Source organism: Monodon monoceros, unplaced genomic scaffold (genome assembly GCF_005190385.1).
Source record: "Monodon monoceros isolate NGI ecotype Baffin Bay Population unplaced genomic scaffold, NGI_Narwhal_1 Super_Scaffold_1, whole genome shotgun sequence".
Lineage (NCBI taxonomy): Eukaryota > Metazoa > Chordata > Mammalia > Artiodactyla > Monodontidae > Monodon > Monodon monoceros.
In genome coordinates, this window is record NW_021703765.1 from 80,777,633 (window position 1) to 80,919,130 (window position 141,498).

General features: G+C 43.2%; 6 protein-coding genes and 1 non-coding gene across 9 annotated transcripts in view; 5 read left to right on the top strand and 2 right to left on the bottom strand.

Moving 5' to 3' along the window:
• Positions 1-12,491: 12,491 nt before the first annotated feature.
• On the top strand, positions 12,492-21,920 carry TMED2 (transmembrane p24 trafficking protein 2). The gene is made up of 4 exons (XM_029232598.1): positions 12,492-12,766; positions 14,216-14,408; positions 17,236-17,343; positions 20,391-21,920. The coding sequence occupies exons 1-4, from the start codon at positions 12,587-12,589 to the stop codon at positions 20,513-20,515; spliced, it is 606 nt and encodes a 201-aa protein (XP_029088431.1). The 5' UTR covers positions 12,492-12,586; the 3' UTR covers positions 20,516-21,920.
• Positions 21,921-23,501: 1,581 nt separating this feature from the next.
• Positions 23,502-39,956, top strand: DDX55 (DEAD-box helicase 55). The gene is made up of 14 exons (XM_029225447.1): positions 23,502-23,651; positions 26,245-26,295; positions 26,389-26,475; positions 27,653-27,744; positions 27,824-27,886; positions 29,736-29,885; positions 31,117-31,306; positions 32,787-32,869; positions 34,741-34,872; positions 35,719-35,811; positions 36,880-36,994; positions 37,472-37,640; positions 38,653-38,945; positions 39,208-39,956. The coding sequence occupies exons 1-14, from the start codon at positions 23,544-23,546 to the stop codon at positions 39,382-39,384; spliced, it is 1,803 nt and encodes a 600-aa protein (XP_029081280.1). The 5' UTR covers positions 23,502-23,543; the 3' UTR covers positions 39,385-39,956.
• Positions 39,957-40,179: 223 nt separating this feature from the next.
• On the bottom strand, positions 40,180-50,854 carry EIF2B1 (eukaryotic translation initiation factor 2B subunit alpha). The gene is made up of 9 exons (XM_029225461.1): positions 50,726-50,854; positions 49,616-49,717; positions 47,039-47,175; positions 46,813-46,929; positions 44,962-45,074; positions 44,342-44,410; positions 43,045-43,120; positions 41,624-41,749; positions 40,180-40,930 (listed from the first exon to the last, which is right to left on the bottom strand). The coding sequence occupies exons 1-9, from the start codon at positions 50,736-50,738 to the stop codon at positions 40,766-40,768; spliced, it is 918 nt and encodes a 305-aa protein (XP_029081294.1). The 5' UTR covers positions 50,739-50,854; the 3' UTR covers positions 40,180-40,765.
• Positions 50,855-50,972: 118 nt separating this feature from the next.
• On the top strand, positions 50,973-72,740 carry GTF2H3 (general transcription factor IIH subunit 3). Its single transcript, XM_029231317.1, has 13 exons — positions 50,973-51,038; positions 54,052-54,131; positions 60,002-60,108; positions 60,502-60,668; positions 62,885-62,947; positions 63,831-63,860; positions 64,009-64,037; positions 66,813-66,887; positions 67,662-67,715; positions 71,361-71,429; positions 71,808-71,943; positions 72,057-72,093; positions 72,181-72,740. The coding sequence occupies exons 1-13, from the start codon at positions 51,026-51,028 to the stop codon at positions 72,248-72,250; spliced, it is 930 nt and encodes a 309-aa protein (XP_029087150.1). The 5' UTR covers positions 50,973-51,025; the 3' UTR covers positions 72,251-72,740.
• LOC114902339 lies at positions 64,545-64,649 on the bottom strand. Its single transcript, XR_003795481.1, has one exon. It is a non-coding gene; the product is annotated as a U6 spliceosomal RNA (small nuclear RNA).
• Positions 72,741-75,336: 2,596 nt separating the features above from the next.
• TCTN2 (tectonic family member 2) lies at positions 75,337-102,554 on the top strand. Of its 2 annotated transcripts, none has more exons than XM_029216928.1 (18): positions 75,337-75,523; positions 75,716-75,823; positions 76,257-76,333; positions 77,787-77,982; positions 80,737-80,837; positions 84,725-84,915; positions 85,435-85,561; positions 87,501-87,642; positions 88,932-88,997; positions 90,354-90,488; positions 90,728-90,805; positions 94,796-94,876; positions 95,854-95,965; positions 98,127-98,233; positions 99,814-99,970; positions 101,614-101,739; positions 101,893-101,981; positions 102,225-102,554. In XM_029216928.1, exons 1-18 carry the CDS (start codon positions 75,442-75,444, stop codon positions 102,344-102,346), a joined length of 2,097 nt encoding a protein of 698 aa, XP_029072761.1. In that variant the 5' UTR covers positions 75,337-75,441; the 3' UTR covers positions 102,347-102,554. The 2 variants fall into 2 exon arrangements, with proteins under 2 accessions (XP_029072761.1, XP_029072770.1); XM_029216937.1 differs by having other exon boundaries at positions 75,359-75,527.
• A 3,171-nt stretch (positions 102,555-105,725) lies between these two features.
• Positions 105,726-141,498, top strand: part of ATP6V0A2 (ATPase H+ transporting V0 subunit a2) — a 36,336-nt gene continuing 563 nt past the window's right edge. Inside the window, exons 1-20 of one of the 2 annotated variants that reach the window (XM_029223914.1) lie at positions 105,726-106,085; positions 111,387-111,465; positions 113,458-113,555; positions 115,568-115,705; positions 116,728-116,816; positions 117,996-118,122; positions 124,858-124,940; positions 126,429-126,522; positions 127,487-127,699; positions 129,725-129,875; positions 130,152-130,288; positions 130,789-130,976; positions 131,075-131,165; positions 132,189-132,307; positions 133,689-133,899; positions 134,510-134,629; positions 136,191-136,310; positions 138,069-138,186; positions 140,086-140,257; positions 140,907-141,498. The exon at positions 140,907-141,498 is cut by the window's right edge and continues 563 nt beyond it. In XM_029223914.1, coding sequence (XP_029079747.1) covers positions 105,969-106,085; positions 111,387-111,465; positions 113,458-113,555; positions 115,568-115,705; positions 116,728-116,816; positions 117,996-118,122; positions 124,858-124,940; positions 126,429-126,522; positions 127,487-127,699; positions 129,725-129,875; positions 130,152-130,288; positions 130,789-130,976; positions 131,075-131,165; positions 132,189-132,307; positions 133,689-133,899; positions 134,510-134,629; positions 136,191-136,310; positions 138,069-138,186; positions 140,086-140,257; positions 140,907-141,006 — 2,565 coding nt within the window. In that variant the 5' untranslated portion in view covers positions 105,726-105,968 and the 3' untranslated portion in view covers positions 141,007-141,498. The remainder of the gene's footprint in view (positions 106,086-111,386; positions 111,466-113,457; positions 113,556-115,567; positions 115,706-116,727; positions 116,817-117,995; positions 118,123-124,857; positions 124,941-126,428; positions 126,523-127,486; positions 127,700-129,724; positions 129,876-130,151; positions 130,289-130,788; positions 130,977-131,074; positions 131,166-132,188; positions 132,308-133,688; positions 133,900-134,509; positions 134,630-136,190; positions 136,311-138,068; positions 138,187-140,085; positions 140,258-140,906) is intronic. The other variant, XM_029223923.1, reaches the window with a different exon arrangement.

Here is a 141,498-nt window from a genome sequence, read left to right on the forward strand (position 1 = left end):
TGTGTTGTTTTGCCTGTCAGGATCCATCCTATTTTTCACGTTTTCCTTGGGGGAACCACCCTTCTCTTGATCTCTGGTTCCCAGGAAGGAGAAACCAGGGCCTGACCAATCAGCACCGTCCAACCCGTGGGGCTAGTGGTTCGCTCAGGGGTGGGCATTGACTTCAGACAGTCCAATGAGATTCCATCACACTTTTACTGGACCTCTTGAAAAAGGCAAATTTTTGTTTTGGTTGGTTGTTTTTTCCTATTGGGTTGCTGAGAAAATAGGCTGGAAGCCTGGGGCTCTTGGTGGCCATCTTGCCATGATCTGGGGAGAGCCAGTATGGGTAAGAGGTCAACAGGGAGGAAAGCAGGGCTAAGAGACGGGAGAGCAAACCACATCCTGGGATGTCATTTGAGCAGCTGGGTCAAGCTGTGCCTTATTTTTTGCTACCTCTAGGCTTTTCAGCTATATGAACCAATAATTTTTAAGAACTAATAAAAAAATTAATTGTGGCAATGGTTGCACAGCTCTGTGACTATAACTAAAACCATTGAATTGTACACTTTAAAATGGGTGAATTATATGGTATATAAATTATATCTGAATAATAAAAAAATAAAATAAGACAAGGTAAGGACTATGATAGGACCATTCACAGGATTGAAACCCAAAGTAAGAACAGGTCAGTCTGGGGAAAGGAGAAGGCAAGGAGCTTTCCTGAGGGAATATTACTCCATTTTACAGATGGGAAACTAAAGACCCTCCCAGAAAGGAATTGAGTGTGAGCATTTGAGTGAGTGACAGGGCTAAGAATTAAAGGGATTAGTACTTTCTAGCCCATGACCTAGTCTCTGAAAACATAGTCTCTACTTATGTGCTGTCAAAATTTCTAAGCCATGCCACCAATTAATTGACCTAAATTATTTTAAAGCATTTATAGCATCGAGCCTGCTCACCACAAACATCTCCAAACAGACATGGGGGAAGTCTTTGTAGCTGTAATGTCTCTTGTTTTGGATTTCCAGAGTTTGTTAAAACTCTTCCACAGCTCAAACTGGCTTAAGCAAAAAAAGTTATATAAATAAGAAATCCAGCATGTGGACTTCAAGCACAGCTGGATCCAGGGGCTCAGCTATGTCGTCTGACTTCTGCTATTCTCTGCCCCTCAGCTCCAGGTTTGCACCACGTTGATGTCACTCTCGTGCAGGCTCTCGACACATGGTGGCCAAGGTGGCATTCAGGACCTCTAGGATTACATCCTACCTGTTCAGTGACCTCAGAAAATTCAGTGGATTTCCATTGCGTATCATTGGCTCAGCTTGGGACACATGCCCACCCCTGGACCAATCACTGTACTTAGGGACGTGGATGTTGCTGATTGGTCAGGCTTAGTGCTAGAGGCTGGGGGCAGTCCATCTGAGTGGCATGGGATAAGATAGGAGGGAGGAGAATCCTCTTACAGAGGGGAGAATGGATGTTGAGCAGACAAAGCAAAAATCAATATTTAGTTTGGGACCAGGAAGCTGATAGTACTTGCTCACACTGTAGAAAAATAGCCATCTAACAAAGTTGATATTAAAAACTTTCTTTTTAATACTTCAATTTCACCTTCATGACCTGGACTATCCTTTTCTTTTCACTTAATTATCCAAATCTTCAAGTATTGTTCCTCTCCCTTCACTAATATCCTCACCAGTGGCTCCTAGGATCAAGAATGGCCCCCTTCTGGGACTTCCCTGGCAGTACAGTGGTTAAGACTCTGCTTCCAATGCAGCGGGTGCAGGTTCAATCCCTGGTTGGGGAGCTGGGATCTCACATGCCACGTGGCATGACCATGAAAAAAAAATAAAAAGAATGGCTCCCTTCTGTTCTGTAGCATTTTCTACTTGGATTACCCCCTTCAGCCTGTAATTAATTACTTCCACGTATTGTTCCCTGTGTGTATGCAGAACCCATCACAGGGGCCCAGGGTCATGTGACCCAGCTTTCACATTCAGCCACAGCCTCACATTTAGACTTTTCATTTTTACATAAGTTAATTTGCCATTGTGTTCACCATTCAGGACAGGAGTTTGTATCAGTCAGAAAATAGAACTCACTTGAGGTCTTTCCAACAGAAAGTTTTAATGTAGGAAACCGGTTAAACAGATGAATAAGTTACCTACTGCTGTGTAACAAGTTGCCCCAAAACTAAGTGGCTTAAAACAACAATAATCATTATCTTTCTTTTTCAAAAAATAAATAAATTTGTTTTATTTATTTATTTTTGGCTGTGTTGGGTCTTTGTTGCTGCACGCGGGCTTTCTCTAGTTGTGGTGAGCAGAGGCTACTCTTTGTTGCAGTGGACGGGCTTCTCATTGTTGTGGCTTCTCTTGTTGCCGAGCACCGGCTCTAGGCACGTGGGCTTCAGTAGTTGTGGCTTGCAGGCTCTAGAGTGCAGGCTCAGTAGTTGTGGTGCATGGGCTTAGCTGCTCTGCAGCATGTGGGATCTTCCCGGACCAGGGCTTGAACCTGTGTCCTTTGCATTGGCAGACGGATTCTTAACCACTGTGCCACCAGGGAAGCTCATAATAATCATTATCTTTCATACTTTCTGTAGATCCGGAATTTGGGAGCAGTTTGGCTGAGTGGTCCTGTTACAGGATCTCTTAGGAGATTGCAGTCAAGATATTGGCAGGGACTGCAGCATCTGAAGACTTAACTGGGTCTGGAGGAGCCACCTCCATGATGGTGCCCTCACATTGCTGTTGATGGGAGGCCTGAGTTTCTCTCTGTGTGGGCATCTCCGAGAGCTGCTTGAGTGTCCTCATGACATGGTAGATGGCTTCCCCCAGAGGAAGTGAGTCAAGAGAACAAGAAAGAAGACAGCAGAAGCAAGAAGAACTACAGTTCTGCAGCCTGTGGAAGGAAAACCACATTCACATAGAGATTGACAAAATGAAAAGGCAGAGGACTCTGTACCAGATGAAGGACCATGATAAAACCCCAGAAAAACAACTAAATGAAGTGGAGATAGGCAACCTTCCAGAAAAAGAATTCAGAATAATGATAGTGAAGATGATCCAGGACCTCGGAAAAGCAAAGTAGGCAAAGATCGAGAAGATGCAAGAAATGTTTAACAAAGACCTAGAAGAATTAAAGAACAAACAAACAGAGATGAACAATACAATAACTGAAATGAAAACTACACTAGAAGGAATCAATAGCAGAATAACTGAGTCAGAAGAACGGGTAAGTGACCTGGAAGACAGAATGGTGGAATTCACTGCTGTGGAACAGAATAAAGAAAAAAGAATGAAAATAAATGAAGACAGCCTAAGAGACCTCTGGGACAGCATTAAATGCAACAACATTCGCATTATAGGGGTCCCAGAAGGAGAAGAGAGGAGGGACCCGAGAAAACATTTGAAGAGATTATAGTTGAAAACTTCCCTAACATGGGAAAGAAAATAGCCACCCAAGTCCAGGAAATGCAGAGGGTCCCATACAGGATAAACCCAAGGAGAAACATGCTGAGACACATAGTAATCAAACTGACAAAAATTAAAGACAAAGAAAAAGTATTGAAAGCAACAAGGGAAAAATGACAAATAACATACAAGGGAACTTCCATAAGGTTAACAGCTGATTTCTCAGCAGAAACTCTACAAGCCAGAAGGGAGTGACATGATATACTTAAAGTGATGAAAGGGAAGAACCTACAACCAAGATTACTCTACCCGGCAAGGATCTCATTCAGACTTGATGGAGAAATCAAAAGCTTTACAGACAAGCAAAAAATAAGAGAAATCAGCACCACCAAACCAGCTCTACAACAAATGCTAAAGGGACTTCTCTAGGCAGGAAACACAAGAGAAGGAAAAGACCTACAATAAGAAACCCAAAACAATTAAGAAAATGGTAGTAGGAACATACATATCGATAACTACCTTAAATGTAAATGGATTAAATGCTCTGACCAAAAGACATAGATAGACTGCTGAATGGATACAAAAACAAGACCCATATATATGCTGTCTACAAGAGACCCACTTCAGACCTAGGGACACATACAGACTGAAAATGAGGGGATGGAAAAAGATATTTCGTGCAAATGGAAATCAAAAGAAAGCTGCAGTAGCAATACTCATATCAGATAAAATAGACTTAAAATAAAGAATGTTACAAGAGACAAGGAAGGACACTACATAATGATCAAGGGATCAATCCAAGAAGAAGATATAACAATTATAAATACATATGCACCCAATGTAGGAGCACCTCAATACACAGAGAACTGCTAACAGCTATAAAAGAGGAAATCGACAGTCACACAATAGTGGGGGACTTTAACACCTCACTTATACCAATGGACAGATCATCCAGACAGAAAATTAATAAGGAAACACAAGCTTTAAATGACACAATAGACCAGATAGACTTAATTGATATTTATAGGACATTCCATCCAAAAACAGCAGATTACACTTTCTTCTCAAGTGCACACGGAACATTCTCCAGGATAGATCACATCTTGGGTCACAAATCGAGCCTCGGTAAATTTAAGAAAATTGAAATCATATCAAGCATCTTTTCTGACCACAACGCTATGAGATTGGAAATGAATTACAGGGGAAAAAACGTAAAAAACACAAACACATGGAGGCTAAACAATACGTTACTAAATAACCAAGAGATCACTGAAGAAATCAAAAAGGAAATCAGAAAATACCTAGAGACAAATTACAATGAAAACACGATGATCCAAAACCTATGGGATATAGCAAAAGCAGTTCTAAGAGGGAAGTTTATAGCAATACAAACCTACCTCAAGAAACAAGAAAAATCTCCAATAAACAATCTAACCTTACACCTAAAGGAACTAGAGAAAGAAGAACAAACAAAACCCAAAGTTAGCAGAAGGAAAGAAATCATAAAGATCAGAGCAGAAATAAATGAAATAGAAACAAAGAAAACAATAGCAAAGATCAATAAAACTAAAAGCTGGTTCTTTGAGAAGATAAACAGAATTGATAAACCATTAGCCAGACTCATCAAGAAGAAGAGGGAGAGGACTCAAATCAATAAAACAAGAAACGAAAAAGTAGTTACAACAGACACCGCAGAGATACAAAGCATCCTAAGAGACTACTACCAGCAACTCTATGCCAATAAAATGGACAACCTGGAAGAAATGGACAAATTCTTAGAAAGGTATAACCTTCCAAGACTGAACCAGGAAGAAATAGAAAATATGAACAGACCAATCACAAGTAATGAAATTGAAACTGTAATTAAAAATCTTCCAACAGGGGCTTCCCTGGTGGCACAGTGGTTAAGAATCCGCCTGCCAATGCAGGGGACACGGGTTCGAGCCCTGGTCCAGGAAGATCCCACATGCCGCAGAGCACCTAAGCCTGTGCGCCACAACTACTGAGCTTGAACTCTAGAGCCCATGAGCCACAACTACTGAAGCCCGTGCGCCTAGAGCCCATGCTCTGCAACAAGAGAAGACACTGTAATGAGAAGCCTGTGCACTGCAACGAAGAGTAGCCCCTGCTCTCCACAACTAGAGAAAAGCCCCTGCGCAGCAACAAAGACCCAATGCAGCCAAAAATAAATAAATAAAATAAATTTATTTTTTAAAATATGGCTTAAAAAAAATCTTCCAAAAAACAAAAGTCCAGGACCAGATGGCTTCATTGGTGAATTCTATCAAACATTTAGAGAAGAGCTAGCACCCATCCTTCTCAAACACTTCCAAAAAATTGCAGAGGAAGGAACACTCCCAAACTCATTCTACAAGGCCACCACCCTGATACCAAAACCAGACAAAGATACTATAAAAAAAGAAAATTACAGACCAATATCACTGATGAATATAGATGCAAAAATCCTCAACAAAATACTAGCAAACAGAATCCAGCAACACATTAAAAGGATCAAACACCATGATCAAGTGGGATTTTGCCCCAGGGATGCAAGGATTCTTCAATATATGCAAATCAATCAATGTGATACACCATATTAACAAATTGAAGAATAAAAACCATATGATCATCTCAATAGATGCAGAAAAAGCTTTTGGTAAAATTCAACACCCATTTATGATAAAAACTCTCCAGAAAGTGGGCATAGAGGGAAACTACCTCAACATAATAAAGGCCATATATGACAAACCCACAGCAAACATCATTCTCAATGGTGAAAAACTGAAAGCATTTCCTCTAACATGAGGAACAAGACAAGGATGTCCACTCTCATCGCTATTATTCAACATAGCTTTGGAAGTCCTAGCCTCGGCAATCAGAAAAGAAAAAGAAATAAAAGGAATACAAATTGGAAAAGAAGAAGTAAAACTTGCTGTTTGCAGATGACATGATACTATACATACAGAATCCTAAAGATGCCATCAGAAAACTATTAGAGCTAATCACTGAATTTGGTAAAGTTGCAGGATACAAAATTAATGCACAGAAATCTCTTGCATTCCTATACACTAACAACGAAAGATCAGAAAGTGAAATTAAGGAAACAATCCCATTCACCAATGCAACAAAGAGAATAAAATACCTAGGAATAAACCTACCTAAGGAGATAAAAGACCTGGACTCAGAAAACTATCAAACACTGATGAAAGAAATCAAAGATGATACAAACAGATGGAGAGATATACCATGTTCTTGGATTGGAAGAATCAATACTGTGAAAATGACTATACTACCCAAAGCAATCTACAGATTCAATGCAATCCCTATCAAATTACCAGTGACATTTTTTACAGAACTAGAACAAAAAATCTTAAAATTTGTATGGAGACACAAAGGACCCCAAATAGCCAAAGCAGTCTTGAGGGAAAAAAATGGAGCTGGAGGAATCAGACTCCCTGACTTCAGACTATACTACAAAGCTACAGTAATCAAGACAATATGGTACTGGCACAAAAACAGAAATATAAATAAATGGAACAGGATAGAAAGCCCAGAGATGAACCCATGCACCTATGGTCAACTAATCTATGACAAAGGAGGCAAGGATATACAATGGAGAAAAGACAGTCTCTTGCATAAGTGGTGCTGGGAAAACTGGACAGCTACATGTAAAAGAATGAAATTAGAACACTCCCTAACACCATACACAAATATAAACTCAAAATGGATTAGAGACCTAAATGTAAGACCAGACACTATAAAACTCTTAGAGGAAAACATAGGAAGAACACTCTGACATAAATCACAGCAAGATCTTTTTTGATCCACCTCCTAGAATAATGGCAATAAAAACAAAAATAAACAAATGGGACCTAATGAAACTTAAAAGCTTTTGCACAGCAAAGGATACTACAAACAAGATGAAAACACAACCCTCAGAATGGGAGAAAATATTTGCAAATGAATCAACGGACAAAGGATTAATCTCCAAAATATATAAACAGCACATGCAGTTCAATATTAAAACAACAAACAACCCAATCCAAAAATGGGCAGAAGACCTAAACAGACATTTCTCCAAAGAAGACATACAGATGGCCAAGAAGCACATGAAAAGCTGCTCAACATCACTCATTATTAGAGAAATGCAAATCAAAACTACAATGAGGTGTCACCTCACACCAGTTAGAATGGGCTTCATCAGAAAATCTACAAATGACAAATGCTGGAGAGGGTGTGGAGAAAAGGGAACCCTCTTGCACTGTTGGTGGGAATGTAAATTGATACAGCCACTATGGAGAACAGTATGGATGTTCCTTAAAAAACTAAAAGTAGAATTACCATATGACCCAGCAATCCCAGTACTGGGCATATATGCAGAGAAAACCATAATTCAGAAAGACACATGCACCCCAATGTTCATTGCAGCACTCTTGCATTAGCCAGCACATGGAAGCAACCTAAATGCCCATCAACAGACGAATGGATAAAGAAGTCGTGGTACATATATAAAATGGAATATTACTCAGCCATAAAAAGGAACGAAATTGAGTCATTTGTTGATACGTGGATGAATCTAGAGACTGTCATACAGAGTGAAGTAAGTCAGAAAGAGAAAAACAAATATCGTATATTAACACATATACATGGAGCCTAGAAAAATGTTGCAGATGAACCAGTTTGCAGGGCAGAAATAGAGACACAGATGTAGAGAACAAATGTGTGGACACCAAGGGGGGAAAGTGGTGGGTGGTGGGTGGTGGTGGTGGTATGAATTGGGAGATTGGGATTGACATATACACGAATATGTATAAAACAGATAACTAATAAGAACCTGCTGTATAAAAATAAAATAAAATTCAAAAATTCATAAAAAATAAAAAAAGAAAAAGTCGAGAGAGAGAGAGAGACAGAGAGAGAGAGAGAAAACAAGGAAGAAGCACAACAGTTCCTTTTGTGACCTAGCTTTGGAAGTCACAGACTGTGACATCTTCCACATTCTCTTAGGCAAAGGTCAGTCACTAAGTCAATTCTGCCTCCCATTCCAGGGGAGGGGAATTAGGCTCCAATATATATATATATATATATATTTTGCCTGTGCCGTGCAGCATGTGGGATCTTAGTTCTCCGACCAGGGATCGAACCCGTGCCCCCTGTAGTGGAAGCGCAGAGCCCTAACCACTGGACCGCCAGGGAATTCCCTAGGCTCCACCTTTTGAAGGGCGGAGGATCACGGAATTCCTGGATATATTTTGAAACCATCATAACAGGCAGTGATAGAGCTGAGGAACCCAACAGGATGGTGAGACAGTGCACAGATTAACAAAAGCAGAAAGACACCAACCCATTTAGGATTAGAGAAAGGAAGGGACGAATTAGGACTGTCAAAGCTCAGGACCCAGGACCACCCAGTGGAATCGGGACCTTCAGAGGGGCTGGAGCCTTGAACATGCAGTCACTAGCGGAGGTGCTTCCCAAAGCAGTGAGGGAGACAAACGCTCTGGCTTCTTCCTTCCTCCGCCCTCTAATCTTCCGCCAGTGCCTGGCACCGGCTGAACCTACCAGGAAGCAGAGTGAAAGGGAGCCTGGGAAACAGATTTCCTTGTGATGCAGAGGTGAGCAGAGAGGTCTGGGATGGGTCTGAGATTAAAGGCCTAGCACGGAGTCCCCCAGAACAGCTTATTTGATTAAGTGCTGATGTTGTGGTCAAACTTGTATTGAATTTTCATTATTTTTGTATATCAATATTGTTATTAATAAAGTGACTTAAAAAAATTTTTGGTTGTGTTTTCGTTGCAGCGCATGGGCTTTCTCTAGTTGCCGCGAGCAGGGGCTACTCTTCATTGTGGTGCGCGGCCTTCTCATTGCAGTGCCTTCTCTTGTTGCAGAGCACAGGCTCTAGGCGCATGGGCTTCAGTAGTTGTGGCGTGCAGGCTCAGTAGTTGTGGCTTGTGGGCTCTAGAGTGCAGCCTCAGTAGTTGTGGCACATGGGCATAGTCGCTTCGTGGCATGTGGGATCTTCCCGGACCAGGGCTTGAACCTGTGTCCCCTGCATTGGCAGGCGGATTCTTAACCACAGCGCCACCAGGGGAGTCCCTAAAGTGACATTTTAAAAGTGAAAATTAGGGACTTTCCTGGTGGGCCAGTGGTTAAGACTCCGTGCTTCCACTGCAGGGGGCACGGGTTCCATCCCTGGTTGGGGAACTAAGATCCCACACGCCGTGTAGTGTGGAAAAAAAAAAAACTGAAAAAAGAAAAGAAAAATGAAAGAAAATTCTCCAGTCTCCTTTACTCTTTCCTAATTTTAAAAAAGACTTCTGTGGGACCAGAAGGGAAGGGGAATGTTAATGCCCAGACAGGAGAAAGCTGATTTAGCCTTTCTGTGGAAACAGCCTTTGTTCTTCTCTTTAAAACTTGTCAGCATTGGAGAACTGACTATGCAACTGATACAAATCCCTCATCACTTTCTAACCTGGCTTCCTAGTCTCTGCCACAAGCCTCTGATTCCACGAAGAAATAATTTATCTTGTCCACTCTATGTCCATACAAGAATGTGTACGTGAATGTTCATAGCAGCTTTCCTAATAATAGCCCAAAAGTGGAAACAACCCAATGTCCATCAATGGGTGAATGGGTAAACAAAATATGGTCTATCCACATAATACAGTATTGTTCTGCCATAGAAAGGAATGGTATACTGACACAGGCTACAACATGGATGAACCTTGAAAACATTATGCTGGGTGAAAGAAGCTGGTCACAAAAGGCCACATATTGTATGATTTCCTCCCACAGAGACAGAAAGTAGATCAGCCTGGGGTGGGGGGCGGTATGGGGAATGGGGTATGACTGCTAATAAGTCAGCATTTCTTTTTGGGTGATGAAATGTTTTGGAACTAGACAGTGGTGATGGCTGAACAACTCTGCGGGTGACCTGACAAATCCTGAGAGCCTGTAGTTCTTTGAATTAATTTGTCTTCAGATCCTGAAATATTGTTGAAAGATACTTGATGAGTAATTATGACAAGGGTGCTAAAAAGAAAAACCTGGGCAAAGAAGAAAATATACCATGTAGTTGATAGATTTTATAGTTTTGTGATTAGAGTTACTTTTGTCTCTTTTCCAATTTTTGATAGCACCATTACTTTTATAATATAACATATAAATTTATAGATGACTTCTGGCTGCATCTTTGGTTTGGCCACCACCATGTTTTCAAAAATTGGAGTTGAATGTATTTAGATACAGCATCTATGCTTCAGTTTGCCACACTCCTCCCTACTCCCTATTGCCTTAAGCTGATGCCATCTCATATAAACTGCCTGATCCCTGAAGGCATTTGGATTTGGGTCCCATGACTTACATAATAAAACCCCCATAATATACAATTCACTGTGGTCCACTGAGATGCTAAGTGTCCCCATTTTAAATCCCTGACAAGTGGAGTTAGAATGTTATTTAATCAGTTTGAAAATGAAAATTAACATTTAACATCCAGATAAAAACAGAATTGTTCTTGGTACTTTTCTACAGAGTTGGGTTGCTTGGGAAGTAAAAAAGGCTATATTTGTCAGTTTAATTCACTTTAATAGGAAACCTCTTAAGGTACAAGCAGAAGGAGATTTACTATAGGGAAATAGTGGCTTCTAAATGGGCTGGTGAGGCTGGAGAAGCAAGCTCTAGGCTGAGCCTCCCTCCAGTGAAGGCTGCCAGGATAACATTATGGAACTGACCTGCCAGGAAAAGCAGGGCCTTTTGCAAGGTGGGGAATCAGGGGACCATTACTAGAACTCTGAGTTCAGTAACACATTGTCACAGCCAGGAACCTTCCATCACCCAAGCTGCACCTGTTTCTTGACACCTGAGTGGGAAACTGGATACTGGGCCACTACTGCCCCCTATTGCCTGATAGCCTTTGAAGAAATAATCCCTCAAACTTGCACAGCACATCTATGTACATAGCGTCACCGGATCCTCATGATAACTTTACCAGATAAGCAAAGAATGTGGTGGCACATTTTTTATAGATAGGGAAATTAAGGTTCAGAGAGGTGATGGAACATAATTAAGGTCACACAGCTATGTGCAACACTGGAGTAACAACCCATATCTCATCTTCAGGCCAGTTCAGTGAACTTGATATGTCAGCTAACATGTCATGAGTGAGGTTTTTTGTGGCCCTATGCTACAGCCTAAGAGCATAGTACAGACATGCCAGGACTAGTGCCTCAAGAGTGACACAGACTGGTAAATAACGATAACTCAGTAGGCACAAATCTGCCTTGTAAACACAGAGGAAGGGGTCTAGTATTTGGCAGAAGGAGGTCTGGAGAGGACATCTGAGTTGGGTTTTGAGGGATGAGTAGGAGTATGCCAGGAGGCAAAGACTGGAAAAAAATTGTCTTAGTAGCTGGCAAGAGCTAAAGGGGTGTGGGGTGTCAGCAAGACTTTGGGGAGGTGAGAGACTTCTAATTTTGGAGGATGTAGACAAGGTAAAGTTTTTTTGTTTTTTGTTTTTTTGTAGTTGTATTATATACATACAGTAAAATACGGAGCGTTACTGTTAAGTATACACCTTCCTGAGTTTTAAAAAAAGCGTACGTAAACACTCATGTACCCATCATTTAGGTGGCGATATAAAACATTTCCAACATCGCAGTAGGTTTCCTCGTGCCCCTTCCCAGTCTATACCTGTCCCCATCCTTCCCCAGTCGGTTGTTGCGAGGTGAGGGGAGGCTAACGTAAAATCTCAAGTCCTTGGCTTCAGCCCCATTCCTCCTTCCACTCCTATTGCTGCCTCCAAATCTTTCGCCGTCTTCATGGATAATCCTAAGAACGTCGTGCATGGGGCGGAAGAGGTTTCTTGATACTACCGCTTTCTAGTGTGCTTCACGGAAACTTAGGCTGTACGCGAACGGGGATAGGGATACGGACGATGGTTTCTGGTCCTTCGGAGCCACCGTCCAGGCTCGAGCCGCGCAGAGCCGCCTTGTCCCTCGGCGGCCGCCGTGCGTCCGTTACGTGGCAGCAACTGGCGCCCACCAATCCACGGCGCCCGCATCAGCCCCCTCGGGTGGCGCAGCCGGAAGGGGCGGAGCTGAGGTGGCGGCGGCTGAGACGACAGCGGTGGCAGCGGCGTCGGCGGCTCTGGAGGCCGCAGTCCCGGTCCTGGCTTCGGCCCCAGCCCCACCATGGTGACGCTTGCTGAGCTGCTGGTGCTCCTGGCCGCCCTCCTGGCCACGGCCTCGGGCTACTTCGTCAGCATCGACGCGCATGCCGAGGAGTGCTTCTTCGAGCGGGTCACCTCGGGCACCAAGATGGGCCTCATCTTCGAGGTGGCCGAGGGCGGCTTCCTGGACATCGACGTGGAGGTGCGGGCGCGTTGCCCGCGGCCGAGGCGGGGTCGCGCGGCCGCTCGGGGGTTGTCGGCACCCGGGGCCCGCGGGGGGAGCGGGACACGGAGGCCGCTGTCCGAGTACTGGGAGGGGCCCGAGCCGCCACCCGGCGACCCCCTAACGGTCCCTTTCCCCGCGCCCGCCCGGATTCCGGGCTCTGCTCGGGATAGGGAGCCGTTGCGTGCTTGCTTTGGATTCTCAGCTTGAACGGCGTGTTCCCCTTGGAAGCTCTCGCCGAGCTTTGTCGACCAGGCGCCGCGTGTCAGCTCCGGGCCCAGGAGGCGTTTCACAGTCGCGTTTAGCTGGTGGCAGGTCTCGATCCGGTCATCAGCTGCTTCCCTTCATAAAGCAAATTAAAGTTGGGACGTGGCGTGGAAACTTCTGAAAAAGTAAATCGGAAGCTATGGAGGAGTGCTAGGCAGACGTTCACGTTGTGTTTGCCTTTATTTTTTTCACTCGAGTTAACTTGTTCTTACACAAACCTCCGGATACCTCGTTTAGCCATCTCATGAGTAGGAGAGTGGAGTTGGGTCATGCAGTTTAGAAGTGACTGCAGCGTAGTATCTGGAGAAAACGGAAAGTTAGTTTAAGAAACGCAGTCCCTAAAATTTCTCCTGTGTCTATTTTTAAGTCCAGGGAATGACTCGCCTCTGACTTTCTTTTTAGGAAACCAGATGTAATTACTATTTAAATTCACCTGTTAGTATGATTAATTGGGTCTAAGGATTTTCCATCTGACAGTGACCATCAACTGAGTGGGCCATAAATCGCACAAAACAAGTGAAGTCCAGAAATAAGGAGATGACGGAAGGAATGACTGTTAAAATTAGCTAAGATCTTAAGACATCAACTATTTCAGTCTGCAAGTTTTACAGGTGGCACGGGCTTCATAAGAGGAACTGACTTGAGCAAGGCCTAACAGTGGGGTAACACACTGGGATGAGAACATGGGGCTCCCAATTTCCAACCTAGTCCTTTCCCTTAGGCCTTTAGGCATCTCAGATGAAGCAGATTCCTTTACCGGCAGATCAATCAGGAAAACCTAGACGTGTAGCTTGCTCAAAATTCTTAGTTTTAAAGAGGTTTCTTTTTTTCTGGTTTTGATATTAACAGCTACATATTTGCCTGTTTGTTGGTGGTGTTGGGCCACTTGAAGACAAGTGTAAGGTGTGTTTCTGAGGGGTTTACGTTTAAGTTGGACAAATAAGACAGATGTTGTCACATAGACAAATGTAGAGTTGAAGGGTGTTCAGAGAGCCTTGTTTCTTAAATGGGAGAACTGCAGCCCAAAGAGGTTACTGTCAGTAACTGAAGTGGAGCCAACGGCAGGTTACATTTTCTTAGAGAATGTTCTATTGCCAACAGACATCACTTAACGATTTTAAATCTTTTGAGCTATCTCACGCGTTTCTCTCCTGCTTCCAGATTACAGGGCCTGATAATAAAGGAATTTATAAAGGAGACCGGGAGTCCAGTGGGAAATACACATTTGCTGCTCACATGGATGGAACATATAAGTTTTGTTTTAGCAATAGGATGTCCACCATGACTCCAAAGATAGTGATGTTCACCATTGATATTGGGGAGGCCCCCAAAGGACAAGACATGGAAACAGAAGGTGAGATGAACATTCAGAAGATTGATAACACATTCTAAGAGTTAATATTAATTCTGTACGTTTTATCCACCTGAGTGGAGTGTTTGATATCTTATTTAAGTTCTCTGACTGTATTTATGACCAAATTTTTGTGAAATATACTTTTTATTTATCGAAATCTCCTAATTAACAAAAAGAAGTTATTGGAGGTTCATGTTTATATTTTACTTCTTTACAGTTGCCATTTCAGGCAGCTTAGTCACTTACGCCCTTGTAAGCATGTAGGTTACATGTGTCTTAGGTTGTTTGTTCTGTTAATTTGCTTATTCTGGTATATACATTTTTAGTTGCTCATTTGTATACATGACTAGTTTAGCTAAACTTTTTGTATGTGTGTGTTTATATCTTACACTTTTCTTCAGGTGGTGGAGATACCTGGGATGGTATGTGGATTGATTTTTGACAGCATCCTGTCTTTCTGCATATTTTTGTTGGCTACTGTCTAATTTCTGCTTTCCTTCTTTCTAACCTCAGTTTGTTAGCATGAGAGTGTTTTTTCTCTTAGTTAAAAAAAAAACCCTACAGCTAATTTAGAGTTTTAGAGTGGTTGTTTTTTGGTGGTTTTCTATTTGGTTACAGGAGATACAGGTTAGGTCATTTGAAACTTGGTTAGATGTGAAATGCAGTTCTAGGAGCCATGTCTAGATAAGGTGACAAAAGGTTTGTCAGACATATGTTGCAGTTGGATTAATGTTTATTCCTCAGCTGACCAGCAGTGAACCCTAAATTGATTCTTCTGGATAAATTGCTTACCAGGAACCAGCACGTAAGGATTTTTTTTTTTTTTTTTTGGGCACAGTACATTTCAGGATTTTTGGAAACTAGTAGTAGTAGTAGTTTTAATAGTACTTCCTAGTATTAATGTGATAATCATTTGCCCTAGATAGTGAGCACTTAGTAGAGTACTTACATAAAGAAGGTGAGCTGTTTTTAGGTGTTGAAATCTATAGAATTTAGAGAATCATACTACTAAGAAATTTCTGTGCTTGCTTTCCAGGGTCGTTTGCAGTTCAGGACTTGGCTAATTCTCAAGGAGAATTAGGAGTTTTGAAGGGCTTTGACTGTGTTCATTTTCTGGAAATTAGTCCTTTCTAAATAGTCAGAAAATGTTGGCTGATGAATGTGAATACTCTTCTTAAATCTTTTAACATGATATTTAAAATTCTCACTTTTGCTTGTTTATATCAGTGAATGGCAGCTATAAAATCAAGCTTTCCTGTAAAGCAGTGGTTCTCAGGTTAGGATGATTTTTGCCCCCCAGGGGACATTCGGCAGTATCTGGAAACATTTTTGATTCTCATGGCTGGGTTGGTGGTTGTACAATGCATCGGACAGCTTCCCACCACAAAGAATTATGTGGTCCAGAATGTCCACAGTGCTTCTCCTGAGAAACCCTGCTCTAAAGGTTCCACCTAGTGCATGGGCTTCTCACATGAAGCTAGTGAGAGATCATTTGTGATTCCAGCCCAACTACCTTAAAATGGTAGAGGCTCTTGGTTTCTCTTAAGAAATGTAGGATTATCTGTGGCAATTTGGAATTCAAGATGAGGCCCAATCTTGGGCAGTCCTGAAGAAACCCCTCCAATGCAGTCTTCCCTTGTGGTATATTTTTTTCATACCTGTTTGTTCATTGTCATAATACAGCATTACGTAGAAGCATACACTTATGTTTCAGAACTGTTAGTTTACCTTGCTAAAGAGAATACCTGCTTTTAAACCTTGCGTGGCTGAGAGCTTGTTTCTTCACTTGCAGTGCCTGCTGTTTCCCACTGTAGTGAAATTATTGCTTTGACTGTAATAGAAGAATGTTGAATTGGTGTGGATTTTCCTCAGAACATCTTCATGTTTTTCTCTGCTCAGCTTCATAAAGATTAAAAGTCAGTTTTGATACTACTCCTAAATTAACATTAGAGTTATATGATTTTTTAAGAGTAGATTTTGATTTAGTTTAAATATCATTATTTATAGGATTATTATTAGGGTTTTGTTTATTTTATGTTTTGTGGCACCTCCTCCCCACCCCCCCACCCCCCGCCAGTCTTTTTATTTTCTCCACTATGGTTAGCAGTGAGTTTAGTGAACTTAAGTTAAGAATTCCTTGGAAGACATTTCTTAGGGTTGTAGTCCTTTAGTTAGTAAACGTTGTATAGTATGTTTCCTACTCTGAAAAGGGTTTCTCTACTGGGAATGAACTTGAAAAAATGCGTTGAGAATTAAATTGTCATCAGTGGTCCAAAATGATGTCTGAGCCATTTCTTAAAAATAGCTTCAAAAAAAAAAAAAAAAATAGCTTCTTTTGGGGCTTCCCTGGTGGCACAGTGGTTAAGAATCTGCCTGCCAATGGAGGAGACACGGGTTTGAGCCCTGATCTGGGAAGATCCCACATGCCGTGGAGCAGTTAAGCCCGTGCGCCACAACTACTGAGCCTGTGCTGTAGAGCCCGCGAGCCACAACTACTGAGTCCGTGTGCCGCGACTGCTGAGGCCTGCGCACCTAGAGCCCGTGCTCCGCAACAGGAGAGGCCACCACAATGAGAAGCCCATGCACCGCAACGAAGAGTAGCCCCCGTTCGCCGCAACTAGAGAAACCCCGCACGCAGCAACAAAGACCCAACGCAGCCAAAAATAAAATAAAATAAATAAATTTAAAAAAATTTCAAAAAATAGCTTCTTTTGTATGCCTTCTCTGGAGGAATTTTTTGGTGTTCTTTTTTTTTTACTGCTTTATAAGTGTTTTTCAGAAAGAGATTGCCAAGTATGTGCTAATCTGTTTTCAAATCCGTTTGTAGCTCACCAGAACAAGCTAGAAGAAATGATTAATGAGCTCGCAGTGGCGATGACAGCTGTAAAGCATGAACAGGAATACATGGAAGTTCGGGAGAGAATACACAGAGCAAGTAAGTTAATGATTTGACTGGGGGCCGTGTCTGGGGGCCGTGAATTGGTGATGGTGTATTACCCAAGAGCTTGCTTGTATTTTCCTCATTTGGAAATTTTGCAAACATAAACATACTAAAATATTGACTTAAAAAAACATCGATGCAAAGATATTTTTTGAGTATACATATTTCTTTGTAGAGCTTTGTACTAGACTAGTTTATTATTGGGACATTCATTCTGAACCAAACCTTAAGAGTTTAAAAAAATGTGTGGTAAGCTAGGGAGTAAGCTAATGGTTTTTGTAAAGCAGAAGGGAAAAACACTGAAAAATGGATATTGCTTTTTTTTTTTTAACTTTTTATTTTATATTGGAGTATAGCCGATTAACAAAGTTGTGATAGTGTCAGGTGCACAGCAAAGCGACTCAGCCATACATATACATGTATCCATTCTCCCCCAGACTCCGCTCCCATCCAGGCTGCCACATAACATTGAACAGAATTCCCTGTGGTATTGCATTGGTTTTAAATCACACATCTGAAACTTTTGTGCCAGTGTGGTAAATGTTATATGCTGAGGCTTAGCTGTTTTTCTAAAACCTAATGTTTAGTCTAGTTAAAATAGAAAGCATTAAACCATGAATAGAGGTACTCACCAGGTGAAGATCAGTTTGGGCTCCCAAGTTTGTAAACTGGGAATTGAGAATGTATTAGTCTTCAGAAACATTGATAATTGGAATCCCGTCTTAGGTTGCAAAAGCCTGTTTTAGCCCAGGATGTAGCATTAATTATGTTGGTTTTGCATTTAAAATTAAGAGATAACCATATTGACCCACAGACCAGATGACCATATTTTAGATCTAGGTCCACACCCATTCAGTATCTTCATCCTCCAGGTTGTCCTTGGGGATAGACCTCACTGGGAGCAAGCTCGTCTGTAAATGCAAAGTGGCTTATGTCTGGAATCTTTGTTTTGAAGTTGGGGTAGGGAGTGGAGAGAAGAGCGACTCAAATAGATAAGAACAGGTTGAATTTCTTCAAGATGTGATTTCTGTTCTTCCCACCCTCTTACATCTATTCTTGCTGCTGATGGAAAGGCCCCTTTAAGACCTAGAGTGCAGACTTCACCTGTCGTTGGTAGAATAATGAGTAAATGTAACAGACTGGAGAAGTGCCTCTGTTCTCCCTTTTTTGGGATGGAATGGGGCCTGAGATGGACCAAGGCTTTTATGCATACTCTCTTGCCTCTTCCTCCATGATTCCTTCTCCTTGCCTGCACTCTTGATCTCCTCACCCTCTGGAATCCCTACCTTCTCTCCCTCACCTGTTGGTTATTTTGCTCCCAGGTGGGGGCCAGCCCATTCTGGGATGAGAAGGGCAGTGAACAAAGTGTGAGGACTCAGAGTTTTCACTGCTTTGTAGTTTAAGTAGTTCAGGCCAGGTGGCTTTAAGGAAATAGGAGGTTCTTGGGAACACAGCAGCCAGAGGAAGCACCAGTCTTCCAGTCTATGGGGACATCCAACCTTATTCTCTCGTCGTTAATTTGAATGGAGATACTCTTGTATTTGTTTCACAAACAAAATAGAATTTTAGACATTCAGTTTAATTTCACAAATCAAATAGTTCCCACAATGTTGTTTGTTATTTGTACATCTTCCTATAACACTGGCTTCTCAGAGATGGCTCTAATGAGACTTTTTTTTACACTACGGTATTGTAATAGCTCTGTGTTGCTTTTAGATCAGGCTAATGTGTGAATGGCATGAGAACAGCGTCTTATATACACACATTTTCCTAGATGGTTACTTTCCTATGTTAGTATGCTTCAGTGTGTTCTATTTAAGCTTAAAGATGCATTTTTCTATAAGTGAAGGGAGAGATAAATACTTCTTTTTATGTGGTTGCTTAATATTTTGAAGTGTTTACTCAGCCATCCCCCTTTTAGACAAAAATTTTAAGATGCTAGTCATTCAGTTATGCTAGAAATTGGTTACTAAGTTTGCAGCAGAAATAAACTTCATGCCATGGAATTAGCACTAAAATGTATGTGTTGGTGGTTTTTAGAGTTCTAGTTAATGTTCTTGGGCATGTGTCTGTTTTTACTGTGGGAAAAAAACCACTTTTTTGAATAAGTACAAGTTACCTTTCTGGAAACATTTAATTGCTTTTCACTTCTTTTTGAGTGATCATCAGTCCAGTATTTATTGCAATTCTAGTTTATCTTTTAATAAATGGTATACATACATCTAAAAATAGGACAGTTTTTCATCTATATTACTGTATTGCTCATTATTATTGTTTTTAGTATTGGCCATTTGCAGAAAAATCAGAAACTACCCAGTGCTTTTAAAAAGTTAAGGAATTTGATCAGGAAATGGAAAGAATGTGATATAAATTGAGTGGAATAAAATAATGTAGTCACGGCTGTTCCTTTGATGATCAAATTCTTAGCTTAAAAATGGGGTAAATCATGAGACTAGTTCAAGTTTGTCTAGTAGTAGCTGCCAGTACTGGTCCATGAAACTGAGAAACCTCACCATCTAGAGCAGATGCTAAGTACTGTACATAGTGCTCAGTAAATATTTATTGGGTAAATGCTTGAAGAGAAAGACACTTAGACTGACACATTTTGACTTGGTAGGTAGTGCTTTTTGGTTAACTCTGTGATCTTGAAATAATCTCTGGATTTTTTTTTTTAAGTCAATTTTCTGATTCAGCAAAAAGGTTTGTAATGCAGGGACTTTCTAATGTGTTGGATTGGGTTTTAACCCTAGACTGTGACCTTAGGCAGGTCACTTGTCCTCTCTTTTCTCATGCATAATCAGATTGGGCTTGACTGAACTCCATGAATCTTTAAGGTCTCATCTAAATCTAAAGTTCTCTGCTTCTAAGTTCGTTAAGTTGCTTGGGGACAAAAGACAGAGGTATTTAGAGTACTGTGAGTGTTGTGTGAAGTATTACTCTCACATGGAGTTAAGGATACGGGATAATTTATGATGCCTATGCTGTTTTTTTTTTCTTTCTTTCTTTTTGTTAAATTTTGTTTGTTTGTTTGTCCTCAACAGTCAATGACAACACAAACAGCAGAGTGGTCCTTTGGTCCTTCTTTGAAGCTCTTGTTCTAGTTGCCATGACATTGGGACAGATCTACTACCTGAAGAGATTTTTTGAAGTCCGGAGGGTTGTTTAAAAAGCCTTTTCCTGATGATCTGAAACTCATAATTCACTGTTTACCAGACATCTTGGTCATAATAATGTCATTAGTTTCTATGTTTTTATTTTCTAAACTGTACATTCACAGCTTCTGTTTCTTTGTGATTAATAGATATTGGGGGAAAACACTTTTTTAGGAAAGTTATAGTGAAAATTTGACATGTGACTGGCATGATTTCATATTTCAGTTCTTTCTCCATATACAGGTCCTTCCAGAACTCAAACACTGTAAGTGGAATTAGGTGTATAGTCCTTATTATATCTTCTTTCCTTTTGTTTTCATAGTAAAATGCAGTTTGTTCAGGATAGTACTTTACTGATAGTACTTTACTAAAAATGACTGCATTCTTGGGATCCCTTATCCTGCAGTTCAAGTCATTAAAGGTTCATTTTGTTGTTGAGTCCTTATCAGAAACAACAATCTGAATCTTGACATTTTCTGTCCAGCCTAATGGCAGAGCTCTGTGACTAGAGGATGCTACCAGGTTGGTACTTTTATACTTTGTCTGTCTTGTTTTTGCTTTAAAGATAAGACTTAAACCAACAACCTTTTTCCCCTTTAAAGTTTTACTTTGCTTAGAACTCAATCACCTCCACTTAAAATTGTTGACACAAGCAGCTAATAACCATTTTTTGGTTTCTGCCTAACCTTGTAAGAAGTCTCTATTAAAGCCAATTCTCTGGGTGTTGCAGTGAACGGTGGCTCTTTTTCTTTCTATGCTGGCACATCCACTTTCTCTACTCTTGGCACGGAGGAGGTATGCATTCACATAATTGGAAAAATCTGGATTTCTGAAGCCAAAGGGTTAAAAGCCTCTTGGATTTCTTTGCAGTGATATACAGCCACTATTTTATTTTTGATCAGTGGCATTTTGGCCACTGTTTAATTAGTGTACTGAGCATTACTGTCAGTACTAGGGTGTTTGTTTTTCTAGGGTCTTTCTTTTTTTGGCACATGTGAATTTTGTATAAAACGAAATGACTTTCTCTTGGCCTCTGATGATGGGTTTAAAATTAAAGGAGCATCTAGTTTTGGTGTGGGGATGATCCAGGATTATGTTGTGACTGATGTATATTGATTACTTGTACATTTGTTTTGGATCTTTGCAAGGGGAAAACTACAAGTAACGAGTTTTATATAATTAATTTAAATTTGTTACAGGTTTTCATGTTCAGGATAAACAATTTTTCAACCTTGGGTGAAAATACTTGCAACAGTTTAAGGTGACTGTGTTTTACCTTAGGACAACTGTTGCATGCCAATTTGTGTGCGTGTGTGTGTGAAAACACTTCAAAATTGAGTTAAAAGATGTACATTTAAAATTGGTTGTGTATCTAATCTGCCCCAGGTCCAGTAAATAAACAATTCTTTTTAAAAACAGTCTTGGTATTCTGTGTTTTATATATTAACGATTAATTCACATTTGTTAAATACCAACTTGCTAATCATATTTGAAATGAGACATGTCATGTTTTCTGAGTAATGATGCCTGTTATAAATATGTTACTTTTTATGTCTGTAAACTTGAGGATAGTAAATAGGAACCCAATTTTAGGTTTCCCTGTGTGATTCCTTTGATGGGTTAGTGTTATTAACATCTTGAGTATTTTTTTCATTGGAAAAAAAGTTTGAGTTATTTTCACTCAACCACCTGGTTTGTCGATGTGGGAAATAACTTTAAAAGGGATCAAATGATTTGCCCAAGGCTCCCAGATGAAGAGTGATTGATGGGACCAGAATCTAGATCTCTGCCTTTAGAAATGTTTCCTCTTCCTCTATTACACAAAGGGCCTGCTAGTAATAAAAGAAACTATGGCTTATCCAGCACTGTGTAATGTTCTGGCCCGACGCTAAGAGCTTTACATGGTCTGCCTCATTTATTTCTCAAAACATCTATTACCTTGGGTGCTATTATAATCCTCATTATGGAAATAGGCAGGCTTGGAAAGGGTCCCCAGATCGGAAAATTAGTAAGTAGACCCCAAAATGAAAATGCAGCTATGCGTTTTCCTTCTGTCTTTGCTCTCAGACCTGTTTGGAAGTCCTATTTTATAAAACAGCTGTCAAAGGCGTTTTGAGGATGTGATGATGGCATTAAAGTGAAAATGTTGCCTTAGGCTTTACTCTTTCACTTTCTAGTTTGAGATGACTGGAGTTTGCATAAGTACTGTCCCCATTTATTCATTCCTAAAATACTTGGGTGACTGCTGTGTGTAACCAGTTGTAGGCACTGAGATAAATAGAACAGAAAAATTCCCATTATCCTAGGATTTACCTTTTAGAAATTACATGGCATATTAATGGTAAATGATATGGCGGAAAAATAAAGCAGGGTAAGTGGATTAGGAAGGCATCACTGAAATGATACTTGAAAAGTCCTGATGGATGTAAGGGAGCAAGCCAAGCTAAAGGTATGGGCCCAGCTCATAATAGCTGGTCAGTAAAAGCTTGCTGAATGAATGGACACGTGCACGAGTCAATCCAGTGGTGAACACAGGAATAAGCTGCAGTGTTCCTGTTTAGGTCTCTGACCTCACTTCCTCGGAAGTAAACCAACATTTATTGTGTAGTAGGCAGTGGATCCCCACCATGACCCTGTTTTGCATATTTGGGGCTCCCGGGCTGGGGTACGTTTATGTCAGCTCCCTCCAGACCTACTACTGTCCTTTGGCCAGGACGCGGTGTTGTGCAGCCACCTGCTTCCGACTGGCAGGGAAAGTGTGAGAGCCGGGGCAAAATCCCTCCCGCCCAAATGCCTGCTCGATGTGGAAAGGCGCTCCGAGCCCAGGTGTCTGCGCTGGACGAATGGCACCATGGCCGGGCCCCCGCGGCCGGCTTTCACCCGCCAGCTCTCGGCTTTCCACTCTCCTTCGGCGAGGGCGCCTTCCCCTGCCCTCCGGAACTTTGCGACTGGAGCACGGTTCCGGGCGGGGCCTGTTGGCGAGCGGAAGCGGAAGTGTGCCAGGGAGGCGTAGTACTGGTAGCTGCGGTGTCGGAGCTAGCCATGGAGCACGTGACGGAGGGCTCCTGGGAGTCGCTCCCGGTGCCGCTGCACCCGCGGGTGCTGGGTGTCCTGCGGGAGCTGGGTTTCCCGTACATGACGCCGGTGCAGGTACCCGGGGCCGGGGAGGTGGGCCCTCGGTACGCAGGAGGCAGTTGGGGAAGGGGAGGCTCAGGGCGGGCCCGGCAGCCGCTTAATTGGATGCGGCCGGTAGGTGTTAGGACTCGCATCCTGGAGTTTTTACTCCTCCGGCTGGGACTTTTGCCACGTCTTTCTGCTGCGCCGACTCGGGTGATGCCAAGCTGGTTAATGATCGCCAGGCAGAGGCGGCAGGCGGCGGCTCACCTGTGCCAGGGTCTTCACCGCCCCCCACCCCGCCCTTAGGTGCTGGGACCCAAGTGCCTGGTTCGTATTCTCCCCCTACCCCCTCTAGCTGTGAGACCTTGGGCAAATGGCTTAACCTCTCTGTGTTTCATTTCCTTTCTCTGTGAAATGACGAAAATAGTATTACCAGAGGGTTGTTGTGGAGATTACCTAAGACAGTTTGGGGCACATCATGGGCGCTCAGTAAATGTTACCTGCTGTCATTGTTTTTATTACTTGGGCTAAGTGAAGTGTCCTGGTCCAGTTTATTCATTTATTCAAGAAATTTCTTGAGGACAAACTACATATTGGGTAATTTTTTCTAGGCTCCAGGGATTTTGCAGTGTTGGTCCCCACTCATGGGCCTTGTTTTCTAATGCCCGAGAGAGAGAAAGGGGTAAAGGAATAAGGTAATTTCAGCTGGTGATAAGTGTTGTGGAGGAGACAGTGACAAGAAGGTACAGGATAGGAGATAAGATAGGGGAGGCCTCTTGGAGGAGGTGTCATTAAGCTGCTACCTGAATGAGAAGGACCTGGCTGTGGGGTGATTGGGGGCATGATATTCCAGCAAAGAGAAATGCCCGTGCAAATGCCCTGGGGCTGGAAATGAGCTTGGAGGAACAGAAAGAAGGCCTCTGTGACTGGAGCAGCATGAGTAGTGTAAGAGGTGAGCAAACCGGGTGCCGGATCGTGCAGGATCTTCCTTGTAGGGAGCTTGTATTTTATTCTAAATGCAGCGGGAAGCTGTCTTCCATGGGAAACTGTGCAGAAAGGGAAGGGATGTGACTGCGGCATAGAGAATAGACTTTAGAGGAATAAGAAGAGAAGTGAGGAGGTCCATTAGGAGGCCACTGTCAAGTTAGAGGTGATGGTGGCGTGGAGTAGAGAGGACGCAGTGGATATTGAAAAGTCAATGTTGGGATAGCTTTAGGGCTCCTGAGGGGCCAGATGTGGGGTTCTTGAAGAAGGAATCTACAGGGACCCTGAGGTTTTTGACTTAGCAGCTGGGTGGATGGTGGTATCATTTATTGAGTTGAGGAAGGCTGGGAAGGATAACAGGCTTCAGAGGGAAAATCAAGAGGTTTCTGTTTTGAAATGTTAAGTTGAGATGTCCGTAGGCTCCTCAGGAAAGGTGTGGAGGAAGCAGGCAGTGCTCTGTGCCATGCCTCGGGACTGTAGTGCAGACAAGACCCAGTGTCTGCCACTGGAGTCGATGGTCTAGGTGCTGTCCACTATGGTAGTCACTCACATGTGGCTGTTGAACACTTGAAACATGGTGAGTCCATATTGAGATGTGCTCTAAGTGTGAAATGTACAGTGGATTTTGAGGACTGAGTGTGAAAAACAAATGAAACATCTCATTCTTTTTTTTTTTTAAATAAATTTATTTTATTTTTGGCTGTGTTGAGTCTTTGCTGCACGTGGGCTTTCTCTAGTTGCGGCGAGCGGGGGCTCCTCTTCGTTGCGGTGCGCGGGCTTCTCATTGCGATGGCTTCTCTTGTTGCAGAGCACGGGCTCTAGGCGTGTGGGCTTCTGTAGTTGTGGCACGTGGGCTTCAGTAGTTGTGTCATGCGGGCTCTAGAGCGCAAGCTCAGTAGTTGTGGCGCACGGGCTTAGTTGCTCCGCGGCATGTCGGATCTTCCTGGAGCAGGGCTCGAACCCATGTCCCCTGCATTGGCAGGCGGATTCTTAACCACTGTGCCACCAGGGAAGCCCCCCCACCCTGTTTGACAACCCCAAATGTCTTCAGACATTACCAAATGTTCCCTGCGGGCACAGAAATCACCCAGGCTGACTTACTTGTGTTGAAGCAGTTAGAAAAGTGCTACACGTGCTGCAATGGGTGAGCTCAGGCTCTGGGGACCAGGAGTGGAGGCCCTGGAGGGGGCGACCTTGAAGCCAAGACCTGAGTCTGCTTCAGGTTCAGCTGCTTGTTGCTGCAACCAAAGGGCCAGGCCTCTTGTAACCCTGTGGATTTTCTGCGGTGTTTATAATTAGAGGGCCTATTTAAATCGTTGTTTTGTGATACTAGAACTGGAAGGAACACAGTGTCTTCAAACCCTTCTTGGTCCAGAGAGGAAGAGTAGGCGAGGCAGGGCTAGAACTCAGGACCCCCAAACCCCAGCTTGGCTCACTTCCCCTCCATGCCATCTGTGTAGACACCGCTGCTGTATTACCTGTGAGCTGACCCCACTGGGGCCCCTGTGGGTGACTGTAATCGGAGTCCAATTTGTGGTGGGGTCCAGTGTGACCAAGGCCAGCCTTGTGTTCCTTGGGCTTTGGGCCTCATCGGTGGAGTCACGGCATCCCCTAACCAGTGCTCTGCCATCTCTCTCTTCAGTCTGCAACCATCCCTCTGTTCATGAAAAACAAAGATGTTGCTGCAGAAGCGGTGAGTACCTTGTGTAAATGCAGCTTGTCTTCCTGTTTTCCTTCCAAAATGAACTGTGAGGAAAAGCAAACGGAAACTTTCTGCCCTTTGCAGGTCACAGGTAGTGGCAAAACACTCGCTTTCATCATCCCCATCCTGGAGATTCTCCTGAGAAGGGAAGAGAAGTTAAAAAAGAGTCAGGTGAGGATAGCTAAACGGTTTATTTTCACTTAGTCATCGGAGAGTTCACAGTTGAGGAAGAAGCTGGTCAAAAGCTTGAAAAAATAAGAAGGAAAAAGTACAGTCTGTCCTCATTACCTGCAGGCTCTGTGTTTATGAATGTGCCTACTGCTTAACGTTCATTTGTAGCTCCCCAGAGCAGCACTCAGTGTGCTGTCGTGCTCATGCCTGCACCTGTATGGGGCAGCGACAAATGGGAGTCGCCTTATGGCACTTTCCCAGCCGAGTCTGATCAGGGTGATACTGCCTTCTCGTTCCAGCTCTCAGGCTGTAAGCACGTGTCCTTTTCCCGGTCAACTTACTGCTGTGATTTTTTTTTTTTTTTTTGGTGATTTCACTGTTTAAAATGACCCCCAAACATAGTGCCGAAGCGCTGTCGAACGTTCCTGAGTGCAGAGAGGCTGTGACATGCCTTACGGAGAAAATACATGTTGCATAAGCTTCTTTTGATAGTGCTGTTGGCTATGGGTTCAATGTTAATGAATCAACAGTATATATTAAATGAGCTGTCTTTATTTAATAATTTAATTGAAGTATAGTTGACTTACAAAATAAGGTATCTTTAAACAGAAATATATGTAAAACAAGCTTATGTATTGATAGGTCGACACAGATGTGGCCAGAGGCTTGCAGGAACCTAACCCCATTTCCCCAGGAGCAGTGGTCCAGTGTTCACTAACAGCGTATGTGGCCACTTTGTAGAACAGAACGAGGACTGACTATAATTCAAACTACAGTTGACCTTTGAACAGCAGGGGTTTGAATGGTGCAGGTCCACTTAAATGCGGGTTTCTTTCAGTAGTGAATAACTATAGGTCTGCACCAGCCGAGGTTGGTTTAATCCCTAGATGCGGAATTGGGACATGGAGGAACCAAACCGGTTGTATGGAGAGCCAGATATAAATAGTTTGCGGATTTTCGACTACGCAGAAGGTTCACATCCCCAACCCCCACATCATTCAAGGGTCAACTCTCGATGTGTACTGTGACCAGGCATGACCGGGCACTGCTGGAAAAGCCCAGGAAGTGCTGTTTCTCTGGGAACCTTCGTCCGTTAGGTGGAGGATGCAGTCTCGTGTGAGTTCAGCTCTGCAAGCCCTGGGCTCTGCTAATCATGTGCCTTCCCCCGCGTGGGCAGGTCGGCGCCATAATCATCACACCCACGCGAGAGCTGGCTGTTCAGATAGATGAGGTCCTGTCGCATTTCACGAAGCCCTTCCCACAGTTCAGGTAAATGGGAGGCAGGGTCCCTGTCAGCCATGGGCTGTGATTTTGCCTGACCTGCTCAAAGACACTTTTCTTGTTTTAGCCAGATTCTCTGGATCGGAGGCAGGAATCCTGGAGAGGATGTTGCGAGGTTTAAGGAACACGGGTAAGTTGCCTTGCTTGCTCTTGGCATTGAACCCAGGAGGAATCGACACGTGATCTAGGCTTAACCGGAAACCCCCCGCTTCAGAAGCCCCCTCCCCACAAAAAGTTCTTTCTTCAGGCCAACCTCCCATTTTGCTCACGGGCTCGTGATCTCGTCCCTCCCGTGGTGGTCCCTGACCTCTCCCCGAGCCCCAGGCACACAGATGATCCACCTGTCTGCTTGGCATCTCCCCAGGCACCTCACAGCTGTTGCAAATGCGTCTACAACAGGAGCTTGGAATTTTCATCCCCAGACTTGCACCTCGTCTGGAGCTTCCTGTTCATCTGCCCCCGTTGCTTCTCCTGAAGTCAGCGGCCCAGCCTCAGCTCGTCCCGGCCCCTCCACTCCCCCTCACAGCCAGCTGACACCACGTCCTCTGCGTTTTCTCTCCAGAGCGCGTCTCTAACCGTCAACCTTCCCATCTCATTTCCCCCCTGGACTCCTGCAGTGGCTTCTCTGTCTCTCTCTCTCCTGTGTGTGTCTACTATTGCCCCCAATAGTCCACTCTCCGCGTAGCAACCAGAATGCCAGTCGGGTCATGTCACTCACTGAAAGCTCTTCAGTGGCTTCTCCTGGCCCTTGGGGTAGATCCTAGTGTCTGCCTAGGGCCTGTGAGCCACCACTCTCCACTGCTGCCCGCTTCACAGCCCGCCCTGCTGCCACAGTGGGCTGGCGTTCTCCCAGGTACTGCACGTGCCAGGCTCTTCCGTGTCTCCAGGAGGCTCGGGAAAGTTGGGGTGGTGTCTCTCCGGCAGCATTTTACCTTCAGAGCCTAGTGAGGCGCTGAGCACACAGCTGGTGTTTAATAAACATTCGGAATGCGTGTTTGAATACGCGATGGCCATCACTCCTTGGCATTTTATTGTCCCATGATGAATAAGGTTTGTAATGAGCAGCAATAGAATTTGTGCCCAGTTTGTCAGTGAATCTCCATAAAGAAAACTATTTTTCTTGAGCACTTGCTGTGTCCAGCTACAATGGGAGATACTTTGCAGCAGGGGTCACAGACTCTGAGTTGCTACAGGGCTCAGAGGATAATATAAACGTGTGAAGGGGGTGGGCGGGGACTGGGAGGGACTGGCTAGTTCACGCCTGAGTACTCACCTCCCGCTGATCGCTGCCCACAGAACTCTGGGCTCAGTTCTCCAGGTTTTGAATGTTTTAAAAAGAATATGGAATTCCAGATTTCTGTGTGTTATCTCCAGGTTGTTTTAACTGTTGGCATGTAATTCACATTTTAAAAAAACAACAAAACTTTCCTGCAGGCCACCCGGTCTGTGGGGGCCACGTTTGGCTTTCAGTCTGCGTTTGTGATCTTTACATAAAATTATCTCTAGTTCTGTTCACATTCTCATTTTATAGATGAGTGACCTGGGACCTCAAGTGGTTGAGTAAAGTCAGGGGGTCAGCAAACCCTTTCTGTAAAGAACCAGATGGTAATTATTTTACCTTTGTCGATCACACAGTCTGTGTCATAAAAGCTCACCTCTGCTGTTATCGTGTGAAAGCCGCCAGAGGCAACCCATGAATGAAAGAGGATGTGTAATTACGTGCCAATAAAATGTCACGAAAGTAGCGGAGTCCAGATATGACCTAAGAGCCAGTTTGCTGAGCCCTGCCCTTGATCTCAGCCTGGAACCCAGACCTGTCCCCTCACGGCGCAGCCTTCTCTTCCCGCTGTGGTGGTCTCCCTTCTCTTCACTGGCATTTTAGATGACTTTTGCTGGGGGGAATACAAAACTTGGTGTTTAGAATCACAGAGGTCCCCGAGATCCAGCGAGTGCGGTAAATGTTAACTTTGTTTTCATAGTGGGAACATCATTGTGGCAACCCCAGGCCGCCTGGAGGACATGTTCCGAAGGAAGGCAGAGGGCCTGGATCTGGCCAGCTGCGTGAGGTCCCTGGAGGTCCTGGTGTTGGATGAAGCGGACAAGCTTCTGGATATGGGGTTTGAGGCGAGGTACTGGAGTTTGGACTTCGTGGGCTTCGGGTGACACAGGATGAAAGGGAGCTCAAGATGGAATTCCTTTGTTACTCCATGACTGTCTCTGTTAGCCACATGTGTATTTCTTTTTTTAAATAAATTTATTTATTTTATATTTTGGGTGTGTTGGGTCTTCGTTGCTGCGTGCTGGCTTTCCCTAGTTGTGGTGAGCAGGGGCTACTGTTCATAGGGTACACAGGCTTCTCATTGCAGAGGCTTCTCTCGTTGCAGAGCACGGGCTCTAGGCGCGTGGGCTTCAGTAGCTGTGGCTCACGGGCTTTAGAGTGCAGGCTCAGTAGTTGTGGCGCACGGGCTTAGTTCCACGGCACGGTTCCCGGACCAGGGCTCGAACCCGTGTCCCCTGCACTGGCAGGCGGGTTCTGTTTATTGATTGATTGATTGATTGCTGCCTTCGGTCTTCGGTGCTGCATGTGGGCTTTCTCTAGTTGCGGCGAGCAGGGGCTACTCTTCGTTGCGGTGCGCGGGCTTCTCGTTTTGGTGGCTTTTTTTGTTGCGGAGCATGGGCTCTAGGCACATGGGCTTCAGTAGTTGTGGCACGCGGGCTCAGTAGTTGTGGCTCACGGGCTCTAGAGCGCAGGCTCAGTAGTTGTGGCGCACGGGCTTAGTTGCTCCACGGCATGTGGGATCTTCCCAGACCAGGGCTCGAACCCGTGTCCCCTGCATTGGGAGGCAGATTCTTAACCACTGCGCCACCAGGGAAGTCCCCACATGTGAATTTCAAATCATTAGGTTGTTTAATCCTTCAGATTCTACCACACAATTTAAATTCCATTTCTTATGTCTTTGATGTTCTTAAGAAGTGTTTTCCTTCATGGCTTCTTTAAAAGTTTCTGAGAGTTTTAAAAAAGTAAGTAGCTTTATTGGGATATAATTCATATGTTACACAGTTCACCCATGTAAAGTGTACAGTTTCATGGTTTTTAGTCTCAAAAAGTTTTGTCTTAATTTCACTCTTTTAATTGCCCCCTATTGTAAAAGTAAAATTATATGCTTACATTGAAAAACCTTGGGAAAATGAGAGTATAAAGAAGAAATGAAGATCGCCCATAATCTCACCTCCCATTAGTAGCTACTGTAAATATTGTGATGGTTTTCAGTCTTTTAAAATAACCTGTTTAGTATCATAAAACACCATTTGTTGATTATGCTGTTAATTGAGGGGTTAAGATGAGCCCTCTCTTTTTAGCATAAACACCATCTTGGAGTTTTTGCCGAAGCAGAGGAGAACGGGCCTCTTCTCGGCCACTCAGACACAAGAAGTGGAGAACCTGGTGAGAGCAGGCCTCCGGAACCCTGTGCGCATCTCGGTGAAGGAGAAGGGCGCGGCGGCCAGCAGCACGCAGAAGACCCCCTCCCGCCTGGAGAACTACTACATGGTGAGTGCTGGGTGGTCTCACTGACTCCTGCAGGCCATCGAGGAGGATGTAGGGGTCTAAGGTACAGCGTGGGGACTGGGGTTAACAGTGTCGTGTACTTGAAACTTGCTAACAGAGTAGTTCTTCAAGTACAAAAGGGAACTATGTGAAGTGGTGGGTGTGTTAATTCACTTGATTATGATAATCATTTCACAGTGTACGCGCATGTCATCACTTCGTACACCTTCAATGTATACACGTATGGATTTTTAACGTGTAAATATGCTTAAATATATACAATTTTTATTTGCCAATTATACCTCAGTAAAGCTGGAAAAAATAAAACAAGTATTAAAAGCCAAAGCAATTTACTGAAAAAAATTACTAATTTTTTTTGACTTGAACTGCTTTCAGTAAGCTTAGTTACGTTTTTTTTGGGGGCCGTGCCGCACAGCACGCGGGATCTTAGTCCCCCCGACCAGGGATCGGACCCGCCCCCCTGCAGTGGAAGCGCGGAGTCCTAACCATTGGACTGCTAGGGAAGTCCTGTTTTTCCTTCTAAATGATCAGCTAGAATAATTGTTTTAACAACTTATTAGATTTTCCAAGTTTTATCAATATGGTGTACAGTGTTCCCACTGATATATGTTAACTCTTAGCAATTAAAACAAATAAATAAGCAAATGGGACTTCCCTGGCTGTCCAGTGGTTAAGACTCTGTGCTTCCACTGCAGGGGCACGGCTTTGATCCCTGGTTGGGGAACTAAGATTCTGCATGCTGTGTGGCGTGGCCAAAAAAAAAAAGCAAACAAGCAAGCCAAAAATAAGTGCTCTAGAGACTGGCTTTCAGTTTTCTAGGAAACTAAATCTATAAAATGATACCCTGTGGCACATTTTTTTTTTTTTTTTTGCAGTACGCAGGCCTCTCACTGCTGTGGCTTCTCCCGTTGCGGAGCACAGGCTCCGGACGCACAGCCCCAGCGGCCATGGCTTATGGGCCCAGCCGCTCTGTGGCATGTGGGATCTTCCCGGACCGGGGCACGAACCCTTGTCCCCTGCATTGGCAGGCGGACTCTCAACCACTGCGCCACCAGGGAAGCCCCTGGGCACTCTTAAGTAATACGGACCCTTGGGTCCAATTCCACAGCTATGAATCGTAATCTGTATGCTGTGTCCAAGGATCTGCATTTTAAAGACCTCCCCGGGGGTGGTGTTATGGCCGGCATGGCGCTGTCTGCATGTTGGGGTTTGGGAGGTACTTACTGCACTGGGTGACTCCCTGTCCTCAGTTACATGACTTTGTGACTTACGTGTGTCAGCAGCCCAGGCTGATGTTTATTCTCATCTCGGTAGACTGAGTAACATTCTGACGAAAGTCTGTCCCTTTTCATGGAGGAAATTAGATTCCTTAAAATTTAAGGCCGAAACTGAAAATAGCTATGGGGTTATTATTGTCAGCAAATTTGTTTTTATTTTATTGGTTTTCCTTTTTATTTTATAGGTATGTAAGGCAGATGAGAAATTTAATCAGCTGGTACATTTTCTTCGAAATCATAAGCAGGAAAAACACCTGGTCTTCTTCAGGTAATACTTCTGGGGTTCAGCCACACCCAGAACGTGCACATGTGTGTAACCTTCAGGTTTGGAATTCCCTTCAGGTTGTTTGTCTGTCAGGAATGTGTTTGCTGCAAATGACTTCTGCAGCTCAAGCTGGAGGGGTTTATTTTTCTCCTGTGAAAAGAAGTCCAGAGGCAGGCAGTTCCTGACATTGGTTTCTGTCTCAGCAACGTCAAGACCAGTGTTTCTTTAACTGTCTTGGCCTTTCCTTCCTGTAGGTCACCTCCTGGTTTTAAGATGACCACTGTGACACCTGCTGCCACGTTTGCATTGAAAGCAGATAAAAGGAAAAGCAGGGAGAGGGGGAAGGGCAGTGCTTGCTATATCTGACCCTTTTAATCAGAAAAGCAAAAGACTTTCTCAGACAGCCCCCTCCCAAGCTGACTTCTGCTTTCATTGTATGGGCCAAAGGTGGGTCACCCAGCAGCCCCTCACTTTAGGAGATGGGAAAAAAACAAGTGGGTAGCTGTCCCAGCCTCTGTAGTAGAGGGAGGTGAAGGAGGAAGTGGTTGGGAGGGTGTTTGATCCGCCAGCCTAGTGTCTGCCACACTGGGGTGTGTCCTGTTGTCAGAGTGCAAGATAGGAACAGTTGTGTGCATCCTTTGGGCTGTTTTTTTCCTCCTCCAGATATACCTGTGGTGTTGTCTTTTTGGCAATACCAAAATAATTTTATGTTTCTTTTCCATCCATCATGTCACCAATAAAATGCATTAGCTGTACTGTCCCACAGTTAGAAATACAACCTGGTGCCCACACCACACACACGCACACATACGCACACGCACACGAAACTGAAACAAAGATTTCATAAAACTGCATTTGACTAGGTGGGATGCATTCTGATGCTTTCTGTTCTGTTCTGCTCTAAGTTTTAAAAAATGCTGGTCCAGACTCACTAAATTGATTTCAGAACCCACCAGATTGCTTTCAGGATCTGTGGGTTGTGACCCTAGTGTGCAAAACTGCTTTATTATGTACTGATGTGACTCTTGGTGGAAACTGGGGAATCTGGCAGCAGTCAGTTAGCACAGGTGTTTTAAGACAGGAGATTTAGACAGGAGTTAGCCCGAATTGGAATCTTGCAGCCTGGTGTAGTGGGAGAACGTGGGAGACGGAATCACACCTTCCTCTGGTTCTCCTCTGCCACTCACTCGTACTGCCTCTCTGGAAGCTTCAGGTCCCTCATCTACAAAAGGATGTGACATCCCTTTGGGATCCCTCAAATAAAAAAGGTGAACTTTATTAGAAGGGGGCTGTGTAGGGAGCTCACAGACTCAAAGAGAAAGTTGGGTGCACCGCCTCTAGGGAAGACAGGATCTGGGGGACCCAGATGGCCATCTCTTTAGGGCACAGCCTCATTGGGATGACCCTGCTCCAGTCCCCTTTTGTCCTCAACTCCAAGTCCAATATCCAGGATAGAGGACCTGATAGGTCTGACTTCTGCTGAGCCCTTGGGAACTGCACTGAATGGGGAAGAAGCAGTTCCCTGAAAGAAAAGCAGGAGTAAAGCTATATTTAAGATGTCATCGTTCTTGTTGTGAAGGACTCCTTCCGTTTAATTAGTTCCTCCGGGAGCCAGGGAGATCCCCTTGCTAGAACAGCTTTAGACAGGAGGAACACGTTGTTTGGGTTTTAACTCCTGCTGAAGGGGTTTTGTCAAAAGATTGGCCTTCCCCTGGCCGAGAGCTTAGTTGTGGATGATAAGCACAGGCATTCTCCTCTGCAGTCTCCCGGGACGACTGGGTGGTCCCACTGCATCTAGTGCTTGCGGCCTCCCTCCCCCATCGCAGGAGGACCAAGGCGGCCTACGACTCTAAGCCCTCTGTCCCCTCTCGCAGCACTTGCGCCTGCGTGGAGTACTATGGAAAGGCTCTGGAGGCCCTGGTGAAGGGCGTGAAGGTAATGTGCATTCACGGAAAGATGAAATATAAGCGCAATAAGATCTTCACGGAGTTCCGCAAATTGCAAAGGTGGGTTGGCTTCCTTGGAGATGGCGGATCTCCAGCCACTCTGCTCTTTTGCAGGTCGCTCTGCCTCGAAACCTCACGTGTTTCCCTGCCTGGAACTCTCTTCCTCCTCAACCTGGTTATCACATCTTCTCTGTATAAATATCCAGAGCCCCTGCCCTCTGTCCTGACCCCATTACACTTTGCTACACTGACTTCCTTACTTATCTGTCAACTTCCCTGCTAGGTTGTAAGCTCCATAAGAACGGGAATCTGTGTGTTGTGTTCGCTCCCCCAGTGGGGCTTTGGTAGCTGTTTGTTGAATGACGGAACAGACAGGAGCAGCCCATTAAAGGCTGTAGATTGTCAGCTGGTGGCTAGGCTGTAGGGAACTTGTGACTCTAGTGAACATAACTTGATTCTGTTTGTGCATAGAAATAATACTTCTCTGTGTTTCTTAATCATTGAGCCTTCTGGCTATGTTAAAAGCAATCTTTTAGGCAAAGTGATAGAATTGATGGATACATGACAGTCTGGGAGGGAAAATTTCATTTGTTTTTTTTAAACGGCTGCAAAGGATTAGACCAAATACTGTGGTTTTTTTTTTTTTTCTTTTCCCTCAATGGAAATATGCTAATTTAAAAAATCTTTTCAGTGTTTCCTCCCCACCTCTTTACAGATTTCACTGACAACTTGTAAAGTCCTAGAGGTTCTTAGGAGGAAGAAAAATCAAAATGTTATTCCTATATATTTGCTTCTGTGAGAGATTCTGCAACCTGTGTTATTACTGTCATCCCTCAGTAAAGACTTGCTTGATGGTGAGGGAAACAGTGGCCTCCTTACTCAGTGTGGTGTTTTCTCATTTTCTAGTGGGATTTTAGTGTGCACTGATGTGATGGCCCGAGGAATAGATATTCCTGAAGTAAACTGGGTTTTGCAGTACGACCCTCCCAGCAATGCCAGGTACAGCATGAGAGAATGTTACCCACTCTGTCTAGGAATCTAGCTTAATGAAATAGGAATCCTGAGGAAGAAGACATAATGGTGGTTGTCACAACATTACGAAATAGCAAAAATAGGGGAACTGGTGAGTTATCATTGATAGGTCAATAGTGACACTGTATTATCACTGAAATTTCAGTCATTTTCAAATACTTTTTTTTTTTTTTGCGGTACGCGGGCCTCTCATTGTTGTGGCCTCTCCTGTTGCGGAGCACAGCCTCCGGACGCACAGGCTCAGCGGCCATGGCTCACGGGCCCAGCCGCTCCGCGGCATGTGGGATCTTTCCGGACCGGGGCACGAACCCGCGTCCCCTGCATCGGCAGGTGGACTCTCAACCACTGCGCCACCAGGGAAGCCCCCTCAAATACTTTTTAATAGATCTTTTTTATTTACTTAATTATTTTTAAATATTTTGGCTGCGCCGCACAGCATGTGGGATCTTACTTCCTTGACCAGGGATGGAACCCATGCCCCCTGCATTGGAAGTGCAGAGTCTTAATCACTGGGCCATCAGGGAAGTCCCTTAAAGTTCTTGCAGAGCTGCACAGGATAGAGTGTTTAAAGGAGAACAATATATACACCATATATGAAGATGTCAGTTATTCTCTGAAAGCAAGCATATATTCCTGATAAATGCCTCCAAACATAGGAAAGCACCTGTAAATACAAACTCCTAAGCAATAGTTGTTACTTCCGGGGGGGGGGGGGGCGGTTCCTCATAGGTCACTTTTATTTTCTTTTTTACGCTTTTCGTTGTTTTTCAAATTTTCTGCTGAGACTGCTTCCTCCTACCTGTACCGTCAGATAGGCATAAATTTAAAAGTTTTATAGTTCATAGTAAATGTCTAACAGAACCCTCTCTGGTTTGCACGTGTACTTTAATAGCCAGCTCTTCTATAGCACTAATAAGCGGCGGGTTGGTATAGAGCTCCTCGGGTCATTTTAGGTGCATCAGCCTTGCGGCTGCAGGCCTGTGCTCTGCTCGGCCACCGTCACGTGGTAACCGTGTTCCTGCCCCTTGTTCACAGTGCCTTCGTGCATCGCTGTGGCCGCACAGCCCGCATCGGCCACGGCGGCAGCGCACTTGTGTTTCTCCTTCCCATGGAAGAGTCGTACGTCAATTTCCTTGCAATTAACCAGAAAGTAAGCTGTCTTCCTTTTTCCTACGGAATGTCCAGTGCTGGGGTAGTTGAAAAAGTTCTTTTCCAGCAAGTGGGGTCCAGAACTTAGATTAGGGGTTGCAGACACACAGGGGCCAGGCTGGTGATGTCCGTGCGGGAACCTGGCTGGCTTTATGGCTGTGGAGAGGCTCTGGGGTACGGCCACTGCTCGGCCCCAGCTAAGTATCACTAGTTGGGAACATAGACCTATGTTACCATACTTTCCAACCAGAAATCAGGATTATTAGGTAAAATCTCATTTTAAACTTTGCTTTAAAAATTTTAAAATACTTTCTGGACCAAGTAAAATACTTTGCTTGGATTTGGGCTTCCAGGCCTCTGCTTTAAGATTAAAATGGATTGTTCTGCCTTTGGTTTTATTGGCACTGGCTTTTATGGGGTAGCCTTGGTTGGGGATGAGGGGATTCCAGCCAGAAGTGATGCTGTGGTCCCTGTGCAGTGCCCCCTGCAGGAGATGAAAGTCCAGAAGAACACAGTAGACCTCCTTCCAAAGCTCAAGTCCATGGCCCTGGCCGACAGAGCTGTGTTTGAAAAGGGCATGAAAGCTTTTGTGTCGTTCGTCCAGGCTTATGCAAAGCATGAGTGTAACCTCATCTTCAGATTAAAGGGTAAGTTGGACTTCTTCACATAGTTGTATCTCCATCTGAAACATCTGGTGGTTTTAGAAGTATTACAAGTATGAAAACTGCTTTGTTTGATAAAAACGTCAGGCCTTATTACTCAGCCATAAAAAGAAACGAAATTGAGCTATTTGTAATGAGGTGGATAGACCTAGAGTCTGTCATACAGAGTGAAGTCAGAAAGAGAGAGACAAATACCGTACGCTAACACATATATATGGAATTTAAGAAAAAAAAATGTCATGAAGAACCTAGGGGTAAGACAGGAATAAAGACACAGACCTAATAGAGAATGGACTTGAGGATATGGGGAGGGGGAAGGGTAAGCTGTGACAAAGCGGGAGAGAGGCATGGACATTTATACACTACCAAACGTAAGATAGATAGCTAGTGGGAAGCAGCCGCACAGCACAGGGAGATCAGCTCGGTGCTTTGTGACCACCTAGAGGGGTGGGATAGGGAGGGTGGGAGGGAGGGAGACGCAAGAGGGAAGAGATAGGGAGACATATGTATAGGTATAACTGATTCACTTTGTTATAAAGCAGAAACTAACACACCATTGTAAAGCAATTATACTCTAATAAAGATGTTAAAAAAAAAAAAGTCAGGCCTATACCAGGCTTAATGTATTCTAAACATTTAAAAGAAAGTGTTCCTGGGAATTCCCTGGTGATCTGGTGGTTAGGACTCCGAGCTTCCACTGCAGGGGGCATGGGTTCGATCCCTAGTCGGGGAACTAAGATCCCATGTGCTGTGCAGCGCAGTCAAAAAAATAAAAAAAAATAAAATAAAAGACAGTCTTCCTTGGGTTTGAGTAGACAGAGAATACGCTGGCTGCCGAGTATTCCTTTTTAGTAAAAATGTAATTATTTTAATTCTAATTAAAATGAGCCCGTTAGATCATTTAGGTGGACAAAATTATATTGCTACGAATGTTCTGTGGGTTGAGGCCTGTAACCCTGTTCTGGGCGTGCTAACCGCAGTGTTTCGGTTTAACCAGACCTCGATTTTGCAAGTCTTGCTCGAGGTTTTGGCCTGCTGAGGATGCCCAGGATGCCAGAGCTGAGAGGAAAGCAGTTTCCAGATTTCGTGCCTGTGGATGTCAATACAGACACCATTCCATTTAAAGATAAAATCAGAGAAAAGCAGAGGCGGAAGCTATTGGAGCAACAAAGAAAAGAGAAAACAGAAAATGAAGGGAGAAGAAAATTCATAAAAAATAAAGCTTGGTCAAAGCAGAAGGCCAAAAAGGAAAAGAAGAAAAAACGGAATGAAAAAAGGAAAAGGGAAGAGGTAAAGTTTGCATTTTTATTATTTAAATACTCAACTTAGAATTCTGAACAAGTTTCACTTAAGTGTAGTGTATAGTTATCTTCTAATAGGAATTGCATAGGACTCTCAGATTTCTATACTCCCTTGGTGGCTTGGGTGGGGAATGCGCTGTGTTTGTGGAAGCTGGTCTAAGAGCAAGTAGTTACTGATTAAAAATTGCTGGTTTCACTTAGAACACTGTTGCTGAGAAATTCAGTAGCTTGTTGATCTCTTCTGCACTCAGGGTTCTGATATCGAAGATGAGGACATGGAAGAACTTCTTAATGACACAAGGCTCTTGAAAAAGTTTAAAAAAGGCAAAATTACTGAAGAAGAACTCGAGAAGGGGCTGTTGACGAGTGGCACAAGATCAGTCGAGACAGCAGATTTGGGGATCTCAGATTTGGAAGATGACTGCTGATTCCTGCTGCTCAGGCGAAGTGCACGAGAGCAACGGCAACGCCACGAGCTGCCCTGCGCTCGCAGATAGCTTGCGCTCGCGTCTACTGAACAGCAGAACTTCAGCAGACGTCCGGGAAGAACCACATCTCCCAAAGCTGCTGTTGCAGACGGCAGAGATGTGAGGGGTTTCACGCTCATGAATATGTTATGAAAAACATACCAGCTTTTGGAGTCTAACAGAAGAAAATGTAAATTAACTGAGTGTAAATAACAGATGTCAGTATTTATTTCGATGGGTTACTCAAAGAGCTCATTGTTTGGTGGCTATTTTATACTTATTTTTTAACATAGAGATACTGATGTAGACTTGATTTTAGGCCTTTTAAAATTCCTCAGTGTTTTCAGGCACCTGATCTCCCTGGATGTCCTTCTCCCTGGATTTCAGTTCTCTCTTTGATGTACTGTGCAGAACACCTGCACAGCCCCTAGTACTGTTTTATTGATGAGTATCTGAAAAACAGAGGAAGCAAGTCATTCTGGAAAAGAAAATTATTATGCCTTCTGTTGAATAAACTGTATTTCATTCTAATTGTGCCTTAAGTGTGTGAAGGTGGCTGCATAGTGTCTTTACCACGATGGACAATACATTTGGGCCTGGGGTCAGCTTGCAGTACCGATGCAACGCCATATCAAAATCTCTCATACAATTTGAAAAGATGCTGAATTGTTCCCAAGAACAATTTTAAAAAAGCTGTTCAGGACCCAAACATGTTTAAATTCACATCTTTCCCAGATACAGAATTAAAGTTTGCAAATATTCTGGAAGGCGTCTTTGTAAGTGGTGAGGCATGCAGGATACTCCTGCCAAAGACGCTGTTTCTGTCTTGGGTTCTCATGTTCACTGCTGGAAGCCTGATGCAGATTCAGCAAGTGTTTCCTGCCTTTCTCACACGGCACCGTGTAGCCTGCATCCTGGGTGGCTGTTGGTTGCTGGAGGGGCGCCTGGCCGCAGTTAGGACCCCTGCTCTCTTAGGCCTGCATGGCTTTCATTGATGCTTCTGGCAGATAAGTCTGGAGTGTGGGGAAGATGAAGGGAGGGGGACGGGGCACATCTTCTTTCATCAGTCAAGTAGCCAATAATCTAACTTGTATTTCTGGAAACTGGAAATGAATGAAAGTGTCTGGAAACCATAAGCACAATTTAGGTTGGGTTCTAGGGGAACCATGAACATATTTTAGATGGGACTGAAATGAATAAAAAAATTCTCCAAGACGTATGACTTTAAGTCCTTAGTCGATAAAATTTCATAGAAAAACAATTCAGTTTTGGCCTGGCTCACTGAGGGGCCAAGAGGCTGCTCCCAGCATCAGCTGTTCGCCGGCAGGAAAGGGCCCGGCGGTTACAGATAGAGCTTGATGAGTTCGTCGCTGACTGCTGAGGGCGTCAGCACCCCCAGGTCTGTAAACAGCAGTGTGATTAAGGAAGGGGAGGTGTAGTCGACCCACGGGTGCTCCTCTTTGAGATCCTGTTCAGTCTGCGTGGACTTCAGAGTATCTGCCTTGTACTGAGGAGACAGGAAGCATACGTTAGTCTGCCCCACGTGTTCAGGGCTCTGAACTGGAGAGGCCTTGGCCTGAGCTATTAGTGTGCTCCTGCCTCAGAGTGCTCTCTGGAAACGGGGGGGAGGCCAGCTGTGCAGCACACTGGCGAGGGGGACGAGTGTGGCTTGGGTGAGCAGATCATTAAAGAAAAACTTAAGCCACGTGTCCCCTCACTGGTGTGCTGTATTAACTCCTCCAGACCTCTCAAGACAACCATTTAGAGCATTTATAGAGTGCTTACTAAGTGCCAGGCACTGTGCTAAGTTCTTCCCATGGATTATCTCAGAATTGTCATAACTCTTGTACAGATAACTGAAGTTCACAGAGCTTACAATGAAAGGACTTGCCCAAGGTCACATGGTTAGTAAGTGGTGGAGATGGCAAGTGAGCCCAGACAGCTGAGCCAAAACTTCGACTATTAACCAGTTTCCCCTGCCTCCTTGGCCTGTATCTAGTGCTTAATTGAATGAGAGACAAAGACTTAAATTCTGGGGACAAATTAGGCTGTTCAACAGCCACCAACTTACCTTTGTATCCTGAGTATTGGAAAAAATAGTGGGAAGTGAATAACTTAATGGAACATTCTTAGCACTGCGTTTTTCTTCAAAGGTTTCAGCTTAGACTCAAATACCCCTTCAAATATGTAAAACTCTTGCCTTAAACTTATCTGGGACATCTTGCTGGTTTAGTGGGAAGAGCCGTACAAACTTGAAACTTTCTGCAACAACATAAAAAGGCTTGTTCTGTGCTTTGGCACACACGGCCATCTGGTTGGTTCCAATCTGGGAAGTCAGAGAAAAGCGGAGAAGGGTGAGATCTTATGGCATATCTGAAGTGGAAGCAACAGAAAGTATATGAGTGAACGTAATATATGTACTTCTGGCTTTGGAATTACAGAAGACCTTTAAAAAAGAAAACACGTTTCTCCAAAGATATACAAATGGTCAATAGACACATGAAAAGATACTCAAGATTCTTAGTCACGAGAGAAACACAAGTCAAAACCACAATGGGATACTGCTTCACATCTACTAGGGTGGCTATAGTTAAATGAACAAGTGTTGGCAAGGATGTAGAGAAATTTGGAATCCTTGTACGTTGCTGGTAGGAACGTAAAATGGTGTAGCTACTGTGGGAAACAGTTCGGCAGTTCCTCAAAAAGCTAAACACAGAAATACCATATGACCCAGCAATTCCACTCTTAGGTATATACCTCAAAGAATTGAAAACAGGAACTCAAATAGGTAATCGTACACCCGCGTTCCCAGCAGCATTAGTTACAATAGTCAAAGGATAGAAACAACTCAAGTATCCATCAACAGATGAATGGATAAACAAATGTGATGTGGTACATTATGCAACCATAAAGAGGAATGAAGCACTGACACGTGCTACAATATAGATGAGCTTTGCAAACATCATGCTAAGTGAAATAAGCCAAACTCAAAAGGACAGATATTGTATGATTCCACTTATATAAGGTACCTAGAATAGGCAAAAATCATGGAGGGAGAAAGATTAGGGGATGGGGAGAGGAAAATGGGGAGTTTTGCTTAATGGTCACAGTTTGGGGTGATGGAAAAGTTTTGAAGACAGACAATGGTGATGGCCACACAACAATGTGAGTGTAATGAATCCCACTGAACTGTACACTTAAGAATGATTAAAATGGCAAATTTTTATGTTATATATTACCACATACAACAAACTATCGTGAAATCTTTCCATGTTAAGCAACAGATAAATTTTAAACATTATACTGATGTCAAATATGCTCCATTAAAAAGAAAAACCAACCCAAAACTCAATTCCAGTTAAAGCATGTTTTGAAAAAATATAAATTACATTCTCCTAATCTACACAAATCAGTCTCCAAAGCAGGAAGAAATCTGAACAAAATTTGACCGCTGCAATGGCTCATAGGAACTGGGAAGCCATTGGCTGCAGTGGTGGAGTCTTGAAGCTAAGCAGGGTTAGAGGAACGAATCGTTAACAATACAGAGCTAGCTGGATGTCTGAGGTCAGTGATGTAGCTCCACGCCCTGAGCAAGGGCCTGTGGAGAACTGATGCTCCTACCTTGTTAATGATTCCTCCGTTTTCAACAACTCCTTCAGCACCAACAATGACAAGATCCACTTTCTCCATGATGTAGCTAAGGAAATTAAAAACAATTTTTTAATGCTCCCTTTTCTTTGCTCTTCTTAGTAGCAACATCGCCTGCAAAGATTAATACTCCATTTTCACCAAGGTAAGTTCCTCTCATAACTGTCTTCCAAAGAGCACTGAACTCATGAGACAACCGCTGGCACTGTTACCGGTTCTGCTACAGGGGCACCAAGACCTGTTTTGGTCACGACACCACAATAAGACGTGTAACTCACCCTGCCACCCAGTAATGTACATGCATACGTGTGTAGCTGAAGCAAGGATTTCATGACCCGGCATTTATCCTTACTACATGTGGCACATTCTATTTTCCTTTCTACGTTAATAACAAACAAAATTTAAAGACCTGATGTGATCTGAAGTTGGAAAAAATGTTATGTAATTCAAGAATCTTGCAGGTAGGCTGAAGGCCAATCTACCTTTTGAAATGAGCAATTAGGGACTTCCCTGGTGGTCCAGTGGTAAAGAATCCACCTTACAATGTGGGGGACGTGGGTTTGATCCCTGGTCGGGGAACTAGGATCCCACATGTCGCGGGGCAACTAAGCCCGTGCGCCACAACTACTGAGCTCGTGTGCCTCAACTAGCGAGAAGCCCGCGTGCCGCAACAAAAGATCCCACGTGCTGCAACTGAGACCTGACACAGCCCAAACTAAATAAATAGATCTTAAAAGAAAATAAAATGAGCAATTAGTAGAATTCTTTAAAATGTTTACTCTTAAACACATTCCTAATTTCCTTAATCATCTCCTTATGTGTTTTCTTTCCAAGGGATTATTACTCCTGTTTTCTCTTGGGAGGCACGCTGCCAATCCATGGAGCATGTCACCTGGGCTTTAGGAGTGAAGTTGCACAGGTGAGACGAAGAATCCCAGAGTGCCACTGAGGGCAGCCCGTGTCTTCAGATGAAGAGGGAGCACTGGTCACATGTGCTGACCTGACCTCTGCACCTTGCTCTTAAAATGCACTATGATACCGCCATGTAAATGACTCCCCCTCTCCCTGACATCCTATAGCCCTGTCTGTACACTATCAAGGCCTTATAATGAGCTTGCCGGTTTAGCCCAGCTATCAGTTAAGAGGCGGGACGCTGCCCAGTCCAGTTTTATGAACGAGACTCAAACCTTCCAACTGGAAGTGCCGTTCCAAGCCACCCCTGGGAGTGGGCGAGGAAGAGTAATTGTGGCGGGGGAAGCCAGGCACTTACCCAACAGCGGCATCCAGTACGACGGTGACGGGGACACTGAGGTGGCAGAGGGCTTTGGCCATTTTCTCACTGAAAGTGACAGTTTGAGAACATTAGAAAAAAGTCCAGGAAGGTCTCCTAGTGCTGTATGGTGAGTCACTTCATTTGGACAATGATAAATCACTTTAGCTGGAAACTCAGTCCACATTAATGGATTAAGGGGCACATCCTGAGACTCTGGACTAAGGAAACAAGAATTTGGGTCCTTTAGAAGGAAGTATGTGTTTTAGGAGAACTGCGCTCTTGGGGATACAAAAAGATATGTAAATTCAGAAAAAAAGGGTTTTTCTTTTACTATGTTCTGGCTAGATATGAGGTGAATTATCTATTCCTTGATAAAAATCTTTCAATTGCTGTTCCTCTGACTTAAGTACTAACTAAAACCCCTAGATCCTGTACTGTGACCTACTTCAAATTCACGGTGATTTTTCTTCCAGGGGCAGGAATGGGCACTGTCAAAGGCAATGCTGACTGACTGGCAAATCAGGGGCCTATTCTGGCTCCTCTTACAATGGATTCTAATCCTCAGTTTGCTCTTTAAAAGGACTGCTGGGCTCATAACCAAATGGAAGGATACTTGCCCTGATAAGTCAGGCTGTGACTCTGTAATGTACACACTGAAACGCTTCTTGGCCGCCACGGCTGCTTCCAAGACTCTCAGGACCACTCTGGAGTAGGCGTGAGTTAATATTCTCTGTGGGCACAGAAAGCTCTGTCAAAAGGGCAAGCTTCTGGCGATCACCCATACTCTGTGACCCTCTGATGCGTGTTCCTGGTACCCTAAAGCTTCTCCATATGCTTTCTCACAAATCAGCTGTAATCAGAAAGGAGATCCTTGAGAGTACACTGACTTTAAGCCCATATACAAGCTGAAAAAGTTTTCTGTCAGAGGAATATACTATGGGTCTCCTCTTCCCGTAGCAAGCGCAGAAGTGACATCTCCATGTGGTGTCACTCAGATACAAAAGCCTTTATATCTGAAGGCTCTGTTAGGTTCCTTTGGGTTGGCTTCCCTAATTCTAAGACATGGTTCGCACGCTTGGGCATACAGGCACCAGGCAGGTAGCATAAAGGAATGCAGGGGGCCGGTTGGGGCCAGCAGCAGAGTGGAAAGGCTGAGCTCCAGCTGTTGTCATGTGGGCCCACTGTGGTCAGATCATCTGGTTTTTCTAGAGGCGCTGAAAATCCAATATTTCAATGTTAGCTAACTAATTTTTAAAAACTTATAAACGCTGTTTGGGGTAAACACAACCCATCTGTGGACTGGATACAATTTGCAGATACTCAGATGTAATCTCCGCTCCGGGGAACAGGGTGCAGACGACAGTGTAAGCAAGGAGGAGGGACGTAGCTCCCTAGCTCTTTTCTGGGCCTCGCCCAAGAGCTTGTTAGAAATGCAGGTTCTCAGGCCCCACCCTTGTCCGACTGAATCAGAATCTTCATTTAAAAGATCCCCAGGTGGTTCATCTGCATTTTCAAATTTGAGCAGCTGTGCTGGAAATTTAGTCAAAACAGCACTGATGCGGGTGGTTATTACACATTCAACTCCACTAGAGCAAACGAATCCTGCAGCGAGTCTGCAGAAGGAGAAGGCCTCGGCGAGAGGCAGTCACAGGCTTGCCTCCACTTGGCCCCAAGATGGCTTTGTTTGCAGCTGGCTTGTGTACAAGTTCCACTCGCATCATTTATTTAATAACATACTCCAAAAAAAAAAAAAAGACTTCAAAAATTGGGAAAGGGGTAATAAACAGTGGACAAGAGTCCAGATGCAAGTGAATACTTTTATGGTCGATGGAGGCTTAGATGGCAGAAAGAAGGCGTGCTGCCGGGAGAGACGTCATAAAAGTTTTACGACCCCTTTGCTGGGAGACTGACTTGATGTGCAGCTCCCGTCTTTCCTCACTCAGCTTATGAACGCTTGGTGGTATCTCTGTAAGAGCGTTTGGAATGAAGATGAAAAATCTCAATCCAGTGCTAACATTCAGCAGGAAGACAGTCAGTATGAACCAATGACAAGAGCTGTGTTAATTTAATTCATATTAATTTAGAACATATCCAGTAATAAAAAATACTTTTTTTAGTAAGACACCTTATCAAATCAAGAATCATCCATGCTGTCCCAGGGTTTTTCTCTGCCTGTTTAAAATGACAACCACCTATGATAATAATATCTACATTTAGACAGTGCTTACTATGTGCCGGGCATAGTGCAGAGTCCTTATACATACCATCTCATTAATCCTCACAACACCCCTATGAGGTAGGTGCTGTTATTACCCTTATTTAACAGATGAGAAAACTGCAGCACAGAGAGGTTAAGTAACTTGTCCAAGGTTACACAGCAAGTAAGTGGCAGAGGCAGGATTTTAGCCCAGGAGTCTAACTCCAAAGTCCTTGCTCCCAATCACCACACATGATCAAGATCTACTCACCGCCCCATCTTTGATGAAAGTATGGCACAGATCTGCAATTTTATTTCTCGACAGTGATGTTCTCCTGAGAAAAATCTCTCCCCGCTCAATCATGATCTTTTTACATTTGGAGTAATCCTAGCAAGAAAAGAGCAAAATGAGGTGAAGGGGAGGATCCAGATAAAGCTGAGAATATTTGTGGCCAAACAGAGAAATGGAGAGGTAACCGAGGAGGGCAGGGGCTTACGGAGTATTCCAGGGAGGTAAGGCTAATGAAGCGCAGGAAGAGCTCCCCGCCCGAGGACACGGCCACAGAAGAGTCCACGCCACACAGGGTTTCTATGGCACTGGTGAGATTCGCTCTCAGGCCCTGGAGTGTCTCCCCTGGAATGATCACACGAGGAATGTGACGTTCATTTTTGACCCTTGATGGGTCTGTGATTCACTCACTCATTCAACCAGTGTTTACTGGGTGCAGGCTGTATGCCAGGCGCTGTTCTAGACTGTAGAGATACATCAGTGAACGTGACAGACAGGGTCCCAGCTCTGACGGAACTCCCTTTCTAGTGGGAGAGGCAGACAGTAAACAAGCACACAAAGAAATCAACAAGTTAATTACAGACTGAAATGAGGACAGAAAAAAGCAGAATGATGAGAAAGGTGGAGCTACTTTAGACAGAGTTAACAGGGGTGGTCTCTTGGAGTGCAGGCCTAAGCAGAGACCTGAGTAAGAAAGGATCCAGCCGAGTAAAGATCCAGTGGGAAAAGTCTCAGATGCAGACTATAAACGCAAAGGTCCCAAGAAGGGAATAAACTTGGTATGAGAAACAAAAAGAGGCCAGAGTGAAGCACAGCTCAGTGAGGGACAGCATAGAAGGAAATTAAGTAGCAGTGACAGAAGAGGTCTGCGGGGTGGGGTAGGTAAGGCTTAGGTGTTTGGATTTTTTTTTTTTAATACTTATTTATTTGGCTGCCCCGGGTCTTTAGCTGTGGCATATGAACTCTTAGTTGCAGCTTGTGGGATCTAGTTCTCTGACCAGGGATCCAACCCGTGCCCCCTGCATTGGGAGTGCAGAGTCTTAGCCACTGGACCACAGGGAAGTCCCAGGTGTTTGGATGCTATTGTAAGTGCAATGGGAAGATGCTGGAGGTTGTCTTAGAGACATGCATCTCTAGGCCAGCGCTTCAGATTAAAGAACACTTTGTTGGGCTTCCCTGGTGGCGCAGTGGTTGAGAGTCCGCCTGCTGATGCAGGGGACACGGGTTCATGTCCCGGTCTGGGAAGATCCCACATGCCGCGGAGCGGCTGGGCCCGTGGGCCGTGGCCGCTGGGCCTGTGCGTCCGGAGCCTGTGCTCTGCGGCGGGAGGGGCTGCAGCGGTGAGAGGCCCCTGTACCGCAAACAAACAAAAAACAAAAGAACGCTTTATTATTTTTATTGTTACTATTATTATTTTGTTTATACCCAGATGCTTACATTTAGGATGTCTGAATAGTAGTAATCACAATGATGACATTAAAACCAGAATTTATACTGGAACATTCTCTACAGCAACTGCAAAGAAACTGTCACAAGACAGAAGCTCAATAAATCCTTGTAAAGCTCAACTATTGCTATAATTTAAGCTTCAAAGTTAACCGGTATAATATGGTCATTCTTTTTTTTTTAATGTTTTTGTCTTTTATTTCTAATTCTTTCTTGAATTCTATCACTACATTTCTGTTTTTCTAAATCTGATTTATATTATGTCTCATGTCTTGTACCATTTAAAAAAAATTTAGCTCATTGTGAAATAGCGTGTTATGGTGTTTTTTTTTTTTCTGGTTGTCGCTCTTTTTTGGGGGGTTTATTTATTTATTTATTTACGTTTTGGTGTGATTTCATTGTCTGCAGGGATGTTATTCTCATTCTGTCTTCCTTACAGTAACTTTCATGGGGTTTGGACATAATCATTTCATTTTTAAGTGAAATGAGTTTTCCTGATCTTTTAGAAAATGACTTCGTTCAGTTGTCTTTTCTAACCCCACAGAGCTCCCTCTTCCATTGTTTTATGTAGTGTTAAAAAATACAGTAGTTTGCTTTCTGAGATTTCTTGGTTCTGTTCTCCTCCCCAAATCTTTTCTGGACTTCCTCTTTCTTTCTTTTCATTACCCCAACCTTCTGCAATGTTGATTCCACTCCCCACTATTCAGTGGGGACCCTGGCAGGAAGAAGCCCTGGCAGGTCAGTTTTGAGAAAATGCAGGATCTATGCTGGTCTAGCCCCTTCAGTCCATCTGGCTGGCTCCCTGCACTCACCTGCTATTGTAGTGAGTAGAACCACAGCATCCTCCCAATTTCAGCTGCTACTCTCAAAGTGAGACGGTGCACCTCAGAATGGGACTTGAACCCACATGCCGGGACTCGAACCCAGCCAAAACGCACCGTCTTCCAACTGAGATCACACACCTGGCTTCAGGACTTAATGAAGCTCAGGTTCTTGATGTCTCATCACAGAAAGAATTCAGTGAGAGACAAAATGATGGATAAGAAGTGGATTTATTTAGAGAGAAACACACTCCACAGACAGAGCGTGGGCCATCTCAGAAGGTGAGAAAGGCCAATATGGTCATTCTTGATTAAAAGTATATTTCATTGAAAGGAGACCCATTCAATGATAACTTGAGGGCTCTCTTCACATTAAAAGGACAGAAAAAGAGGGAGGAGCTGAGCTTGGGGCTGCATTACCTTATGTAGGCACACATCCGTCTCTCACTTGCTACACTTCTAACAGTTATGAGCAGACTTTCCTAACACCTGGAGTGATGGAGGATGACCGTCTTTACCTTTATCTCTCCTCAAGTACTCCAGCAAAGTCCGGATGGCAGCTACTGCTGAGGCCATGTCAGGATCTTCTTTCATCTGAGACTTAAAGTATTCAATTAACTCTGGGAAGGGAGAAAAAAGTGATTCATCAAATTCATTTAGCAGGATAGACGACCAGAGAGCTTATCAATGACTGTTGACTTTAAAAAGCAAACTAATTTAAAAAATATTTTCTTGGGCTTCCCTGGTGGCACAGTGGTTGAGAGTCTGCCTCCCGATGCAGGGGACACGGGTTCGTGCCCCGGTCCGGGAAGAGGCACAACAGTGAGAGGCCCGCGTACCGCAAAAAAAAAAAAAAAAAAAAATTTTTCTTTGCAGGGTGTTTGGCTTCAGGGGCACCATAAACGTTGACGGGAATAGATATGACATCACTCTACTATTTGCAAACTCTTTCTCTCTCATTTTGCAAAAGCTAGCCATGTACAATGGCATAAAATTTAAGCCCCATCAAAAGGTAGTGAAAGGTCATTCTCCCCCTTATCCTAGACCCCAAGTCCGGAAAGAATCCCAGAGCCAACCTCCTTACCGATTTCTCCTGCACCCTCCAGTCTATGCCAAGTCAAGCGTATTCACCTACATACATATGTACATGTATGTGATGCAGAGGTCCACCCTGCTCTCATTTTTTTTGCATGAAAGGTACTGTATACACATTAGTTTGCCCTTGCTCTTCACTTAATAAAACACCTTGATAACCACATTAGACAAGCAAATCAAATACGCCTTTCTTTTAATTCTAGTACCAGATCCAACAGGACAGGGAGTCTTACTCATACTTCACATATGAGGAAATCAAGACTGCGAAGACCTGCACATGCGTCCGAAATCTCACTTTTTTGGATGGCACTGGAAAGCGTGGGGAGAAGGGGTGTCCGGGGATACCCCCAGGACCCATTCCCTGGATACAGGAGCAGCGAGTGGTTTTAGTTGTGACTAGAGGAACCACATCCAGCCAAACAGCCTGAGCTTGGAAAGTGACCTCTCCCGGAGCCCAGTCTGGGCGTGCGAGGTGGAGGGATCCCTGCGCGGCTCCGCTTTAGGCCCAGCAGGCCCGTCGCGTCCCAATTTACCCTTGTCGTCCATGGTGCCCTCTGGACCGCGGGGCCCGAGGGGCCCAGAACCGCTCGCGCCACTTGGATGGGTCCAACGACCGCGCGGGGTCCGAATCACAGTGACCGACAGCGTACAGCACGGCTCTGCACGGCTCTGCACTCCACTTCCGGCGCCTTGGGGGCGGGGCTGTGGCTACGGCTCGCGGCCCGAGCCCAGCATTCTCTTACGTCACTCGGAGGCGCCGGAAGTTGGGGTGCGCCGTACCCCGGAGGCCCGCTTGACTGCAAGTGGCTGTTCGCTGAGGGACACGGGCAGCTATGGTCTCAGACGGTGAGGGCTGTGATGGCGGGACCCGGACCCCGGGGCTGAGCAGACTTTACCCGGCCAGGACCGGCCAAATGGAGTATCAATGTATTCTGGGGGCTGGGTGGAGCTTGTTTGGTCTTTAGAGGAGTAGCGAATGTACTCATTCAGTAAATATTTTTGGAGCGCCTCTTGTGTGCCCGGCGTTATTTCATGCCCTGGGAGATACATAGAGAACGTTACAGACTCGTGGAGGTTACCGTCTAGTGAGCGAGACAGACAGTAGGCAAGTAAATAAAAATAATTTCGAAGGGTGACAAGAGCTGTGACGACAATATAAAGTGATGATGGGTTCGATTGTGATTAGGAGATGATCAAGAAGGAGCTGCTTTCGATAGGGGTCCAGGGAAGACCAGTGATATTGAAACTAAGACTTGAGTGACTTTATAAAGACCCTGTGGCAAGTTGAGCCACTACATTGCAATGGGAAGACGGAAAGGGGGCACCCGGGGGTAGAGGAAGGCGGAGAGACTTTCGTTCATACATTAAGCTACCAGTTATAGAGCCTGATATCTTAAAGGGAGAAAAAAGGCCAGGGTGGTGGGAGTAGGGTGGGCTAGAAGGATGAGATCAGGGAGCTAGCCAGGTGCAGAGCCCTTGTGGGGCTTGATCTCTATTTTAAGTGTAATACAAAGCCATTTTAGGGCTTTAAGCAAGGTAGGTTTACTATCTGATTTACGATTTTTTTTTTTTTTTGGCCACGCAGTATTTTGCGGGATCTTAGTTCCCCGACCAGGGATAGAACCTGTGCTCCCTGCAGTGGAAGCGTGGAGTCCTAACCACTGGCCCTCCAGGGAAGTCCCTGATTTATGATTTTAAAAGATTACTTTGGCTGCTGTGTGGGAAATGGACTGCGGAGAGCAAGAGTAGAAATAGGTCCTTTCAGAGGCCATAACAATTGTGCACGCATCCTTCATCTGTTTTAATCAATATCACAGCCCTGCGAGGGATGCAGACCTTGTATGGCCCCTGTCTACAAATGCGGAGGTAGAGACCCAAAGAAGGAGATTCATAGGGACATTCCATGTGTATATGGATACACACCTCTCCTGACAGGCAGCACTTTCTGTTTTTCTCAGGCTTGATAGTAGCAAGGAAGGCCCTGAGAGTTGGGAGGTGGGACCTGATGGAGAATAAGGCCAAAGGCTTTTGGGTAGAGGAGTGAGGGCCTGTGGGAGACACAATTAAGTGCCTCTTCTGTGCCAGGCACTTTCTTCCGTGATTTATGCAACATTACGTTATTCATTCCTCATTCTTTGAGGAGTCCACGGTTTAGAGGGCAGAGCTGGGAAGAGAGATCAGAAACACAGCTAAGTGTAAAATGAGGTAGTGAGTGCTGTCATGAGAAGAGAAGTGATGCTGTTGGTGTTCAGAAGTAGGCAGTGGGGCTTTGAAAAGCCACAGTCATTAGAGTCAAGCAGATCTGTCTTCAAAGTTGGGTGTTAGCTTTGCTACTTGCTAGCAGGCCATGTGACTTAGAGCAAGTTACTTTCTCTTGCAAAAGAGAAATACCATGTTTCCCCTAATCTAAGATAGTATTGATTATGAAATGTGCTTTTATTTTATTTAATATACCACTAAGAGAAAATAAAATGTGATCAGTCATAAGGGTAAGATACCTCAGTTCAGCATCTGTCAAACTTAAAAAAAAAAAAAGAAAAGAAAAGAAAGGAAGGAGTACATCTTATAAGTGGTGAAAGATAGCAAAAGATAGCAATAAGTCCCTTGCTGAGTTGTCAGCTTGGGATGGGATGATAGGATTACATGTGCCGCACCTGATGCAGAGGGGCTGAGATTTCCAGTCTCCTGAGATGGGGGAGCCAGGACCTGTCGGAAGACCTAGGGAGGACTTCTGGGTGAAGACGTAGCATTGGTTTGGGGCCTTAGAGAGTAAATAGGATTTGGGTATGTAAGCAGACATCAAAGATGGGGTGGGATTATCCTGATATAGGGAACAGGGAACTGGAGGGTGGAAAGTATGGGGGCAGGAAAGGCATTGTTGCTTTTTGCTATTAAATGAACATCCTGGGTTTTTCGTAACAGTGTGTGCTTATGGGTTCATATGTCTGTCACCTCAGAATGTAGGCTCCTTGAGGGCCTGGACTCAGTATCCTCAACACCTATCCCCAACACCTAACACTGGTACTTAGTGTAGATGTTTGTTGAATGAATATAATATAATAATATATTAAGTTAGCCTCTTTAGTTGTGTCTGTCACTTTGTAGAGAGTAGCCTAATTTTTTTCACAGTAAAATCTTGACATAGCAAGTGCTTTCCACTCTGGTTTTCACCTGTTTTTTCTTTTTTCTTTTTTTTTGGCCTCACGGTTTATGGGATTTAAGGTCCCCGACTAGGGATCGAACCTGGGCCCTCTGTAGTGAGAGCTCGGAGTCCTAACCACTGGATCGCCAGGGAATTCCCCTCGTTTTCACCTTTTAAAGATTGGTTCCTAAGTATAATTGGCCTTGCTGCTAGGTGATTTGTTGGACTTGGAGCCAAACTGATTCTGTGTCTCCCTTTAAATCTACCCCCCCCCCCGCCATTCCATGCCTGAAATTCTACTAGTGATTCTAACTACTGGTTAATCAGTGCTTTCTGTCCTTGACCAGCCATTTAAAATGCATATGTCTTTGGATTCATAAAATAGATATTTATTGATCATCCACCACATGCTAGGCATTGTGCTCGGAGCAGAGGATAAGCAGTGACAAAAGAAACAAAAATCCCCCCTCACAAAGCTTACATTCTAGTGCATGAAAGGTACAGATGTACAGGAGGCAAGCAAGAGCTTGCTAAGGGCCCCCAGAGCTTTAAATCTTTAAAAGAACTTAGCCTTGTGTTAATTTCATGATTGTAGGGTGATAAACATGTAAAGGCATGTAGTGGTTCTTGCTCTGGATCTAATTTACAAATCGAGAATATTAGCTTTGTTTCACTTTTATGAGGCTAATGTTTTTTATTTTTTGTTAATATTTTCAGAAGATGAATTGAATCTTCTGGTTATCATAGTTGATACCAACCCAATTTGGTGGGGAAAGCAAGCATTAAAGGAATCTCAGGTAAGATTGCTTGAGAAGGCTTTTGGATAATTCTGGTTTGACTGAGTATATGTTTATGTTGCCTTTTTATTAAGGTATAATTTACATATCATAAAATTCACCCATTATAATGTACAGTTCAGTGTTTTTTTAAAGTAAAAATCACAGTAAAGTTGTTTAACCATCACCACAATTCCATTTTAGAACATTTCTATTTCCCCCAAAAGTTCCCTTGTGCCTGTTTGCAGTCACTGCTTCTACCCCCTAGTTGTAGGCAACCACTGATCTACTTTCTGTCTCTATGTTGACTTTCCTGGACATTTCATATATCGATTCCATATAATATGTAGTCTTTTTTAAAAAACACTTTCTATTTTGAAATATATTGTTTTGAAATAGTTACAGACTCACAGGAAATTATAAAAGTGGTACAGAGAGGTCCTGTGTGCCCTGGCTTCAGCGTCTCCCAGTAGTAACATCTTATATAACTGTAGTGCAATAGCGAAACCAGGAAATTGACATCAGTACCATCTACAGCCTTTATTCAAATCACAGCAGTTTTGCATCCACTTGTGTGTGTATGTTTAGTTCTTGCAGTCTTATCACATGTAAGATTTGTGTAACCCCAACCAGAATCAAGATACAGAGCTGGAAAAAAATAAAAAATAAAAAGATACAGAGCTGTTTCATCGCACAGGAGCTCCCTGGTGGGGGCATCCTTCACGGTTGCTGTAACTTTCTAGTCCCTGGTACTAATCTACTAATCTGTTCTTCATCTCTAGAATTTTGTTATGTAAATAGATCAGACAGTATGCAACCTTTGAGACTGGCTTTTTTTCACTCAGCATAATGCCCGTGATCTATTCAAGTTGTTCCATGTACAAAAGTTTCTCCTCTTTATTGCTGAGTAGTAGCCCATGGTGTGATGTACCATAGTTTGTATAATCATTCACCTATCAAAGCACATTTGGGTGGTTTCCAATTTTTGGCTGTTACGTAAAAAGCTGCTCTGAAAATCTATATACAGGTTTTTGTGTGGATGTAAGCTTTCATTTCTCTGGGATAAATGCCCAGAAGGGCAACTGCTGGGTCGTATGTTAATCACATGTTTGATTTTATAAGAAACTGCTTTACTGTTTTCCAGAGTGGCTATACCATTTTACATTCCCACCAGCAAAGTATGAGAGGTCCAGTTCTTTGTATCTTTACCAGCATTTGCTGTTGTGACTTTTTTATGTTAGCTGTTGTTATTATTAGCCGCACCTTGCAGCATGCAGGATTTTAGTTCCTCAACCAGGAATTGAACCTGGGCCCTCAGCAGTGAAAGCGCAGAGTCCTAACCACAGGACCACCAAGGAATTTGCTCATTAGCGTTTTATCAGTTTTCATCAGACAAGTTTTGTAGATTTATACCTAAATACATGTTTTTTAGCAATTGTAAATGAGTAGTATGTTTCAAATTTTGGTTGCCACCTGTTTAATATTAGTATATAGAAATATGATTGATTTTTGTGTGTTGCTCCTATATGCTGGGACTTTGCTTAACTTATTTATTAGTCCTAGCAATGTTTTTTTTTTTTCTTGTGGTACGCGGGCCTCTCAATGTTGTGGCCTCTCCCGTTGCGGAGCACAGGCTCCAGACGTGCAGGCTCAGCGGCCATGGCTCACGGGCCCAGCCGCTCCGCAGCATGTGGGATCTTCCCAGACTGGGGCACGAACCCGTGTCCCCTGCATCGCCAGGTGGACTCCCAGCCACTGTGCCACCAGGGAAGCCCCCCTAGCAGTGTTTTTGTAGATTCCTTGGGATTTTCTAAATAGACAGTCATGTCATCTGCAAGTAGGCACAGTTTTATTTTTTTCCTTTCCAATGCACATACCTTTTATTTTCTTCTCTTGCTTTATTGTACTAATAAGACTTACAGTACTACATTCAGGAAGAGTGGTGAGAGTGGACATCCTTACCTTGCTCCTGATCTTAGAGGGAAGCATTCAGTCTTTCATTGTTAAGTATGGTGTAATTTGTAGCTTTTTTTTGTAGATGCTCTTCATCAAGTTCAGGAAGTTCTCTTCCTAGTTTTGCTTGGAGATTTTTATCATGAACGGATGTTAAGTTTTGTCAAATGATCTTTCTGCATCAATTAATGATTTTTCTCTTTAGCCTGTCAATATGGTGGATTACACTGATTGATTTTCAAATATCGAACCAGCTTTGCATTCCCAGAAGAAACCCCACTTGGATTCAGTTTTTATTTATTTTATGATAGATGCTGGTCTGTAGTGTTTTTTTTCTTTTTTGTACTGTGTTTCGCTGATTTTGGCTTAAGGGTGATACTGCCTTCATAAAATGAATTGGGAAGCGTTCTCTTCCGTTTTCTGGAAGAGATTATTTAGAGTTGGTATCAGTTCTTTAAACTTTTGGTATAGTTCTCCAATGAAATTGTCTGGACCTGGAGATTGCTTTTTGGTGAAGTTTTAAACTATGAATTAAATTTCTTTAATAGTAATTAAACTATTTGAATGATTTTTTCATATTGGGTGAGTTTTGGTAATAGGTAGTCTTTTGATTTTGGCTTTTTTCACTTAGCATAATATTTTTCAGGTTCATCCATGTTGTAGCATATATTGGTGGTTCCTTTTTATTACTGAACAGTATTTTATAGTATGAATATACCTCTTGCTTCCCTGGTGGCGCAGTGGTTGAGAGTCCGCCTGCCTATGCAGGGGACACGGGTTCGTGCCCCGGTCCAGGAAGATCCCACATGCCGCGGAGCGGCTGGGCCCGTGAGCCATGGCCGCTGAGCCTGCATGTCCGGAGCCTGTGCTCCGCAACGGGAGAGGCCACAACAGTGAGAGGCCCGCGTACCACAAAAAAAAAAAAAAAAAAAAGCTGCTTTGAATGAATATACCTCTTGTTTATCTGTTCACAGACGTTTAGATTGTTCCCCCTTTTTGACTATTATGAATAATGCTGGTAATTCACAAACAAGTCTTTGTATGAGCATATGTTCGCATTTCTCTTGAATAGTTAGAGACCTATGAGTTGAATTACTGGGTAATATGGTAAGTTTAGACTGAACTTTTTAAGACGTTGCCAAACTTTTCAAAAGTTGGTACACCCTGGAACTTCCCTGGTGGTGCAGTGGTTAAGAATCCACCTGCCAATGCAGGGGACACGGGTTCGAGCCTTGGTTCAGGAAGATCCCACATGCTGCAGAGCAACAAAGACTGTGCACCACAACTACTGAGCCCGTGAGCCACAACTACTGAAGCCCACGCACCTAGAGCTGGTGCCCCGCAACAAGAGAAGCCACCACGATGAGAAGCCCATGCACTGCAATGAAGAGTAGCCCCCACTCGCCACAACTAGAGAAAGCCAGCCCACAGCAACGAAGACCCAACGCAGCCAAAAAATAAAATAAATAAATGAAATAAAATAAAATAAAAAGAAGTGGCCAAAAAAAAAAAAAGTTGGTACACTCTTCTCCATTCCCATCAGAAATGTATGAGAGTTCCAGTCTTTTCTTCACGTCCTTGCTGACACTTGTCTGTCTTTTTGATTATAGTCATTCTAGTGTAGGTGGTAATATCTCATTGTGGTTTTAATTTGCATTTCCCTAATGACTAATGATGTTGAGTCTTTCGTTTGTAGGCTTATTAGCCATCCATATATTTTCTTTGGTGAAGTTTGTATTCAAATATTTTGCCCAATTTAAAAATTTTTAAGTTGGACATTTTCTGAATGGTGTCTTTTTAAAAAATAACTTTATCAAGCCAGAGTTGACATACAATGAGCTGCACATGTTTAAATTGTTTACTTTGTTATGTTTTAAGTGTTTAATTTGTTATGTTTTCACTTATGTATACATTCATGAAATTATCACCACAATCAAAATAATGAACATGTAGATCCGTGAATCACCCCCAAAGTTTCTTCCTGTTCCTTTGAATTCATCCCACCCACCTCTCTGCCTGTCCCCTCCCGAGGCAACCAGTGATCTGCTTTCTGTCACTATAGATTAGTTTGCATATTTTAGGTATTTATATGTATGGAATCAAAGAGTTTTTTGGTTTTTTTTGTTTTTTTTTTTTCTTTTTTGGTCTGGTGTTTTCACTCAGCATAATTATTTTGAAATTTGTCCATGTTGCTACATGCATCAGTAGTTCATTTCTTTTTATTGCTGAGTAGAATTCCATTGTACAGCTAGACCAGTATATCACTGCATATTACCATATTCTCCAGGAAGACTGTCTTATTTTGAACTCTCATCAGTGGTGTATGAGGATTCTGGGTTTTTTTTTTTTTTTTTGGTACCAACACAAGATGCTCTGTTTCCTTATTTTATCTTTTGCCAGTATGATGTACCAAAATGATCTCAATTTGCTTTTCGTATATTTAATGGTCCTTTGTATTTCTCCTCTGGGGCATTGCCCATTTTTCTCTTTGCATATTCCTTTTATTTATTTGTTTTTAATGGTTTGTGGACACTCTTTATATTAAAGGTTAACTCATCTGTCATACGTTGCAATTATTTTTTTCCAGTTTGTAATTTGCCTCTCACTTTTTTTTTTTTTTTGCGGTACGCGGGCCTCTCGCTGTTGTGGCCTCTCCCCTTGCGGAGCACAGGCTCTGGACGCGCAGGCTCAGCGGCCATGGGTCACGGGCCCAGCCGCTCCACGGCATGTAGGATCTTCCCGGACCGGGGCACGAACCCGCGTCCCCTGCATCGGCAGGCGGACTCTCAACCACTACGCCACCAGGGAAGCCCTCACTTTTTTTGTTTAGTCTTTTTTTTTTGCCATACAGAAATTTTAATAGGTTTGTTTTACATTTTCAAAAATAGAATGAGTGAAATTTATCAGTTTTATTTTCTGCTTGAAGTATTTCTTTAAGAGAAACATGCTTTATTACATGATTATAAAAATATCCACCTGTAATTTTTTAGTAATATTAGTACTTGTCGGAATGTAAACTCCATGAAAGAAGGGGTCTTCGCCTGGCACATAATAGGTGCTCAGGATACTTAATGAATGAATTCAGAAGTTTTACAATTACCAATTTAATCAGTATATATTAATTGTCTATTCCATGTGTAGCAATAGTAATTTTATCATAGAAGTTGTGATATGTTTGCTATTCCCTGAATGTTATGCAGAAAACATTTGTGGAATATTGTAGTGATGTAGAATTGGTTTCATAAGTAAAATTAGAAAACTATAGTTTCTTTTTTTCAGGTTTATCCATATTTTTGCTATGAATATATTTATTTATGAATAAATAGGTTGTATCAATTAACAGTATAACAGCTGGAAAAATAACAGTGAAAATGAATGTCTTTGCATATGATTTCTTGTCTCAGTTGGAATTTTTGTCTTTCTTGGGTTTATATTTCAAATTGGACTGTTTTCATTATCGTGGAGGATGAAAATGCAGCAGGTAGACAGTTATGTAAGGGAGGAGAAAAAGTAAGGGCAATTCTCTATAACCAGTATTAGTAAAGATTGATGCTACTGACTAAATTATATTTAGGTCATCTCTAGCACAAATCAGTCATCATGTTTATAAAAAAGGACCATATCTCCTTACTTCCCCAGTTCAATCCCATCCCCCAACAGCAATTCTTCCTTCATTTTGCTCTGCTCCGTGGGATCTGACCTACCATGTGTTGTTTTTCTAAGCAAGTCAGAAATGGGCAAGTCTGTGCTGTTCAGTATTGGAAAACTGTAGGTTTCAAATGTTTTCGCTTATGACTTTGGAGGGGGGGGAGCTCCAGAGCAAATTTTTAGAAGTGAATAATTGTCTAAAATTTAAATGAAATCTTAATCATTTCAAGACCTGACATAGCTATTTGGATAGCTAATTTACCTTTCTTTTGTCTTCTGTTTTTCAACAGTTTACTTTATCAAAATGCATAGATGCAGTGATGGTGCTAGGAAATTCTCATTTATTCATGAATCGTTCCAACAAACTTGCTGTGATAGCAAGTCACATTCAAGAAAGGTATGACCATTATGATTACGCTTCCTGTTCAGTGCTTAGGGACCCTTGTACCAGATATTACTGGGGTAGATAAATATACCTCAAATAATAAACTAGTAGTAGGTAAGAATTTGGTATGAAGCATTTCAAGAGACGGTAACCCAGTACCTTCTTTATTCTTCTCGTTTTTTAAGAAAACAGTGGAATCATCAAGATATTCTGTGGTGGTAGACTCATGTTTGCCCACTTGCCTATTTTCTGCATTCTTTAAAACTGAAATTTATTATGGAATCTTGAGAGTCTGGAATTGGTGTGGTTTTTGTTATGTGTGCTGGATTTCACTTTGATGTTTAGTGAGGGCTTCAAGTCCTGGTGTAACTAGGTTCTTTTTGGTGTTTTGTTTTTCTGTTTCAGTCGATTCTTATATCCTGGAAAGAATGGCAGACTCGGAGACTTCTTTGGAGACCCTGGCAACGCTTCTTCTGAATTTACTCCCTCAGGAAGCAAAGACGGAAAATATGAGTTGCTAACAGCAGCAAATGAAGTTATTGTTGAAGAGATCAAAGATCTAATGACCAAGAGTAACTGCTTTCAGCTTTTTTTTTTCTTCCATTATTGCTGTTTGCAAGTGGAGTTGAGTGTGGAGGTCCTTGAGGCTTTGAGTCCAAAACTTTGAGGATCTCGATACTATTTACTTCATTCTCTCTTTTAAAAAATCTTTTCCATCAAAGCCTGTGCATTAGCTGCTTGACCTCTGCAGCATTGACCCTGTTCGCCATCCTCCGCTTCTTAAAATACTCTGGTTTCTGAGGATAGCCTGTTGACCTATTTTTCCTCTTTTTTGGACCATCCTTTCTTCCATTTCTGACTTTTTCTTCTTTCAACTATATTCATTTTTTTATTCTGCTGGGTTATTATTTTCTCCCTCTGCGTGTTCTCATCCACTCTTGTCATTAATTATCATTTATTTATGAACACTTCCCAGTTTTTGTCTCTAATCTAACCTTTCTTTCAATTTGCAAATGTCTCCACTTAAATGTCCCACAGTCTCATTAACACGGCCCAGACCAGTTTCATTGTCTTTTCTCTCAGACCACCATTTCCATTTCCTATTTCTGTCACCCCCCCAGCCACCTACTTTTCCAAAATTTTCTGTTTTGACTCCTTCCTCCTCATCCAACATCTAGTCAGCTATGAGATCCTATTAATCTATCCTCAGCAGTATCTCCAAAGTCTGACCCCTTATTACCTGCCATCTAGCTGAGCCTTGGCAGTGCTGACATGTTGGGCTGGGTAATTCTTTATTGTGGGGCTTTCCTGTGCTGTGAAGGATACTTAGCAGCATCCCTGGCCTCAACCAACTGGATGCTGTAATATCCCCCGGTTGTGAGAACCAAATGTCTCCTGTGGGGCACAGTTGCCCAGGTGGAGAGCCTTTGCTCTAGATCGTTGTTACTAACTTCTTAACCGACTCCTGTCTCTCTCCGTTCCAGTCTTTCTACTCAGCATCTAGAGGTATCATCTTAAATATCAGAGCTGCTCTTCCTGCCCTTAAAGACCTTTTGCTGATTCCCTGTTGCCTGCAGGCAGTGGTTTCAGTCTGTCTCCTGTGTCCAAATCACCTGTAGGGAAAAGGCAGTTCTAGAGACAGAAAGTGGATTAATGATTTCTTCTGGGGCTGGGGAGGAGCAGAGAAGTGATGGGAATGGGCCCAAGTGATCTTTCGGGGTGATGGAAATGTTCTACAGTTGGATTGTGGCGAGGATTTACATCCCTATAAATTTACTAAAAATCATTGACTTGTGTGCTTAAAAAGATAATTTTGTGATCTGTAAGTTATACCCCAATAAAAATGTTAAAAATCACCTGGAGGGCTTGTTAAAATGAAATACTGAACCCCACTCCATAGTTTCTGATTCACTGGGTTTAGGGAGGGCCCAAGAATTTGTGTTTCTATTGAGTTCCCTGGTGATATTCCTACAGCTGGTTCTCGAATCATGTTTTGAGCAACCACTGGCCCCCAGGGCAAAGTCCCAACTTCTCAGTATAGTGTTCCAGACCTTTCCTGGTCTGACCTCCCCGTGGGGTATCAGTGCTCCTGGACCAGTTGCAGGCCCTGTTCGCACAGCGTGTCAATCTGGGCTCCCCACCTTCTTGTGCTGAAGGTATAGAATTTTTATTTTTATGAGAGTGACTGTTTTTCACTCAAGTCTCCAAATAAGTTGTAAACCTTGTCCCTGCCTCCCATAGCCAGGGCACTTTCTCCAGTCCTCTTTTCACAGCTTTCCCAGGCAGGTGGGAGGCAGTGGGAAGGGCTCGGGGCCTGGCCAGGGGCCACTGTCCAGGCTGCCTGCAGTTGCACAGGGCCTCTGCTACTGCTTAGGTCATTGAGCAACCACAACCTTCCCCAGTAACACCAGGATATTTTTTATTATCTGTTTTTTATAACATAAAATTTACCATTTTAACCATTTTTAAGTGTACAGGTCAGTGGCGTTAAGTACATTCGTGCTGTTGCGCAAAATCACCACTGTCCATTTCCAGAACTGTTTCATCATCGAAAACTGAAACTTTATACCCATTAAACAACAACCCCCCATTCCTGCCCCTTCAGCCCCCAACCACTGGGGTATTTTAAATTGAGAAAATGTTTAAAAATTGCTTATCTATGTTTTTAAACCCAGTTTGAAAATGCCATCTGATTTCATTCATGAAGAAGAATGCTTTGGTTTGAAAATGATTTTAGGTCAAGAAAGGACCTAAAAATTCCCTTTTTAATGTTTTTTGTTATCTACAGGTGACATAGAGGGTCAACATACAGAAACTCTGCTGGCAGGATCCCTTGCCAAAGCTCTTTGCTGTATCCTTTGTGTTTTAATCATTCAGAAGGTGTTTTCTTGTAATAAAGAGATCTGAACTTGTGATAGTTCTCAGAACCTTGGGTGCCCATGTTAATGGAAGGCATGTGTATTCTAAAGTGGTAGATAATCAAAAAGTAGTTTATCTTGGCTTTGACATGTTTTTAGGACAAGCTAAGAACAAGAAGACTCTAGTTTCTCCAGCATGTCTTGCTCGTAATGCATTGTTCCTCAGGATGCTTCTTTGCTTCTTATTAGACAAATTAAAAAAAATATTTTTTCGTCTCTCGTGTTGGAAGCAGGGTTTGATTTAAAAAGCCATTTACTAACCATGGGGCTTATTAAATGAGTAGCTGCTTCTCTACGGGAGAATGCATTATTTTGCACACCTTTATAAGCATTTTGATTATGTTTGTGTGATATTTTCTCAGTCTTAAGTAATTTAGTTTGTTAGTTTTGTACAATATTGAGTCTGTCCAGACCTTGATTGGGGGTGTCTGATCATCTGGGTATGCTTTTCAAATTCATTATCTCATTTGATGGTGTATTGATTTACTTGTGTTCCCAGTATTCAAATCCAGGACATGGTGGATAATCATAGAACAAGCAGGTGGATAATCAAAGAACAATCAAATCTACTAATTTTAATTTTCTGGGATAAAGATCATATTTTGGTCGGGTTACAAAGCCCACTTGATTACAGAGTTAGTAATTGGAAGCTCCCAATCAGTCTTGTTTTATGTGTTTATTGTGGGCCTTGGAGCTTTTCCTTTTTTCAGCTGGGTGGATGCTGGATTTATTTAACTAAAATTGAGGTTATTTTTCTGTTTACTATTAGTATTTATGAAATAATATTTTTAAATTCCTTAATGCTAAGAAAATAAGACATTCATAGAATGAGCAAGGATGTTAAAGGTAGGCGCCTACATTCTTCTATGAGACTGTAATCTTTATTTTACTACTATAACTTTCAGGTACTGTTTAAAAATTGGTGAGAAAACCTTATATGTAATATGTTTAATAAGATTCAGTTAAATTGTACACTGTTTTTATCTCTTTATAGATAATCAGGAAATGAAATCAAGGATATTGGTAAGATTAAAAAGATATCAGAACGATGTTTTTATACCAGCTAAAGCCAATTAGAAAACATAATGGGAAATAAGACCCATTTATAATAGAAACAATAATTATTAAGTACCCAGAATTAATTAACAAGGAATACGTAAAATTGATTATGATGAAAAACGAAAATTCTGAGAGACATGAAATAATAAATGGAGAGCCATATTTTTTTCTTTTTAAAATTCGTACTTTATTATTTATTTATTATTATTGTTTTTAACATCTCTGTTGCAGTATAATTGCTTTACAATGGTGTGTTAGTTTCTGCTTTATAACAAAGTGAATCAGCTATACATATACATATGTCCCCATATCTCCTCCCTCTTACGTCTTCCTCCCTCCCACCCTCCCTATCCCACTCCTCTAGGTGGACACAAAGCACCAAGCTTATCTCCCTGTGCTATGCGGCTGCTTCCCACTAGCTATCTATTTTACATTTGGTGGTATATATATGTCCATGCCACTGTCTCACTTAAAAATATGGAACGCTTCATGAATTTGCATGTCATCCTTGCGCAGGGGCCATGCTAATCTTCTCTGTATGGTTCCAATAAAATTTGTATTTTTTTTAAATTGAAGTATAGTTGACATACAATATTATTTATGTTACAGGTGTATGATACAGTGATCCACAATTTCTAAAGGTTATACTCCATTTATAGTTATTATAAAATATTGGCTATATTCCCCATATTTTTGTACAGTTGTACAGTGTATCCTTGTAGCTTATTTTATGCATAATAATTTGTACCTCTTACTACTTTACCCCTATATTGTCCCTCCCCTCTTCCCTCTGCCCACTGGTAACCACTAGTTTTTGGAGATCCATACTTTATTCTTCAATGTCAATTTTTCCAATATTAAACTGTAAGTTCAATGCAATCTCAGAATATTAATCAGATTTTTTTTTCCTGGCAGAGTGGGAGGATTTAAGAAAGTCAACAGTTTATCTGAAAGAATAAATCAATGAGAATAGCCAGGAGCTTTCTGAAAGAAAATGGTAGGCAGGAACTTGCTCCAGTTGACTTAAAGAAAGACACACAACATAAGAGTTGTGAGTTGTAAGTTTTATCCAGAGTCTTACTGAGGATTATAGCCCAGGAGACAGCCAGTCAGCTGTGAGGAAACTGCCCCAAAGAGGTAGGGGAGAAGCCAGTTTATATGTGATTTTTTGGCTAGGAAATTCATGCAGTCAAGCATATATCTTGGTAAAAGATTACTGCTAATCACGAAGAACAGATATCTCAAGTTAGTGATTTTAGTGCTTTTCTATTTCTTTTTTCAGTTCTTGTCTGCGAAGAGGCAAGAATCTGGGGTCATTGAAATTCTTCCTGAGATATGCATCTAACTATCTAAAGGCCTATTTATCCAAAGCACAGAGTCCCTCATCCTGTTTTTCATCCTGAACTCCTCTCAGGGTGCGCTGTCGGTGGGCAGCTGCAGTGAGTTACCCGTTAACCCTTGTAGAACTGGGTAGTGAGCAGTTCTCTTTGTTCTTCTTTGTGCACACTCCTTTAGGCATTAAAACACATTATAAAGCTACAGTAACTGTGGTTCTGATATAGTAAGTAGTAGGCAAACAGATAATGGAAAAGACTAGAGTCCAGAAACCAGGTACAGTGGGGTTTGACATATGATAAACGAAACACTTCAAGTTAGTGGGAGGGAAATGGATTATTCAATAAAAGGTACTGGGCCAGTTGATTGGCCATTTGCGGGAAAGCAAAGCTAGATCTCACTGCTTATACCTAAACACGTTCTAGTAAAGATCAAACATTTCAATGTAAAAATTCAAGTCATAAAAGCTCTAGAAGAAAATATCTGTTTATAGTCTTGTGTTGATGAGTATCTTGCTAAGCATGATATGAAACTTTAAAAGGAAGCGTAAGACCTCAAAAAAATAAACCCCCCAAAACAAGGATGGGAAAAAAAAAACTATTAGGAAAAAGTACTTTCAGTACAGCTACCTGACGGGATTAATGTAATATTTCTAAAATAAAAAAGAGCTCTTGTAAATTAATTTTTAAAAGTCAGGGTTGACTCTAAAGAAACAAGTGGGAAACGAGCAATCTGCAGAAGAGGAAATGAAAATGACCAGTTAGCATTTGGAAATATGGTCAGCCCTACTAGTGGTTATTCCCTTGCATCGCCCATGGGAGGATAAACTGGTACAGCTTTTCTGGAGGGCAGTTCGGTAATATGTGTCAAAATTAAATGTGCAGACACTTCAGTAATCTCACTGATGATTTTAGGAGCTAATGGGAGAGTTGTGCAAAGGGTAGATGAGAGTGTTCGTTAGAGCATTGTCTAAAACCGAGGTTTGGAAACTGCTTCAGTGTCTTCTATAGATAATTGGTTCAACGGTGGAAATCTATGAACTCAGCATGAAGGATGGTTACATCCAAATTTATTGATGTAAGATTTTCCCCCCAGATATTGTGGACTGAAAAAGCAGGTTGCAGAACACTAGATAGAGTATCATCCTGGGGGGTGTATGTGTGAGTATATATACATGGCCACGTAAGTGTTCTTTAGAAACTATTAACAAGGGTTATTTCTTGAGGGATAGGATTTGGGGGAGATTTTTGCAGTCATCTTTACAGTTTTAGGTATTATTTAATAATAACTTCAAAGACAAATTAGAGAGATGATATTGGTTGTAATTTGTAGTATATTGTGATGACATTTGAGTGAGAATACTAGGATGTGGCTGAAAGGTATTAACATGGATGTGATTTTTAGGTTATTAAGGCTGCAGAAGACAGCACGTTGCAGTATATGAACTTCATGAATGTCATCTTTGCAGCACAGAAGCAGGTGAATTGAGAGCCTTCTTTTTAAAGAATATTGGTTCCATAATGAAGGAGTTAATTTTATTGTTTGAATGACCTACTTAGAGAGGTATCCTGACTAGATACTTATTAAGGGATAGGGAATCTGGAATCCATATTTTGTACAGTACTAGTCATTTCTGTATCTTGGGTCCTGGAGCCTTGAGAATCTGATGGGCCCCCAGAACAATCTGCTCAAGCAGTTTTGCAGATACTTTTGTGGTATTCCTGCAACCGTTTAGCCCATCCTTGGACCCCAGGCTAAGAATTCTAGGTTTTATAGTTTGCTGCATACCTTGCTTCAGTTTCTCTGTCTCTTTGCTTCAGGGAGCTCTTAAAAAGATTTGATATTTTTACTTTGCAAATAACTGAAGTGTTCAGATGAGTTATCACTAATACGTTTTCTTCTTTGATATGTTAAAAAAAAAAAACTTCCTTAAAACTTCAGTTTTAACCTGAAGTGCTACTATAGCCATGTAAAATATTCTCCATCTTGGAGTGGTAGCATGATATAGTGAAAAGACCATGGACTTTGGGGACAGGCAGACTGGGGGTGACAGCACTGCTTCCCCTTGGCTCTGTGACCACCGCCCGGCCAAGGCCTGGGTGCTTCAGCTGTAAAATGAAAATCAAATATCTACCTTGCAAAGTTATTCATGTTAAATGAGCCATTTTAAGAATAGAGTCTGGCATATAGTAGGTTCTCACTGTAAGGTAGTCATTGTTATTCCTATAATATTTTTTGAAATGTTCATTTCAGAATATTTTGATTGATGCCTGTGTGTTAGACTCCGATTCAGGACTCCTCCAACAGGTATATTTTATTTTATTTTTATTTTTTAAAATAAATTTATTTATTTATTTGTTTATTTTATTTTGGCTGCGTTGGGTCTTCGTTGCTGTGCACGACCTTTCTCTAGTTGCAGCGAGCGGGGGCTATTCTTCGTTGCAGTGTGCAGGCTTCTCATTGCAGTGGCTTCTCGTTGTGGAGCATGGACTCTAGGTGCGCGGGCTTCAGTAGTTGTGGCTCGCGGGCTGTAGAGCACAGGCTCAGTAGTTGTGGTGCATGGGCTTAGTTGCTCCACGGCATGTGGGATCTTCCCGGCCCAGGGCTCGAACCTGTGTCCCCTGCATTGGCAGGCGGATTCTTAACCACTGCACCACCAGGGATGCCCAAAAGGTATATTTTAAATGAATGCTTGGTGTTGGTGGTTATGAAAGTGTGGTGTGTTCTCTTACTTTTTGTTAAATGCTTTTCATCTACCAGTCTTCACACATTTTTATTTTTTAATATTTTATTTATTTACTTATTTAGGCTGTGCCGAGTCTTAGTTGCGGCATGCGGGATCTAGTTCCCCGACCAGGGATTGAACCTGGGCCCCTGCATTGGGAGCTCGGAGCCTTACCCACTGGACCACCAGGGAAGTCCCCACACATTTTTAGGGATTAGCCTGTATGATGCTTTAGATTAGAACACCAACATCTCTCTGGTTTCTTTGATATTTTTATTTACATTTTACACAATGATTTGATTGAATTTGTAAAAGTAATTTACACATTAAAACAAATTCAAGCAACACAGAAAAGTATTTTTTAAAAGGTAAAAAAAGGGCTTCCCTGGTGGCGCAGTGGTTGAGAGTACGCCTGCCGATGCAGGGGACACGGGTTTGTGCCCTGGCCCGGGAATGCCGCGGAGCGGCTGGGCCCGTGAGCCATGGCCGCTGAGCCTGCGCGTCTGGAGCCTGTGCTCCGCAACGGGAGAGGCCACAACGGTGAGAGGCCCACGTACCGCAAAAAAAAGAAAAAAAAAATTCCCTTCAAATCCTATCATCTGAAAGTTACTGTTGTTAGTATTAGGTGAACAGCATGACAGATCTCTCTATACATACAGATGGAAGAATAGGTCACTAAGCAAAGACTTTTATAAAAATAGGATCATATTCCAGATCTGCGCTATTCTTTATGGTAGCCATATGGCTGTTGAGCTCTTGAAATGAGTCTGATCTGAATTGAGGTGTGCATAAGTATACACACTGAATTTCAAAGACTTAGTATCGAAAAAAACAATGTAAAATATCTCATTAATGATACTTATACTGATTACATGTTAAAATGATAACATTTTGGATATATTGAGTTAAATAAAAATGCTCTTAAAATTAATTTTATTGCTTTTTTAAAAAATAAATTTAATTTTGGCTGCATTTGGTTTTCCTTGCTGTGCACGGGCTTTCTCTAGTTGCAGCGAGCGGGGGCTACTCTTTGTTTCAGTGCGCGGGCTTCTCTTGCGGTGGCTTCTCTTGTTGCAGGGCACGGGCTCTAGGTGCGTGGGCTTTGGTAGTTGTGGCACACGGGCTCAGTAGTTGTGGCTCATGGGCTCGGGCGCAGGCTCAGTAGTTGTGGCGCACGGGCTTAGTTGCTTTGCGGCATGTGGGATCTTCCCGGATCAGGGCTTGAACCCATGTTGCCTGCATTGGCAGGCGGATTCTTAACCACTGCGCCGGCAGGGAAGTCTCTTATCTCTTTATTTTTCCTTTTTTATGTGGCTAGAAAATAAAAAATTACATACGTTGCTCACATTATATTTCTGTTGGACAGCACTGTTAGATGTTACTTTTATTTTTTATTTTTATCGGAGTGTAGTTGCTTTACAATGCTGTGTTAGTTTCTACTATACAGCAAAGTGAATCAGCTATACATATACATATATCCCCTTTTTTGGATTTCCTTCCCATTTAGGTTACCACAGAGCATTGAGTAGAGTTCCCTGTGCTATACTGTAGGTTCTCACTAGTTATCTATTTTATACATAGTATCAATAGTGTATATATGTCAGTCCCAATCTCCCAATTCATTCCACTCCCCAGATGTTCCTTTTTTTTTTTTTACATTTATTTTCTTTATTTTTGGCTGCGTTGGGTCTTCGTTGCTGCACGCGGGCTTTCTCTAGCTTTGGTGAGTGGGGGCGACTTTTCATTGCGGTGCACAGGCTTCTCACTGTGGTGGCTTCTCTTGTTGCAGATCACGGGTTCTAGGCGCGCAGGCTTCAGTATTTGTGGCACGTGGGCTCAGTAGTTGTGGCTCGCGGGCTCTAGAGTGCAGGCTCAGTGGTTGTGGCGCACAGGCTTAGTTGCTCCGTGGCATGTGGGATCTTCCTGGACCAGGACTTGAAACCGTGTCCCCAGCAATGGCAGGCAGATTCTTAACCACCGCGCCACCAGATGTTATTTTTAATCAAAATATGAAACTGAATTTTACTTTAACTAAAAAGGGAAAAGAAAAAAAAACAGAAATAAGACTGAATAAATTACTAAACTTTTGATAAACGTTTTTTGACTGCAAGAAATATTATTTCCTAAAAGATTAGTTAAAATCACAAAATTGTAGAAAACTTTGAGTTTAGGTTACTGCTGGGGATGCGTGGGGAAAGGGAGATACAACCAGAAAGTACACCAGCTTCAAAGGTTCTAGAATTATCCTATTTCTTAAGCTTGATTGTAAGTGCATGGTGTTTGTTGGGAGTGTGAAAAGGTACAGCCACTTTGGAATACAGTCTGAAACTTCCTCAGAAAGTTAAACATAGAATTACCAGTTGAGCCCACAATTCCATTCTTAGATATATATATTTAAGAAAAATGAAAACGTGTCCATAAAAGATACTGTACATGAATATTCATAGCTGTGCTATTCATAATAACCCAGAAGTGGAAACAACTCAAATGCCCATCAGTAGATGAACAGATAAATAAATTGTGGTCTGTCCATGCAATGGAATATTATTTGGTCATAAAAGGGAATGAAGTACTGATACATGCTACAATATGAATATACCTTGAAAACATTATCCTAAGTGCAAGAAGTAAAAGGAAACATATTGTCTGATTCCATTTGTATGAAGTGTCCAGAATAGGCAAATCCATAGAGACAGAAAGCAGATGAGTGGTTGCCAGGGGAAAGGAGGGATGGAGAATCACTGTTAATGGGGATGGGATCTCTTTTTAGGGTGATGAAAATGTTCTGCAACTAGATAGCAGTGACAGTTGCACAACTCTGTGAATGTTCTAAAAACTAGTAAATTGTACACTTTAAAAGGGTGAGTTTAACAGCATGTGAGTTACATCTCAAACTGTTACTAAAAGACACAATGAGAATGAATAAACATGGCAAGAATAGAAATTTATCAGTAGCAAACTAACAGGAAAAAGGGCTTGTACTCTTATACTACAGTCTTCAAAGGGTGACAGGGTGTGGGCCAAGGGGAAAACGCAAGATATTTGAACATCTGAAGAGGTAGCTGCAAGTTTCTGGTCCTCCTGCACTCTGGGAAGAGATTCCCTTTTAATTTGCTGTGTCGTACCTTCCTCTCCTTTTGGAGACCTGAAGAGTTGCTGGTGAGAATGACCTCCTGCTGGAAAAGCTAAGTGAGTGCTAGTTTGGCTGAGAGCCCTTTGTCTTGCAGGCTTGTGACATCACAGGGGGACTGTACTTGAAGGTGCCTCAGATGCCCTCCCTTCTGCAGTATTTACTGGTAAGGAAATGTCAACAGTGAACCTAATGCCTTGAGTCCAGTGAGACCCCTGTTTCCTGGGGAATGAACGGGAGTAAGATGGCTGATGCCTAGTAACTGGAAGAAAGGAACAGAGGGGTGACCTAGGGAATTCGAACCTAAGGGAGTCTTTGGACCCTGTAAGCTGTATGCGGAATGTTGTATGCCTGTGTGGTGGTGCTCAATAATTGTGGAATGGCTAGAAACACATTTCTAATAGTCTATTTCTAATAGACTTTCAAGGAAAATCTAATTTAGTATTCTCAGTGTTTACTGTCTAATATCTGATATCTATGTCCTGGCTTTGGGTTGTTTTCCCTCATGTTTTAAATAAAATGTCCTTGCTTTTTTTTTAAACAGTGGGTTTTTCTTCCTGATCAAGATCAGAGGTCTCAGTTAACCCTCCCACCCCCAGTTCATGTCGACTACCGGGCTGCTTGCTTCTGCCATCGAAATCTCATTGAAATCGGCTATGTGTGTTCTGTGTGCTTGTCAAGTAAGTTCACGTAGTGCTGAGTTTTTCTGTGTTGTGGAGGAGTGTGCAGAAAACATCTCCAACTGTGTGGCTGTTAGACCGTCCTGTTCATTTTTCGTTTTTTCAATTTGCAGTATTCTGCAACTTCAGTCCTATCTGCACTACATGCGAGTAAGTATCTTTGAGGCTGTGTGGCTGGCTTGCCCTTTATAGAGATTTAGAGCATTAAAAAGTATTTCCTTCTCTGTATTATTTCAGGACAGCCTTTAAGATTTCTCTCCCTCCTGTACTGAAGGCCAAGAAAAAGAAACTGAAAATGTCCGCATGACAGTAAAAATTGTTTCCCCATTACTTAGAGCTATTAATAGAAATTATATGCAGAATCATTGTTAGGAAGGCTCTGAAAAAAATAGAGATATGTGTAAGATAAATTTTAGTGAACTTTCTTATAGGAAATATACTAAAACATCATCCTCATGCCTTGCTTCTTGGGGGCTGATTTGAGGGAGTCATTCTATGCAATATACCCTAAAATTTTTTCTGACTGGTTTTTGTCCAGAAATGGAGGACGAAAGCACAAATTTGTGATTTTTTTTTTTTAAATGAGGTGATCGTTTGTCAAAGCCATTCTGTACTGACTGATTATAAGCGTCAGCACCTACCAAGTCTAGGTTCTTACTGTGAAATGTATGATGTGAAATTTGAACACAGTGTTAGAAAAAGTGACTATTTTTGGAGTAATGGCATTAATCAAGGTGGAACATGTTACTTGAGTCAACACTTCAACAGTAGTCACATAAATAAAATCCTTGTTTTCTAGATTGAGATTTAGCTCCAGATATTAGTAGATACTTATTCTTTTGTCTGACATTAGTGCATGTTTGGTCAGAGTCACCCAAATGATAGTTTGTCACTGAATATCTCTAAAATCTGATTTTAAGTGAGTAAGGAGAGTGAGTGCAGCAGTCTGGTGGGAACTTTTTCTTTAAGAACAGTTGTGTGAAGAGCTTGTTTGTGAAAGCCAGGGTCTGGGTTCTGAGGGGGAATTTCTTGGGGAGAATGGATTCTGTACAGTGAAGTGTTGCCCTACATAGAATTCATCCCTTTTTTAATGAGGAGGGGGAAAGCATTAATACTGGAGAACTGTTCTCTAGAAGCTTTGGACTTAATACTGAAAAATTCTATAAGTGCAAAAGAAAAATTATTTGCAACAATAAAAAACTTATTTTTCTATGTAACCTTGAAGTTATTAAAAGACCTTTTAAATTCCAGCAGAGTGTAGGAAGCGTTTTTAGGAATGGTGGCCAATTTAATTTTTTTTTTAAAGTAAATTGACAAAGACCTATTTGTGTATACAACCTTGTGTATAAATAAGATTTTAATTTTCTCTTGATACCATCTCAGAAACTGAGTCTCATTTAAGCAATTTGGTGTTTGGTTGGATTATTTCAAGCAGATTTTATATTCTGCATTTACAATTTTGTTAACAAATACACAAAGATTTTGGTGATCACTTTGCAAGTATTTGCTAATCTTTAAGAATCTGTTTGTCTTTTAAAAATAATATTTAATATTTCACAGCCTAACTATGTATAATGGAGATCTCTATTTTAAGTCTAGGAAACAAAGAATCATATATCTAAATATGAATAATTTCAAACAAGCTGATAAGGTTTTTGTTATTACTATTTCATTTGACATGTTTTATGAACTGGCCTAATTCTGTTTAAATTTTATTTTTAACAGTTGTGTTTGTTGTTTATTTTGTATAAATGTTTATAATAAAATAATTTAAACTTTCATATTTGCTTATTTCCTCTCATTCGTTGTTTATTTCATGCTCATTCAATTCATCTTCAACTCTGTACTTTTTACCTGGATTTGGTCACATGTCAGACAGTTTTTCATTCAACTTTGAAGAACTTTAATTTCAAATCTTGCCAAAACTCTCACAAAAATATTGTTACAAATACTATACAATTATAGATTGGTATGAAATTTTTAATACAAGATTTCTTACACACCATACATGGATTCTCGCAGTGAATTGGTTCACCACTGCTCTGATGGCTAACAAAATGAGTGGACATTTATTGAGTGCTTACTATATGCCAGGCATTAGCCTAAGCTCATTAGATGTGCTACCTCACTTAATTCTCACACAATCCTATTTGGGAGAGACTATTATCTCCTTTTTAAAGATGAGGAAGGACTTCCCTGGTGGTCCAGTGGCTAAGACTCTATGCTCCCAATGCAGGGTTCCATCCCTGGTCAGGGAAATAGATCCCACATGCCGCAACTAAAGATCCCGCATGCCTCAATGAAGATCCCGAGTGCTGCAACTAAGACCTGGCGCAGCCAAATGAATGAATGAATGAATGGCTTCCCTGGTGGCCCAGTGGTTAAGAATCCGCCTGCCAATGCAAGGGACACGGGTTCAAGCCTTGGTCTGGGAAGATCCCACATGCCGCAGAGCAACTACGCCCATGCGCCACAACTACTGAGCCTGCACTCTACAGTCCACGTGCCACGACTACTGAGTCCGTGAGCCACAACTGCTGAACCCCGCACGCCTAGAGCCCATGCTCCTCAACAAGAGAAGCCACCGCAATGGGAAACCCGCACAACAAAGAGTAGACCCTGCTCACCGCAACTAGAGAAAGCCCGCACACAGCAACAAAGACCCAACGCAGCGAAAAATAAATAATAATAATAATAATAAAGATGAGGAAGCCCAAGCTTAGAGAGGTTAAGTGACTTTCCCAAGGTCACTTAATGTAGAAGGAAGGTGAAACCCAAACCAGGCAGTCCGACCTCAGAGCCTGCACCCTTAGTTACCGAACTATAATAACGCTTGAGATACTTTGAGGCTACCGACATAAAAATGAATTTTTTTTCGGGCAGAATTTTGATGCTTTTGCATCTCCCTAATGCTGGGCAAAACCTCTTGTGTGTTCTTTGATAAGACCTGCTTTCGGAGTTCTGAGAGCTCTGGTACAAACAAAGCCTTCAAAAAACTGGGAGAATAATAAAAACAATTCAACAACACAATTACAGCACTGCAGCCTCACCCCCTTTTTGTCCCTCCCCCCAAATCACCATAAAAATCAAGTTTATTAAGTTGCTTGTTTACAATCCAGTGTCTGCAGGCTCGCTCTTGCATTAACTCCAGGTTGACTGAATTAACTGCAGGTTGGAGGAACTCTGGCTTTTAAAATGAACGCGCTTTCCTACTTTTTCTTGATCCTTTGCGTGGAGTGAAGGCGGCGGAAGGACTTAAGGCCCGTGGGCTGGTCTGAGATGCGGCGGCTGGGTTTGAGGGTGGGCGCTCTCTGCTGCTGGCCCAATCACGGTGCGCCGCTCCGCCAGACCGGCCACCGATTGGTGGTTGCCATAGCTCCGGGTGTTCGCTTGACAAGATGGCGGACAGTTAGACGGGGTCGCGTTTTGGCGTCCCCGCCCTTCCAGGCTTCTAAGCCGGGCGCGGTCCTGCCGTGCAGGCCCAGCGAGACCCCAGGCATGCGTTTGCTGCCGCCGGTCCCTCTACTCTTGAGGCTCCTTCTTCTGCAGAGCGTCTTGAGGCCTCTGTGGGGGGACCTGCGTGCGTAAGGCGGGGCACGGGCCTGCAGGCACGGGCCTGCAGGACTGGGGCTGAGGGAGGGGACGAGGCTTTTGAGGCCAAATTTGGGACTCCTCCGGGAGCTGCGGAAGACCCCGCCAAAGGAAGCCACCACCCAGCGTAGGCAGGAGCTCTGCAACTATTAACTCCATTTTGTCCCTTTCTTCCCGCTAGTTTTCATGCCACCTGTCATCCGCATGTCCGGCCCTGCAGTCAGCGCGTCCCTGGTTGGAGGCACCGAGGATGTGACCGTGTCCCTGACCCAGCTGCGGGACGAGATGGGTAAAGAGCCCGGCCCTTCCTGTGGGGAGGGAGGAGGTTGGGTCAGGTCCAGGCCGCCCAAGAAGCTTGGCCAGGTGGCATCCCCTGGGTCCCTTGTCGCTGTCCACTTCAAAGTCGGGATGGCGGGCTGCTGTGGAGCAGAGGACCGAAGGACAGGTTCAGTAAAAGAAAGCTTGAAATCTTACTAGTTAGCCTTCGCTGAGCTATCCGCTGTACTTAAATGCATCACCTCATTTTCCTAATACGAACAGTAATACCTTTTAATTCGTTTAACAAATGAAGACACTGAAGTTCAGAGAGGTGGTCACTTGTCCAAAGTCACACAGCTTGTAAAGGGCCCAATCCTAGGCTTGGAAAGGGATTCCTGACTCAAGAGTGCACCCTGTTAGTGGCTGGCCAATAGTGCCTTGCATTCTGATCTTCTCTCCCGTAGGATTCTTGCCAGTTCCTGCCTGCGGAGTGCTGAGCAATGAGACCGGAGACTGGAGTTTGACTGTCAGCCCCACTGTGGTAAGGCCAGAGGTGAAAACCGTTTGGGTAGCATTTGCGGAGGCCCACATCTAGTGTTCCTGCAGTGTTGTTCTCTCTCTCTCTCTTCTTTTTTTGTTCTTTTTTTTTGGCTGCAACGAGCAGCTTGCGGGATCTTAGTTCCCCTACCAGGGATTGATTGAACCCGGGGCCATGGCAGTGAAAGCCTAACCACTGGAGCGCCAGGGAACTCCCCCTGCAGTGTTCTCTCTCTTTTTTTTTTAAGAACACACATTTATTTATTTATCTATCTATCTATCTATCTATCTGTCTGTCTGTCTGTCTTTGGCTGCGTTGGGTCTTCGTTGCTGTGTGCTGGCTTTCTCTAGCTGCGGCGAGCTGGGGCTACTCTTCGTTGTGGTGCGCGGGCTTCAGTAGTTGTGGCACGCGGGCTCAGTAGTTGTGGCTTGCGGGCTCTAGAGCGCAGGCTCAGTAGTTGTGGCACACGGGCTTAGTTGCTGCGTGGCATGTGGGATCTTCCCAGCCCAGGGATCGAACCCATATCCCCTGCATTGGCAGGTGGATTCTTAACCCCTGCGCCACCAGGGAAGCCCTGCAGTGTTCTCTTAATCGAACAAGACAGAGCTTTCTTGGGACTTCCCTGGCAGTCTAGTGGTTAAGACTCCCGTGCTTCCACTACAGGGGGCACGGGTTAGATCCCTTGTCCAGGAACTAAGATCCCACATCCCGCGCATCGCAAACAAGCAAACAGAAAGCTTTCTGAGTGCTTGGAACCACCATGAAACTGTGGACTATCAGATCTCATAGTCGTCCATCCAACCCAGAGGTTCTTAGGGGTCCTTGGATGAGTTTCAAGAAGCCTGTGAACCCTCTGAAACTGTGTGTAAAATTATGCGTGTGTGCATTTTTTCTGGTGAGAGCGTTACCAGCTTCCGTCAGATTATCAAATGGATTTGTGACTCAAAAGAGCTTCATAAACCACTGATCTCACCCAACTCTTGAGCTTATGTGTAAGGACACTCAAGCCTGGAGAGATGAAATATTTTCCATTTAATGAATATTTTATTGAGTGCCCAGTATGTGCATAGCATCAACTCCGGAGATAAAGGATGAGAAAGACAAACTTTGCTTGCACCCCAGGAACCAGGACCTGTTTTCATGGACTTTTTTGTGTGTATTTAATCTTCTGCTGGAAGGATGATAAAGGTGCTAGACAAACTGAGTTACCTTATCAGACCTGTGTTCAGCTTTCTCTAAGCAGCCACAACTTGCTTGCTTTTATGTTCAGTTGGGGGTTAGGAATCAGGGCTTGCATATTGCTGTAGGTTTACAGGGTAGAATCGAGCAGAGTGATGTCTTTCTTGTGTACGGTTCTTTTGTAAAATGAACGGAGGCTGATTGCGCTTTCCATTATGTGTTCTTATAGATGCCATTTTGAGTCACTATAAAAAGTACAGCAATGTTTTCCTTTCAGAATTCTTTGGAAGTGACTGTGAGGTTGAAGAGGGGTCTGCCATCCTGTTTGTCTAATGAGACAGATACGTTCCCGGAGGCCCCGTGTATTGTCCAGACTCTTCTGGTTTCAGCCTCTCGTCATTCATCCTGTTTAGCACATCTACTCGTTCAAGTGGAAATTTATGCCAACTCCTCTCTGGCCCAAAATGCATCAGGCAAGTAAAGTCTCTGACTATCAAAACGTTTACTGCAAACATATTTTTTTTTCTGGCCACGCCACGTAGCATGTGGGATCTTAGTTCCCCGACCAGGGATGGAACCCGTGCCCCCTGCAGTGGAAGCTTGGAGTCCCAACCACTGGACCACCAGGAAAGTCCCTGCAAACATTGTTTGATTGTGTGTGCCATGCAATTTGTGTGCTTCAATCATGAGAGTGTCTTGCTTTCCTAAACTTATTTTCATTTTGTTTAATTTTCTTATTTTAAAATTTTCCACTTTGTATCATTTTAGTTAAGATTTATTGTATCTTAGGAATTCCCTGGTGGTCCAGTGGTTAGGGCTCAGTGCTTTCACTGCCACAGGCCCGGGTTCAATCCCTGCTCAGGGAACTAAGATCCCACAAGCTGAAGCACAGCCAAAGAGAAATAAAAAAATAAAAAGGATGTATTTTGATCTACTGTTTGTATCTTTGTAAGCCATTTTAAATACTTTTTGGGAGAAAGTAAAGTTTTTTCCTTCTATTGATTCCTGTGACTCCATCTCAAAACAAAACAGAAGGAAGGGAGAGACTGATGAATGAGTTTATAGAAAAACAGCAGATTTTCAGTGAATGCTTTTGACAGCCAGCTGCCTTTCCCAGAGGCAGCTTGCTTAATTATGCTTATAGGAGCACATTTTCCTCTCTTTAAGAACAAACCCAATAATAATGTACAATTTGCTGTTCTATACCTTTAAAAAGTAGTATAAGTTAGAAAATTTTTCATAGGAATGCAAGTAAGTTCTCCTCATTCTTTTTCTATTCTTTTTAATATAATGTAATTCTTATAGTCTTTTTAATAGCTGCATAGCATTCCCTTGTGTGGATACACCATTGTTTATTTGCTAAATAACCATTGTTTATTTAATTAAAAGTTTTCCAGCTTTGAATACTGTAACTAGTGCTACAGCAAATATCGTTGTGCACATACATCTCTGGACATGAGAAAACGGTTTTGTGTTGCTCTTCCTTTCACATCACGGCAGTGTCCTAAGGACAAAAGGTGTGCTGATGTTGATCGGTCCACTTCGCTAGGTGCCACCACCATGTCCCCTGTTGCCTGCGAAAAACGCTAGCACCTCTTACCTTTATGGTCACCCGGGATGAAGGGAGAAGTGTTCCTCTTTAGTAGCAAAGGTCTGCCACTTTGAGACTCCCACAGTGCCATTTCGCACATCACATCCTGTAACTGTGGTCCTCCTTGTGGTTTTGGAAGTTTAGAAGGATTAGATAAGTTACGGTAATGACATTCAGTGGGCTGCTCTGCCCTCAGTGTATTTGCTTGGAAAGATCTCCAAGCTGTATTGCTAAGTGAAAAAAGCAGGTGCAGATGGGTGCATATAGCATGGAATAAGAATATGTATATTTATATTTGCATAAAGAAATTGTGGAGGGGGACTTCCCTGGCAGTCCAGTGGTTAGGACTCTGTGCTTCCGCTGCAGGGGGCTCACCCATCCTTGCTTGGGGAACTAAGATCCCACAAGCTGTGCGGTACAGCCAAAAAAACACAAAAAACAAAAAAACCCAAAACTGACAGGAGGGCTTAATGGTAGCTATATCACTCAAGGCAGTGACTTTTTTTCTTTTAAAAAATATGCTTGACTATATTTAGGTAATATTTCGGAATGTCTTTGTACAGATAGCCAAACTTAGGAAAATTAGAGTATCTGTATATTGGTAATTATGAGATGTCCACTCTGACCCACGAAGGTATAAAAAATCTTGTACCCAGTCAGACAGAGTTCAGAACAAGAAAAAGGGTGGAAGGACAGCCAGGAGGTAAGTGGTATGCCTGGTAACAAGGAAAGTAGCAAACAACATGGGAGACATATAGATAGATATACAAACATCTGTCTATATATCACATAGCAAAACCCTATTCTAAAATGCCTTGCTTATGTCACACGGGTTTGATTAAACTGAGGGTCAGACCCTTACCCTTGTGACACGGTATGTTACTCGGACCTTCTTATTCCTTATAGCATAGAATGTATAATAGTTGTTCTTTAGATGCTTCAGCTGTTGTGTCATTGAAGTTGACTGTTACATAGAGTTTAAACAAATAATCGCTACATAGTTTTCCAACTATTAGTCTCTGGATTCCCGGTTAGGAGGCTGAAATGTGATATAATGTATTCCTTTTCCAATCAATGTAAAGATTACTGATTTCCCAAACACGTGAACTAGAATCAGGATGTGAAAATTTGGATTCACAGTGTGGTGGGACTTGAGGTTGAGCGTGTAGCATAAATAAATGTGATCTTGTGGTCAGATGGCTTCCTGATAAGCTGTCTGAAATGTCACCATGGCTTCAGTTTTATCTGCTGAAAGGGGTAATGAATTTGAAGGAGTAAATGCTTAAAATCAGTCTGTGTTATGAAAGGGATCGTTCAGTGTACTGAAAAATAAAAGCAGTGCATTACATTTATCTTAACTCGTAAATTTTAGTCACTTGGTTATTTTCAAGTTCAACTGTGACTTCTTTTTAATTCGTATAACTAGCGTATTTTCTTCTATTTGGGTTTTTGTTGGAGGAGTAGATACAAGCCTCAGTTATGCTCTATGCATAGCTCATTTCAGGGATTCTTTAATGTGGAACATTGGTAATGGTGGTTGGTAAAACAACGATTCAGCTTTCTTTGAATGTCAAAACTGTGGCAGTGTTTTGTCAGTGTTTCACTGCTGAACTTCTCTGTTGTTTGTACTTTTCAGAGAACGTGACTGTTATTCCTAACCAGGTGTATCAGCCCCTCGGTCCTTGCCCTTGTAATTTAACAGCCGGGGCCTGTGACGTTCGCTGCTGCTGTGACCAGGTATGGTCTTTCTGATTATTGGGCACGAAAGCTATGGTACCAGCTGGCATGTGAAGAGCACCAAGAGTTCCCCATCAACAGCTTTCTAAAACCTTTTTAAAATACAAAACGAATGGGGACTTCCCTGGCGGTCCAGTGGTTAAGACTTTGCCTTCCAATTGCAGTGGGTACGGGTTCGATTCCTGTTTGGGGAGCTAAGATCCCACATGCCTTTTGGCCAGGAAACCAAAATATAAAAACAAAAGCAATATTGTAACAAATTCAATAAAGACTTTAAAAATGGTCCACATCAAAAAAAACAAAAAAAAAACTGAGATTGTATTTTGTGCTGCACATTGTTTTCAAATTGAGTATTTTCTTTTTTTTTGGCTGCATCGGGTTTTTAGTTGGGACACACGGGCTCTCTCGTTGAGGCGCATGGGCTCAGTAGTTGTGGTGCATGGGCTCAGTTGCCTCACGGCATGTGGGATCTTAGTTCCTCGACCATGGATCGAACCCACGTCCCTTGCATTGCAGGATGGATTCTTTACCACTGGACCACCAGGGAAGTCCTGAAATTGAGTATTTCCTTATCCAGCCTGTTCAGCCTAGTTTATGGATGAAAAAAATGTATCTCTTTGGATAAAGTCCTGATTGTGATGATACTGGGAGGATGGTTTTAATGTCTTATTTAGAAGCCTTTAAGAAAATATAAAAAGGAAAGAAAATATATTTTTTCAATGATTTTTAGTAAATTTATAGGGTTGTACAACTGTCATGACAATCTAATTTTAGAACATTTCCATCTCCCTCAAAAAAGAAACCTCATGTCCATTTGCAATCACTCCCATTCCTGTCCCTCATCCCCAGGCCACTTTTTTTTTTTTTTTCAGTTTTCACTAGAAATTAAGTTTGTTTAGTTATTTATTGTGGTATAGTTGATTTACAATATTATGTAAGTTTCAGGTGTACAACATAATGATTCACAAATTTTTTTAAAAATTAATTTATTTTTGGCTGAGTTGGGTCTTCGTTGCTGCGTGCGGGCTTTTCTCTAGTTGCGGTGAGCGGGGGCTACTCTTTGTTGCGGTGTGCGGGCTTCTCATTGCAGTGGCTTCTCTTGTTGTGGAGCACGGGCTCTAGGCGTGCGGGCTTCAGTAGTTGTGGTACGCGGGCTTCAGTAGTTGCGGCTCGCGGGCTCTAGAGCACAGGCTCAGTAGTTGTGGCGCACGTGCTTAGTTGCTCTGCGGCATGTGGGATCTTCCCGGGCCAGGGCTCGAACCTGTGTCCCCTGTGTTGGCAGGCGGATTCTTAACCACTGCGCCACCAGAGAAGCCCTGATTCACAATTTTTAAAGGCTATGCTCCATTTATAGTTATTATAAAATATTGGCTATATTCCCTGTGCTGTATAATATATCCTTGTAGCTTATTTATTTTATGTATAGTAGTTTGTGCCTCTTCATCCGCTACCCCTGTCTTGCTCCTCCCCACTTCCCTCTCCCCACTGGTAGCCACTAGTTTGTTCTCTGCATCTGTGAGTCTGCTTCTTTTTTGTTATATTCACTAGTTTGTTTTCCCAGGCCCCTATTAATCTACTTTCTGTCTCTGTGGGTTTGCCTCTTCTGGACATGGCATATAAATGGAATCCTACAGTCTGTCTGTCTGGAGGACTTGTGTCTGGCTTCTTTCACTTAGCGTCATGCTTTCAAGGGTCACCCGTGTTGTGGCATGCATCAGTGCTTCATTCCTTTTTATGGCTGAATCATATTCCATTGAATGGATATATCACATAGGGCTTAACCCATTTATCAGGTGGTGGATATTGGATTGTTTTCACTTTTTGGCTGTTATGAATAATACTTCTCTGAATATCTGTATACAAGTTTTTGTTTGGATGTGTATTCCCATTTCTCTTGGTTATGTTACCTAGGAGTGGAATTGCTTTGTCATATGGTAACTGCATGTTTAACCTTTTGAGGAACTGATTTTCAAAGCGGCTCCATCATTTCACATTCCCATCAGCAGTGTATAAGTGTTGCAATTTTCCATATCGTCACCAACAACTGTTAGAATAATCTTGATTATAGCCATCCTCGAGTGTGTGAAGTGGTATTTCATTGTGATTTTGGTTTGTATTTCTCCAGTGGCAAATGATGTTGAACATCTTTTCGTGGCTGTTTGTATATCTTCTCTGAAGAAATGTCTGTTGAGACCCTTTGCCCACTTTTTAATTGGATTGTCTTTTTGTTGTTAAATTATAAGAGTTCACTATACATTCTGGCTACTAGTCCCTTATCCGATATATGATTTGCAAAAAACTTCTCCTCTTGTGTAGGTTGTCCACTTTCTTGTTGGTGTCCTTTGAAGCCCCAAAGTTTTTTAATTTGATGAAGCCCAGTTTATCATTTTTTTCTTCCAGTTTTATTTAGATAGAATTGACCTCCAGCACTGTACAAGTTTAAGGTGTACAGCATAATGATTTGACTTATATACATCATGAAGTGATTAGCATAATAAGTTTGATGAACATCCATCATCTCCTATAGATACAAAATTAAAGAAATAGAAAAAAGATTTTCCTTATGATGAGAACTCTTAGGATTTGCTGTCTTAACAACGTTCATATGTAACCTACAGCATGTTAACTATATTTCTCATGTTGTAGTTACATCCTTAATACTTACTTATCTTATAACTGGAAGTTTATGCCTTTTGACCACCTTCATCCAGTTCCTTCTCTCTCCACCCCACTTTTTTTTGTTGTTGTTGTTGCTTGTGCTTTTGGTGTCATATCTAAGAAACCATTGGCCAATCCCAGGTCAAATACATATTTTTAATCCTTATTTTAGATTGAAGGGGAATAAGAGATGCAAAAGAGGCACATGTACGAGGACCCCAGTCAGTCCCACTTTTGGATGAGTGCAGTTATTTATGTCATGGTTGGTTTTACAAAACGGAAAAGGAAAGCTTAGGGTCTATATTGGAGCACTCATACTAGCAATTGTATTTGTAATAACAATCATGTTTAATTTTAAAAATACAGCACATCATAAATCTGTTCAGGTATCAACAGAAATGTCAAATGTATTCTCTCCCTCTTTCTTTCAGAGTGCATCACTGTGCCCTATTTCTAATTTCCTTCATGTTTGTTATATATGGTGTATATGTATACTTATAGCACCAACCACTGGAATCGTTCAGGATTCTGGGTCAGTGACATCTTCAGACAGCTTCAACTTACCTACCACTTTAGACATGATCAATTTTTAATTTGAATTGCCCTTGTTTAAAACAATCAGATCATTTACTTTTCTACCTTCAGTAAACAAGGGATTTAGAACGTATTTAACTTTTAGCTCTCTCAGTCCTTTGAGAAACAAGGAAGAATACAGATGAGTAAATGAAAGCGTGAATAAAGTGACTTCTTGACATCAATTGGGTTGTGATATCACAATAGTGAGAGCTTCAAGGATTCTTATGGAATATGGACTGTCTGGCCTAACTCTAAATGTCCTTAGGTTTCTCTGGGCTAGGGATTTGAATGGTGATGACAACTGAAAATTCTCCATTTGTTGTCTATTCCATATTATCTTTTCTTTTTCCCATCTTGTTTTTTTTGTGTGTGTGGTATATCTTAGGTCCCCAGTTAAGATGTGATTTCCTTGAAGGTTTGAGGTTCCTGACTTGGAGGCTTGTAGGGCGCTGACTAAAACTTTAGCATGATTTTACTTCCTGTAAAAAGCACAAAGCACCCTTAGCCTGGATGCAGGCTGTGTTTGTTTCTGCTTCCACGGGGGGGTCCTGCTGGCCTCAAGCCGCGTGTTCATCACACTGGCCAGGAGATCCTGATGGCGGGCACAGGGGAAACTTTCCTCTTTTCACTTCTCCTTTACATCTTCTTTCCAGGAATGCTCATCAGATTTAACAGCGCTGTTCAGGGAGTCCTGTTTCCCTGGTGTTTTTGGAGGAGACGTTAATCCTCCCTTTGATCAGCTCTGCTCTGTTCAGACGGCCCGTGGAGTCCCCGACTGGTTTCCGTTCCTGTGTGTGCAGCTCGCCAACTCGCCTTTCCTCGGGTACTTCTATCACGGTTCCGTGTAAGTGTCCAAGGGGCTGCCCAGGAGAGGGCCATGCGCCCAGGTGACCCTAGAATATGGGCCACATCCTTCTCGGGACCTCTCCAGAGGCTCCATGCTTCAATTCCTCCATTCTAGATTCAATTCTAGATTTCAGTTAGTAAGTTTATATTGTGTTAAGTATTTGAAAGAACTGGAAAAGAAATTGAGTCACTGAATCAATTGAATCATCGAAAAGAAATTGATTGATACCACAGATAGTCAATAGTGATTCTCTGGGTTGGGGGAAAGAGTGGTGGGCTCATGGGGGACTTTAACTTTCTGTCTTTTACATTTCTGTCTTGTTGAAATTTTACAACAACTTTATTATTATTATTGAAGTAAAATTCATGGAACATAAAATTAACCATTAACTACTTTAAAGTGTACAATTCAGTGGCATTTAGTACAAATATTATTTTTATAATTAAAAAAACAGAGAAAAAATTTAAAAGAATTGTTTTTAGCACATTAGTGATGGTTTCTCTCATTGATTTGCAGTTCCTCTGGACAACACGCTCCCTTTGACATGTATTTGCATACTGATCTAAAAGACTTATCAGACTTTGGTTACAAACAAGGAGATCCAGTTATGACTGTAGATAAGGCATATTTTACTATTCCGCAGGTAATCATTTCAATTTTAATATGCTAGAGGCTTTTCTCGTTTTCCCCTTCCTCTTGTTAATTTAACTCATATTACTCTAAAAAAAAAATCACTTCCTAAGTTACTTATTTTTCTCATGGATTTTTCAGGCACTCAAATATTTAAGGCCTCTGGATTTTATTTTTCCTTTTAATAGTCACTCTTTTTTTAAAAAAATTTTAATTAATTAATTTATTTTTGTCTGTGTTGGGTCTTCGTTGCTGCGTGCGGGCTTTCTCTAGTTACGGCGAGTGGGGGCTACTCTTCGTTGCGGTGCGCGGGCTTCTCATTGTGGTGGCTTCTTTTGTTGCGGAGCACGGGCTCTAGGCACACGGGCTTCAGTAGTTGTGGCTCGTGGGCTCTAGAGTGCAGGCTCAGTAGTTGTGGTGCAGGGGCTTAGTTGCTCCATGGCATGGGGGATCTTCCTGGACCAGGGTTCGAACCTGTGTCCCCTGCACTGGCAGGCGGATTCTTAACCACTGCGCCCCCAGTAGTCACTCTTAAATTAATCTGTCTTTGCTAAATCTCAGAGTGAACTTACTAAATAAAGCCAAAAGACTTTCTAGAAATTTCCATGGAAGTAACCGTCGTTTTTCACTTCTATTAATTTAATAGCCAATTTCTAGTAAGCTATAAATATTTTAAAAATTTTATTTATTTATTTATTTATTTATTTTTTGCGGTACACGGGCCTCTCACTGTTGTGGCCTCTCCCGTTGCGGAGCACAGGCTCCAGACGCACAGGCTCAGCGGCCATGTTTCACAGGCCCAGCCGCTCCACGGCATGTGGAATCTTCCCAGACCGGGGCACGAACCCGTGTCCCCTATATCGGCAGGTGGACTCTAAACCACTGCGCCACCAGGGAAGCCCTATTTATTTATTTATTTTTTATTGAAATATATTTGGCTTACAACGTTGTGTTAAATATTTAATATAATATTAAATAATTTTGAAAAATATTTTAAGACTATAGAGTTTTATGTGAAATCTTTATTTTTTTTTTAAAGCTCAAAATTAGGAGAAAATATTTATGGGAAGAAAACATGGGAGGCTAAACCATTTTTCTTTACTATCCATAGGAATCTATTTTTATTTATTTGTTTTAAAATGTATTTATTTATTTTTGGCTGTATTGGGTCTTTGTTGCTGCACGTGGGCCTTTTCTAGTTGTGTTGAGTGGGGCTTCTCTCATTGCGGTGCGCAGGCTTCTCATTGCGGTCGCTTCTTTTGTTGTGGAGCATGGGCTCTAGGCACGTGGGCTTCAGTAGTTGTGGCACGTGGGCTTCAGTAGTTGTGGCTCATGGGCCCTAGAGCGCAGGCTCAGTAGTTGTGGCGCACGGGCTTGGTTGCTCTGCGGCATGTGGGATTTTCCCGGACCAGAGCTTGAACTCGTGTCCCCTGCATTGGCTGGCGGATTCCTAACCACTGCACCACTAGGAAGTCCCCATTTTTATTTATTTATTTTTCTGGCCTTGCCGCTCGGCTTGTGGGATCTTAGTTCCCCGACTAGGGATTGAACCCAGGCCCTCAACAGTGAAAGCGCAGAGTCCTAAACCACTGGACTGTCAGGGAATTCCCAGAATCCATTTTTATGGTTTTAACAAAAATCTGGTTGTGATGAGGGAGAGAACATGAAATTGAGTATAATCATGTTTCTGCAAAGTAAATGATACACAGCAGGGAATTTTCTTTAGCAACTATACTTACTGTGACCCCTCAGCCAGTGGCTTCCAGACTTTGAGTAGCAAGTCAGCTAGACATTTTACTGAAGTTGGTCAGTTAGTCAATGTCCTAGCCTTTGCTGAAGCTAACCCAGCAGTAGGAGCAGGCTGCAAAAAGAGTACTTTTACAAAACACTGATCTCTTTTTTATGATTAGAAGGGAGGTCGTAAATCTGTCGGGATTTCCCCTGGCCCTCAGGTATCCCTGGCTGGGCAGTGCATGCAGAATGCCCCGGTGGCCTTCCTTCAGAATTTCGACGTTCAGTGCGTTACTAGCCTGGAGGTGTACCCAGAACAAGACAGAATCACCAACGTGAAGGTAAAGAATGGTACTATGGGAGGTAAGTGATGTTCGTTCAGAATAAGAGCATGGACCTGAGTGTTGAGATAAACTCTGATCTCACTTCTACTGGATCAACTTAGAATAACATTTCACCTGCCAACTGAGGAAGGTGTTTTCTTTGGAAAAAGTTCAGTTCCATAAGGCAGCATATTGCATATCTGTTCTTTTTTTAAAAAATCGAGCTAAAATTCTCATAACACAGAATTAACCATTTTAATGTGTACCGTTCAGTGGCGTTTAGTACACGCCCAGTGTTGTGCAGCCATCACCTCTACCTAGTTCCGAAACATTCTCATCGCCCCAGATGGAGACCCTGCGCCCATGTAACAGTTCTCCCCCTTCTCCCTCCACACTGAGCCCTGGCAGCCACTCTGTGGATTTGCCTGTTCTGGACGCTTCATATAAATGGACTCATACAATACGTGGCCTTTTGTGAGTGGCTTCTTTCACTCAGCATCATGGTTTTGAGATTCATCTGCACTGTAGCACGGATCAAAGCCTCATTCCTTTTTTTAAAAAAAAATTTATTTATTTTTTTATACAGCAGGTTCTTATTAGTCATCAATTTTATACACATCAGTGAATACATGTCAATCCCAATCGCCCACTTCAGCACACCACCATCCCCCCCGCCCCCGCCGCAGCTTTCACCCCTTGGAGTCCATACGTTTGTTCTCTACATCTGTGTCTCAACTTCTGCCCTGCAGACCGGTTCATCTGTACCATTTTTCTAAAAACCTCATTCCCTTATGTGGCCAAATGATATTCCATCATACGAATATGCTGTACTTTGTTACCATTTATTAGTTGATGGACATTTGGGTTGTTTCCAGCTATTGGTTATTGTGAATAATGCTGCTGTGCACACTTGTGTTCAAGTGTCTGTGCGGACATACGTTCTCACTTGCCTTGGGTAGATACCTAGCAGCGGAATTGCTGAGTCACAGGGTAATTTAACTTTCTGAGGAGCTGCCAAGCTGGTTTCTACAGTGACTGTACCATTTTACGTTCCAAACCAGCAGTGTGCTGCATATTGGTTCTTATACAAGAGTGACTCTCCAGATTATTTTCACTGACTTTTGAGATTCTCCTTCTCAGTTCTAATTAGATGCCAAGAATGGTGGGATTCCCATTTGATGGCGTTTGGGGAGTTGGGGGGAGCTGAGTAGTTGGCATACAGGGTGGGCACAGTTACCATATTTGCTTGGCAAGCTTTCATTTTCATAGATAAATGTGATCGTGTTAGGTCATGTACTCCTGTGGAAGTTCATTTATGTATCTTTTCAGGCATAGTTACACCAAAAGTAATCTATGAGGAAGCAACTGACCTAGACAGATTCATCACCAATACAGGTATTTTAATGTTACACTTTTATATCATTTCTATGGGAATATATGTCATTTCTTGCAAGTAATATGTAGTCCCAGGGTAAAATACACTTTTAGTGAGAATTTTAGGAGGTTCACAACCGTTAGAAAGATATCCCACTACCGTTTTGCTCGTTCCTTGTTCCGTCTTGCTTTTTGGAGTAACATCTGTGACCTGAGCCAGACCCTTCACAGTCCTGGATGACGTGGGTTCCACGGTCCCTCCTCATTCTCAGGGCCTGTGGGCCTTTTGTTAGATGTTTTTTAGAGAGTTAAAGAGTACTTTAGGGACTTCCCTGGTGGTGCAGTGGTTGAGAATCCGCCTGCCAATGCAGCGGACATGGGTTTGATCCCTGGTCTGGGAAGATCCCACATGCCGCGGAGCAACTAAGCTCGTGTGCCACAACTACTGAGCCTGTGCTCTAGAGCCCGTGAGGCACAACTACTGATTCTGCGTGCTGCAACTACTGAAGCCCGTGCGCCTAGAGCCCGTGAGCCACAACTACTGAGCCTGCGTGCCGCAACTACTGAAGCCCGTGTGCCTAGAGCCCGTGCTCCACAATGAGAAAAGCCACTGCAATGAGAAGCCCGCGCACTGCAACGAAGAGTAGCCCCCACTCACCGCAACTAGAGAAAGCCCGTGCGCAGCAACGAAGACCCAACACAGCCAAAAATAAATAAATAAATAAATAAAGTTAAAAAAAAAAAAAAAAAAAAGAGTTCTTTAGGACCTAGCATTTTCACTTCTCGCTTGCTCTTCTTTTTCTGATCATTAAACTTTGCATTTGTGAGGCAGCCAAATAAGGTATGTAGAGTTTGGCTGATATTTCCAGGACTTTTGTTTTTAATGAAGGATACTACTAGTGGTTCTTTTCAACGTGCTGTAGTTCTAGAACTTATTCTTTACTTCATTGGATATTAGTACAATATATTAGTGAACTAGACAGCAGGCCCCTGCTCTTAAAAAGCTGACATTCTGTAATCTTTCATTTAACAAACATTCTTCCAAGCATGTGCTCTGCATCACGCTATGAGCTGGGGACCAGGGATGCTGAAATGAAAAGGACAGAGCTCACTCAGGATGTGAGGATGGTGTAGAGAAGGTGGCTAATGCTGACTTGGGCAGAGGAATGGGGAAGGCTTCTGGAGGAAGTCATGACCCTGCTGTGTAAGGGAACTGGGTAGGCAGGGCAGGGGTGGGGTGTGGGGGGAAGGCCACCCAAGCAGAGAAAACCACCAACTTGAGCCCAAAGAAGGTCTTTAATTTTCTTTTTTTTAGGTCTTTAATTTATGAAAGTATTCTATTCTTGTGTTTTTTTTTTTTTGTTTTTTTTTTTGCAGAAACACTTTTAAGTACTGGATCAGCCCCCAGGAATGTGAATGTGGAAGAACATTATATTTTCAGATGGAATAATAATACAATCAGTGAAATAAATGTCAAAATCATTAGGGCAAAAATTAATGCCCACCAGAAAGGTAACTTGGTGGAGGGCAGCGAGAATGCTTTCAGTTTAAAATATTTTCTCCTTTCTTCATGATTTTCATAATTATAACAGATTAATTCAGACCTGTTTTTATTTGTATTTATGATTTAATCAGAAAACAGTATTTTTTTTGCATGTCAAAATGCAATTATAAGGTAAAGAAAACACTATGGGGGATAATTTCTTTTCCTAGTGATGTGGTGACATATTTTTATTTTGTTTTATTTCTAGGGATCATGACACAGAGATTTACAGTGAAATTTTTAAGCTATAACAGTGGTAATGAAAAGGAATTGTCTGGAAATCCAGGTGAGATAGTATATGTCAGTCACTGATCTTACAGACATATTTTAGTTCAACACTCCTGTGCTATAACGATGATTATAAATAGCTCCAACTTCAGTTTGTGACTCTGACTGTTTTTTCTTTTGTGAGACTGTATTCTTTTCCTGATAACAGCTTAATTTTTTACATAAAGTGTATATTGTAACAAGTTGTTGTAAACCTAAAACATCCTTTCTCTTTAGCTACTGGTCTTTTTTTTTTTTTTTAATTGATGTATAGTTACAATGTTGTTAGTTTCTGGTGCACAGCAAAGTGACCCAGTTATACACATTTATATATACATTTATATATACTCCCCCTCATATTCTTTTCCATTATGGTCTGTTACAAGACACTGAATATAGTTCCCTGTGCTACACAGTAGGTCCCTGTTCTTTATCTATTATATATATAATAGTTTGTATCTGCTAATCTCAAACTCCTAATTTATCCCTCCCTCCCCCTCTCTTTTTTTTTTGGCTGTGCTGTGCGGCCTGTGGGATCTCAGTTGCCCCATCAGGGGTCGAACCCACACCCTCAGCAGTGAAAGCACGGAGTCCTAACCACTGGATCTCCAGGGAACTCTCGTCTTTTGAAAAAGAAAATAAGGCATTTAAAGCCTTGGTAAGGGGGACTTCCCCGGTGGTCCAGTGGTTAGGACCCCACACTCACTGCCAGGGCCCAGATTTGATCCCTGGTTGGGGAACTAAGATCCTGCAAGCCGCACAGCATGGCCAAAAAATAAAAAATAAAGTGTTGGTAAAATTGATTTTTAAAGAAATAGGCCGCAGATGGTGGGTTCCTAACCTGGAATCTGTGGAGAGACTTCCCGGGGACCGCGGACTGCCGGTCATGTTGCGCATTTCGTATTTATGTGCAAATATATCACCACCCGCTTTGTCAATTATTTGTTTATTTCTTTTGTTCACTGCTGCCTTCTCAGGGCCTAAACCAGTATGCGGACTGCGCTGTTCAGTACTCTAGCCACTAGCCCCATGGAGCTGCTGGGCACCTGAAATGTGGCCAGTGTCATATGTGGAAATAATAATATTTTGTATATATTGGGTGGAATAAAATACATTATTCAAATTAATTTCACCTATTTCTTTTTTTTTAATTATTTTTGGCTGCGTTGGGTCTTCAATGCTGTGCATGGGCTTTCTCTAGTTGTGGCAAGTGGGGGCTACTCTTCGTTGTGATGTGCGGCCTTCTCTTTGCGGTAGCTTCTCTTGTTGTGGAGCACGGGCTCTCGGCGTGTGGGCTTCAGTAGTTGTGGCTCACGGGCTCTAGAGCGCAGGCTTAGTAGTTGTGGTGCACGGGCTTAGTTGCTCCGCACGCAGCATGTGGGATCTTCCCGGACCAGGACTCGAACCTGTGTCCCCTGCATTGGCAGGCAGATTTTTAACCACTGCACCACCAGGGAAGTCCCTAATTTCACCTATTTCTTTTTCTCTTTTTTAATGGGGATACTAGAAAAAAATTTAATTTCTAAAAATTTCTAAAGATACATATTATTCTAAAATCAAATATGAGGTTTGCATTATATTTCTATGGGACAGCTGTGGCTTAGACCATAGTAGGTGTTCAGTAAATACTTGTTGGATAAACCTGTCATTGTTTCTTAAAAAAATTTCTCCGTCCTTTTGCTATCCTTTTTTTTTTACTTTTAAATAAGTTTTTATTTTGCATGATCTTCAATACTTATATATACTGATTTAATCATACATGACCCATTATATATATATATATATATTTTTTTTCTTTTAAATAGGATTTTAATGTACTTATTAATGTGGAGCTTGGGATTTATTGTTGGCTTTAAAAGCGGGCTCCTGGAATTTAAGGGTTTTCATTTCACTGAGTTAATTTGACAAGATTTCTGAGAAGCACCATCAGAATACGTGAAAAATGTTGACACTGTCATCAAAAACGAATAAATTAAGAGCCAGAACTGATCAGGCAGCGAAACAGCTTGAATAGATACAGCCACTGTCTCTAGCGCTTTCTGAGGCAGGACGGGGTTTTCAGAGGACTATGTGACATGGGCCCTGTCCTCAAGGAATTCACTCTCTCATATGGAATGACAGCACCAAGTTACAGGAAACAACAGTGAACAATCCAAGATAATTAATAAATGGGTGAGGGACTTAGGAACAGTTACTCCAGGATTCAGAGGAGTAGAATGTTGACCGCTCTCCCAGACTTTGCATCACTAAGGAGCAGTGTTGAGTGTCCAGCGCTTGCCAGGTTCTGTTCTCGGTGCTGGAGGAAAAGCAGTGAGCAAGTCAGAGCCCTGCCGCTGGCGGGTTTCCTCGCTGGGCTGCAAAGAGGAGATTGCGCCTTGAGAAGCAGATAATTGGAAAGGGTGCTGGGAACAGGAATAACCTGGCGAAAGCCAAGGAGGAAGACGTGAGTGTGATGTGTATGCGGGCAGGGTCGGACCTGTGGCCAGAGGGGAGGCCTCTGGTTCAGGAACGGTGGGGCGTAGTGCTGGAAACACAGACACCATGCATGAACCTCATTTGCATCCCAGTTTGTAAAAACAGCGCTAAAACACATTTTTGGAGGGAATCTAAGAGGAAATATGAGTATGAACTGGATATGATATGATTATAAGGGATTATTATTAATTTTCTTAGGAGAAATATTGGCATCATGGTGATATAGGGGAATGTTTTTTGTTTGTTTGTTTTTCTTTTTGGCTGCACCCCTTGGCCTGTGGGATCTTAGTTCTCCGACCAGGGATTGAACCTGTGACCACGGCAGTGAAGGTGTGGAGTCCTAACCACTCGACCGCCAGGGAATTCCCTGTAGGGGAATGTTCTTAATTTGGGGAGATGTGTGATGGAGGTTTTAGGGGTGAGGTGTCATGACGTCTACAACTTATTTTCACATGGTCCTGCCCCTCCCCTCCAATGTATATATGCTTTTATAATAGATAAGACATATATGGCTAAATATTAACAGTTGTTGATTTTAGGTGTTGGCTGTATTGAATAAGGCTCACTTTCAAGTTTTCTGTACTTGTGAACTTTTTCATATTAAAAAGGTGGAGGGACTTCCCTGGTGGTGCAGTGGTTAAGAATCCGCGTGCCAATGCAGGGGACATGGGTTTGATCCCTGGTCTGGGAAGATCCCACATGCCACAGAGCAGCTAAGCCTGTGCACCACAACTACTGAGCCCACATGCCACAACTACCGAAGCCCGTGCGCCTAGAGCTCGTGCGCCGCAGCAAGAGAAGCCACCGCAATGAGAAGCCCGCACACCACAGCGAAGAGTAGCCCCTGCTCACCGCAACTAGAGAAAGCCCATGCGCAGCAGCGAAGACCCAACGCAGCCAAAAATAAATAAATAAGAAAAGAAAAGCACTTGATGACATTAAAATTAAACAAACAAAAAGAAGGTGGAAACAATCAACTGGATTACTAGGAGATGGATGGGAATAGGATCTAAATCAGATCTTGGGGTTGAATTGGTTTACCGGCAAATCATTCCCTGAGAAGGTAACTTTGGTTTAAGTTTCCCTTACGAGCCCCTGTGATAAGTGGTATTAATCACTCAGCAAGTATGCATGAACCGGCCTGCCCAGCAGCTAATTGTTCTCCAGGGTGAGAGGTCCAAGACCAACTCCTGCCTGCTTTTCACTTTTCAGATTTTTACTTTAAAAATGTGTTCCAAAAAATCACATGGACATCTTTGTTTCAGAATCTGATTCAGTGACACCTGAATCACTTTGCTGTACACCTGAAACTAACACAATATTATAATCAACGATACTTCAATAAAAAACAAAATAAAACCGAAAACAAATGAAGGTGATGTCCTTTTTCTCGAGGGTATTCTGAAAAAGCTTTGCCTGCATATTTCCTTTTACTGTGGATTCCTCCTTTCCGTTATTTGATGAGCTAGCGTCTGTTGCATTAAAATAACTTTAGAGGGAAAGATGCTGACTCTCCTGCATTGTGTTTGTCTAGGTTACCAACTTGGCAAGCCTGTTCGAGCTCTAAACACCAACAGGATGAATAATGTCACGACTTTACACCTTTGGCAATCCGGTAATCTGGTTTGGTAATATGATTAGCTCTCTGGTGAACTAGAATTGGAAATATTACCATATTTTGAATCCGATTAAGGAACCAATTACTTTAAAGCTGAGTTTGTTTATTTAGCTTGTGTGTGGGGGGGTGGTTTTCCATCCTTCTGCAGCTTTCTTTTCTTTCTTTCTTTTTTTTTTGTAAAAAATGTTCACATTGCTTGCACTCGAAGTGCTGGTTTTTAGTAATAGAGATTTAAATATGAAAGTGGCTGGAGAGTCCATTGTCTTTGTAGTTATTGATTAGCCCAAGATGATGCTAATCGGAGACATGGGAATAGTTTTATTCCAAACTATGGAAAATCTTTGCAACAGTGGTAATTACCCACATCTGCCAGAAGGCATTAAATTTCAGGTTCAGAGTAAACCCTTGATCCCTGTCCAGGTATTTTGATACAGAAAGAGCCTTTTGTTCAGCTTTCAAAGGATTAGAGTAACAATGACCTCAGTTCTCGAAAATTGGAAGCTTTATTTCTTTTCTTTTTTTAAATTAATTTATTTTTGGTTGCATTGGGTCTTCGTTGCTGCGTGTGGGGTTTTCTGTAGTTGAAGCAAGCAGGGGCTACTGTTCGTTACGGTGCCCGGGCTTCTCATTGTGGTCGCTTCTCTTGTTTGGGAGCACGGGCTCTAGGCACACGGGCTTAAGTAGTTGTGGCCCAAGAACTCAGTAATTGTGGCTCGCGGGCTCTAGAGCGCAGGCTCGGTAGTTGTGGTGCACGGGATTAGTTGCTGTGTGGCATGTGGGGTATTCGCGGACCAGGGCTCGAACCTGTGTCCCCTGCATTGGCAGGTGGATTCTTAACCACTGTGCCACCAGGGAAGTCCCTGGAAACTTTATTTATGCTTTTTGTTCTCTCTCTGTTTTGTAAGAAAAACTTTAATGTAAATATTTTACTTACTTTTATTTTGCAAAAATAGGATAATCTTTTTATTTTATAGCTGGAAGGGGTTTGTGTATATCAGCAACGTTCAAACCCATTTTATTTGGAGAAAATGCACTGTCTGGGTGCCTTTTAGAAGTTGGAATTAATGAAAACTGTACTCAGCTCAGGTGAGTGTCTCACTGATGAATTTATCTACATTTTGAGTGGTTTGCTTAAATTTAATTCACATGAATACTAGCAACAACATGAATGTGAAAAATTTCAGTCTGAATAAAAACATATAAAAATGATAGTAAATAATACAAGCTTCCAATACAATTTAGAGTTGATTCAAACATCAATATAAGTGAAAATAGACATTCTTGGGACTAAAGCTATTTCATCCATATTTATGTAGATTTCTCTGGGAAGTTTATTCACGTCATTGGAAACCCATGAAATAGAAGGAGGGCTGGAGCCAAGTATAGTCAGTGATTAACATTTAAAGAATTCTTAAGCTGTGTAACATGATGTATAAAGTATTTTCCACTTAATTATCTGGGTGGCATTTAGAAAATTTATGGATATGCATATGCATTTTTTTAATTGAGGTAAAATTCATACAACATAATCATTTTAAAGTGAATAGTTCAGTGGCATTTAGTACATTCATAATGTGGTGCAACCACCACCTCTGTTTAGTTCCAGAGCACTTCCGTCTCTGCAAAATGAAACCTGTACCTTTTAGCAGTCACTCCCGATTCCTCCCTCCCCTCAGCTCTGGCAACAGGCAATCTGCATTCTGTCCCTTTGGATTCACCTACTCTGAATATTTCATGTAAATGGAATCATACACTATGTGACTTTTTATGTCTGGCTTCTCTCACTTAGCATCCTGTTTTTGAGGTTCATGCATGTTGTAGCATATGTCAATACGTCGTTCTTTTTCATGGCTGAATTTTATTCCATTGTATGGATATACTACATTTTGTTTATCCGTTCGTTAGTTGATGGATATTTGGGGTATTGCCACCTTTTGGCTGTCGTGAATAGTGCTTTGAACATTCATGTATCAGTTTTTGTTTGAATACCTGTTTTCAGTTCTTTTGGGCATATGTGCAGGAATGGAATGGCTGGATCATATGGTAATTCCATGTTTAATTTTTTTGAGGAACCGCCATATTGTTTTCCACAGTGGTTGTACCATTTTACAGTCTCACCAACAACGTAAAAGGGTTCCAATTTCTCCACATCCTCGCCAACACTTGTTTTTTTTGGCCATGCCACTTGGCATGTGGCATCTTAGTTCCCCGACCAGGGATCGAACCCGTGCCCCCTGCAGTGGAAGCATGGAGCCCTAACCACTGGACTGCCAGGGAAGGCCCCCTCGCCAACACTTGTTATTTTCCATTTTTTGAATAATAGCCATCCTAGCAGGTGTGAAGTGGTATCTCCTATCCCAAGTGGTGCAGTTCTTTGGGGAGCAGGGAAAAGGTGGGGGCACATTGTGAAGGGAAGAAAAACTGTGGGTATACGTCACCCACGGCGGCTCGTGGTTGCCGGGTGCGGGGCAGTCAGAGCCTCTCCCTTGTGGTTTGTAAGATTTGTACCCTCCAGTGACGTTACTGGAACAGAGAGGTGCCAAGTTCCAATTCTTAACCCTCACCTAATTTTATAGCTCAAAATTCTAACTAAATATTTAGGTTCCTTTTACTATTGGGTCACTGTGTCCCATGAATTTATCCTGGTAACTTGATATGTGATCTACCCACCTCCCAAGTTTTGTGACACTCAAAGGAACCTGTAAACCACATGATACCAACATAAGTTACTAACATTTTAAGGCCAAAGTGAAAGATTGTTTCTATGTGTCCTCCCCTTGCTGTGTAAGTTCATCCCAGGAAAGCCTCTGAAAGAGGCAAGACTCCCAGCCAGATCCCCTGGCAGTTTTTTGTTTAGACATCCAGCAAGCACAGCCTGGACACTCTTTTTTTGTTTGTTTTTGTTTTGTTATTTTTTAATATCTTTATTGGAGTATAATTGCTTTACAATGGTGTGCTAGTTTCTGCTGTATCACAAAGTGAATCAGCTATACACATACATATATCCCCATATCCCCTCCCTCTTGCGTCTCCCTCCCACCCTCCCTATCCCACCCCTCTAGGTGGTCTCACAAAGCACTGAGCTGATCTCCCTGTGCTATGCGGCTGCTTCCCACTAGCTATCTATTTTACATTTGGTTGTATATATAAGTCCATGCCACTCTCTCACTTTGCTGGACACTCTTTGTAAGGACTTCAGGACAAGACCTGCTGGCCATGCGCTGAGAAATGTCTTCCTCTCTTGTAGGGAGAATGCTGTTGAACTACTTGATTCATTAATACAAGTGACTCATGTTGCAATGAGAGGCAACTCCAATTACGACAATCTTAGTGATGGCTGGCTTGAAATAATACGTAAGTGAAAGCTGCACACGTGTAAAATGTGTACCTTGGTTGCTATGATTACATAGCGTCAGGTGTAGTGTTACAGCCTGACCTGACAGGTTGTCTTTCTTTGCTGTGGCCCAACGGACATTTGTTTAGAGGTTAGCTTTCCGGGCAGGAAGCTTTTCATGTCTTTTACCTCTTATTCATGATGGCTTTTTTTTTTTTTTTTTTTAAAGAGGATACCAACAGGAAGTTCAAATTGCCCAGTTGTTTTACAAGCTGACGGTCTTTGGAAAAGGAAGTCTTAATGAAGTTTGAGGATTTTCAGGGCATGTCAGTTTGCATTCCTTTTTTTCTGTGGTCTGTGGGCCTCTCCCCTGCCCCGTGGGGTGGCCATGGATCACGTAATATGTCTGTGTGCTTGAGGTGCCCCGACCACTCTCTGACTCAGGCAGGGAGTCCTGCTGGCCACGATTTGCCAGCACAGTCTGCGCTCAAGTCACTAGGCGCAGAGTTATGTCCTTATTTGGAAACAGAACCCAGAGGTCTGGGCTTGTCAACCCCTTGTGAACCTCTAGGCCAGCCAGGTGGGCTGTGGAGTGCCTGAGGGATGGTGGGAAGGGGTCAGTAAAGCATCTAAGAAGTAAAAAGCGTGGGAAATTTCAAGACAGAGAACAGGAGTTGGTGAGGTGGGAAATCAGAGGTGGTGGCATTTTGTTGCCTTCAAGGTGGAAGCTGTTAGCTTCTATTTCATGTCTAAGATTAAAATCAATCCTGATCCTGGTTGATAGAAGAGAAATGATGTTGAACACATATATCAAGGAGGAGGAAACTAGAAACAGTGTTGCCAACCTTCCAAATCCCTGAAGGAACAAAGAAATCCCCTCCAGAGTCTCATAGGACTTGCCATCCACATCCTGTAACTGACCTTGCTGTTTTTTCCCCCATAAGGGCCAGTTTTCAAGATGAATGAAAATTAATCTTTTAGTTTTATTCTCTTCCATTTGTACTACTGCTGTGGCAACACATCAGGAAATTGCTTTTGAACTATTTAATCCGTAGTAACCAAAGTTGTTAGTATAGACTTTAAATGTCTTATGCAGCTTTTACTAGAATAGTGACTGCATGGGATAAGTCTCATGGCGTTTTACTGCAAGTATATGGTATTTCTGTTAAAACTCTGGGTGGATTTCAATGAGGGGCTTGGGAACTGATTCATGATTTAGGGTTTTATTATGTGGGTCAGGGATTTTAAAGTTCCAGTGATTGACCTAGCATCCAAGGGAACATTTTGAACACGAGGGGTAACACAGTTACAGAGTGACATGTAACTAGAGCCTGTTAGAGATTAAAGCCTCATTCGTTGTGAATCCTGTCTGATAATATTTCCCATTTTGGGAGTATCACAGCATTGTAGGAAAACTGTTAAATAAATTGTTATTTAAAATATATATAAAATATATATATAATATATAAAATATATATAAAATATATAAAATATATATAAAATATGTTATTTAAAAAATATATAAATTGTTATAAAAATAATTAAACTGTTAAAGAATTAAATAATTCTTTCCAATATGCACAACTTACCATTCCTCCAGGTGCAGATGCCCCCGATGCAGGTGCAGACCCACCTGTCAGCAACGCAAGCGGCATCTGCCTGGGTGTTCCTGCTCAGCTGAATATCCGCATCCTCTTCTCGGATGCTGGCGCCGTAGAAGGGATGACTCAGCAGGAGATACTTGGCATAGAAACAAGGTTTGATCATATCGGGGATAAGTGGGGTTTAGAGACAGGAAAGTTGAGGGCGCTCCGAAGAATAGGGGAATGCTAATTTAGAATCTGACTGGTTTATTTACAAATTGCAATGATTAGCAAATGATTACATGTATAAATGGAATATGGATAAACTGTGTTTGTAATGGAAACTCATTCTCACTCACAAGTATCCGTAAAGCTACGTATAAGGGAGTCTGCCAGGTATTTCAGGGAGTACAAGGATGAGCAGGGGGCTGCTTAGTGCTTGGCATATTTTGAAATTCATGAATACCATTGGCATACTAATCCGGGAATATTGCCCAGTGGTTAGAGATTTTGGTGGCAGATGGGTGGGTTCAAATCATGGCTATTCCAGTGTGAGCTGTGTGACCTTGGACAGTTACTCAACCTCTTCTGAACTGCAGTTTCCTCATCTGTAAAATAGTGATGCACCTTTACATGTCAGACCTCTATCACCTTTAAGTGACAGGGTCCCAACTGACACTGACTTAAGCAAAAGGTGGGTTTTTTGGTTCAAGTTATGAAAAGTCCATACACAGTGAGTTCATGGTTCATGGTTCCCATGTGGTCAAGGGTCTTTCCCCCTTTATCTCTGGGTTCCTCTTTTCTTTGGGTGGGCTTCATTCTCGGGGGGTGGGGTTTCCTCAAGAGCTGGCAAAGATAAACACCAGCAAATCCAGGCTTATATCAATTTAGCAAATCCAGGGAATTCCCTATAGATTCAGTGGTTAGGGGAAAAAAAAAGCTCTTCCAGTTTAGCAAGTCCAATGGATGGAGGGTGCCTCCTTTCCCCATCTTTCTCAAAAATGTTCTGGGAAGACTTTTATTGGTCCAGTTTTGGTCATGTGCTCCTTTCTGAACCAATTACTATGGCCAGGGGCATAGCTCTGATTGGCCAGGCGCAGGTTATGGGCACATCCCTAGGTTCAGGTGGGTCCCTTCTTGTCCACTCAACTGAGAGTGGGGAGGGGTAGTTCCGCCAGGGAAAACTGGGGTGCAATTACCAGAAGAAAGGCAAAGGCATGCTGGGTAGGCAGAAATAACATGGAAAGCCTTTAAAAATCATTAGCTTCTACTGTTGTTATTATTGTTGTTATTACTATTATTATAATATTGTTTGAGACAAACAGGTGATAAAACAAATGAATTTTAAAAGCACAGTATGAAATGAGTTGGGGGGGAGGAGAGATGAAACAGAATTGGCAAAATGCTGGCAGCTCTTACAGCCTGTGATAGGGCCATGAGGGTTCATTATACCTCTGTCTCTGCTTGTCTGTGCGTTTGAAAATTTATATAATACAAAGGGGGAAAAATAGCACCAGCAGGATATGGGAAACTTCTTTAGGAGAATCTCAGCTCATATTGTTGTTGTCAGTTACCTGAAGTTCTTTTTCTTTTTTAAATCTTTATTGAATTTGTTACAGTATTGCTTCTGTTTTATGTTTTGGTTTTTTGCCTGCAAGGCAAGTGGGATCTTAGCTTCCCGACCAGGGATCGAACCCACACCCCCTGTATTGGAAGGCAAAGTCTTAACCACTGGACCACCAGGGAAGTCCCCCGATGTTCTTAACAGACCGGAAACGAGCGGTGGATTTGTTGTCTGCTTAACCTTTCCCTCCCAGGTTCTCCTCGGTGACCTGGCAGTTCCAGTGTGGGCTGACTTGTGAGGATGAGGTCAACCTTTTCCCCATCAGTGCATCTGTCCAGTTTATTAAGATACCTGCACAGTTACCCCGTCCACTTACAAGGTAATACAGTTGCTGACCTAAGTGACATTAGTAAGAAGCAGAAAAATATATGTTCCAAAGTAAGAAGTTTATTTCTTTAATTAGGTTTTGATGCTTCTCATCAAATGCATGTGCTTTGCTGTAGCTACTGTAACTTCCTAAAATGTTTTGTAGATACCAGATCAATTTTACAGAGTACAACTGTAACAGAAATGAGGTTTGTTGGCCGCAACTTCTTTATCCGCTGACCCAGTATTATCAAGGTAAGGTAAAGCACATTTCTGAAATGGTTATCATTATGTTGTGTCAATTTAAAAACTTAAAAAATAGTGTAAATGTCACAGAAAACTTAAAACATATAGCAAAGCTTTAAAAAGAGAACATTTACTGATCATGTTGCCACTTAGAAAGGATCACTATTTATGCTTTGGCTTACTTCTACCTAAATAATTACCCAAAAAGTTAAGAAATAGGAACGTTGCTTAATTTGATTCATTGCCTTGCAGGGGAGCCTTATTCTCAGTGTGTTGCCAAGAGCTTACTGTTGGCATCCTTCATCACATTAGCGGTGTTCCTCAGTAACCCCTGGACTGGAATATGCAAAGCGTGGAATTCAGCTACCATCTGACCTCTTACAGATCATCAGCTTTTACTTCAGGGGTTTGTTGTCCTCCCGTGTGCCTCTCTATAAAATCTTAATAAATGAAATGTTTTATTTTTATAGAAGATTTTGTTAGGTGCTCTGCAAATTTACTTCACATATACAGCTAGCCAGACGTTCAAAGCAATGCAGAACGGGCGTCCTCACAGCTATACCAGACTGAGCAAAATGCAGGAGAGGGTCAACCGAGTCAATAAACGTTATTAGGAACTTTAGTTTTTTCACAAATGATGAAAGTCATAGGAGTTTTGGTCCAAATGTTACTTGCACCATAGAGAGTCAGTCTTTTAATTTTTAATATATTTATGTTGATCCGGTTAGTTCCCACTGTTCCAAAGACAGGATTAAGAATGCATTAAAGCCTTTAAAAGTGTATATTAGTGCAAAAGTCTAAGAAAATGGATGAGGCAAGATGGGGGGGGCTGCAGGAGGGGGACATGACTAGGTAAGTAAACAGAACTAGGAGAGAACACAAGCCCCCGAGACAGTACACCAAAGACCTTGCATTTAGCAAAGGCAGGTCCCTCATGTAATGTTCAGTTTGCCAAAAAACCAAAATATGATTAGCTATAGGAATCATGGGGCCCATCGATTAAAAAACAAGCTGGCTTTCAAGGAAGGACAGTTTTTCCTAGTTGAGAGAAATTCCTCTTGGGGCCCCCTGGGGGACAGACAGTACGAGGCAGCCGGGGGAGGGAAGCAGGGAAGCAGAACGGACGTCTCCCACCACAGCCCAAGAGCGGCCACACGGCCACGTCCAGTGAGGTTTCTTTGTGGGCCAGATAAACGTAGTCATCGTTTCACATGGACTTTGTGCACCGTGGATAAACTGAATTTTGAAAAGCGGGTGTCTTCCGTCTCACTCTGCTTGATTGAATTTTGAGTGCCTCCTGACATCCCGATGCTACCTACGTTGTGTTGTTGCATTTTGTTTGTTTGTTTTTTCGGGGCCGCACCGTGCAGCTTGTGGGATCCTAGTTCCCCAACAAGGGATTGAACCCAGGCCCTCGGCAGTGAAAGTGCAGATTCCCAACCACTGGACCGCTAGGGAATTCCTGGCTGTTGCATCTTCGCTCAGCATTCTTGCCCAGAGGAGTTTCAAATCTTCCTTCCCCTCTAAATCTACAGATCTAGTTCTATTTTTTCCTAATTCATATTAAACATGTAACAAATGACATAAGAAATCCCTCCCCCCAAGTACCACTGTTTGTATCACACCGTGGAAACACTGGATTTCTCCCCCCTCTGCCTCTTTCTTTGATATGGATCTCTGTGGGTTGAGGTGATTACACCCACTAGGAGTTGAAATTGTCTTTTTTTGTCAAAGAAAACGAAATACCCAACTGACTCATTGCAGAGATTCAGAAAGTCTTTCTATGGCAGTTAGTATAACTAGCTCTGGAAAGTTAACTTAAAATTTCCAAATGACAGGTAATTTAGCCTGATTTTGTGGGCTTTGTTAGGGTGATTTTGTATGCAAGAAGGGAAAAACTCTGGCAGTAAAACGGGGTGGAGGGGGGGAGCATACTATATGGTTTTGCCTTTTCTAAGCTTATACATTCATATATGCATTTGGGAAGTATTTATTGAGTGGCTACTGTGCTGGGCACTGGAGATACCAAGACAGTGCCCCTCGTCCAGTGGAGCTGTTGACTGAAAAAAACAAAAAAACCTACAATCAAAGTTGAGAGTTTTATTTTCTTTTTTTTGCCGTACACGGGCCTCTCTCACTGTTGTGGCCTGTCCGGTTGCAGGCACAGGCTTCGGACGCGCAGGCTCAGCGGCCATGGCTCACAGGCCCAGCCACTCCACGGCATGTGGCATGTGGGATCTTCCCGGATCGGGGCACGAGCCCGTGTCCCCTGCATCGGCAGGCGGACTCGCAACCACTGCGCCACCAGGGAAGTCCCGAGAATTCTGTTTTATTCGGGGATCTTACTGAGGACTACAGCTCTGGAAGGCAGCCTCTCAGCTGAGGAGCTGTTTGGAAGAGGTAAAGCAAGAGCCAGGAGTTTCTGTTTAAAAAAAAAACAAGTAGTTGAACATCAAAAGATTACTGCTAATCATAAAAAAACAGTCATCACAAATTAAGGATTTTAGTGCTTTTCTATGTATGGGAAGATGCAAGAGTCTGGGGTCATGGAAATTTTTCCTTTGATATGCATCTTAACTATGTAGGGTCAGTATCCTGTTTCTCTCCATTCTGAATCCCCGCAGGGTGAACGACTGGGGGCAGCTGCAGTGGCTGAGGGCTTGATGGCTGCAACATCCTTTGTTTACTGAAATGGCAGGCAACTTGTTTTGTCCAGAGTTTACATTTCCAGTGGGAGAAAACCCGCAATAAAGGAAGATAATGTCAGACAGTGGTAGGTGCTATGAAGAAAATAAAACAGGACTGTGGTGGAGTGGAGTGGTAGGGCTACTCCCGCTACTGGTCAGGAACAGCCCCTCAGAGGCAGGGACATTTGAGCTGAGACTTGTAGGAGCTAATTTTGAGGTCCGGGAGAAGGGTATTCTAGGCAGAGACAGGGGAACGGTCAGCAAGTTCAAGTGCACCCACCTGGAAAGAGAAAGAAAGCAGGAGTAGGGGAGCAAAGGGAGCCCAGGGCAGGCAGGTGGAGACCAGGGCTTGTGGAAATCAGAGGCCAGACCCGGTGGGGTCTTGCTGGCCGTAGTGAGAAGTTTGGATTTTACTCCGAACGCGGTGGGAGAAGCCAGAGGATTTTCAGTAGGCTCACATCCCATTTTCGTCCTGCCAGAGATCTCTGTAGCTGCTGTGTGCAGGAGCGTATAAGGCAAGAGCAGCCTGGCATCAGACCCTGCTTTCTGGTCCGCACACAGGCCAGGACCCCAGAGAAAAGCCAGCGGCAGGAGCTAGCTGCAAACACCGCACAGGGTGTAACTCTGTTGATAGGAAATATCCTAACAGGCAGATCTATGGAGAAGAAGTTGTTTAGCGATTGCCCGGAGCCTGGGGACGGGAAGGGGATTGACTGCAGCCGAGCAGGAGGAATCCTTCTGGGGTTGATGGAAATATTCTAAAATTGATCGTGACGATGGCCGCACAACTTTGTAACTTTACTAAATATCACAAAATTGTATACTCCAGTCGGGTGAACTTTATGGCACGTAAACTCAGTAAAACTCCTTTTAAAAAGCTGTGAACAGCGGAGCGAGTGGCAGCTTTTGGTCGGAGTCCGGACAGGTTCCGTGACCCCCCGCAATGCCGCCGGGTTTGCGCCGTTTGGCTCCGCAGCCTGCGCCGCCGTCGTCCGCAACTCCGGGCGCCATTGGTCGGCCGGCGGGGTGGGTGGTGGTTGGGGGGGGCAAGAGCGCGGGGGGGGGCGGAACCGGAACCGGCTGTAGCCAGGGGGCGGGGCCTCGAGGGCGGCTCTGGCGGCGCCTGGAGCGGCGTCCGCGGCGGCGGGACCGGGGGTGGTTGGTGCAGACCGGAGTCCCATGGTGCGGGACTACGGCCAGGCCGCAGGAGAAGCCCGAGCTCTGGGCCGGCCCAGCTGACCGTGCGGGCCCGCGCGGCCCGGAGCCGTTGCCGCCCTTCGGGCCCCGCGGGGGCGCGGGCCGGCCAGCCATGGGGTCCCTGTTCCGGAGCGAGACCATGTGCCTGGCGCAGCTCTTCTTGCAGTCCGGCACGGCCTACGAGTGCCTCAGCGCCCTGGGCGAGAAGGGCCTGGTCCAGTTTCGAGACGTGAGTGTCGCCCGGGAGATGCGGGCCGCACCTGCCCGCGGAACTCCCGCATCGAGGCTTTCGCTCGGGCCTCCTTTCCGTGGGCGCCTGGGCGCCCATTTCCCATACGGAGAAGCTGAGGTCCACTTTCCGGCCAGAACCTCCGCAGAGCGGGGCCCGAGCCGAGGGTCGCCGAATGTTTGGTCCGCGGCCGCCCAGGCCGGGTTAGTTAGGAACGCTCCGCGTCGTCTTCGTCCACTCGGGTCGTGCCATCTGATGCTTCGGAGCACCGACTCTGGGCCAGGCACTGGGCTAAGCGGGAGAACAAATCTGATAAGGCCTCTTGGAGCCCTTCTGGGACTTACGGGGCAGGGGGAACGTGGGAAATATTAAGTAAATGAATACGTAAACAGGAATATGTTTGCTATACAGAAAATAAAACGGGGGGATGAGATAGTGCCTCAGTTGGGGGTGGTCAGAGAGGTCTCTCTGAGGAAGTGTTCTTGGGCTGAGACCTGAATGTGCAGGAGCCGGCGCTGGTTAGATGTGGGGGAACAAGGTCCCAGGTGGAGGGAACTGGAAGAGCCAGGAGCCTGAACTGGGAATGAATTTGGTGTAAGCTCCTGAGGGGCGGGATTTTTGTCGGTTTTGTTCACCGATACCTGATGATGTACGTAACACTGCCTAGGAAGGAGTTGGAGTGCAGTCAGAATTTGTTGAATGGGACCTGTCTTCCCAGCAAGTAGTAATAAACCCTTGTTTATATATCTGTTTATTTATTGTTTGTCTCCACCGTGGACTGTCAGCCCCCCCGGGGTGTGGGGTAATGGCCTTGCCTGCCTTGTTTATTCCTGATTCCTGAGTACAGTCCCTGACTTTGTGGGCACTAGTATGCCTTTGTGGAATGAATGAACAAGCTTTCATTGAGTGCTTGCTCTGTTGCAGACACTGAGTTTGGTGCTGGGGACTCAGGGGTGAGCAGGGTGGACAAAGTCCCTGTGTTTTTGTTGCTCACAATGTAGGAGAGACACACTGATTATGAACTGTGATAAGTGCCCTGAAGGAAAAGAGCAGTGTGAAAGGGAAATTATGAAGCAGGACCTTTGCTAATTGAACTGGAATTCACTTGGATGAACATTTTATTTCCTGGGACCCAGCTTTCATCTCCTCTGGTTTCCCTTCGTCTTTCTGAGGGCTCCTTAGTTTCAAGAGGGAACCACCCGTACCTAAGATCTGGTGTCGTTGATCCCTGGGTTGGCCTCACAAGGCAACTGCCAGGTCAGAGAGAAACTCCTGAGTGGGAGGCGAGGCTGCAGAGAAGGCCCAGCTCTTCCTGGTTCCTGGAGCCATTTGGGCTTCAGCACGCAGTGCCCACTTTGCTGGCAGGTGCTGCTGTGCTGAGCTGTGACTTAGTAGCACCCGAAAGATTCAGGAAACAGTTGTGAGAGAAATGGGCTTCCTTCTTTATAACAGGTAGATTTCTTCCATCCTGTTAGTACTCAGGCCAAGAGGCTTAAATCAAGCTTAAATCTTAGAGGTTTGAACAAACACCCTAATTACCGCAAAGATGCAAGTTTCATTGAGTGCCATTACATTAGGTAGTAGGGGACACTTGGGATTCTTTTAAACTGAAAATTGGGGAAAGAAAAAGAAAGTGCAGTTCATCTTTTTCCAGAAGTAAAATAAAGCTGCCGTGTTAAAGTGAGCTCTTCTTTGTGTGATGCTAGGTTTTCGGAGCTCAGGGTTGTGTGTGTGTGTGTGTCTGTCTGTCTTTGGGATGACTGTCAAGCAGCACCGGTGCTAGTGCAGAAAGCTCTGTCACCTGACACTTCTGCTCTTCTGGAATTTCTTCCTGACTTTGCGCTCACCAGGTGGGATCCCTGACGTCCGTCTTTTCTGATTTGCACAGGCTGGAGAGTTTCCGCCTTTCCTTTTAGTGATCCTTCTAAGGGAGAGGAGGCAGGGCAAGGGTTTCTGTAGTGATAGCCAAAGAGAAGACCTGGAAAAGAAAGGTTATTCAACTCACCAGTAGGACTCAGTGAAGGGCAAGTCCATCTCTCTTTTCTAAGGGTCTGGAATTTGAGGACAGCGTTCACCTTTTGTCCATTAGCTGCTGGAGTGGGAAGATGGGTGGCGTGGATACCAGTCACAACAGCACCAGGCAGCCTCTGCTGGTTTTTCTAGGTTAAATGTTAGTGTTAAAACGAATCTGCATTAAAATGTACTTCATAGGGCTTCCCTGGTGGCGCAGTGGATAAGAATCCGCCTGCCAGTGCAGGGGGCACAGGTTTGATCCGTGGTCTGGGAAGATCCCACATGCCGCGGAGCAGCTAAGCCCGTGCGCCACAACTACTGAGCCTGCACTCTAGAGCCTGCGAGCCACAACTACTGAGCCCGCGTGCTGCAATACTGAAGCCCGCGCGCTTAGAGCCTGTGCTCCGCAACAAGAGAAGCCACCGCAATGGGAAGCCCGCGCACCGTGACAAAGAGTAGCCCTGGCTCTCCACAACTAGAGAAAACCTGCATACAGCAACAAAGACCCGACACAGCCAAAAATAAATAAATAAATAAATAAATTAAAAAAAATGTACTTTATAGCGTTAGCCTGGAATTAAAGGTGCTGTTGCCTCCCTAAAAAGAAAATAGAAGCAAAACTTTATAAAAGAAACCGTGCAACAGAAAAAACCAGTTAACGTACTGTGTAAGATGGTGACGGTGGATGTCAGATCCAATCGTGTGTGTTGTTGCCACAGAAATTTGCCTCTTCGTGAAGATTCTATATGTGGAACCATAGTGTCCAATTTGAGTTAGTGTTTGATATTGACGAAAAAGACAGTGAAACTGAGAAGTCATGTCATTAATAGACAGCTTTTGATGGGTAGCTTCCTCTGCTCATTCTTAGTTCTATTGAGATAGATTGTGTCTGAATCATTAGGACTCGAAAGTGGTTACTACTTTGGATTAATATGACTTCCAGAAATGAATGCGAATGTGACAAACAAGTGAAATTCAAATTTTTATCTTTCTTCTGGTTAACTCTTTAAAAAAAATTTCCAAAAACTGAACAAGAACCAAGCCTTTGGGATAGACATTCTCAGGTTGTTCAAGCAGCTTCATGCCAAGCTGAAGCATGTTTCTAATTCTCCTTTTTGAGAGTGCCCAGTATAATGCTGCACGGAGTGAAGGTAAAATTCTTGCCCCAAATGCCTTTCAACATGAATGATTACTGTAATTTAAAAGATTGTGAAAGTAATATACGTCCATTGTGGGAAATTTGGGAAGCATGAGATACTAATTTCCATGATCCCATTACCTAGAAACAAACACTTTACCTTTTTGGTTCATATTGTCCAATCAAACATTATTTTTCTAATATTATTATTATTAATTTTTAAAAATAAATTTATTTATTTTTGGCTGCGTTGGGTCTTTGTTGCTGTGCGTGGGTTTCTCATTGCGGTGGCTTCTCTTGTTGCGGAGCATGGGCTCTAGGCGCGCGGGCTTCAGTAGCTGTGGCTCGGAGGCTCTAGGGCACAGGCTCAGTAGTTGTGGCGCACGGGCTTAGTTGCTCCGCAGCATGTGGGATCTTCCCGGACCGGGGCTTGAACCCGTGTCCCCTGCATTGGCAGGCGGATTCTTAATCACTGCGCCACCAGGGAATCCCTCTAGTAATATTTTAAAATGTATGTACATAGGTATTTTTAGATAATTGGAGCCACACTGATAATATCTTTAGTCTTTTTTCACACACAAATCATGCATGACTAATTTCCTCATTTTATTAAATATTGTTTTACAATTTTTTTATGGTTTTAAGCTTTATATGGTAAGATGTTTTTGTTTTAATAAATTTATTTATTTTTGGCTGCGTTGGGTCTTCGTTGCTGCGCACGGGCTTTCTCTAGTTGTGGCGAGCAGGGGCTACTCTTTGTTGCGGTGCGCGGGCTTCTTATCGCGGTGGCTTCTCTTGTTGCGGAGCACGGGCTCTAGGTGCGCAGGCTTCAGTAGTTGTGGCACAGGGGCTCAGTAGTTGTGGCTCGTGGGCTCTAGAACGCAGGCTCAGTAGTTGTGGCTCGTGGGTTTAGTTGCTCCGCTGCATGCGGGATCTTGCCGGACCAGGGCTCAAACCTGTGTCCCCTGCATTGGCAGGAGGATTCTTAACCACTGCGCCACCAGGGAAGTCCTGATAAGATGTTAAGTAAAGGGGAGAGTATATGGGAACAGTGAACTGTGGACCCATATTATAAACCAATGGTGGGACTTCCCTGGGCGTCCAGTGGTTAGGACTCGGCGCTTTCACTGCCGGGTCCGGGTTTGATCCCTGGTTGGGGAACTAAGATCTCAAAAGCCGTGTGGTCCAAAAAACCCCAAAAAAACCCCACCCATCAGACAAGATCATTTTGAAGCAAATCCCAGTTGTATAATTTCACTCATAAATATTTCAATAAGTATCTCTAAAAGGTAAGGACCCTAAAAAAATCATAACCACAATACCATTATCATACCTAAAAATTTTAATAATAATTTCTTAATATAATCAAATACCTCATCATTTAAAACATACTTTTTAATAAGTGCATAGTAATCAGTTATATTACTGAGCCATAATTTTTATCCAACTTTATTGATGTGTGTCATAAAATTCACCCGTTTCAAGCGTACAATTCGTTGGTTTTTAGAAAATTTTCTGAGTAGCATGTCCATTGCCACAATCCAGTTTTAGGCCGTCACATCATCCCAATAAGGTCCCTTATGCTCATTTACAGGTCATCCCCCTCCCTACCCCAAGACCCAGGCAATCACTAACCTACTTTCTGCCTCTAGGTTTTCCTTTCTTGGACATTTCATAGGAATGGAGTCACACAATATGTGGCCTTCTGTGTCTTTCATTCACATCATGTTTCTGAACATCCTCTGTGCTGTTGTTTTGTCGGTTTGTTCCTTTTCACTACTGAGTAGTGTTGCCCAGTGTGGATATAGACTGTGATTTCTTTAACCAGTTTTCCACTGTTAATTATTTTTTCTCTATCCCTGAGGTGGATGCTCTTTTAGATACATTTTGGTCCGTATCCATAGTTTGTTCCTTTAGGTTGAATTTCTTCACGGGATATTTCTGGGCCAGAGGATACTTTTCAGGCTTTTTTTTTTGGTTAACAGTTGCCAAATCGCTTTCCAGAAAAGATGTGTCAGTTTATACTCCTATTCAGTAGTATACAAGGATATGCTTCCCCCCAAACCCTTGACTATCATATTTTATTTATAAAATCAAGTTTATTTTTAAACTGTAGAAAATTCAAAGCAAAATTTTCATCTTTTTCTCAGCTGAACCAGAATGTAAGTTCTTTCCAAAGAAAATTTGTTGGTGAGGTGAAGAGGTGTGAAGAACTAGAGCGAATATTGGGTAAGTTTATTTTAATAACTTAAATAATTATTGTTATATAAGTAAACCTTGTTCACTTTAGAAAAATTAGAAAATCTAGACAAGTAGAAAGGAAAAAAGAAGTCGTCCATATTCTCACCATTCATGTATTCACTATTATGTAGGTTTATATATTTTTTTACTGTTCATCTATACAAGTAAGGATTTACATACATAATGGTCAGGTTATTTTGTTATTAGCTTTGTTTCTCATTTGATGGTACTTTCACATCTTTTCATGTCAATAAACAGATTGACTCATCATTGTTTATAATGGTTGCATAGTATTTTATGGTATTAATGTGCTATAATTTATTTAGCCAATCCCTTGTAATCTATTATAACTTAAAAACATTGTATACACATTAATAGATTACTTAAAATTATATCAGAGAACAGGGGAGGTAGGAAATGGCAGATACGTTGGTTATAATTTCCTTTTTTTCAGGGCTTCCTTTGCAGAGATCAGTGTTCTCTGACTGTTAACCATTAAAACTCAGCCGTAAAACCTTTAATGTCTTAGCCTAAAATAAAATAGTCTTTATCAATTCAAACCTTGAAATTCTGACTGAAATAGAGAGGGGGGGGAACGATGCCAGTAATTGTCTAAAGTACCAAATTTGTTTTTAGAGGGATGAACAGAAAAACCTGGGAGTGAGAGTGTTGAGGAGGGGAGAGAAGATGACTTTTGGAATGATTTCTAATAGCAGTTAATTATTGTGGATTTTATATTTTTTAATTGGGGATTTTTAAGATCGAAAGAAACCTGTTAGTCATCTGAAGTCTAGTCGTCTGCATATTGTTTGAGGTCCCAGTTATTTGTGTGGATCATGTAGGGCAGGGTGATACCACATCCCCATCCTTGCCATATATATAAGTCATTGGACAGGTCGTATATTTGGAATGAGTTTTCAAAGGCGGGGCAGGAGTGACAACACATTAGACGTGTCCAGGACTTCCTGTAGCTTAGACTATTTCAAAAAGAATGCAGACTTAAAAAGAAAATGAACTCTCAAGTAAATTTAGGTATAAAAAATAGGTTAAAAAAATTTACATCCATTTCCAGAAAGCTGTTAAACCCAGTGCTTCCTTTGCTATCTTATGGGTAAGACATCATCGCTTTTCTTCCTCCCTTCTCCCTTCCTCCTTCCCTTTCTCCCTTTCTTCCTTCCTTCCTTTCTTTCTTTCTCTTTTTCTTTCTCTCTCTCTCTTTCTAATAAAATAACTCGTTAACATTTCTCCAAAATATTATATCTGGTAATGACTTTACCGGGTATTATGACTTTTATCCTAAGGAAAAGAACGCTTCATGGAATTGAAAATGTAAACTAAAGAAATTAAGTTTTTTTTGGCTGGTTCATTATTAGTTTCATGAATCTAGTTTTTAATGTAAGTAGAGAAGGCAGTGTAAGTTGCTCTAAGTTAAAACATCACGGCTAACTGGGGACTCAGGAGAACCTGACTTTCTGTCTTGTGGTCTCCTCCTTATAGAGGAGACTGATAGAGGATGTGTTTTTCCTGATGGATGTGTATTTCCTCCTAATGGTGTCTGCAGGGAGGTTGCACTGATGTCTCTGGTGGGGACGATTATAGGTCCATCATTGGATTATTCCTGCACTTCCAAGTGTGTCCTTAACCTTCTGCTTCCTATACAGGTGCAGAGGCAACTGTGACTCCAAAGTTCTTTAACTAGAGTTTTAGAAATGAAGGACGTGGGGAATTTCAGAAAATGTGTATCCAGGTTATTGTTTGTTTTGTCACTGCACGCTGATCTCTCTAGGCAGCATTATTTTGCAGATCTTTGGAAACAAGGCTGCAAAAGGCATCCTATCAGTCAGTTGGGACAGGCAAGATTTTATGCATTTAGACATTAGTTTTTAGATGACCTGGGAAAGGTTGGGATGTAAAATGTTCTCACTGAAATGTCCTGTAGTAAGTTTTTGAGTCTAATTTGTTTAACTTTTATTTCCACAGCATATTTGGTGCAGGAAATTAATAGAGCTGATATTCCCCTCCCTGAGGGAGAGACCAGTCCTCCTGCACCACCCCTGAAACAAGTGCTCGAAATGCAGGTAACTGGTTTCTGAAGAAGCGGTTTTAGGTCACTGACCTCAGAGACTGCTTATTCACTTACTTTATATTGTCTTGTGCTTTTCTGCCTTTCTTCTCAAAACTGTGGAATGAAAAGCAAAAGACCGTATTATGGTTAATTCTCAGTAACAGGTTATCTGTGATAAATTTTAACTGGAATTCGGTTTTCTTTTAAAATGTAAGGCAGGGCTTCCCTGGTGGTGCAGTGGTTAAGAATCCACCTGCCAATGCAGGGGACACGGGTTCAAGCCCTGGTCCGGGAAGATCCCACATGCTGTGGAGCAACTAAGCCCTGCGCCACAACTACTGAGCCTGCGCTGTAGAGCGCGTGTGCCACAACTACTGAGTCTGTGCTCTAGAGCCTCCAAGCCACAGCTACTGAAGCCCGCGCGCCTAGGGCTTGTGCTGCACAACAAGAGAAGCCACCATGAGAAGCCTGCGCACAGCAACAAAGAGTAGCCCCCGCTTGCTGCAACTAGAGAAAGCCCGTGCCCAGCAACGAAGACCCAACGCAGCCAAAAATAAAAATAAATTTAAAAAAAAAAGAATATATTAGAAAAAAATAAAATGTAAGACAGGTGGTATTGAACAGAGACTAACAAGAGTTAGGTTGTGAGATCTGGGCTCATGTGATGTGACCTCCGGGCCTGTGCAGGCCTTAGCAAGCCTCTCCTGCGGCAAGTCACGGAGGCTTCAGGCCTGTGCCCTTCGCATTCTCCCCAGTTCACCCTGACCCTTCCCCCTCTAATTTTCAGAAGCTCGTGTGAAGGTGCCAGGTGGTTCCCCATGGGCAGCAAATGAGATTCCTTCTTCTGGAGTCCCCCACCACCGTGAGAGCACAGGCTTGTACACTGGCATCCCCCCTTTCCCCCCATGAATTATCTCCTGAGGTTTTGCTCTAGTCATCTGATAATTCATCACGCTGGGAAATAGACTAGAGCCCTTTACAGCTCTTCTAAAACAATTAGTACTGTATGATTAGGACCGTTCCATTGCTGGCTGCCCTGTTTGTTTTTCTGGGAAGATGTCATTTAACAGTTGGTATATGAATGGACTCTAGAGAGAACTGTGCAGTCAGATGAGAGCAGTCATCTGGTTTGGCCTGTTTGGTGTGTTGCTTTTGATGTAATTACAAATATAGTGATTACCGGCTGCTTATCGTTTATATAAGGCAGAACACAAGTACTGAATGTAGCGTGTCAGGTGATTTGTCTGAATACCGTGTGTTGTTTTACAGATTTCTGCTTCTATCATTTTAATACTTAAGGATTGTTAAGGGTGCTTGGTATATAACTAATTGTTAAAGAAGATTTGTTCTCAAGTATTTTTATGCTTAATTAATTGTGTTAAGTGAAGCTGCATAGAAACTCTTAAGCTAGAGACCAGGAATAATATGTTTGGGAAAGATTACCTAAAATTTTTCTGTGTTGCAAATAAAAGGAAATGTAGTCTTGAAAAAGGAAAACTCTTTGGTGTATTGGTAATGGATAAGCAGATGAAGGGAAACCAGAAGAAATGACAGGACCTGAGATTAGAGATTGGGTCCAGCCGTAGGGCACTCATAGTCATCACGGCATCTGTGCGCTTGTCGTCACAGGTACCTGGATTAACATGCAGCAGATGATGGACTTTAAAAACCTGTGCCTGGGCTTCCCTGGTGGCGCAGGGGTTGGGAGTCCGCCTGCCGATGCAGGGGACACGGGTTCGTGCCCCGGTCCGGGAAGATCCCACATGCCGCGGAGCGGCTGGGCCCGTGAGCCATGGCCGCTGAGCCCGCGCGTCCGGAGCCTGTGCTCCGCAACGGGAGAGGCCACAACAGTGAGAGGCCCGCATACCACAAAAAATAAATAAATAAATAAACCTGTGGCTGTTTTCATATCCCTATCAAACTCTCATACATTATGGCTTTTTAAAACCTCTACTAGTTCTGGGGTACTGTGAAAAGAGTATTAGAACCAGACTTGGAACTAACCCTGCTGCCGTTTCATTTCAGGAGCAGTTGCAGAAGCTGGAGGCTGAGCTGAGGGAGGTCACGAAGAACAAGGAGAGGCTGAGGAAGAACCTTCTGGAGCTGACCGAGTACACCCACGTGCTGCGAGTGAGCAAGGCCTTCGTCAGGCGCGACGTGCAGGTGCTGGCGATGCTCGGGAGGAAGTGCATTTCTTCCTTCCTTTCTTTTGGTTGCGCCACGCGGCACGCAGGTTCTTAGTTCCCTGACCAGGGATCAAACCCGTGCCCCCTGTAGTGGAAGCGCGGAGTCTTCACCACTGGGCCACCAGGGAAGTCCCAGAAGTATATTTCTTTTATAAAATTCTCGTTCCCGTAAAGTTTCGGGTTTTGTTATCAACTCCTGTAGAGGTGTTGCTTTTTAAAAGAGATAGAGGGACTTCCTCATTGGAAAAGATACTCCTTACTCAACAAGGAATAGCCCCCGCCCGCCTCAACTAGAGAAAGCCTGTGCACAGCAATGAAGACCCAACGCAGCTAAAAATTAAAAAAAAAAAAAAAAAGAGATACATTAAAAAAAAATGAGATACATTTTGATCTTACCTTTATCTTTCAGTTGGATTATATGACATTAAAAGAAGCTTTAAGCCTCTTCTTTGTTGGTTGGTTTTAAACATAACCACTTCCTATTCATGAAATGCTTTAGTTTGCAGTTGAAAAAATCTTACGATCATGAGAAAAAATTGAACACTGGAAGTCAAACTCTATAATTTAGTTTGTTTTTTTTCCTTCTCAAATTGCTGAGAGTAATGGAATTAAAAAAAAAAAATCTGTATGGGAATAAAGAACAGCCTATGCAGTAGTACAGTACTCAGCTGAGTATCAGAGAGGGGAGAAGTGTGTCCCTTATGAACTTTGTTTCACTTCCTGTAGCAGTGACCTCTGATACAGTTACTCTGTCTTGGATTAAGGCAATGACATAAATTATAACTATACTTTTAAGTAAATGTCTTCAACTAGCTTACAAATAAGAGACAGGGAAGTTATGCTCTTTATCTATCAGAGCTGAGTTACGTGTCTGAGTTACCTTGGGGCCTTGGCACCCAGATCTGAGTTCCCATGCCCTGCAAACTTGTTTGGAAACACAACTTGAGAATTAAAGTGTCACTTTCAGTGAGACACACTTGGTTTCATATCTCTTTGTAGTTTGAACCCACTTACGAAGAATTCCCTCCCTTGGAGAACGATTCTTTGTTGGACTACAGCTGTATGCAGAGGCTGGGAGCAAAACTGGGGTAAGTGACAACTGGCGGGTCGAGCTTTACACTGTCCTTCTTGTCAGTGGGAGACGAGCTGTGTTGAGTGGAAGCACGGCCACCATCTGAAAGCCTGTGGTGGAATGAAAGAAAGTGAATATTTAAGAAAACACTGTACTCCTGTATTTGTTGAGTTGAATCACTCAGCTGTATTGACTTTTTAGCTAAATACGATGGGAATTTCTTCTTTCGGTATAATGAGGTGGAAAGAAGGAATTTATGCCAGTTATGCCATTCTTCGTTACTCCATAGCCTAAAATAATTGGTCATTGAAGCGTCAAGTCCTGTTTTGTTTGGTGGAAACATAGGGGCTAAACTGAGTTGGTTAATTTATTAATCGTATTTTAAGGGTGTCTTTCTACTGTTCACTCTCTCTGTTTACTTGAACTAATGGTAACTTATTTCCTCACGTGATTTGTGATTTCTTTTTATTATGAACTGTTCCTCTATTCCTTATGTGTAGGAATTCAATGATGTTTAGTTTGAGGCTGTATTCTTTCAGAGAGAACTTATTTTTATGTATGTCAGGTACTTGGGAGCACTCTACCTACCTGGAATCATTTTACGTTAATTTCCCAGCTTGAGTTTCTTTGTTTTTCTGTTTGTTTTCTCTCTGCCTGATGCATCCTAACATGTGGTTGTAAATTCTCAAGTAACACTCTTCCCCTTCTCTCCAAAACCAAAGCTGAAATAAACAAGTTTGCTTGTAGGCTCCTTTGCAAGGTGGATTTTTTTCTAGTCCACCCATTCACTTAAGGTGTAGCCCTTTGTTGGGGGGCAAGAGTCCCAACTTTGTGGGGATTGGGGGTTCAGTTCCATCTCTTCACCTGATATCGACCCAGAGCCCATCTCCTGTCTCCCTTGCTGGCATTGAAACCCAAGGCCTTAAGATACTGGGTCAGTATAATACATCAGGGCACAGCTACGAGGTCCTGTTTTATTTTTGGAATCCAAGAATTTGTCGAAATTATGGGCTCAGCTCTACATTGAAGAGGACGTTTCAAAAATATTTTATGCAGCATTTCAGATATTTTGCAGTTGGAGGGCTTTGAGGATATCGCCAGCACTTGGGCAGGCGTGAAGGGCTTCGCCGCCCTCTTCATGCGGTTTGGTAATCCTCATTGCGCTTACTGGACCACAGCCTTTGGTGTCTCACAGATTTGTGTCTGGCCTCATTAACCAAGGGAAAGCTGAAGCATTCGGGAAAACGCTGTGGCGAGCCTGCAGAGGGCACAGCATCGTGACGCACGCAGAGCTGGAGGGGCCCCTGGAAGACCCTGAAACGGTGAGTGGGCACCCCTTCCCCGTTTAGCAGTGGCGGACTTTGTGCTGAAGCTGGAGGCACAGCGCAGAGCAGAGCACTTCAGTGAGCTGTCCACCACGTGCCTTGGCATCCTTGGATGCGTTTGGGGGGTAGTTCTTAACATGGAGGACTCTCTCCCACACCGCCATAGTATGCCTGGGATGTTGACGTGGATACGTCGCCACCCTCCCAGCCTCAGATCCTGTTTGGGTTTCACCAGCCGTCCCAACACTGTCTGTTTTTTTTTTTTTTTTTTTTTTTTGGCATTTATTTATTCATTTATTTATTTGCGGCTGCGCAGCACGCGGGATCCTAGTTCCCCGACCAGGAATGGAACCCGGGCCCCCTGCAGTGGAAGCTCGGAGTCCTAACCACTGGACTGCCAGGGAATTCCCACAATACTGTCTTTTATAGCAAAGGATCTAGTTTAGAATCAGGCCTTAGACTTAATTGTCATGTCTCTTTGGTCTCCTTCATTCTGGGATAATTTCTCAGTCTTACCTTGACCTTCGTGACCTGGACCTTTAAAAATTATTACAGACCAGTGGTTTTTATTTTGGTAGAATGCCGCTCTGTTTGGGTTTGTCTGATGTTTTCTCATGATTAGATTCAAGTTATGTGTCTTGGGCAGGAAGTGATGCTGCTTCCCATCACGGGTGCACAATTCCTTTGTCCCATTACTAGTGATGTTCACTTTGATCACTTGCTCAAGGTAGCAACTCCTAAGCTTCTCCACTGTGAATTTATTACTCCATTTCCTTTGTATTTAGTACATGTTTTGGGGGAGGTGCTTTGAAACTCTGTAAGTACTCAATTTCTCATCAGATTTTCAGTGCATTAATTTATTTCCTGTTTTATTCAATGAGTTATACTCTGTTACTGTAATTATTTTGATATTCACATGCTCTAGATTTGGCCATTGGAGCCCATTTAGCTGGCTTTTATCTTCTTTTTACATGTTCCCATCATTTTTTGAATGCTTCTTTGCTTTCCTGCATAACAAGATGTCCCGATTCATCTTGTAATTTCCCTCACGCAGCTCTGGAATCAGCCATTTCTCCAAGGAACCTGGTTCTCTTTAGTGGAGAACGGTAATTAGAAGCCAGGATGCGGTCTCCGGGTGTGCCCGTGGGGACTGAGGTGTCGCTGTTCCCAGCTCTGTCAGTGGACAGCTCTAGGACGCACACACGCACACGGCTCACACACACTCACAGCTTTATTTCTGTACCTGTGTGTATATATGAAAACTGTGAGTTTACATCCAATTCCAGTCCAACACCACAGGGTTCATTCTAAGTTGTTCTCTTTCTGTGTTTGTAACTCCTTTCTTCAGTGGTGGGAAACTTGGCTCCCATTATTGTTAATGTACTGATTTGATCAGTCCCCTTGTGTGTGACCAGTCTGCCCATTGATTTCCCATCTCTGCTGCCCCGCTCCTCTCTCTGCATGGAGCTCCGAGTTCCCCAGCCCCCAGCCCGGGTTGTCCCCTAGTGTGGACTGCAGGGCCTCCTCACTTTGCTTGGGCTCTGACTTTGCCCTGGGCCACTGTTGTCCTCCCCCCCCCCCCCAGGTCCATCCCCAATGCACATCTAAGGCTTCAGGAATGAATTATTCAGGAAGGGAAGCAGGGCAGCCAAAGCCATCATTACCTTTTAAAATAGCTGTGATTTTTTTTTTTTTTTAAAGACTTCACCATAAAAATAACTATTATATATTGGTCTAAGTGAGGATGAACTGGTCTACTAAGGGTAGGAAAGGAACTTGGGGATTCTCAATTTTGAGAAAAGCGTTCGTGTTTTCTTTCCTAGATTTGCCTCGGGATTTTTGGCTATAAGATTAATAGTTTTGACACCTAAAGGAGTTTGGCTGTGAAATAATTTTCATAAGGTTCAGCCTAAGTAAACCACACAGGTTGGAAAATCTAATCAGTCAAGCTGTTCGTTAACCATACACCTGTAATATTTTTTGTGGCTCCTGAAACTGCCAGTAGCAATATGTTGATTATCCTTCACCTGTGACCATTACACCTCTCTATGTAAAGGTGAAGATTAAAACTGTTCTGAAGTAGCATTTACATGTTCTTTGAGCTTTTTCTTTAATTAAAAGAACATATCCATCATTCTCATGCAGAGCATTTACTCTGTAAAAAAAATTTTTTTTCTATACAGTGTCTAAGCTCTTTTGTGCTGAGTTTTTACCGGATTTGTTAAAGGGCATTAAATGTCTGTGAAGAAATATGGAGACATGGTTAGAGATATATTTTTTTAAAAAAAAAATTCTTTACTTTTTTTTCACTTCTAATTTTTTTGTTGAAGTATAATTGGCAGATTTTCTCTTGAAACTACAACTCCTCCCTCCCCCATGATTACAAAGGAAATGCGTGCTCGTTATTAGAAAATTGGGAACAATATAGAAAACATGAAGAAGAAAATCAGTCACCTGTAATCCTCCTGCTTAGAGAGAGTCGCTATTTATGTTTCAGTGTGCGTTCTGTTAGTCCTTGTTCTGGGGAGGATATGAGATTTGATTTGGTAACTTTTACTCAGGTTCGAGGATTTATTTATAGTGTCATGTTTAATACCTTTTGGGTCGACCCCTTGAAGTCCTTACAGACCCCAGAGCATATTTCTAGCCATTTTCCCCTTTGTCAGTATCGTTTCTAGATGCTGACCAGTCTCTCTGTCAGAGCTGGGCTCAGGCAGTTTCATGTGGTTTTATGATTTGTATTTTTTATGTTGCATACATCGGTGTTCCATATGATGTCTTAGGTGGTTGTATTCCCTGACACAGTACTATTTTTAAAATTGTTAAGGAATCTTCAAATTCAGATGCACTATAAATACCATTTCTCTCTTCCCCCTGGGTATTTTCTTTCTTTTTTTTTTTTTAAACACTTTTTAGACATGAATATCCTAGTTTATTAGGTAAGAATTTCACAAACATTACTTTTTTTTTTTTTTAATTTTATTTTTTGGCTGCTTTGGGTCTTCATTACTGTGCACGGGCTTTCTCTAGTTGCAGCGAGCAGGGGCTCCTCTCCGTTGCGATGCGTGGGTTCCTCATTGCGGTGGCTTCTCTTGTTGTGGAGCACAGGCTGTAGGCACGCAGGCTTCAGTAGTTGTGGCACATGGGCTCAGTAGTTGTGGCTCGTGGGCTCTAGAGCGTGGGCTTAGTAGTTGTGGTGCACGGGCTTAGTTGCTCCGCGACATGTGGGATCTTCCCAGACCAGGGCTCGAACCCATGTCCCCTGCATTGGCAGGCGGATTCTTAACCACTGTGCCACCAGGGAAGTCCCCCCTGTGTAGTTTCTTCAATAGTTTATTTTGAAATAATTTCAGTTTACAGAAAAGTTGCCAGAAGAGAACAAAGTCTTCTGTCTCTTCACCCAGATTTCCCAATTATTAACATTTTGCCACATATACTCCACTCACTCTTTCTGCATATCTATCCCCATTTTCATTAGGCTCCTTCCAGACCTTCTGCGAGGAAGCCGTGGACATGTGTGTGTTGCCCCCTCATAACGACACTATTTTATATAACCACCGTACAACCCTCAAAATGAGAAAAATCAACACAGATGCAACACTTGGTCCAATACAAACATGCCACTCAAATTCCCCACAGTTTGCATTGTTTCCTTTCTGGTCCACTGCCCTGCCTGGGACTGTGCTTTGCATTCGGGGCAGGCGTCACATTCTGCAGGATGACCCTCCCTTGGGGTCCATTCTGTGCTTCCTCTTGACCAGGCTCGGATCATACGTTGCTGGTGGGAACACCACGGAGTCAATTATCTGGTCCTCTCAGCACCTCCCACCAGGAGGCACGTAATATCGGCCTGGTCATGTTGGTGTCGTCCAGGTTTCTCCACCTTCATGTCACCATCTTGCTCTATTTAATTGATCAGTAGCTGGTGAGGAGGTGTTCCTAGGTTACTGGGGGCTTGTTCCTCAGCAGACCTCTGCTCACCAGCCTCAGCCTCCACGATGACTCTCTTGAACCCATCACCTCTGTTGCGGTTGCCAGGTGGTTACTCTGTTCCCATCCTTCCTTCTGTACTTACTAGTTACCGTCCTGCAGGAGGCCGTGCTTTCCTTGCCCTCTCAGTCACTCGCTCATTCATCCACGGACTTAGGCATTCCTATTTATTTAATGACTTGTAATCTGTTACGATCCTTTTTATTATTTATTTAAAATTATTTATTTATTTTTGGCCACGCTGGGTCTTCGCTACTGTGCACGGGCTTTCCTCTAGTTGCAGCGAGTGGGGGATGCTCTCCGTTGCGGTGCACGGGCTTCTCATTGCAGTGGCTTCTCTTGTTGCAGAGCACGGGCTCTAGGCACGTGGGCTTCAGTGGCTGTGGCACGTGGGCTCAGTAGTTGTGGCTCACGGGCTCTAGAGTGCAGGCTCAGTAGTTGTGGCGCACGGGCTTAGTGGCTCCATGGCATGTGGGATCTTCCCGGACCAGGGCTCGAACCCGTGTCCCCTGCATTGGCAGGTGGATGCTTAACCACTGGCCACCAGGGAAGTCCCAGTCCTTTTTACTTTGATGCCCAAATTGTCCCTGATTTGGCCACTGGGAGTCCCTTCGTGCGTGTTCCCCTGGCCTTTGGCACGTCTGCGGCATTCACTGAGCAGCCCCTTCCTTCCTGGCACCACGGGATGGTCCCTGCCTCTGTCTGGAGTCAGCCATTCCTTCAAGGGCCGCTGGTTCCTTTTAGTAGAGGATGGAATTTAGAAACAAGGATCTGGGTGTTTGAGTTCTCATCATGTACTGGAGTGTCATTGCTTCTGGGCCCTTTCAGCAGTCAAAACATGGACACACACACACCCCCCACACACACACGCACAGAGCTGTATCCGCTTCTGCAGCCACCTGTGCACATTTATTATAAAACCGTTTGCTCACACTCTAACCTACGATTCTGGACGTCTCTTTTTCGGTGTTTTGCACTCTCTTCTGACAGCGAGAAATCTGGCCTCCCTCATCCTCAGTGTGGTTCATGAACTGTGCGATTCGCTTGCTTATCCCACGTAACCAGCCTCCCAGACACCTCAGCCATCTCCTCCGCCCGCCACCTCCCTGGCCTCCCCTTCCCGACCGCCCTGCATCCCTCCCTTCGGGACCCAAGTGCCTATGCTCTGCCTGAAGCTCCCCAACCTGTTCCCCATCCCCTCCGCCCCAGAGCTCAATTCTTGGATTGCTTCTCTCCTCTGTGCCCTTAGGGATCCCGTGTAACTTCATGGCTTTAAATACCATCCCTCGAATGTATACATCTGGCTTGGACCTCTCCCCTGAATACCAGACTTCTATTTAACTGGCTCCTCCATACCTTTGAAGTTTCTGGAAGACCTTTCCATGTGACACCTAAAACTGAACTGCCCATCTTCCCGCCCAGACCTGCCCGTCCAGGCTGGCCCGTCTCAGTAAGCGCCAGCTCAGCTCTTCTGTGCCCAGCATCCAGAATGATCCCTGTAAAACCATTCAGAGCGTCTCACCACCACACCCCCGTCCCGCCTCAAAGCCCTCCTGTGGCTTCCTCTTCACGGCGGCGTCCCATCTTGTCACCCCCTGGCCATTCCTCTTCAGCCAGGCTGGCCTGCTCGCTTCCCCTCGTCTTGCCTCTGCACAAGCTTTTCCTCGGGCTCAGGAGGCTCTTCCCCAGGATCCACGTGGCTCGCTCCCTCACCCCCTTCACTCCTCTAGGCCCAGATGTCCCCTTCTCAGGGAGGCCTTCCCTCCTCGCCTGATTTAAAAGCTCAACCCCCAGCCTCTTTGTCCCTGTCACCCCTCCCAGCTTTATTGTCTTTATCGCCCTCCTCTCCATTTGGCATATTATGAACTTTCCTAGTGTCCCTTGCTGCTAACTTGATATAAGCTTCCCTCCCCTCCCTTCCCTCCCAGGTCAGGGATTTTTGTCTGTTTTGTTCACTGCTGTATTCCTAGCACTGGGAACCAGTGCCTGGCAAATTGGCCAAAAACCTATTCAGTTCTATTTGTAGAATATTTGTAAATACAGTCAGTTCTCATTATTTGTAGTAGTTAACATTGTACAGTCTCCGTGAGAACTGAACCCTTGCTCTTAGGGGAAGCACAGGGTTAGGTTCCTGTGAGTCTCTGGTCATAACATTCTTATCAGCCAATCACTACATAACCTTGTTTTATTTAAAGACACCTTATTTAATATATACTGTTGATTCATTAACATTGAACTCACTGCCAACCGCACCATCACGCCTGTCTGAACAAAGCTTATGGGACACACGTAAGTGCATGTCACAGCCTTCATGTGCTCGGAAACACTAGACAGCTCTGAGGACCATTTTGAACAGTGAAATCACCAAAAAAAGCACAAAACTGTGAAAAACTTGGCGCTAAATAGATCACAAAAAGGATACTTGTTTATAGTATGAGCTGAAATAAGAAGGCAGAGGGTCACCTTGTTTGACCTCAGCAGGAATATGCACATTGGGTGACTCAAAATTTTTGTCGCTCTGCATGTCCACAAATGAATAAATGCTTGAGTATTGATTTGGGGGTTATGAATGATTTCTGGGGTGAATTTGCAATTATGGAATCTGCAGATAATGAGGATGGACAGTGTTTAGTGTTTGTTGAATGAATGAATGAATGAATGAACTAACTCTGACAGAGTGCGAGCTGCCAGAGTTTTCAAAGTTCTAGACAGAGAAGTAACAGTTATCTTTATTCTTTGTAGGGAGAAGTCATAAAATGGTATGTGTTTTTGATATCCTTTTGGGGAGAGCAGATTGGCCACAAGGTTAAGAAGATATGTGACTGGTAAGAAAAAGAAACATTTTATTCATTTATTTCTTTATCCTCAGTAACCTCTAGTTTTCTTAAAATATGTCTCTGAAGAGAAATACAGTGGTTACAAAGGCTGCTGAGTTTTGTTACATGATTTCTTTGCTGTAATACCATGTTTTAAAACATTTAATTTGTCATCTCTCTTGCCAGTGTAATACTTAAAATAATTTAAAAATAGACACCATGTTAAGAACATTCCCAGATTTGATTTTTTTCCCTTAGGAATGAAGGCTGGGGAAGGAATCCAGTTTTAATATTTGGTGCCTTTCTGTTGCTTTTAGCTACGCGTAGGCTTATCTGTCCTCATGGAGCATGGCTCATCCTTTCCCAGCCCTCTGCAGTTACCTTCTTTGCAGCCTGGGGAAGGGGGCCTGGCAGGTGGTGGAGAGTGTGGGCTCGGAGAGGCCTGCCTGCCAGACGAGATGGTACAAGTAAAAGGCTCCCGTACCGTGTAAGCCTTCGGTAAACGTGGAGCAGTATCACAGCAAGAATCGGTCTGTGGCTTAGTCTTGTCACCAGTGGGAAAACACGCAAAACCACATGAAAACTCAAAAGAATGGCCTTTTGTTTTCTTATACTCGGGGAACTTTTAGCTGTCCTTGCTTCTTGCTGGGGTAAGTAAGGGTGGGGTTCGGTTATTTCCTTCGGATTCAGTGTTCACCAGAGTTTGATACTCAGTCACTGGTGTTATGGAAAGTAACTTTAGGTGATACGTGGACTAGCCTATTCTTACTTAATTGGTATATATTTACTTTTTATGTAGATTAGAAAAACTATAGCCAGCACACAAACCTGTGACTTCACAGATATCATTGCTTAGGGTAAGGCTGGAGTAAGAACTTAATTTTAGTAGCCAGAGCTTAAAGAGGAGCATAAAGCATGGCATTAAAAACACTAAGGCAGCATGGGAGTCGCAGCAGCTGAGGGGGTGTGGCTGCAGCTGGGGGGGCGTGGCTCTGCCTCCCCTGCGTCCTGGTGTCACACGTGGCCCCGGAGGACGTTTACTGAAGCCCATGTCAGAGGCGATTGCTAGGCATCCAGAGCTTTCTCCTCCCCCAATTTTCTCTTTTTTTGTAAAAGGTAATTATTGTTGTATGTTCTTTGTCTTTGATTTATATTTTACACTTGTTTAATGATTTCCAGCCCAAGGGTGGTGGTGAATTTCAGAAAGTTGGAATTGGGAATGAGCTTTTGGGAATCATCGAGGGTAGGAATGGAATGTGGAGCCACGACAGAGTTCACTAAATCTGTGGAATTCTGTAGAAAATTTGTTGAGCGTCCGTGTGCAAGGCCTTACCGTGGCTGGGTGCCTGTGTCTGCACCTTTTTGTCCCAGAGGGCTGCTTGTATTCTGGTTTGGGAGGAAATACGCCCAGGCGGTAGACTGAATTTAGCTCTAGTTTTTGACCTAGCTTCTTGCAGTTCTGACAGCCGCGGCACTGTGTTGAATCCTGTCTTCTAGTTACCATTGCCACGTTTACCCCTACCCGAATACTGCCGAGGAGCGGAGAGAGATTCAGGAGGGCCTGAACACCCGGATTCAAGATCTGTATACTGTGAGTAAACCAGAAACTTGCCTCCTTATCCAAGGGTTTGTAAAACATTTACAAATCCATTTACTTTCTTTTTTAACGTGGAAAATTTTGGTTGTGGACAAATCAAGGTGTTTTAGGGAGTTTGGAATGGCACCTCCCTCCTCTTCGTGGGAGTTTTATTTTAGCAGGCTGTTAGAAACCTAGATGGTTTCTAAATGATGGGGCTTTAAAGAATAGTCTGGTCATCTTTGATCTGTCAGAGTGTAATTCTTTTTTTTTTTTTTTTTTTTGCGGTACGCGGGCCTCTCACTGTTGTGGCCTCTCCCGTTGCGGAGCACAGGCTCCGGACGCGCAGGCTCAGCGGCCATGGCTCACGGGCCCAGCCGCTCCACGGCATATGGGATCTTCCCGGACCGGGGCATGAACCCGTGTCCCCTGCATCGGCAGGCGGACTCTCAACCACTGCGCCACCAGGGAAGCCCCGGAGTGTAATTCTTGATCAGAGAGGACAAGCGAGCCCCATTTACAGTGCTGGCTCTAATTTTACCTGCACTATTTCAATTCCCATTTCTCCTTAGGTCAGCGAGGGCTCTTGGTAACAGAAAGCGGACTCTGACCCACTTGAGTGAAAGGGGATTTCTTGGCAGGATGGGATGGGATGGGAGTTGGTGGCTCATGGGTTTTGACAGGGAGCTGGGCCGAGGCTGGGAGTGGGTAAGACCTAGGCCCCCAGCTCTCTGGACCCAGCCAGGCCATCATGCCGCCACAGGGACCACGACTTATAACCATTTCCTGTGCCCTGGGGTCCTTTCTGGAAAGGCAGCTCCAGGGCCTGGAGGAGAAGGACGGAACTTCCTTAACTGTCCCCAGAGAGGCAGGTGCCTGGAATTGACCCCCCCCACCCATCACTGAGGAGAAAGTCCCTCAGAGGAGGTCAGGTGCCCAGTGGACACTCTGCTGAAAGTCCATGTTTGTCCTCACCCAGGTGCTTCACAAAACCGAGGATTACTTAAGGCAAGTGCTCTGTAAAGCCGCCGAGTCAGTCTACAGCCGTGTCATCCAGGTGAAGAAGATGAAAGCCATTTACCATATGCTGAACATGTGCAGCTTCGACGTGACCAACAAGTGCCTCATCGCCGAGGTCTGGTGTCCCGAGGCCGATCTGCATGAGCTGCGCCTTGCTCTGGAGGAGGGCTCGGTGAGGCGGCCCTCCCCTCTCTGCCAGCCCTTCCCCGCAGGAAGTAAGATAGAGGAGGAGAGGACACCGTGTTGACTCTTTTGAACTGAAATTATGGAGAGTTGGTCCCTCGAGGCTCTGTGTGCACATGCATTTTTTTTTAATTGATGTATGGTTGATTTACAATGTTTCAGGTGTGCAGCAAAGTGATTTGCACAGGCATTTTTAATTTGCTCTTTAGAGTAAGGAATTCAGTCTCATGGTTTAAAAGTCAAAAAAAAAAAAATTTAAAAATATAAAAGACCCAGTGAAGTGTCTTCCTCCTATCCAGAGCCTCATATGTCCAGTTCCTCTGCTCAAAGACAACCCTTGTTTTACTTCTCTTACGTTTTTGAGTTTCTTAATCATAGATAAGCAGATAGGAATATATAAAGGGAGAGAATTCCCTTCCTTCACAAAAGATTGTGTGCTATTCATACTGTTCTTTTCTCATAAGAAAACTTCCCTGTTTTTTAATAGCTATTTAATATCCTGCTGAATGGATGTACCATGGCTTATTGAACCAGTTCCCTGGTCATTTAGGTGGTTTCTACCTTTATGAATACCAGTGCAGTGACTAGCACTTGACCTTTGACGGTTCAGACATGCACCAACCTATCTCCGGGTAAATGCCCAGCATGGAATTGCTGGATCAGTTTTGGCAAATATTGCCAGTTGTTGCATTTCTCTTATTTTGAGTGAGGTTGAATATCTTTTTGTGCGTTTAAGAAGAGCCTTTGAACTTTCACTTTTTTGGTGAATGCTGTGTTCATATGCTTTGCCCATTTTCTACTGGGTTGTTGGTCTTTTTCTTATTAATTCCCTTGGCTCGTTGTCTGTGATACGAGAACAGATATTCTCCCCAATTTGTCCCTTGTCTTTTGGTGTTTCTTTCTGTTTGTTTGCTTTGGTCGTGCAGAAGTTTTTTGTTAAATATAGTTGAACCCATCCACCTCTGCTCTTACAGCCTCTGAACTTTGAATAATAGCTTCTTTCCACTCCTGGGCTATGGGGTCAGTCTCCCACGTTCCTGTGAGGGTTTTCTCTGTATCAAAACTTAGTTCTTGGAGAGATAAATTAGGAGGTTGGGACTGACATATACACACTACTATATATAAAATAGACAACCAACAAGGACCTACTGTATAGCACAGGGAACTCTACTTAATACTATGTAATAACCTATATGGGAAAAGAATCTGAAAAAAAGTAGATGTATGTGTATAACTGAATCACTTTGCTGTACACCTGGAACTAACACAACATTGTAAATCAACTTTACTCCAATATAAGATAAAAAAACAAAAAAAAATCTTAGTTCTTTACTGGAAATAGCAGGTTTACAAACTTCAAGTGGCAGTTAAGGAAACAAGTTTTCATAGGAGATTTTGGTTAACCACCTTGTCTCATTACATAATTCTGTTACGGCACAAACGTAAAACACGCAGTGCTGAGAAAGAAGGAAATACATAAATTAGTTATTTTGGAGTATGGGACATCTATTTTATTTATATATTTTAAAGCTCTAGATGATTCTTATTTATTGAGGTAACATCGGTTTTGAGGGACATGACTAATACTCTTGTTGTGTGTGTGAGTACATATAAGTAGTCCCAGGATCACCAACATACAACTGGAACTTAGTGGTTTAGCTCTTAAAAATGTTCAAGAGGAATTTAGAGACAGCTACAGTATTACCTCATAAAACTGAAAAATAGGCAAGAATAAACCAAAATGTCAGTACGGCAAAATTTTGTTTTTTTCTTGGCATACCTGTCCCTGCCTGCTTCCTACCACTCAGCCTTGCTAGGTTCTTCCTTCTCCAAGGCCACATCCCCCAGGAGTCTTCCTCAGTTCCTCCTGTCACTTCTGCTGTACTTGAACCTCCAGCGGGGTGGTCAGTACTTCCCCACGTGCTCAGGGCCTTTCCATGGCAGCCAACGAAGATTTGTTGAAAGAGCTCTTGGGTGGTAATTTTTTCTTTCTCTGTCTCTTTTCATGTGAAAGAGAGAGAGCGGTGCTTCGATCCCCTCATTCATGAACACAATCCCAACAAAAGAAACACCCCCGACTCTCATCCGTACCAACAAATTCACCGAGGGGTTTCAGAACATCGTGGATGCCTACGGGGTTGGGAGCTACCGAGAAGTGAACCCAGGTTGGAAGCCTGAATTTGCCAGTCTTTGTGTCTTATACATTTTATACATCACTGCTGCTTTTTTTCCCTATAAGAATATAATAGATATTTGGAAAAATAGGCCCACTATTACTGTTTTGTTATCTTATTTAGTATAAAGTGTTAATTTTAACCTGTCAGTTCTCTCCTGAGAATTTGGGAGAAAGTCAAGATCATTATACAGTATGTGGTCATGTTTGAATTAACTAGAATTTTCTGTCTTTGCTGCGAATCAGAAATCGCTTGCTTTTCCTGCAGCTCTCTTTACCATCGTCACTTTCCCCTTTTTATTTGCCGTGATGTTTGGAGACCTTGGACATGGCTTTGTGATGTTCTTATTTGCCCTCCTGTTGGTGTTAAATGAAGATCATCCCAGACTAAGTCAGTCACAAGAGGTAAAAACATAAACACTCGGGCTCATTGTATCTGTTTGGGCAGTATTAGTAGTGATTCTCTTCTGTTTAACTAGAAAAAGAGACATTTAAAGATGTTCAGGGGCTTCCCTGGTGGCGTAGTGGTTGGGGGTCCGCCTGCCGATGCAGGGGACGCGGGTTCGTGCCCTGGTCCGGGAAGATCCCACATGCCGCGGAGCGGCTGGGCCCGTGAGCCATGTCCGCTGAGTCTGCGCGTCCGGAGCCTGTGCTCCGCAACGGGAGAGGCCACGGCAGTGAGAGGCCCGCGTACCGCAAAAGAAAACTGTTCAGTTTTGGGCGATAACCGTAACCTACCTGAGACATGGTTGCGGGGGCGGGTGGGCCTTCACCCCTGTGTGATGGGGGCGTCTGTGCCGTGAGCTTGCTTTTGAGCAGCCCTGAGAGGAGCGGTTAAGAAAGTGCCCAAACCCAGTCGGTCACGCTGGCTTGTTCTCCCGGGGGCCCCACTTCGCTCCCCACAGATCGTGCGCATGTTTTTCAACGGCCGCTACATCCTCCTGCTGATGGGGCTGTTCTCAGTGTACACGGGCCTCATCTACAACGACTGCTTCTCCAAGTCGGTCAACCTCTTCGGCTCCGGGTGGAACGTGTCTGCCATGTACAGCTCCGGTCACAGCGCAGCGGAGCAGAGGAAGGTCATGCTCTGGAAGTGAGTGTCCTGCTGCCAGACAGTGTCTTAGGTGGAGGGAGTTTCTCCGAGTCTCCTTCCCCCTCTGCAGGAGGCCCTCACCCTGCTTTTTGTTACAGTGACAGCGTCGTCAGGCACAACAGGGTTTTGCAGTTGGATCCCAGTGTTCCCGGAGTGTTCCGAGGCCCTTATCCTCTTGGCATCGATCCCGTGAGTGTCCCCCCCTCCCCATTATCTCGGGTTCCTCGGTGCTGCCACCTAATTTTTTAATTAAAATTTAAAAAAATTTTTGGCCATGCCGCGCGGCTTGTGGGATCTTAGTTCCCTGACCAGGGATCGAACCTGCACCCTCAGCAGTGGAAGCGCGGAGTCCTAACCACTGGACCTCCAGGGAATTCCCAGTGCCACCTCGCTTTAGCTGTCACAGAGGTTTCTCAGACTGCTCAGCACGGTTCAGGTGGTCGTACGCGACGGGGTGGTACTCTGGGGGTTTCTGCCTGGACGCCAGAGGCTCACTGTGTGTTCTGAGTCAGGCTGCTGTACAGAAGAAGCTGACGGTCAGTGCCCAAATACAAGACCACAGGGAGCTGGGGCTACGGTCTGTCCTACTTCCTGACCTGTTTTACTCTAGTGAGAAGTGGCACTTCCGGAGCCATGTAATGTGCACTGTTTCTTCGATTTCTTCTTTGTACAGGCGAACTGTTTTTTTACCCTTTGATGTAGAAAGAAATAGTATGGAATTTTAGAGTAGAAAGGGAACTTAGGCTTATCATGGTGCTTATTGAGGTGGTTGTTTGAAAGGGAAAAAGTGTGGGGAGAAGGAAAGTGAAGCCAGGGCTCCAGGGCCGGGGTTGCCCCTGTCCTGCCCCCAACATGGCTCACCAGGCTGCTGCTTATGAGGCCCAGGTAGCATTTCCCTAGACCCAGGGGTCTTCACGAGGAATCTCAGCCTTAAAAGAAAAGCTTAGAAACTACCTCGAAATTTGTTTGGAGTGATGCGATACAGTAGTGGAAAAAACTCAGTGACAAAAGTCTAGCATTCCCTAATCTGAGCTCTCCAAGGTAGCTCTCTCCTAAATGTACATTCTCATCTCTAAACATAATTGGTATAATTTAATGTTGTGAATATAATTGGAAACTTGAAAAAACCTGACAACAGTCTCCTTAAGGAACAGCACTTTTCTCCTAAGGCAGTTGAAGGAAGTTAAAGTTTTCTTTTTGTTTTGTCTTTAGATTTGGAACTTGGCCACAAATCGTCTCACTTTTCTGAACTCTTTCAAAATGAAAATGTCTGTGATTTTAGGAATTATTCACATGACTTTTGGAGTCATTCTGGGAATATTTAACCACTTGTAAGTACAGATTATTTTTAAACCAGTATTTATAAGCCAAGTATTTGTTATTTCTTAAACTTTGCTTCTTGATGGTAGACTACATGGATCTTAAAGGCAGCCAGCATAGTGGTTTGTTGTATTAATATGATTCTGTTTTTTATTTACTTTTATTTTTAATAATTTTTGGCTGCGTTGGGTCTTTGCTGCTGTATGCGGGCTCTCTCTAGTTGCGGCGAGCGGGGGCTACTCTTCGTTGCGGTGTGCTGGCTTCTCATTGTGGTGGCTTCTCTCGTTGCGCAGCGTGGGCTCTAGGCGATGCGAGCTTCAGTAGTTGCAGCACGCGGGCTTAGTGGTTGTGGCTTGTGGGCCCTAGAGCACGCAGGCTTCAGTAGTTGCGGCGCATGGGCTTAGTAGTTGTGACTTGGGCTCTAGAGCACAGGCTCAGTAGTTGTGGCGCACGGGTTTAGTTGCTCCGTGGCATGTGAGATCTTCCCGGACCAGGGCTTGAAGCCGTGTCCCCTGCATTGGCAGGCGGATTCTTAACCACTGAGCCACCAGAGAAGTTCTATGATTCTGTTTGTTTTTTTTTTAAATTTATTTATTTATTTTTGACTGCATTGGGTCTTCGTTGCTGCACGCGGGCTTTCTCTAGTTGTGGCGAGTGGGGGCTACTCTTCGTTGTGGTGCGCGGGCTTCTCATTGTGGTGGCTTCTCTTGTTGCGGAGCACGGGCTCTAGGCACGTGGGCTTCAGTAGTTGTGATATGTAGGCTCAGTAGTTGTGGTGCACGGGCTTAGCTGCTCCGTGGCCTGTGGGATCCTCCCAGACAAGGGTTTGAACCCGTGTCCCCTGAGTTGGCAGGCAGATTCTTAACCACTGCGCCACCAGGGGGCCCCAATTCTCTTTTGATGATAAGGTTTTTGTCAGCTTCATTGATTCAGCAAATATTTGTTGAGCACATAGAAGGTGCCTGGCACTATTCTGGGCACCAGGGATTGAACAGTGAGGAGGACAGAAAAAAGTTTTCGCCCGCATGGAGTTTACTTTCGAGTGAGGGAGACATGCAACATGTACACTCATATTTATTTCCAGAGGTGATTTTTGTCATATCGTTTTTTCATTTTCTAAATCAGAAAACTTTTGTTTGTTTCTTAGAGCTGGTATATTAGGGGAAAGAAATTATGTCTTTTTTCTCTAGCCGGATCTGACAGTGAAACACTAGTCATCTCTACTGTCCTCACATCTCTTTTCTTCGTGGTTACATCTGAATCGTAAGACAGATGACGTTATGCTGAGATAGACTTTGTCACAGAGAATTTAAGATTAATTTACTCTTTCCTTTTTCTCTTAGTCCAGTGTTGTTCATGGGTTGATCGATTCCTTTGTTTTTTTTTCCCTAGACATTTCAGGAAGAAGTTCAACATTTACCTGGTCTCCATCCCGGAACTTCTCTTCATGCTCTGCATCTTTGGCTACCTTGTCTTTATGATCGTCTATAAGTGGCTGGTTTATTCAGCAGAAACCTCCAGAGTCGCTCCTAGCATTCTGATTGAATTTATTAATATGTTTTTATTCCCGGCTAGTGACACAGGTGGTCTTTACCCAGGGCAGGTAAGCAGTTGTGTCTTCCACTGTGAAGAACTCAAAGGAAGTCCTCCTGACAGCCTTTTTGTTTTCATCAGTAGAATGATTAAAGGTGCTTTCCACAGGCCTCCCAGGCACAGAGGGGCTTTCTACTCCTCTGTGTGTTATCACAAGAGGGTGCCATCCTGCTCTGAGAGCTGTCTCGGGGGCCCTGGTCAGACTGTGTATTCCAAACTCGCTGCCCCTCAGTAGCTGTGAAAACTGGTGGGAAGAGAATGTATTACTGGAGGGTTCCTGAGGGCTGTCCATCCATCCATTTTTCCAGTTTCTTTAAAATCAACCCCTGACTAAGCCAGGTCCTCAGAGAACTGGCACTTGGACCACAGCACGCTGGCCCTCTCCAAAAATGGCTTTTCTATAACTGTGCATTTGTGTGATGCCATGCACGTCAGCTGTGAGTTTAGGAAACGAAAGGAAAAGACACCCTGGCAAATGTAATTTAGCTTGCGTTTACTTTATGTTCCTTGTTAATCAATAAAGAGACATTTTACTTGGTTTCCACTAGTTTAAGTACACCAATGACATTGTTAGCACATCTTCACGTTTTAACTGGCTTCCTCCCCTTTTGCACCGACAGGAGCACGTCCAAAGGCTGCTTCTGGTCATCACAGCGTTGTCTGTCCCTGTGCTCTTCTTGGGAAAGCCACTCTTCTTGTTGTGGCTTCACCGTGGGCGCAGTTGCTTTGGGGTCAGCAGGGTAAGTGTGGGTTTGGCTGCATGTTTGTAAATGGTGAGCAAAGTCTGTTTTTAGTTGTGAAAGGTTTTGTAAAGAAAACTCCTTCCAAGGGGTCCCAGACTCTGATTTAAAAGCCAAAGCTTCCTTTATTGAGAACTTTTGCGTTGCCTGTTCTGCAGAAGCGTGGTGCAAAGAGCCTGCCGTGTCTGGGCACGGGAGACAGGTCCTCTGGTAATGAACCACAAACCTATCAGTAGATGGAACTGAATCCCTCAGTACTGCTTGTCATAAAGCATTTTTGTTCCTTATTCTTGCCTCTTGATTTTTCAAGGTTTTTTTGTTTAATTTAAATAACATAACTAAAGGAAATGTGGAAGATATAGAAAATAATGCCTACTATTTCTCCTACTCAGTTATAACCAGTGTTAACCATTTGTTGAGTTTCTTTCCAGACTGTTTTCTTGTGTGTCTAGTTTCTCATTTTATTTTATTTTTTATAAATTGTGGTAAAATATACATGACATAAATTTTGCATCTTAGCCGTTTTCAGGTGCGCATTCAGTGGCATCACGTGCGCTCACATTGCGCAGCCATCCCCACCATCCGCCCCCAGAACCTTTCCATCTTCCCGAGCTGAGACTCTTTACTCATTAATATTAACTCCCCATTTCCCCTCGACCCAGCCCCTGGCACCCACCCTTCTACTTTCTGTCTCTATGAAGTTGACTGCTTTAGGTACCTTATATAAGTGGAATCATATAATGTTTCTGCTTTTATGACTGGCTGATTTCACTTAGCCTAATGTCCTCAAGATTCCTCCATGTTGTAGCTTGTGTCAGAATTTCCTTCCTTTTTAAGGCTGAGTAATATTCCATTATATGGATAGACCACATTTTGCTTATCAGTTCATCCATGAATGGGCACTTGGGTTGTTTTCACCTTTCAGCTACTGTGAATAATGCTCCTAAGAACATGGGTGTATAAATACCTGTTGGAGTCCTTGCTTTCAGTTCTTTTGGGTATATACCTAGAAATGGTAATTCTTTGTTTAATTTTTTGGGAACCACCAAACATTCCACAGTGGCTGTGCCATTTTATGTTCCCACCAGCAATGCACAAGAGTTCCAGTTCCTCCGTACCCTAATCAACACTTATTTATTTTCTTTTTTGTTTGTTTGTTTACAATAGCCATCCTAGTGGGTATGATATGCTTATTTTCTTTCAAAGGACTTTTTTCTTTATTCCTAAAGAGCTGACATTTTAAAAGAATCGAAGGGGTGCTAACTTTGATTTTGTCACAACCTTGTGATTTTTTTTTTTTTTTTTTTTTTTTTGCGGTACACAGGCCTCTCACTGTTGTGGCCTCTCCTGTTGCGGAGCACAGGCTCCGGACGCACAGGCTCAGCGGCCATGGCTCACGGGCCCAGCTGCTCCATGGCATGTGGGATCTTCCCGGGCCGGGGCACGAACCCGCGTCCCCTGCATCGGCAGGCGGACTCTCAACCACTGCGCCACCAGGGAAGCCCCACAACCTTGTGATTTTAAAGGCACTGACTCTGTATTCTTTGGGTTGTCTTTTTAGAGTGGTTACACACTTGTAAGGAAAGATAGCGAGGAAGAAGTTTCTTTGCTGGGAAGCCAAGACATAGAAGAGGGAAACAACCAAATGGAAGATGGTTGTAGAGAAGTGACGTGTGAAGAGGTAACCTTTTCAGTTACTGTTGGTGATGTTAGGTAAGGAGCCAGGCTCGCACAGAGATGATCGTCATTACGAGAGTGATAAGAATCATCTTAGAAAACAAAATTCAAACAAAACAACCGTTACTCCAGGCTTTCCACATGCTGTTCTGGTCATACAATTGTCATCATAATATAATGATTCTGGGTTAACATTTTGTGAGTTTCAGTCTTACAGTGGGATTTATAGTGTTAACATTACAAGTTGTGATGCTGAGTGACTTCAGGTGCCATGAACATTGCTTTGAGAAGACTCTCGTCTTCATTAGAACTTGCCCATAGTTGTAAGAAAGAGACCCAGTTCACACTGGCTTCAAGGGGAATCTGCTGGCCCACATCAGGATGGGGCAGAGTGGGCCTCAGGAGGGTGGGGCTTTGGATCTCCAATCCCAGCAAGTCTGAGTTAGTTTTTCTTTGCAAGTTTGCTTCATATTCTGAAGCCAATTGGCCCCTTGGTGTTGGAACCGTGGCCACAGTGAGCACTGGGCTTATTTTCTTCAGTCAGAGAAAAGTGCACTTCCCTGCTTGTTACCATGAGGAAAAATCCCAGGGAAGTGCTTTGATTGGCCTGGCTGGGGTCACTTGCCATCCCTAGACCAGTGACTGCTGCAGTAGTCTGCATGGGCTGCCACGACCACAGACTCGGGGGCTTCGGCTACAGAAATGTGTTTCCCACGGTTCTGGAGGCTGGAAGTCCAAGGTCAAGATGTTGGCCAGGTTGGTTTCTCCTGGGGCCTCTCTCCCAAGCTTGTGGACAGCCACTTTATCGCTGTGTCCCCACATGGCCTTTTCACTGTGCGTGCCTCTTTGGTGTCTCTTCCTCTTCTTATAAGGACACCAGTCCTATTGGGACATAAGCCCCACCCTTATGACTTCATTTAACCTTACTTACCTCCTTAAAGGCCGCATATCCAAACACAGTCACATTGGGGATTAGGGCTTCAACAGACAAATTTTGGGGGGAACACAATTCAGCCCATAACAACTGTGCGATACAGGGTTAGATGGCAGAAGAAGCAGTTCCTCCCAAAGAAGGGAAGCACAGTCCTGGCAGACAGAACAGAGCACGTCTGTTACTGTGGTCTGCTTTATTTTCTTGGAAACTTTTTTGGCTGTCCGATGAGGACGAAACAGAATTTCTTAGTCAACCTTTTGTAATTATTATGTAATTTAGTGTTTTAATTTGGGACAATTAATAATTAAGTTTTTAAGATCATAAAGAAACAGAAAGCGGAGCTGGAAAGAATGTGGGAGCCATCTTGCCCAGTGTTTTGCAGCCTTTTCACTATCAGGGACTCTTTTATAATTTCCCCTTGTCAGACTTGTATTAAGATGCTCTTATCTATTAAACACACACACGCGTTCACAGTCTCCTAATCTTGTGGTTGGTAGATGTCTGTTTCTCATTACACGTTTTGTAATTACTAAGAGTGGGCTGCCTGAGGGCCGTGGGCATTGTGCCATCACAGTTCTGGTCCAGCCACACTCGCCTTACGTGCAGGACCGCGGCCTGGGGACAAGGGGGCGGGAGCTCTGTGGGTCGGGGAGCTGGTTAGTGGCGGAGTTGTGAGCAGAGCTCTGTTCCTCACATGCCAGCACATCCTCACCAGTATTCCAGAAGCCAGTCCTTTCACTGTAATCCTGAAAGTGGAGCAGACTTGTAGCTTGTGGAAGTAAGCATGTCACGGGTGGAGTCTAACACATGTTGTGTCATCTCTCTCAGTTTAATTTTGGAGAAATATTAATGACCCAAGTAATTCATTCCATCGAGTACTGTCTGGGATGCATCTCCAACACCGCTTCGTACCTGAGGCTCTGGGCACTCAGTTTGGCTCACGCACGTAAGTTTTGCTTAGACCTGTAGCTCCCAAACTCTGTGTCGAGACACCCCGCAGCGCCTCGGTTAACTCATGGGGGCACCATGGGACATTGAAAAATTTTGATGGAAAGGGCACTATTTTTCAGATACTGTGTGAACAGGGACTGTTAAGTTGTTTGGACTTGACTGCTTACTGCACTGGTCTCCTGGGTATTTCTTTTGGCCTCAGGGTGCTGTGAAAAAAATCACTGGGACACACGAGGGGCTTCAAGTACCGAGAAGGCTTGGGAACGTCTGGCGTAGGCATTTCGCTCCCTCTGCTCTGACCATTATTGTTTTGGTTATTACTATTATTGTATTCAGTGCTGCCTTACCAAGTGTGAATGTCTAGTTATGTCAAGCAAGCTCTAGAACAATGCTGGGTAATAGTTTAGATGCGTGGATTTGTTACCTGCGTTTAGTTAAGTCTCGGCAGTCCCCCAAGAACATGGTTGAAATTTCAGTTACTACAGTAAAAATTGTGTGTATGGGTGCAACGTGCAGGCTTCACTGCTGGCCCTTCAGCCCGCAAGCCGCTATGTAAATAGCACAGACGCGCATCACGATCAGAGACCAGCCGCATCACTTCTCTCGGAGTCTGTTGCGATTGGACCCTGTGCACCTGCTGCTCAGTTCATGCGCAGACAGCAAGGCGCATGGTGGTGCTGGCTCCTTGTGGGCCGGTGGTAAACCCACATGGCATTTAAAAGCAGATTGCTGAACCGAGGGAATTGGCCAACAGAGATGAAAAAGTGCAGCAGAGGAACAGACAGTGATATGCTGGAAGTGAAATGCAGATGGAATGTAACTGGAAGTTTAGGAGAAAGAGCTGACACGGGAGTGGTGACACTGGTGCCGTTCGAGAGGCGAAATCTGCAGCCAGAGGAAGTTGGTGATGTACAGAAAGAAGATGCAGGTGTCCCAGAAGTGGTGCCACAGGAACTCTAGGAGGTATTTCAGGACATTGAAGGTGCAAAGCATACTGTGTTAGAAGCTGATCCAAACTCAGAAAAGAGTCTGACAGCCAAGTAGGATGCCAAGCATTAGAGAAGATGCTCACTCCGTGTCAAGGTGCCCAGCAAGCCCAAGTCACATGAGAAGAAGGCTGTTCAAACCACCCTTGATAAGTTCTTACCAAAACCCCCAGCAATTGAATGCTCAATGTTTCTAATGTTTTAAGAACAGATTTACTCTTTTTTTTTCATTTCTCTGTGCATTTATAACCAACAGTAAGAGAGTTTTTAATGTTTTGACAAAAATTTTGAAAGGTCCCAGAACAATTGTAATTTTTCCCGTTGACCATTAAGGATGCTTTGGACGGTCATTGCTCTGCTCCTGCATTACTGTGCAAAGACTGTACTTGGGAAAACTACCAGATGATAGAGGGTTTTTTTGTTGTTGTTACATTGATATTTTTGTAAGCATAGCTGCAAGTCTAGAACTTGCTGGCGGGAGGGGGTCCATCATCTTCATATTACAGAGGAGGAGACTGAAGCCCAGTGAGGGTTGGTGCTGGCGCAGGGTCACGCACCTGGTCAGTCAGTAGCCGAGTCAGGACTGACGCCCAGCTTCCCGCTGCCTGGCCCAGTGCTGCATTGGGACAGAGCCAGCCGGACCCCTATTTGGGTCAGGATCTCTCACTGGCAGGCAGGCAGGGCTCTGATTTCTCTGGAATGTCAAGTCTTCCTCCGTGTTTGAGATGATCAAGTTGCTGGTTAACTTTAACGTGGGAAGCCGATTACGTCTGTCTTATATGGGTGTGTATTTATTTTAGGGATAACAATTCAAAATTGTTTCAGAAGGAAACCCAGCCTAGCTAGCTAATTGAAGTGACTCACTGAAGGTGAACAGAAGTTAACTTTGCAAAATGCTTGCCTTGCAGAGCTATCTGACGTGCTGTGGGCCATGCTGATGCGGGTCGGCCTCCGCGTAGACACGACCTACGGGGTCTTGCTTCTTCTCCCGGTCATCGCTCTCTTTGCGGTTTTGACCATTTTCATCCTTTTGATCATGGAAGGGCTTTCTGCATTTCTTCACGCCATCCGCCTCCACTGGTGAGTTTGGAATTTAGCTTTGGAACTGTTACTTAACAAAAATCTAACACCCTACTCCCCCAGTACGTACATATATGTGTAACAGTTCCAGTGATATGTATACTTATACATATATTATTTAGGCTACTTCTCCCCTTCCCGGGATTGGGATCTGTATTCCGGTCCCCTGAGTTAAAATTGTATTTTGTTTCTGAGCTTTTGTCGCCGACACATAAAAGTAAGTTTACGCTTGCTGAATAATTTTGTGTATTTCACACTTTCGATTCACTTTGGGTCTGACAGGTTGCTTTATCTTATTGTAAACCATATTTCGTAATGTTTTACAGTGTATATCAGATTACTTGTCTGTGTATCCAGTTACTGGGGTGAGAGAGGTTCCTAATGCTCATGTGTATGTCCATAGGGTGGGAGGTGACGTGAGGTGTCAGCATTTTCTTCATGAGAAACCCAGCAAAGGGCTGGCGTGTGTGTGTATTTTATCTAAGCAAAAGTATTTGTGCCAAGAGCATGTATGCAATGAAGCAACTTCAGAAGCACAGGAACTTTTTTCTTTTTTAACTTATAAATGTTGTTTTAAGGAATGTAGCAAGTGTTATTCAGAATCTTTCATTAATACATGGTTTTGTTTTGTTTTGTTTTGTTTTTTTAGGGTAGAATTTCAGAACAAATTCTACGTTGGTGCAGGCACCAAATTTGTTCCTTTCTCACTCAGATTACTTTCTTCGAAGTTTAGTGACGACATGGCATGATCATATTGCCGTATCCAACAAGCTTTCAGATTTAAGGAGAATTATCATGTTGTAGAATTTCCTTATGTTAAATTGATGATAGGAAAAATTCCATCTTCATTAACTGCCTTATGAGACAGCCAAATGATTCTGTAAGATATACCTCTTCCTCATATGTTAAATAATTTTGTAAAGTTTCTCAATTTCAGATATATAAATTTCTTTCAGTTTTTATGATGAGCAAATATAAGTTAATGCCAAAAGTTATGTTAAAGTTATTTTTAAAAATATAGCCTTGGGGGAGAGAAGCCAATTTTGAATGGCTAATTGAAAATGGTCTTAAATACTTGATTCCTTTTCAACTTATTTAAAAAAAAACTAGAGTTATTCTGTCACCTGAAGTTGTCAGATAATATTTTCCAACAGCTGAAGTTAAGTAGTTTTTAAAAAAATTTAATGATGGTTAATCAAAAGATTCACATTTATTTTGCTTGGTTAAAAGTATGCAAACTT

Coding starts and splice junctions, on each gene's coding strand:
- TMED2 (XM_029232598.1), top strand. CDS start 12,587: ATGGTGACGCTTGCTGAGCTGCTGGTGCTCCTGGCCGCCCTCCTGGCC. Junction 14,409..17,235: donor ACAAGACATGGAAACAGAAG/GTGAGATGAACA, acceptor ATCCGTTTGTAG/CTCACCAGAACAAGCTAGAA. Junction 17,344..20,390: donor GGAGAGAATACACAGAGCAA/GTAAGTTAATGA, acceptor TGTCCTCAACAG/TCAATGACAACACAAACAGC.
- DDX55 (XM_029225447.1), top strand. CDS start 23,544: ATGGAGCACGTGACGGAGGGCTCCTGGGAGTCGCTCCCGGTGCCGCTG. Junction 27,745..27,823: donor AAGCCCTTCCCACAGTTCAG/GTAAATGGGAGG, acceptor TTCTTGTTTTAG/CCAGATTCTCTGGATCGGAG. Junction 31,307..32,786: donor GCCTGGAGAACTACTACATG/GTGAGTGCTGGG, acceptor TTTATTTTATAG/GTATGTAAGGCAGATGAGAA.
- EIF2B1 (XM_029225461.1), bottom strand. Junction 46,930..47,038: donor TTACCTCCCTGGAATACTCC/GTAAGCCCCTGC, acceptor TTTTCTTGCTAG/GATTACTCCAAATGTAAAAA. Junction 41,750..43,044: donor ACGGAGGAATCATTAACAAG/GTAGGAGCATCA, acceptor CTGACTTCCCAG/ATTGGAACCAACCAGATGGC.
- GTF2H3 (XM_029231317.1), top strand. Junction 60,669..62,884: donor CAAAGATCTAATGACCAAGA/GTAACTGCTTTC, acceptor TGTTATCTACAG/GTGACATAGAGGGTCAACAT. Junction 71,430..71,807: donor CCCTTCTGCAGTATTTACTG/GTAAGGAAATGT, acceptor TTTTTTAAACAG/TGGGTTTTTCTTCCTGATCA.
- TCTN2 (XM_029216928.1), top strand. CDS start 75,442: ATGCGTTTGCTGCCGCCGGTCCCTCTACTCTTGAGGCTCCTTCTTCTG. Junction 99,971..101,613: donor ATACTTGGCATAGAAACAAG/GTTTGATCATAT, acceptor TTTCCCTCCCAG/GTTCTCCTCGGTGACCTGGC. Junction 101,982..102,224: donor GCTGACCCAGTATTATCAAG/GTAAGGTAAAGC, acceptor ATTGCCTTGCAG/GGGAGCCTTATTCTCAGTGT.